The 144,179-nt window shown below is 43.9% G+C and overlaps 1 protein-coding gene and 1 long non-coding RNA gene across 3 annotated transcripts; both read right to left on the bottom strand.

The window, feature by feature from the left end:
* Positions 1–13,676: 13,676 nt before the first annotated feature.
* Positions 13,677–49,835, bottom strand: LOC148124675 (uncharacterized). Its single transcript, XR_015745176.1, has 4 exons — positions 49,758–49,835; positions 25,497–25,692; positions 25,184–25,399; positions 13,677–16,745 (listed from the first exon to the last, which is right to left on the bottom strand). It is a non-coding gene; the product is annotated as an uncharacterized LOC148124675 (long non-coding RNA).
* Positions 49,836–81,639: 31,804 nt separating this feature from the next.
* Positions 81,640–134,182, bottom strand: PDGFA (platelet derived growth factor subunit A). 2 transcript variants are annotated; one of them, XM_087942045.1, is made up of 7 exons: positions 133,431–134,182; positions 129,945–130,041; positions 100,143–100,247; positions 97,747–97,934; positions 88,402–88,528; positions 87,005–87,076; positions 81,640–85,369 (listed from the first exon to the last, which is right to left on the bottom strand). In XM_087942045.1, the coding sequence occupies exons 1-6, from the start codon at positions 133,485–133,487 to the stop codon at positions 87,009–87,011; spliced, it is 642 nt and encodes a 213-aa protein (XP_087798171.1). In that variant the 5' UTR covers positions 133,488–134,182; the 3' UTR covers positions 81,640–85,369; positions 87,005–87,008. The 2 variants fall into 2 exon arrangements, with proteins under 2 accessions (XP_087798171.1, XP_087798170.1); XM_087942044.1 differs by lacking the exon at positions 87,005–87,076.
* Positions 134,183–144,179: the final 9,997 nt, after the last annotated feature.

Raw genomic sequence — 144,179 nt, 5'->3', positions numbered from 1 at the left:
AATATATACACTTCAAAAACACGACAGAATAAATAAATAAATAAACACAAAATCATGCATATGCCCCCATGTATTACATGACACTGGATGGGCCAAGGATGAGCTGAAAGTTTGGCCGCTAAAAGGACCAGTCTGATTGACAGCTGCAAAGCAAGAAGATCTTCTAGATGATGATTATCCCCAGAATCCACCTGGTAGAAGACGATATCTAACACTGGAGTAAAACATGGTACCCCGATGCTAACGAAGGGGACATCAACTGGCACAGCTGATCTGGCCAAGCAAGCTTTCTAGACATCAACAGCACGACAGGAAGATCTCATCGTGTCCATGCAGATGGACCTACCCTTGTTTCTAGCACCTCTCAGCTTTGTCCGTTTTTTTTTTTTTCCAGCACACCAGACTTTATTTATTTTTTCCTCTCGTAGCTGTGAAAGCCATCCAAGGGAAAGCTTGAACTTTTCCCCCTGGACTTCGCTGCAGTTTTGTTTTGACTACATTCAGGTTGGAATCCAGAATCCAGGCCCACGCGGAAGAAATTCCAGGGATATTTCCCGATGAGTCGAAAAGACTTGTTTTCCTTCTTTTGATATTCAGGGCCGGCGTGACCTAGAAACCATGCCAAGCAACCGGTGGATTCAAAGAGTTTTTGAGCAAAAGGCTGGCGGAGCCCAAGAAGGAATGTCCATGGTGGTTGCAAAATCTGATGGGTAGGGTTAGGTTGGGCTCCATTGTGTCATAAGTCGAGGACTAAGGTAAAGGTAAAGGTTCCTCTCGCAAATCTGTGCTAGTTGTTTCCGGCTCTAGGGGGTGGTGCTCATCTCCGTTACAAAACCTAAGAGCCAGCGCTGTCCGAAGACGTCTCCGTGGTCATGTGGCCAGCAGGACTAAATGCCGAAGGTGCACAGAACGCTGTTCCCTTCCCACCAAAGGGGTCCCTGTTTTTCGACTTGCATTTTTTACGTGCTTTCGAACTGCTCGGTTGGCTGAAGCTGGGACAAAGAACGGGAGCTCACTCTGTGATGTGATACTAAGGATTCGAACTGCCGAACTGCTGAACTTTCTGATCAACAAGCTCAGCATCTTAGCCAGTGAGCCGCCGCGTCCTTCAGGTTGAGGACTATCTATTGTATAATGTTGCTAATAGTTCGACAGCCATTGACCTACTTAGCCAACTGATCAAAGTTGGAGAAGAAGAAAAGGAGGCTACTGAAGGACTCTAGGAAGATTTATTTATTTGTTTGTTTGTTTGATTTGTCAATTGCTTACAAGATAATAGGTATAAGGATAAACATAGTTATGAATACATGAAATGGATACATATCAGAAAAATAAAAAGAAACAATAGGACAGGGACAGTAGGCACGATTGGTGCGCTTCTGCACGCCCCCTACAGACCTCTTAGGAAAGGGGTGAGGTCAATAGTAGACAGTCTAAGGTTAAAGTTTTTGGGAAGAAGCCACAGAGTCGGGTAGAGTATTCCAGACATTGACCACTCTGGTGCTGAAGTCGTATTTCCTGCAATCAAGTTTGGTGCAGTTAACCTTGAGTTTGCATCTATTGTTTGCTCTTGTGTTGTTATGGCTGAAGCTGAAGTATTCATTGACCGGTAGGACATTGCAATGTATGATTTTATATACTATACTTAGATCGGACTGAAGGCGGCGTAGTTCTAGGTTTTGTAGGTCTAGAATTTCGAGTCTGGTGGCATCAGGTTCTCAAGAACTCCAGGGAAAAAAAAGCTTCAAATGCCTCCAAGTCTTTCAACCTTAGCTCAGTTCCCCTCCCTCCAGCCCTCAACTCATCCCAGCCTAATGTTAATATCTAATTATCCGGATTAATGACTGATTATTCTTCTCCCCTGTCTTTGACTTTTGGAAATTCCTGCATCAACATGCTTTACTGATTTGGGGGGAGGGGGCATGAGGAGGGGGAGAGGCCAGAGGGGAGGAGGGGAGGATGTGATCCCAAGTGTGAAATTAAGCATTCCTTTGTGATGAAATCACCACTTGACACGGCCAAGTTCGAAGGCTTCGCAAGACCCCTTTCCAAGCCCGTCTCCAAGCATGACCTTGTGGGCTTCCGTAATTAGAATTCCCTACGTAAGGTGGGTTGTCCAGACCCAGGGAAGAAAAAAAACTGAAGACAGCTGCAGGGGTGTGTGGACGGTAAGGGCCGTGACGCTGAACTTGGGAAATCTCCTTGGAGAGAGAGAGCGATAATTCTCCAAAGCCAACCTGCTAGCTTGTTGTAACTTATTACGGAGTATATATCATGGAGCAACTTGGGCTGTTTTCAGTGGCCTGGTTCAGATGCAACAGGAAAGCAGAAGAACGGAGTTGGAAGGGACCTTAGAGGTCTTCTAGTCCAACCCCCTGCTCATGCAAGAGACTGTATACCAATTCAGACAAATGGTTGTCGAATCTTTTCTTCAAAACCTCCAGTGATAGAACATTAGGGTAGAGAGCTCATCTTCCTTCCTTCCTTCCTTCCTTCCTTCCTTCCTTCCTTCCTTCCTTCCTTCCTTCCTTCCTTCCTTCCTTCCTTCCTTCCTTCCTTTTTCCTCCCTACTCTTTTTCTTTCTTCCTTCCTGTCTCTGTTTTCTCCCTACTCTTTTCCTTCCTTCCTTCTTTCCTTCCTTCCTTCCTTCCTTCCTTCCTTCCTTCCTTCCTTCCTTCCTCCCTTCCTTCCTGTCTCTTTTTCCTCCATACTCCCTTCCTTCCTCCCTTGAAAGTTACAAGGAGAAAAACCGATTTTGGGGGGGTCCAATTCCTAGACTCCAAAGGATTGACTTGCTTCTGTTAAATAATAGGGCGAATGTTTATGTGCTGATTGGAGGACAATTTTTGGCTTTCGGGGAGAGAATGGGAGGTGGGGAAATAAGTTTTCACATAAGAAGTCCTTTGATGAGAAGAGTTGCAATGGTAGGACTTTGTCCATACAATGATGAAAAGGCTTTTCAACTCCCCGACCCTGAACCGGGCCAGCACAATCGTGGGCCAAGATGGAAGATGCTGACAGAACAATCTTGCTCTGAAGCCTTCTTCTGTTTGCAAACTGCTGCGTTGACTTGCCTTTCATGCCGATGAAATGTCACTGGAGACAGAAAGGAAGAAAGAGAGAAAGAGAGAAAGAAAGAAAGAAAGAAAGAAAGAAAGAAAGAAAGAAAGAAAGAAAGAAAGAAAGAGAGAGAGAGAGAGAGAGAGAGAGAGAAAGAAAGAAAGAAAGAAAGAAAGAAAGAAAGAAAGAAAGAAAGAAAGAAGAGAGAGAGAGAGAGAGAGAGAGAGAGAAAGAAAGAAAGAAAGAAAGAAAGAAAGAAAGAAAGAAAGAAAGAAAGAAAGAAAGAAAGAAAGAAAGAAAGAAAGAAAGAGGGGTGTTTGCTGCAAGGAAACGTGGGAATGAACACTGATGGGTCCTTAGACTGGGTGGTCACAGAAACCCAACAAGATCTGTTCAAAACATCATTTTCTTCACTTTGTGACTCTTGAGTAAGTTAAATGCTTAGACAAGCAAAAGGTGGGGATATACCTTGGATAATGAACAGAACAGGGAAGAGGAGAGGAGAGGAGAGAAAGTGGGGAAGGGAAGGGAAGGGAAAAGAGAATAGGGGAGGAGAGGAGAGAAGTTAAAGAATAGAAGAGGAAGAAGAAAAGAAAAGGAAGAAGAGAAGAGGAAAAAGAGAAGAGAAGAAAAAGAAGGGAAGGGAAGAGAAGAAAAGGGAGGGGAAGGTGGAGGGGAAGGGAAGAAGAGAGAAAAAGAAGAGAAGAGGGGAGAAGTGGAGAGAAGAGAATAGGGGAGGAGAGGAGAGAAGTTAAAGAATAGAAGAGGAAGAAGAAAAGAAAAGGAAGAAGAGAAGAGGAAAAAGAGAAGAGAAGAAAAAGAAGGGAAGGGAAGAGAAGAAAAGGGAGGGGAAGGTGGAGGGAAGGGAAGAAGAGAGAAAAAGAAGAGAAGAGGGGAGAAGTGGAGAGAAGAGAATAGTGGAGGAGAGGAGAGAAGATAAAAAATAGAAGAGGAAGATAAGAAAAGAGAAAAGAAACTAGTTTTTTCTTTTCTTTCTCCCATTCTCTTCTATTCTTCCTCTAGAAGAGGAAAAAGGGAAGAGAAGAGAATGAAACAAGAGAGAAGAGAAGAGATAATATTAATGAAATAATATTAGAGAGTTCTTGACTTACAACCATTCATTTAGTGACTATTTGAAGTTAAAATGGCACTGAGAAAAGTGACTTACGACGCCTCTCATTTATGTCTGCCTCAGCTTCCCCACAGCCCTGGGATCAATATTCAGGCACTCTTCAACCAACATGTGTTAACGATGGTTGTAATGCCCCCAGGGTCATGTAAATGCCACTCGTGTGAATATGGTTCTTGTTACAGCTGCCCTTGACATAACTTCAGGAATGCAAAACTTCTGTATTGACTCAAGATAAGTGTGAAAAAAAAAGTGACAATAAGCACTCTATTGTTTGCTGGGCTGGTCGGAGAAGGAAAGGGTGTTATGCTAGTTTCTCTCTGCTTGAATATTATACCACCCCTGAGCCATGCTGGTGCAGTGGTTAGAGTCCTGCAGGCTACTTCTGCTGACTGCCGACTGACTGCAATTTTGCAGTTCAAATCTCACCAGGCTCAAGGTTGACTCAGCCTTCCGTCCTTCAGAGGCAGGCAGGCAGGCATAGAGGTGTAGTAGTTAGAATGCAATGTTGCAGGCTAACTCTGCCCACAGCAACAGTTTGATCCTGACTGGCTCAAGGTTGACTCAGCCTCCTATCCTTTTGAAGCCAGTAAAATGTGGACACAGATTGTTGGGGACAATAGGCTGACTCTGTAAACTGCCCAGAGAGTGCTATAAAGCACAATAAAGTGGTGCCAAAGAAAAGTAAAGTTAATATCAAAAAATTGCCTTCAGTCTAACCGTACACAACTTCAGGTGCTAATCTTAGTTGAAAATTGGCTTAAAACGCCAATAATTAAAATAGAACAGCTTAGATCCAGATTCAGTCTTGATTAGAATCAGAGCTTTCAAAATGCTTGGCTTTATTCCCAGCCAAGTTGCCCTCTGTGGCTTTTAAGGGTTCTGAGTTAACAAAAGCTAGGTTGGGATCCAACTTGGTGTAATTAATTAATAATTGGGAGAAGAGCTTCGAAAGTATCCAGTGAAAATTTATCGTTGGATGAGCCCTCTGAAATCCCTTCAAGGGCAGCACAAGGAACTTATCTACACTTAAGATTGTGTAGAAGCAAACTCGGGATAGTCCTTGGCACGCACCAGCGCAACGCGGAAATCAGAGAATTTCTCCGTGCCAAACCTTAGCCTTTGCTGCTCACCCAACCCCGGTATTCCCCATTCACATACAACAAATTGTATTGACCCCTTAAAATCCTTCCCCTACTACTGTAAACACACTGAGCCTAAAATTAAGTATGTGTCTGGTGGCTAAAGAGAGATCTCAATTAGCCAAGGAGTAAACGGGGCGGGGGGGAAAGAGAAACTCATCCCCTTCAATGAAGTTCTGTGTTTGAACGGTTCACGATTTCTTTTTTTCCCGTCTGAAGAAGAGGACAGTGTGAAAGGCCATGGAGGGCTCCTTCCAGAAAGAGTGGAAATTATTCTATCCCTTTTTGACGCCAGCGTTATTTCTTTTTTCCAGACTCGGGGTGGGTGGGTGGGAGGAAGCGTTCGTGTAACAATGGGCCTTGTGTTGGAAGAACCCAACAAGAGCCATCACTTCAAAGTCAAGGCCCCGTCTGGGGAAGGCCCAGAAGTAGAGATGAAAGCATACATCTAGAGGAAATGAGGCCATATATTAAGATAAAAGGTAAAGGTTCCCCTCGCATATACGTGCTGGTCGTTTCCAGCTCTAGGGGCTGGTGCTCATCTCTGTGACAAAGCCGAAGAAGAACCAGCGCTTTCCGAAGACGTCTCCGTGGTCACGTGGTCGGCAGGATTAAATGGCGAAAGGCTCATGGAGGAACGCGGTTTCCTTCCCACCAAAGGGGTCCCTATTTTTTTCCTTGCATTTTAACATGCTTTCGAACTGCTAGGTTGGCAGAAGCTGGGACGAGGAACGGGAGCTCACTCCATGACATGGCGCTAGGGATTCAAACCGCCGAACTGCCGACCTTTCTGATCGACAAGCTCGGCGTCTTAGCCCCTGAGCCACCATGTCCCTGTTTCCATATATTAATATATTATATGATATAATTCCATATATATTACATATATGGAATTATTCCTATGAATCCTTTGGTCATCTCCAGGTTCCTGCCCTACTTTTGTCTTGTCTTCTACAAGAGTTAAATTTGATTTACAGGATTGATATCCCATAGGCAACCATGACAAAAAGCTTTTCACTTAACAAATCTGCCCAAATTTAAGTCCGAGAATGCCGGGAGAGAGGAATGGTCCAAGATACCTTCTTGTGGCTTGACCATGAATAATCCCTCTGCCAAACCACCTGATTTTGAGCTGCCTCCCTTTGTCTGGAGGAAACAGAATTAGGCGTGATACTGGAAGAAGTGCCTTTGCCCTGCATTGGTGGGGAATAGAAAGATTCCCCCTTGTTGCGATTGTGGTGTAAATATACAATATTGTGCGAGGGTGTCCTACAACGTGCTCTCATTCTCTAGAAGACTTGCAGGCAGCAACACCAGGAGGGATTGCCTGGGGAGTTGAACTGGACATCCAGTTATGAGGTCACTGCTGTGCCCCCAGAGATATAAAATGACATGGGATGTGTGCATATGTTTACTTCTCTTCTGTCGTGTTTGCATCATATGCTAATAGAATGGAAGGGAAGGGAAGGGAAAGGAAGGGAAGGGAAGGGAAGGGAAGAGAAGAGAAGAGAAGAGAAGAGAAGAGAAGAGAAGAGAAGAGAAGAGAAGAGAAGAGAAGAGAAGAGAAGAGAAGAGAAGAATTGGAAGGGATCTTGGAGATCTTCTAGTCCAACCCCCTTGCTTAGGCAGAAAACCCTATATCAATCCTTATCCAATCTCTTCTTAAAAACTTCCGGTGTTGGAAACCTTCACAACTTCTGGAAGCAGGCAGTTCCACTGATTAATTGTTCTTACTGTCAGGAAATTTCTCCTTAGTTCTGCTTCTCTCCTTGATAAATATCATTAAACTATCTTATGGCACAATGGTGGTGTGCCATAAGATAGTTTAATGAAAACCCGATAATAGGTGTGTATTGAGGGGAAGGCCTTCTGAAGCGAAATAACTCATCTCTGACCACAGAAAGTCCTTCCTGTAAACTTTCTGGCAGCCCAGAAGATTGGGAGGAATTGTTAGGGCTAAGTTAACTTTCTGATGGATGTTTACTATTTTTTTTTTTTAAAAAGAATCCAAGTAGGCAGAAGACCTATTACTTAAGAAGAGCACTTAAGCATCTAATTGCATGCATCTGGGTAATTGTGATTAGACAGTCAATTAAACCCCCAGTTGGAAAGCACTTTAAATGGCCAAGCTTTGCCCCGTACTGAGTAAGTAAATAAGGAGAGAGATATTAAAATGCAAATTCTCAATATGGAGGAACAATTAACCAGGAGGGAAGAGTTTCGGCTCCTAAGTTTATTGTCTAAAACAGAAATGTATTTCTTTCCAGGAACAGACTAACATCCTATAATGGGCTTTTTAAAAAAAAAAAATGGCTCGCCATTATGGGTTTGAACAGCAGGATGGAGGATTGTTCTACCACATCGCCGAGTTCTGGAATGACATAAACAAAACAAAACAAAACAAAATCACATGCACATCTTTTGTTCCCAATTCTCATTAGTTTTGCCCTTAAATGGGCTTCCAAAGATTATATCTGCACAGAATAACATCAGTGGTAGACCTTCGTGAAGTTGTAAGTTGGAGAACAGATTTTCTGTCGAGTCTCTGAATCAGAACAAGAGAGTAACCGAATAACAGAATTTGGAAGGGATCTCGGAAGACTTCTAGTCCAACCCTCTGCTCAGGCAGGAAACCCTATACCAGGGATCCCCAAACTTGGCAACTTTGAGACTTGTGGACTTCAACTCCCAGAATCCCGTAACTGGCTGGAGAATTCTGGGAGTTGAAGTCCACAAGTCTTAAAGTTGCCAAGTTTGGAGACCTCTGCCCTACGCCATTGCAGACAAATGGCTGTCCAATCCTTTCTTTAAAAGCCTCAAGTGATGGAGCACACACAACTTCTGGAGGCAGGTTGTTCCGCTGATTAATTGTTCTGACTATCAAGAAATTTCTCCTTAGTTCTAAATGGCTTCTCTCTTTGATTAATTTCCACCCGTTGCTTCTTGTCCTGCCCTCAGGTACTTTGGAGAATAGCTTGACTCCCCCTTCTTTGGGGCAGCCCCTCAGATATTGGAAGACTGCTATCATGTCTCTCCTAGTCCTTCTTTTCATTAAACTAGACATATCTAATTCAAGCAACCATTCTTCATGTTTATAATAGAATAGAATAACAGAGTTGGAAGGGACCTTGGAGGTCTTCTAGCCCAACCTCCTGCCTAGGCAGGAAACCCTACACCACTTCAGACAAATGGTTTTCCAACATCTTTTTAAAAACTTCCAGTGTTGGAGCATTCACAACTTCTAGTGGCAAGATGTTCCACTGGTTGATTGTCCTCACTGTTACAACATTTTTCCTTAGTTCCAGATTGCTCCTCTCTTTGATTAGTTTCCACTCGTTGCTTCTTCTCCTACCTTCAGCTGCTTTGGAGAATAGCTTGACTCCCTCTTCTTTGGGGCAGCCCCATATGTTTTAGCTTCCAGACCCCAATCATCTTTGCTGCCCTTCTCTGCTCTCTTTCTGCTCTTTTCTTACATTGTGGCAATCAAAAATCGAATAGACTTTCCCAATCAAATTGGAAACTCCCAATCAAATCAGTCTGATTCACTTATTGGAGGGCTGCTTTAGATTCACCCGAGTGATTGGAAAAGCATTGTTTTGGATCGAGTGAATCCTGTCACTCCAGATAAACATTTGAACTGGATGACAGAAGTCTTTTAAACTAAAGCAGGTCTTCCTCAGCAGAGAGAGGAGGCTCCGGTTAGGCTCAGCAAAGAAGTAAAATAGTCTGTAGACGACAAACACAGGTTTTGAGAGAGCCTTGTTGTCAGCTTTGGAAGCTATATTGAAGCTTTGAGGCTGCCACCATTAGTGCCTGGGAATTTGGGAGGGGGGATTTCATAGAGAGGCAGAAGATTAGACTCAACAACATTCTTCTATAAGTCAAGGACATGTTACCCTGCACCTGGAGAGGCAGTGTGTGGAGGAATGTCTCCAGTTGGGACAATGTTTGATTGGACCATGGGATGAACTGGTGGGTGCAGAGGATGGATTTTTGAATTTCAATTGGGAAGGAAAAACCTGGAATTCTCAGATTCGGGTTTAGCCAGATGTGCCAATATGACTTCTTTAATAAATTCTTACTTGGATGGACTTTGTTTCTGAATGTGAATGAGAATGGGAAGTGTCACGGGAATGCTGACACTTGACGGTCTTCAACAGGTCCTTCGCAAGAGAGTTGCAATGGGAAAGTTGACGGTTGAGAACATGGTAGCCACGATTGGGCGTGGCCATTCACGATGTATTGGTTCATTGCATTACTCAACTTGCCACCGTTTGTTTAGCGAGTGTTTAAAGTTACAACAGCACTCCAAAAAGTGACTTACGCTCTGTCCTCACACTCAATGACATTTAAGGAGTCATATGTTTATTATCCCTGATGAATGAGGACTCTCAGCAGGGACGAACTCTTTGTGGAAAACACAAATAAAGAGATTTGCTAAAAATGCTTGTAACACCTTGTGCAAGGGTCATAAAGATGCAGGTGGCCTGTATGGTTCATTCCACATTATTTAGAATATAAATCCTTCAGCCAATTGTGTAAGAAAAGATGAAGGGAGGGAGAGAGAGAGAATACGTACCAGCTGGTACCGAGGAACGGTCTTCAAAGATGTGAATGTGTGCTTACTTTGACCCTGAGCTTAATCTCCATTTTCCTGTTGAAAACTTCTCTAGATCTTCCTCTGTTCTTGCTTTTTATCTTCTCATTCCCTCCGGTCAAGGAAGTTTTACGAGCTTTTCCATGTTGCGGGTGTATCCATTTTGGAGGGCTATTGCTGAGATCCTTCTGGATTTGAGAAGGTGAGTTGGCGATGGGTAGGATAGTGGCATTTTTGAGAGCAGGGAAAAGGGGGATTAGATCAAACAGTTTGAGAGCCACAGATCCGGATCGGAGGCAAGGGAATCCGTCAACTGTAAATAGTGATACCACTATTTTGGATTTTGGATTTTCTATCAGCTGCCCTTCCTGGTACAGTTCTATGGCATATCTGTTCCTTTATATGATTCTATGGTTTTGGTATACTTCTTTTTCCCCCATCAATATTTTTTTTTTAATTATAGTTCTGCCATCCTGAAGACTTGAAGGAGAAGGAGAAATTGTTTTGGGATTTTTTTGACTGTTTTCCTCAAAGGATTAAGTCCCAATTTACAGTACTAAGCATTTTCCTAGAACCACAACATTATTCCTAAGTTCCTGTTGTGTTTTTACACTCCTCCCCCGCCCCCTCCATGCCATGAAAGATTGGGAAAGGTCAGAATCTGCTCTGTAAAGTGTCAAGATGCATCTCAAGTGAAATATGAAACTTGAAGGGTGATGTTCTTCCACACTGATCTTGATTTCCATTGCAAGCTGACCCCTTGCATCCACCCACTCTTCTAAGATGTCCACATTCTGTCATTCATCCTCTCTTCTAAGATGTCTGCATTCTTCACTTCATTGCGGGGGGAGGGAGCTATAAGATTCAAAGAGTACGCTGAAGGAAGAGGAACAAAACAGGCCATCTACAGTAGGGACAGAAGAAGTCGCTCCTGCGTGTTGGACCCTGTATGTTCTCTCTACCTTTTCAGGAATACCTTTTGCAGAAAGATCTCTAGATGTTCCCATGGAACATATATCACTTGTCAAGTCTGGAAGAAAAGTTTGTGCCCTCTTAAGATGAGGAAATCATTGAGATGTGGTTTTCTTTTTCCTTTTTAAAGGCATCCTGGACTCCATCGGAAATGATCAGTGTAGGATTCCAGAGAATCAAGAAGATCCGAACAAGGTCTTGTTCCAGGCACTTCAACAGATGGTTTTAGGTATGTAAATCAGCCCTTGGGTAGAAATTGAGGGGTGAAAAATGAAGGATCTCTAGAGGATCAACAGATTACACTAGGCTTGTCCTACTACAGAGGACCAAATCTTGAACTTAAAAGAAAATTGAAATCATACGTGTGGTAATCTGACCACAGTGACTTCAGCATCCTTTTCTATGGTATGTTCCTTCTCATGACATGTGGATGATGTTCTTATTTCTAGTTTTGAAAATGTTGGCGGTATCTTAAGAAAGAGCAGTCTTTGGTTTCTAATGCATGTTCTCTACCGCCTAACCATGCTAAGGAGTCCATGCTGGTTGTTGTTGAGGTTAGTTAGAAATTGAGTTTGAAATGTTAAAGGTTTCAGACTGGCGAAAGCATGTCTGAAGTGTGGAACTTGCCAGGGAAACAAAATAGAATAGATATAAATGAAATAGATGGAGAACTATTCTCTCTCGTGATGACATCAGAACCAAGCTAAATTGTGAGATTCAAGAAGAGGACAATATTTTCCCAAAGTGTCTTCTCCTGCCAATTGTCAGGATTCCAGCAATCACCCTAATTAAATCATGATTCTCGAGCCCAACTTCAAAAAACTTCAAAGAATTCATTAGAGGCGACATACTGCCCCTGCCCTGTATGAAGCCAATTCTGGCATATGTCATTTACAGTCCCCTGTGATCCTGTTTCCCCCCTCCCCTCTGTGTGAGTCATAAATCACATTCTCCAATGAAGCACACTCACGGGCTGGGTGTCATCAATCAAGTTCTCCAATTAAATATATTCGTGGGGAAAAAGCTCTGGTGTTTTAGTTACAATCTTTTAAAGAAAAGAGCTGGAATGTACTTTCGCTTCCAAGCTGATGCCCTTCTCTTCCAGATTTCCTTCCTCCTCCCCCATTTTTATGGCAACTACTAAAACAGGCATAGGAATGTTTTATGAGTTGACACCAATACTACACATTATCCAAGTTTTTCACATCACAAACTGGATTCCAAACTACACAGAATGGTCCTAAAAAAAATCTTCTGAACTTCAGCTGACCTACCACTCAACTTCAGACTGGTCATGCAGCTCAAGTTCTGAAGACCAGGGAATTGTTTCCACTGATAGAGCTACACTCCTTTGCCAACATTGGCTTGGATGCTCGAAGCTACCAGAATTGATGGGTTGGGCTAACCCATATTTTCCTTTGGCAGGGACTGTACGCACTTACTGGAAGGAATGGCCTGATGGGAAAAATTCTTCCAAGAATGAGGGCTTTTTGGTAGCCCTGATATGCACCATCAATGCACGTCGAATTTTGCATAGTTATAAGGAAACAGATTATTACTGTGAAAATCCACCGTGACTCTATAGAACATCAGGAACTTTTCTGAAAGAACTTTTTCCCTGATACCCTTCTGTAAAATATTGATTTTTTTTTCCTGTATGTTCTTATTTTATGTAAGTCCTTTTGATATAGGCTTTCTAAAAATGCGACCACCCTTCATATGCACACAATTAAACTCTTGTTCTAGTGTGCAAGCTTTGGGGATATGCTCTTTTTTTCTCCCAAAAAACAAGAAAAGTTTTGTGAAAAAAGACACACTCTAGTGTGCTCCATTTAGAAGGAAATGCTGAGGGTCTCACAAACCTCACATCGACGTGCAAGGTAGGTTTGTTTTTGCACATCTAATAGTGGTAAGAAGAGGAGGGTTCAAGGAGGACCAATGTTGCCTATCTCTGTAGGGTTCCATGGAGGACCTTGCCCTCTGCTCTTTCTTAAAGTGGTTAAACATGAGTCCACCTCAAATGTTCAGCATGAAGGAGAAGGGTGGCCAAAGGTTTAGAAATTTAAAGGTTTGTTTCAAGGTCATTGGCTCAATTGCTCCCAAAATATCTTGATTGGAAATGGGAGAACTATTCTGTCATCAAGAGAGTTTTGGCCAGCATCATAAGAAAAACATTCGTTGAAAGCTATAGGTCTTATAGGTTTTATAGTCTCTCTCTGTCTCTCTGTCTCTGTCTCTCTCCATCTCTCTGTGTCTTTGTCTCTCTCTTTCTCTGTCTCTCTGTCTCTGTCTCTGTCTCTATCTATCTGTCTCTCTGTGTGTGTCTCTGTCTCTCTCTCTGTCTCTGTCTCTCTCTGTGTGCATCTCTGTCTCTCTGTCTCTCTCTTTCTCTCTCTGGGTCTCTCTCTCTCTGTCTCTCTCTGTCTTTCTCTGTCTTTCTTTGTGTGTGTCTCTCTCTCTCTTTCTCTGTCTCTGTCTCTCTTTGTCACTCTCTGCCTCTCTCTCTCTCTCTCTGTCTGTCTGTCTGTCTCTGTCTGTCTCTCTCTCTCTCACTCACTCTACCAGCCAAAAAAAGTAAGACAGGAGCAGATGAGAAGCTGCTCATTCAAATACAGTGGATTAATAGAGATTTTTTTAGACTAGCACAGCTCTTCTTGATCAATGAATTTTGTCTCTCAACAACCAGAAAAGAGCAAAAAAAAGAACCAAGGGGAGAAACCTTACTTTTGAAAAGAACACAATGGAAGGTATTTCCTTTTTATTTCCTAGTCTCTATTACGTTTTTCTCTTTCTCATTTTTTTTCTCCAAAAGTAGAATAAGCAGAATAAACCAAAGAGATTCCAATTTGGCCTCCCAATAGTAAGACTGATCTTTGATCAGCGATGGGGCTTGATGGTGCTGGAATGTATAGATGGTGCAGAATCAACCAGCGTAGATTTACCTGCGTTTAAAGCAAAACAAAATAAAACACCTCTTGTGCTTCTTCTGCCTGTATTTTTCAAAAATCCAATTGATGTTCATAATTTGGGTTGTTTTTCAGAGTACGCACATTCCTCTCTAAAAATGTCCCCTGGATAGAAAGAAAAGAATCAGAACATTTCAGCTTCTCTTGGTTGAATTGAGTTCTACATGGTGGGTTCCATATATATATATATTCTTCCTCTCTCTCCTTCTTCGTTTCCTGAAGTCCACCAATCTCAGTGGAAGACCCAAAAGGATGTATTTCAGATAAAAGAATCGGGTTGTTGGTTTGAATCATCAAGTTTTAAAAAGGTGTTTGAAACACAAGTCTGCTTTTCAGCTAGGTCATTTCCAATACTTCATTCGAAGGCTGAGTTGACACCTTCAGTCTGATGTAAAAGAGCGCAACCCTAGCATTCACATTATAAATTATGCCCAAACCAAACCCCAAATGATGGCTTAGCATGATGCATAATGCAATATAAGGTAGTCTAATATCTTATAGAAACTCAGCCTTTGTATGTATCGACCTGTCTCTCTACTACAAGTGAAACATCTTCAAGGAAAAATGAAGGCTAGCTGCCTCTTGAAAAAGCATCTTTGAGACAATGTGATGAGGAACCACCATTTATGACCTCCTGGAGAAAAAGCAACGTATAAATCTAATAAATGTTTTTTTAAAAACCCACAATAACTATTCAGAAGAAACCCGGTGAGTTGATGAAGAGAGAGTTAAATGCAAATCCCCTCTTCCCCTCTTTCTTCTTTTTCTAGCCAGAAATAAATAGCTATAACTTCAGACAAGCAACTACATGCTAGAAACATTGCCACTGAAAAGGCAAGTTAAACCTGGCTGCATTTTTATTAATCCATCATTCGGGTTATTACATGCCAGTCTTTCTCTGCCACATCCTGTCTCCTCCCTTGCTCAGCGGTTACAAAACAATAATTTTGGTATCATTTGGATGAACTTTTGCCAATTCTTCGTTTTCTTGTCATTTTTTTAAAAAAAAGAGGAATTGAAAATTGAATTGCTGTGTAGGCCCATAGAGGGAGGGAGGAAGGAAGGAAGGTAGGAAGAGGGAGGGAGGGAAGGAAGGAAAGTAGAGGGAAGAAAAGAAAAGGAGGGAAGGAGGGAGGGAGGGAGGGAGGGAGGGAAGAAGGAAGGAAGGAAGGAAGGGAGAAGGAGGGAGGGAGGGAAGGAAGGAAAGTAGAGGGAAGAAAAGAAAAGGAGGGAAGGAGGGAGGTAGAGAGGAAGGAAGGAAGGAAGGAAGGAAGGAAGGAAGGAAGGAAGGAAGGAAGGAAGGAAGGAAGGAAGGAAGGAAGAGAGAAGGAGGGAGGGAGGGAAGGAAGGAAAGTAGAGGGAAGAAAAGAAAAGGAGGGAAGGAGGGAGGTAGAGAGGAAGGAAGGAAGGAAGGAAGGTAGAGAGAAGGAGGGAGGGAGGGAGGGAAGGAAAATATAGGGGGGAAAGAGAAGGAGGAAGGAAAGAAAGAAGGAAGGAAGGTCTTTGGTTTCCTAGTCTGGTCTACCTTGAAGAGCTCATGGGATGTCCTACTTCCTTCTCCCAATCCTATATTATGGCCTGGGGTCTTTGATAAATTAGCTGTCTTCTGAGTCCAGGGCATCACTTGGCCAGGATATCAATGAGCTCCTTTGTGTGCTTGGCTTGGAAGTCCATGATGGTGCCCCTTCATCTACAGTTGCTATCTTTTGATGGCCTTCAACTTTCGTTCAAGCCTTGGCATGTTCTCCAATGACCCTTGCCTTTCATAGGAGTTCAAAATATCTAAGCTTTCACTTCACGGTGAGTGTTTCCAGGAATTAAACAACAGAATTAAATCTGGGAGAAGAAAGTGGCCATCCCCAAGTCTGTGTTAATGACCACCACAGGAACTTTCAAAGCGTGGTCACTGTCAGATCCAACCCCAATCGGACGAGGGAAAGCTGATCAGCATAGCACCTGTGAATCATCCAAGACCTCTGTGGTTTCTCCAACTCCTCTATCCAATTTGCAGTTCACATCCGTTCTAAATTTGCCAGCAGGCAACCCTTGAGCTAATCACACTGGCATAAATTAATCTAGTCGGACCCAAATCCATCCAAAATGAGTGCAGTTTCATCAACTTCTTTTAAGGACCCCATAATCCCTTGCGGGGTGGAGTCTGGGCAACTTGAATGGAGCTAGCAGAGTATTTCCTGGGCCCGATGCCCTTCCTGTCACCAATGCGGAGTTTTGTTCAGCAGGTATATTCCTCATTGTGCCCATCTTCCTCTACCTAGGATTGAACTCACAGCCTCCTGATTGTGAGACAAGAGCTCCATCACTAGGCCACTGCAACACTCCGACATTACCGCAGGTTGATCTAATATTGGCAAACCCTACTCTGTCCGGTCAACATTTCTCCATCTAATGGCAACGAAAGCTTGCTGAACCGTGTGGTAGAACCTGCTTTGTAAATTAGACTGGAGGGTTTTAAAAGGGAAATAACATGATACCCGTGGCATCGTCAGCAATGGAGATACAATAAAGTTTGCTGTGTGATGCACGGTAGAAATTCTGTGAAATACCTGGAGGTTTGCAACGTATCTAGACAGCTTCCATTATCTGCCAAAAGGATTAATATTAATGCAACCTTTGGCTCAGCAGATGGGAAACAGAGTGGTCCATTAAGGTGGGGTGGATACATATCCGAAATTGCCACATACTTCTGTAAATAGGAAAGCCTGTTTCTCAGAACATGCTCCTCAGAGTGCAGGGGAATGAAAGATAAATAATGCAGTTGTTAATCGTAGGTCTTCATTTCTCGGCTCCGTTTTGCTGACACAGGATTGACTAGGATGGATATCTTGGATATCTGGACCTCTGATCCTGCTCGCTTCTCTCTGCAAAATGAAGTAAAAAAAAAGAAGCTGTCAAAAGATAGATCTAATGTTCTCTTCCCAGAGTGCTCAGTAGCACGATTGGAAAAGATCGTAAATCAAGCTGGAAGAGAACTGAGATTCCCACCGTTGGAGGAATGGATGGTGAAAATGTCAAATCCGGAGGAAATAGCAAAACGGACGTATTGGGTCAGGGAGAAAACAATAAATGGATTCTGACGGAAGAGAATATTCGTAACTCAGGGTTCAACCGGTTCTTGGTGCTCTCTGAGCTTGGCAGTTTTCTTGCAGATGTTTCATAACCCAGCTAGGTAACATGATCAGTGCTAGAATGAAGTGGGGGAGGAGGAGGAGGAGGAGGGCAAGGAGGAGGACGACTATGGGGTCCTTGGTCCTCTCTGAGTTTGGAGATTTTCTTGCAGATGTTTCATTATCCAACTAGATAACATCATCAGGGCACTAATGGCTTTGGAAATCAAATTTCAATCTACTGATGGCCAGATCAGTTAAACAGGACTTCTTCCTCCTAATTTGCAACGCCTATCACTGGTTAATATTTTTCTAAATTGTTTTCATTGTTTCTGATTCTGTTCTTAGTCAACTTTCCATACAGAGGTTTTGACACTGTGGGTTCAGACCAACTTGAAAAATTAGTGCCTACATCACAATAATTTTATTAATGCTCCCAGTTCAGGGTGGTGAGCTAATTTTTCAGACAGTGAAACACACATAGGTAAACATACAAGCAGACACCTTTAAGTTCTAGCCTGCCACTCCTTATTTCAATAAACAAACCATTAGTAACAGGCTGGCTGCTTGGAGTATGGGAAATTATCTGTGTTTCAAATATATAAAACCAAGGGGAAGCCATTTTGTCTTTTTCTAAATTGCTATAATATGTTCATTGGAACAATAGGACAGAGAAGGAGGAGGCAAAGTAGAAGAAAAAGAAGAAAGAGAAAAGGAGGAAAGGAGAGAGGAGAGGAGAGAGAGAAGGAGGAGGAGGAGGAGGAAGAACGAGGGATCTTGGTCTCTCTGAGCTTGCTTATGTTCTTGCAGACATTTCATTACCTAACTAGGTAACATCAATAGTATTAGAAGGGAGTGGGTTTTGTAAGGAGGAGGAGGATAGGTGGATGACTGGGAGGAGGGGGGGAGGAGGAGGAAAAAAGAAGAGAAGAAAAGAAGGAATAGTAAACAGGAGGAAAAGAGAAGGAGAGGAAGAGAAGGAGGAGGGATAGCTGAAGGTCACGTACAGTATGTTCTTCAAACTGCATGTTGCTCCTATCTGCATGATATGAGCCACCTATAGCAGCCAGTTGCATTCAAAAATATGGGCAGATCTGTTAGTATATCAATAGACAATTCTAATCCACGTGGAAAACTGGGGATTCGTAACACTTCCAGGGAGTAGACAGTGGGAAACCACTTCTACCATCTACAGAAATTTGCAAATAGCATCACCAGGAGTTCAGCTCAGCTTTAACAGATTAACAGAGTTGGAAGGGACCTTGTAAGTCATCTAGTCCAACCCCCTGCCCGAGCAGGAGACCCTACACCATTTCTGACAGGTGGCAGTCCAATCTCTTCTTGAAAGCTTCCAGTGATAAAGCTCCCACAACTTCTGAAGGCAACTTCTGTTCCACTGGTTGATTGAAGGATGTCTTTAATTCATGTCATCTGTCTCGTTTCTATAGCAGCTGGAGTGTTTTAGTTAAGCAGCAGAGCTCCAAAGAATATAGCAGATTAAGTGAGCAGACAAATAATGTGCTCAGCCCTTAAATGGCAATTTTGTTCAAGGCATCCCTTTTGACAGTTTCACAGCTTATTAGCCACAAAAATATAGAGAATTGGACTTTTTTTAGCTTCACGCTTGGATCTCACGTTCAAAGGCCTCCTGTGCTAATAATGGATTGTGACCTTCAATTCTGTCTCATAAATTAAGAATCAAGACCTCCCTCTCACAAGATACATAGTTTGTAGCACCTGGTAAATGAACATTTATAAAGAAGAAATAAGAAAATTGCTTAGCATATTTTTCCAGGAGGAAATGCGAGAAGAAGAATGGGAGGAAGGAAGATCTTGAGAAGAGGGACCAGGCCTACAGAAGCCAACCCTTTTTTCTCTTTTGTCCTGCCAATGTCCATTTGGTCAACTTCCCCATAGGTAAAGGTAAATGTTCCCCTAGCACATACATGCTAGTCATTTCTGGCTCTAGGGGGCGGTGTTCATCTCTGGTGCAAAGCCGAAGATGTCTCCATGGTCATGTGGCCAGCATGATTAAACACCAAAGGCGCATGGAACTCTGTTACCTTCCCACCAAAGTGGTCCCTATTTTTCTACTTTCTTTTTTTTTTTTACATGCTTTCGAACTGCTAGGTTGGCAGAAGCTGGGACAAGTAATGAGAGCTCACTCCGTAACAGAGTGCTAGGGATTCGAACCACCAAACTGCCGACCTTTCTGACTGACAAGCTCAGTGTCTTAGCCACTGAGCCACCACTTCCCTTTCATCTTCCCCATAGCCAGCTGCTAACCAGATCAGAGTTTTCATTACCTGCTTCTGAGTGTCCTTGTATTAGCTAGTACACTGTGCCAAGTGTCTATTCCGAGCTGAAGAGAATAAAGAAGACGACTTTGACAGTAATTTACAATAACCATTCATTAGGCAAAAGTCCGGAGCAATGGATAACATTCAGATGTAACTCAGTTAGATATCTCCCTGATTCCCTGGAATATAAGAAGGGGAGAAGGTCCAGCACAACCAGACTTACAAGATTCGGTTATTCTAGCCAATCAGTGAGAGACAATGTGGCAAAAAGCTGTGGGGTGGAGTTAAAAGAGGCATCAGCCTAGAATCCCTATGTAGCCACAAGCGAACTAAGTCCAACCATCTTTGAGTACCAGTTGACTCTTATGTAACTCTAAGCAGGGGGTGACAGTTGAAGGGGAGAAGAGAAGAGAAGAGAAGAGAGGAGAGGAGAGGAGAGGAGAGGAGAAGAGAAGAGAAGAGAAGAGAAGAGAAGAGAAGAGAAGAGAAGAGAAGAGAAGAGAAGAGAAGAGAAAGGGGGGAGGAGAGGAGAGATGTGTAGAAGAAGAGATGGCAGAATCTGGGGATAGGATCAAAAGCGAAATCAGCCTAGAATCCCTATGTAGCCACAAGCGAACTAAGTCCAACCATCTTTGAGTGCCAGTTGACCCTTATCAAACTCTAAACAGGGGCTGACAGTTGAAGGAGAGAAGAAAGGAGAGGAGAGGAGAACCCTGGATTAATTGCTTTGGGGTGACATTTCTCTGTGGACCACCAAAATTTTCTCACGGACCACCAGTGTTCTCCAGCCCACTGGTTGGTGACCACGGCTGTATAGCCTCTTTGTGGAAGACCTCGCCTACACACTTGTCCCAAAAAAGAAAGATGAAAGAGAAAAAAAAGAGGGCTGGATGGGGCTTGAAAAGAAGCGAGGGAGGAAGGCAGGGTGGGGATTTGTACGGGTTAAGAAGGGAAAGACGTAGGTGGGCTTACCAACTTTGTGAGACAAAGGGGATCAAAGACTGCAAAGCCAGGAAGACATCAAAGCCCAACACAAGCATCAAGGGTGGCGTGTCTGTCTGTGTGTGTGTGTGTGTGTGTGTGTGTTGGGATTGTAATGTGACAATCACCACTGGGGTTATTTCTTTTCTCCAGATCTCGATCAATATTCTGCCTACAGCATACGACTGCAATTGAGCCCAAAATTTCTGTTGCTAAGTGAGACATCCCCATCCCATTAACCTGCTTTGCAGCTCCGTTCTCCTGTGCAGGGCAACCAAAGTAGACCCAACCAATCAGCTGGGACTCAATGGGAGGCGGAGAAGAGATGGGGTTGGCGGGGTCAGTCAGAGGTAGGATTTACCGGTTCTCTGAACTACTCAAAATTTCTGCTACCGGTTCTGCACAACCGGTGAGAACCGGCTAAATACACACCTCTGCTATCGGACATTTCCCCCACCCTGAGATATACGGTGGACACACCAGGTTGTATCCACATAAAATAAAGCTTGGAGAAGTTCTCACCAGCCCTCGAGATGTCCCTCCAGCAAGATGCCGGAAGGCAGTGAGAAGAGGAATGTCCCGTGGGCGGGTGGGTGGCCGGACCAACCTCAGGCCTCAATGGAGCCCTTTCATCTCTTCAGTCCAATCGGCCCTTTTGTTCCCCAGTCCACCTCATGGTCTCGCCAAGCCGTTGGCAACAGTTTTTCCAGCGTCGTCACTCCCCCTGCCCCCACCCGTTACTCCCTGGCATCAGTGAGGCAAGTGTCTGGTCCTCAGACATGACTCTTGGCAGAAGAAATCCCATGTTACGAAGCACGTTTTCCTTTTTTGACCCCCCCACTCAGAACCACAGACATCCTCTTTTCATTTCGTCTTGTTGGGAGGAGAGGTGGCTGCACATAGAAAGCAGGACTTGTATATTTGCTCATCTCTCCCACCCGTCTTCTCCTTCTCCTTCTCCTCCTTCTCCTTTTTCTTCTCTCTCCCCCCTTTCTCTCTTCTCTCTGTTTCCCTCTCCTTCTCTCTCTCCCTCTCTCTTTCCCTGTCCCTCTCCTTCTCCCCCTCTCCCCCTCTCTTCTCTCTCTGTTTCCCTCTCCTTCTCTCTCACCCTCTCCCTTTCCCCCTCCCCCTCTCTCTTCTCCCTCTTTCCCTCTCCTTCTCTCCCTCCCTCTCCCTTTCCCTCTCCCTCTCCCTCTCCCCCTCTCTCTTCTCCCTCTCTTTCCCTCTCCTTCTCTCCCTCTCTCTCCCTTTCCCTTTCCCCATCCCTCTTCCTCTCCTCCCTCTGTCTCTCTCTCTCCTATTCTTCCTCCCCCTTCTCGACATAAAATGGAGACTTAGTAATCAAAGGAACCAGTCAGCAACAGAGTAAGTTCTTTCCAAAGGGCCCAGGATACCATGCCAAAGCCTACAGCCAATCTTCCAGAGGCATTGGGGGAAAGCCAATAGGGATCACCAGGGAATTTTCAAGGATGACTTTGTCTCTTCTCCCCGACCTTGCAGACAGCCCATGCGTCTCCTGTCTTCTCCACCGCGACCTTTCTTCAGACGTGGAGTGACTGTGAGTCTCCACTTCATTGGAAATGGTCCTTCTTAAAGGCATCCTCTGTTCTAGAATGCAGAATGGTCCTTCCTTCCATCCTAAACCTAATTCCCAGCAGGCCAGGCCAGGATAGGCAAAACTGATGGGATGCCGGGAGATGATGGTTAGTTGATCTACATCTGGTGCTCGATCAACATCTGTAACACCCCTTTTTCTTACACCAGAAGTTGCGCTCTTTCTAGAGTTGTTCTTCGACTCAAAATAGCAGGTGACACCTAATCCACTATCTAGTCAGGGTCAAATATGGTTCCTGGTTGGCCATCAGCCAGCTCAAGAACTATACCGCAGACTGATTTATCAAAAATAAATCGACATTCTGTAAAGTAGGCAAGGAAATGATGACGATCATTCAACAATGACCATGAAATCCCTAGAGTTGAACATTATATGAAGGCATCTTTCCATTAGGTCTGCTTGATGGTGTCTCGTACTTGAAAAAGTGGCTACCCACTCCAAGAGTTGTGTGTGAGTCCTTGGGCATTGATGACTCATGAATTAGATTTATACTTCACATTTCCAGTAGGAACTTAAAATAAGGCCTCAATCGATGCTACTGTCTTAAAAACCCCAACGGTTGTTCATCTCTTTTGTCCTTCTCTCTTATTTGTCACAAGTCCTTCCTGAGAAATTATTTCTGAAAGGAACCATAACTGAAGATTAATGGGGAGATGTAGTAAGCCAGAAACTCACTCACCTTCACACACAGCCATTCTACCTCTGGAAAAAAAAGTGAATTGCTCATCCTGGTTTTAAGGTCCTTCGATTACCACAGGAAGGACACAAAACTACTTTAGGAGCTCAAGTTATTTATTGCGAGGTCTTCAGCGGTATTTAAAGTAAGGAGGGAAGTTTGAAGAGCAAGGCCAATATAAGTCAAGATTGAGGGCCCAGCCAGTTTTGCATGGTTCCCACCAGAAGACAGGTTTCCCAAGCCTACTATAAACCTGCTCCTCGGTGTATAAAAAGAGCAATCCTTTAGTAGTGTTTCCTACTAGGCAACTTGCCGACGTGAAGGACTTCAACTCCCAACATGATCAGGAAGGACAAGGGAATTCTGGGAACTGAATTCCATATATCTGCAAGTTCTCTGGTTGAGAAACACCACTTGATGTAGAAGGTCACTTGGCAAACTCCAGCCAGTCGTAGGAACTGGCATTTGCTCCCTGTCTCCCTTCTAGCCCTGATGATGTGACTTCGTTGGGTAATGAAAGGTCTGCAAGAAAACGAGCAAGCTCAGAGAGCACCAAGAACCCCACAGTCCTCCTCCTCCTCCTCCTCCTCCTCCTCCCCCTCCTCTTCTCTGCAAACTCCACTCCATTCTAGCATTGGTGATGTTATCTAGTTGGGTAATGGAAGGTCTGCAAGAAAACATGCAGGCTCAGAGAGCACCAAAGACCCCACCTTCCTCTTCCTCCTCCTCCTCCTCCTCTCTGCAAGCCCCATTCCCTTCTAGCACTGACGATGTTACCTAGTTGGTTAATGAAAGGTCTGCAAGAAAACATGCAGGCTCAGAGAGCACCAAAGACCCTGCCATCCTCCTCCTCCTCCTCCTCTCTGCAAGCCCCATTCCCTTCTAGCACTGACGATGTTACCTAGTTGGGTAACGAAACACCTGCAGGAAAACCGCCAAGCCCAGAGAGCACCAAGGACCCCTCGTTTCCACCCTGAGCTGCACATATTCTCCTTCCTTGCACTCATCACCCCTCCGAGGAACGTTCAGAAAACAGCCGAACTGACCTCACTGAAGGCATTAATCCCTTTCGTCCCCCAAGGGAACGAAAACTCCTTCCCGGGGTTGTAAGCGGCCATCTTCATCATCCCAGTTATCAGCCCAGAAAAAGGGTGCGGAGCCTGTCAAGGCAACACACCTGCTTGTAGATCTGTTTTCTATGCCCGCCGGGCATTTTTTAACCATCTAGAAACCGACTTATTTGATCTTACGTACGCCGGTGGGTTGGGAAGAGGGTGAGGACGGTGGAGAGCTGACATTTAGGAGCGGTGGGGGGTGGGGGGCAAATAGCTGAGGATCACTATTCGGCACTTTGGGCCTGTCAAAGCTCGGGCTGGCTGCTCGGCGTTGGGAGTAATTAAACCTCCGTTGGCATCCGATGGCTCCTGGCTTCGTGGGAGGTTGCAGACAGAAGGGAAGAGAAGAAAGGCTGGTGGGGCGGAGAGGGGGTTTTCCAGAGTCCAGGATAGAGCATTGGGCAGGACTCCCACCGCCCAAGGCAGACTGAGATCAGGCAAAATGTACTGAGGAATTTTTTTTTTGGAGGTGGGGGGGAGAGCCTTGTGGGAAAATCTGGTTCTTCCTCTGGGATTTTGGCAGCTTTTGTCAGGAAATAGCTCTAGTTTGCTCGTGGCCACATGGGATTAGAAGAGGTATCAGGAGGTGATGAATTTTGTACTTATCATAGTTGGCATGAAGCCATTTACAGTCTGTTTTGTCTCTTCCTTCCTTCCTTCTTTCCTTCCTCCATCCATCCATCCATCCATCCCACCCCTTCATGCCTTTATTTCATCCTTCCTTCCTTCCCTTTCTTCATTTCTTTCTATCTTCCTTTCCTCACTCCATGCTCACTTACTCGCTCCCTTTCTTGCTTCCTTCCTTCCTTCCTTTCCTTCCTTCCCTCTCATTTTCATCTGTCCTTTCTTCCCTCCTCTCTCCTTCCTTCCTTTCCTTCCTTCTTTTCCTTCCCCTATCCACCCATCCATCCATCCCACCCCTTCATTTCTTTATTTTGTCCTTCCTTCCTTCCTTGCATTCCTTCATTTCTTCCTATCTCCTTCCTCACTTCATGCTCCCTTCATCCCTCCCTTTCTTCCTTTCTTCCTTTCTTCCTCCCTTCCTCCCTCCCTCCCTTCTTCCTTTCCTTCCTTTCTTCCTTTCCTTCCTTCCCTCTCATTTTCATCTGTCCTTTCTTCCCTCCTCTCTCCTTCCTTCCTTTCCTTCCTTCTTTTCCTTCCCCTATCCATCCACCCATCCATCCATCCCACCCCTTCATTCCTTTATTTTGTCCTTCCTTCCTTCCTTCCTTCCTTCCTTTCTTCCTTTCCTTCCTTCCTTCCTTCCTTCCTTTCTTTCTATCTCCTTCCTCACTTCATGCTCCCTTCGTCCCTCCCTTTCTTCCTTCCTCCCTCCCTCCCTTCTTCCTTTCCTTCCTTTCTTCCTTTCCTTCTTTCCCTCTCATTTTCATCTGTCCTCCCTCTCTCCTCCCTCCTTCCCTTCCTTTTTCCCCTCCCTTGCTTTCCTGACCTGCTGCAATGAAAACCCCTTGAGGTATCTCATCATGGAGAGGAAAATTTCTGACCAGACTTCCAGAGGTGAAGCGGGACAGCCCGCCAGCCTGTCCCGGGTCGTCCATCCAGCCCAGCCAAAGAAAAGGCTCCTTGTGAAGCCAAGTTAATCACTGCGGCTTGTGGAGGGAAGTCTGCTTGTAAAACTTCCCTGGCGTTTGAACACTCCATTGGCAAGAATCAAAAGGGGGAAATCACAGAAGCTGCAACGGGCCCAAATGTGTGATGCCCTACAGGAAAAAGCAGAGGTCACTTGTGAAGCAGAGAAAGAGAGAGAAAAACTGAGGTGGGGAGAGGAATTCTGAAATTAGCAGGGTTCTTTCTGACCTGTCGATTGGACTCTCACAAACCAAGTCAGGCTGCTGGCACTGCAATCAGGCATGAAGATGACAAATTGTCGTATTGATCTTGTCTTGATTTCGACTCTCCCTTCCGATCAGTGGTGGGATTCAAAAAAAATTTTTTACTCCTCTTCCTCCTCCTGCATCTCCGGGCATAGACGTCTCTATGTTGAGGTGGGGGCCTTTGAGCAAGAGAAGGTAATCGATCTCATGCGCCCTGGGATACATGTCATGACACAAACGACCTAAACATCAAGATTTGCCCGAATCCCGTGATTGCAAAAGGATGCCTTCGACAACACGATCACCGGGGCTTTCTTATGTGTGAAGAGAACCCAAGGCTGCATTGACCTCTTTGCAAGCCCTTCCCTCTTGAGAAGTTTATGGATGTTTGCACTAAGTGGTTTTTCCCCACAGCTAATCTTTGAAACAAGCTCTAGTGAAAAAGAGAGTGGGGTGTTCCCTTTCTTTCTTTCTCTCTCTCTCTCTCTCTCTCTCCCTCTCCCTCTCTCTTTCTTTCTTCCTCTTGGCCTTTCTAATGGAGAGACTCTTAAGTCCTAATACCTACAAAGAGTTATTATCCATTTGGCCTGACTAATCCGGTCTAAATGGGCACACACACACACACACACACACACACACACACACACTGAACATGAAAGATTAACCTTACCACTGCAAACATTTCACCTTTGGAAAAGAGAAAAAAGCGACTTTACAAAATCTACAGCCTGCCTTCCAACCACAGACTAATTGATCTAACAAAATTAACCAGAAGGAAGAAAGCCCGGATTGAATTTCAGGGATCATCAGCTTTTGAAGAGACCAAAATTGACCAGTGGATCTTTGAAGGTGTTAGGACCAAGATCAGCTATACCCTTTAGCATTTCCCGAAGAAAAACAAAAGAAATACTAAGCCTCTTCTTCTTTTTATTTCAGGGGCTGTTCCATTCTGTAGACTACCCCACCATCAACTGGTAATCAGATAGGATTCCCAAAATCTTTTGGATATCGACTTTCCACAGCCATTCCATTTAACTGCTTTATACAGACATGGCAAGTTGAAATTTGAGCTATTTGGGGCTACTTAGATATCTACATGAATTTAGGGAAGTGAGGCAGGAATGACAAATCTTTTGCCGTTGAGAGAGTTTTAAAGAGAATAGAATAGAGTAGAGTAGAGTAGAATAGAATAGAATAGAATAGAATAGAATAGAATAGAATAGAATAGAATAGAATAGAATAGAATAGAATAGAGCAGAGCAGAGCAGAGCAGAGCAGAGCAGAGCAGAGCAGAGCAGAGTAGAGTAGATTGGAATAGAATAGATTGGAATAGAGTAGAGTAGAGTAGAGTAGAATAGAGTAAAATAGAGTAGAGTAGAGTAGAGTAGAGTAGAGTAGAGTAGACTAGACTAGACTAGACTAGACCTTGGAGGTCTTCTAGTCCAACCCCCTGCCTAAGCAGGAAGTCCTACACCACTTCAGACAAATGGTTATCCAACATCTTTTTTAAAATGTCCAGGGTTGGAGAATTCACAACTTCTAAATCCAAATCTTCACAATCTAAAGACTTAAAGATTCCAATGTTTCAGGGGCTGCCACAGAGATGAGGGGGTCAAGCTCTTTCTCCAATTAAGGAGAAAACCATCTTAGAACTAAGGAGAAACTTTCTGACAGTGAGAACAATCAACCAGTGGAACAACGTGCCTTCAGAAGTTGTGGTTGCTCCATCACGGGAGGCTTTTAAGAAGAGATTGAACCACCATTTGTCTGGAACGGTATAGGGTCCCCTTCCTTAGCAAGGGGGTTTGACTAGAAGACCTCAAAGCCACCCCTCTCAAAAATCTGTCATTCCGTTCTCCTGTGAAAGATGTCAGCACCAAAGAACAAAAGCCGACACTTCGGATTGTCATGTTCAGTCCTGGCCTAATCCAGTTAAGATCAGAAATTAATGAGCGTTTTAAAGGAGAAGCCATGCACCATCTCGGCGCTGCAGGGCAACGGTGAGCTATGCCATTTTATTTCACAAAAATGTAAAGCAATATCCTTCTTGGCTGCAGATAAAACAGGCAGGCGAGGAATATTTTCTTCTTCTTCTTCATCTGTTTTACAATTTGATTTGATGCCCCGCTGACTCGAATTCATTTTATTTTTCCAAAAAGTTTTTTTTTTATTTTACACATCTCTTTATGTGAGCAATAGGATTCCAGATTATAACACTTGTATATAATCATACTTTCATTTCCACCAATCATATATAATATCATCACATATCATTATTCATTTCACTCACCTTTAAGTAATTTTCCATTTCATATTTCAATCCATTAATTCAATATCACTATTTCATCCAAATATAAGTTCCCAGTTCTTTATCCCCTATTATTTCCTTTTTGCAGCTTACCACCTATTTTATTTAACTTTACACATCATTATTATCCTTCATTTTCCCTAAGCCAATTATATGATATACAGTCTAAAGAGTGTAAAAATAAGAACCAATATATTTAGGATCCACACGGTATATCCCTTCAATCTATCTAATTTGATAATTAATTCCCCAACTTTAAACATATAAACATTAAGTAATCAACTGTATATGTTAAAATATGTATATTTTAAAATATCCCCCCCCCCTAAAATCACTAGAATGGCTTCTTAATATAACTCATTTCAACTTCACTTTTCTACTCGAATTCATTTTTGTGAGTGCGCGGAATAAGAGAGAGGTGTTGGGGACTTCTGAGTTACGGAGCTGAAACAAATTGGAAATCGGTTTGGGAAGTCAGAAGGCTGGGCTGGTTTTAGGAAGGGCAAGAGTGGTGATATTCAGCAGGTTCTGACCAGTTCTGGAGAACTGGGAGTGGACATTTTCAGTGGTTCAGAGAACCAGCAAATCCCGCCTCTGACTGGCCCCGCCCCCCATCTATTCTCCGCCTCCCAAGTCCCAGCTGATTGGCTGGGTCTTCTTTGGTTGCCCTGCACAGGAGAATGGAGCTGGAAAGCAGGTTAGTGGGGTGGGGGAGGGAATGGGGATTTTTTCAGTATCTTCCCCTGCCACACCCACCAAGCCATGGCCTGTCTCAAAAGTGAACGTCTACCGACACCATCTTTTTTTTAAAAAAAAAAACTGTTAAGTCTTTTTTTTTTTTCCTGATCCACAACTTGGCTCATAACTATAGCAAGGATAAATTGAAACCTCTTTAATCTTAAAAAAAAATTGAAAGAGAGAAAGAGAGGGGGGGGGGCGGAGGAAAACGTCCCCTCTGCAGGTCCATTTGTTCAACCTTTTAGCACTCGAGCAGATCTATATATTCCACCTGATCTCCTAAGCAGAGACTGAGATGCCAGCTAACCTGGCAAAACTTCCAAAATGGGTTGGCATAACAACCTCCGTGCCAAACTGTTCCTCAGCTCAAGGAAAGACCCAACTGCCAAGTGAAATCACATCAAGAAGTTCAACAGAACGAGCAAGTGGTAAATATATCAATGTGGCTAAAAAGCCTTCGTGATTTGTGTAGCATTTTTGTGTGTGTGTGGAGGGGGGGGGTTAATCCCCCCCCCCAAAGTGGAGCGTTCCCAACATTTTCTGCTAAAGTATCTTTCAGCATGCGAAGTTTGTTGCCAGAGAGCAAAAGAGACAAAGAATTGAACGATGACAAATCGACTTGCGGATTTTTCTATACGGCAACACTGAAATGGAGACTGATAGATGGATAGAGAGATCGGCAGACAGAAAAGTGGAGGGTGACCTGACCCCTTTTTTATACACACACACACACACACACACACACACACACACACACACACATTATCTCGATACCCATGCTTCGCTACAAAGCTATGTGGCCGGGCTTAGTTTTTGGAGAGGAAAATAAGAGGAGAAAAAAAATCTGCCTCTGCCTACCAGCATCCATCAGTATTCATCTGGCTAGCGTCCTGTCAGTGTGCGAGAGAGTTGAGGGCTGTTTGGAAAGTGAAAGAGTATTTGCTGTGTGAGCAGGAAGGAGACAGCAAGGAGCCTGGGCGTGGCTTAGCTCAACCGTTCTGTACTAAAGCTGCTTGGTGCTGTGAAACTGAAACCGAAACTCCTCTCCTCTGCTTGAGTTTGGCATTTGGAACAGATTTCTTTTCAGGTGGGGAGGGGGCGTAGAACTCCTTAGCATCAGAGTGGTGGCTTTTCTCTCCTGGATTAGTTTCTATCCATTGCTTCTTCTTCTGGAGCCTTGGAGAATAACTACCCTCTTCTTTGTAGCAGCCCCTTAGATATTGATGAAATCATAACAACAGGCCAAGTTTTATAAATCCATAAACTTCTTCCGCGGTCAATAAAAGGTAGACATCCATGATACGGCCAAGGGTCACGTTACCTCAGGGACTTTATTACTTAAAAGTTATTTTTAAATAGTTTCTTGAAAAGAAATCTGAAAAGCCAACTATCTCATCAAATAGAATGAGAACTAGCAAGGAGGAAAACGTGCCAGCTTTTTCTACACCACTCTGGCACAAACCATTTTTCCTAGCACGGATGATCTGTCTATTAGATGATCTTTCTGAGAACATGAGAGACACCTATATAAGCCAGGAGGTTTCCCTTTATTTATTCTGGCTCGGGAGTCTTTCATTTTATTTCTAAAAATGATGTTCAGTTTAAATTGTGGTCTGAAATGTTGTTTTGCTGTGACCGGATATATCTGCAGGCCTTTGATCTCAGTAGAATTTGACAGCTCTCAGGGAGCCAAAAAAAAACCCCCCACTCTCAAGTCTGTGCTCCTCCAAAATATACATACCTATATCATCACATCATATCATGATATGGTTTACAATAATCATTGGTTTCTTAAACTCCCAGCAGGTGCTCGACTTAAGTTTAAAGAGTTAAAGGTGAGGCTTAAATAGTAACTTAAATTAAATAGTAATTTCTTGACTTCAACTAATTATCACACAAGGTTGTGGGTGGGTGGATATACAAGGGAGCACTCTTTCACCAATGCATAGACCTCTGAGAATTATCCTAGGGCACAAATTGCCTTAAATCAAAGGTTAAAATGTGGCCCAGGGTATGCTATCAAAGTTTATAGATCCAATATATTTCTGGTTCCATCTCCATGTCTCCATCTCTACCTCCAAGTCCATCTCCACCTCCACCTTCATCTCCACCTCCACCTCTATCTCCATCTCTCCATCTTCATCTCCATGTCTACCTCTATCTTCATTTCTACCTCCATGTCCACCTCCATCTTTATCTCCACCTTCATCTCCACCTCCACCTCTCCATCTTCATCTCCATCTCCATTTCCACCTCCATGTCCACCTCCATCTTTATCTCTACCTTCACCTCCACCTCCATCTCTCCATCTTCATCTCTATCTCTCCATCTTCATCTCCATCTCCATTTCCACCTCCATGTCCACCTCCACTTTCATCTCCACCTCCACCTCCATCTCTCCATCTTCATCTCCATCTCCATCTCCATTTCCACCTCCATGTCCACCTCCATCTTTATCTCCACCTTCATCTCCACCTCCACCTCCATCTCTCCATCTTCATCTCCATCTCCATCTCCATTTCCACCTCCATGTCCACCTCCATCTTTATCTCCACCTTCATCTCCACCTCCACCTCCATCTCTCCATCTTCATCTCCATCTCCATTTCCATCTCCATCTCCATGTCCACCTCCATCTTTATCTCCACCTCCACCTCCACTTCCACCTCTCCATCTTCATCTCCATCTCCATTTCCACCTCCATGTCCATGTCCACCTCTATCTCCACCTCCACACCTATCTCCACCTCCATCTCCATCCCAGAAAATGGGGTGATCCATTTCAATTATGGAACCCTGCTTAGAAACACCAGCTTAGCCAGTCTGATTGACCTAGGAGTCTCATAAGCCCAGGTACTCTTATCATTTTTTTTATTCCCTCCCTTCCTCCTAAAGTATGAACTAACATCCAAACATTGACTTGAGCAAGGAGGTTGCTTCAGATCCACCAACAAGGTCCTTAACATATTTCTTAACAAATCATAGAAAAGAACCTCACACCATTTCATGCCAGCCTGAACCGCAATTCCAGTTGACTCTGTTCTCGTGTCCACAGCTGCTTGCATGGAAAATCCAACGTTTAAAACTGCTCTCCACGGCACCCCAAGATAGCAGAGGTCATCAACAGAACTTTGAAGAAATGAGTCAACAGAGCTGATTTCATCCAACATACATCCTCCTCGCATCCGAAGGGAAATCAGACTTAAAGTTGTGGGTTTTTTAGGGTCGGGCCACCCTTGTAGCAAGATAAGGGCTCATGATTCAACTTGGATGACTCATTCTGGACCAAGAAATTAAGACAGGACAAAACAATATGGGATAAATACTTGTTTCTTTAAATGTGCTGTTAACTTGAAGATAAAAAATAATAATAAATTGTCCATTTGGGGTACGCTTTTCTATCCTGAATTAAAAGAGGAAACAGAGGAAAGAAAGAAAGAGTCGAAAGATCTAATTTAAGAACAAGATTACACTTCTTCAGTCTCTGTCTTTAAGTCTTGACAAAGCAGATCCTGTGGTCACCAAAGTACCTCAAACATATAGTGTGGTGCCTACTGAATTCTAATTTGGCTAATTGTGTTCTTTTGGTAATTTAAAATTCCTGGATGTCTCATGAATGTTCTCAGAGAGAAAAAAAAATGGCCAGTAAGATTCATTATCAGGATAGCTCTCTTTTTTGTCATTTTCGTTAAGATCATCCAGGAGGTATTTTATAATTCAGGAATCATATCTGTAGCAAATGATTCAAGAAGCTCAAAAGCTCAACACTTCTACCCTGAGCGATCTATATTGTCTACTACTAAAATTAATACCCAAAACTCTTTGGTCTGAGAGGACAAGTGAATAAAATATAAAGAAGATGGACTATTGATAATGACCACTCAAAGACCGGAGAAGAAGCAGTGTCGAGGCCTGTCAGCAGCCAGCAGAGTAGGCAGCAGACTCAGATAGTGAGGATACTACACAACAAAGATCTACCTCCTTCAATGAGACGCATTTAATTGCCCTTCATTGCATCACCCATTACGTTTCAACCAAACTTAGCAAACAGAGAGCCTACAAAGTTAGCTATGGCCTCTGACAGCAACCAATCTGGATACTCTTCCTGTGCCCCAGGAAGTTCAAAGCCAGAGAGGGTATAAAACCCAGGGACTCTCAGCATCTCTTCCCTTTTCTTCGCCCAGGAGCTCCAAGGCATGTGATCCTGTTCACCATTAAACCATCTTTCCAAACAGCCTCCATGCTTCCAGTGTCTTTCTTCCCCACTTGGAACTGAACCCAGAAGGATATTTCTTCCAACATTGTTATGGCAACCATATTGTGTCAATTGCTAAGAGAACTGAAGAAAAGAGTTTTTTGTTTACTTCACTCTCTCTTTATTCTGCCGTTGCTTTTGCCACCTACATAAAAGAGGGTGATTTAAGAAGCTGATAGCTCTCCAGATGTGATATGTTTCTGTAATGCTTGGCAGGGTTTAAATGAACAAATGAACAGTGTTGAACGGCAAAAGACTAGCAACCTTTTAAACATCTGGAGCTTGAAAGAAACACTGGGTATTTTTCAGCCAGCCTGCAAAGAAAGGAGACAGGAAAGAGGAGGAGGAGGAGGAGGAGGAGGAGGAGAAGGAGGAGGAGGAGGAGGAGGAGGAGGAGAAGGAGAAGAAGAAGAAGAAGAAGAAGAAGAAGAAGAAGAAGAAGAAGAAGAAGAAGAAGAAGAAGAAGAAGAAGAAGAAGAAGAAGAAGAAGAAGAAGAAGAAGAAGAAGAAGAAGAAGAAGAAGAAGAAATAATTTTCATTTCTTTAAATGAAAATGTAAATAAATAGAAAGTGGCAATTAGCTGGAAAAGGGCTGGTAGTTTTTTGAAGAAGGGTGATCTTGTGAATTCAAAAATGAAAAGAGAAAACATCGCTAAAGATCTGGTTTGATCCTACCATATAGCAAAATGGTAAATCTTGACATTAAATGAGCAAGACATATTTACTAGGAGTTAACTTGACTCTGGACATATTTCAATCCATTTGCAGAGTTTAATCCAATTTGGATCTCTTTATTTATTAGGAAATTAAAATCCTGGACACACAATTCCATTTTTTACAGTCACAAATAGAAGCCTTTTCCCCCTCCACACACATACCCCCACGTGCGATTGTGCCTTTTCTGTGTCCAACGAGGAAAGGCATCTTAGGTCTCAATGCACAAATGGTTTCTTCACACCAGCCTTTGTGTAGGAGGAAACTGTGCAGAAGTTCTCATGATCCTTTTAAGTGCCAGATCAGCAACAATAACAAAGCACAAAAGCTAAGTGGCAATGTATTTGACCCTTCATGGAAAGATCATGAACCAATCCTCTTCAAAACAGCTCAGGAGATTAGCTGGACTCCATTAGTAGAAATATCTGTGTTCAGGCTGTAAAATTTAATGACCAAACAGACAAGAATTTGGCAAACTTAACACCTGTGTGACCTGATGGAGCCACCTGAGGCCTTCTTGAATTCCACTCTAGTATACCTTGGAGGTGGAGAGACACCACTGGCATTCCACCTCTGACCTTCTCAATTCTGTTGCTGCTGTTCTTATTGCGATGATCGGGCACAATTGGGATGTGGGTGGCATTTTGTGAAGGGTATCATAAAATAGGTGTGAGAAGATGGCCTCCACAAAACAGCTGCCTTGGGCAAGCTCACCTGGAAGGAAATGAGGCAGGTGGGCACCCATTCACACAAAACATCCATTTCTACATTGCTTCAATGTTTTGATGGTCTGATTATGTCTAATGGGGTGTCCATTGAAGAGATAAGATGAGTATTGACATTTTTGGATTTTGGCCTCAAGAGAAGACTCCCGAGAATGTGATGGACAGCCAAGAAAACAAATACTAGCACATAGACTTATATACCGCTTTATAGCCCTCTCTAAGCGGTTTACAGAGTCAGCTTATTGCCCCCAACAATCTGGGTCCTCATTTTACCCACCTCGGAAGGATGGAAAGCTGAGTCAACCTTGAGCCTGGTGGGATTTGAACTGCCAAATTGTAGGCAGCTGGTTACAGCAGAAGTAGCTTGCAGTACTGCACTCTAACCACTGCGCCACCGAGGCTTCTTACATGGTTTATTGAAAAAAATCAACCCAGCCTCTCATTTGTGGCCCCGAAAATATGCTGTTTTTCTGTCTTGCAGTACACTTTGTAGAAGACCCCTGATTCAAACTAGAAAAAACGATCATTGTGGTTATTATGGTTATTATCGCTATGAATAGCTTTTAGGCCCTCTCACTCACTGCTTACTCTGTGAAGAGAAAACATCGTGGGATTTCACAACTTCACAGAAGTTTCAAGTCAAGGCCTCCATTTTCTTCCTCTGAAGAACAAGTCAGTTTTGAGTGCCACAGATGTCTTGGAAACTGTTCTCCAAGGACAGTCATCATTTTCATCACTTATGACAGAATAAAATAATTGGAGCATTCTGTCTGCTCTAAGATTGCATGGTTATATATTATCTTGCCAGGATGCAATATTTTTCCTTGTCATCATGATGTCAGATGTTGAGACACAGTGGGCAGCAGAAACATCTGCCTGCATCAAGAAGAAAATCTTCAGATTTTTCTTCTTCTTCTTCTTTGTTTCAAGCCATGGGCAAAATAACCATAGTAACTGTGATAATAAAAACAGTCATTTCAAAAGTCCTCCATATGAACCCTTCATGTTGAAATGAAGAACCTCTTCAGAGCTTTGCATGGCTTTGACATCCAGTCAACAAAGCACAAACAGTGATGTAGCTTTTCAACAATGTAAGTACAACTACTTATTTCATTCTCTCACTTGCCTTGTCTGGATCTTCACCTGAAATATCTCAATAATATCAAAATAATCTGATTTAGCTTCATCAGTCCCGGTGAAAATTAAAAAGGACCAAACTTGTGCTTAGTTATATTTAGATAGATAAGTTTCACCAACGGGGAGAAAAATGTTGTGTGAAGTCATCTGCTCTATGGAGCAAAACTTGCTTGCATCTTTATGATGTTTCCAAATTTGGTCATAAGACTTCTCCAGTCAACAAGGGGTCAAACTATTTTCCAAAGCACCAAAAGGCAAGATGAGAAACAATGGATGGAGACTAACCAAGGAGAGAAGCAACCTAGAACTAAGGAGAAATTTCCTAACAGTGAGAACAATCAACCAGTGGAAGAACTTGCCTTCAGAAGTTATGGGTGCTCCATCACTGGAGGCTTTCAAGAAGAGACTGGATGGCCATTTGTCTGAAATGGCATAGGGCTTCCCCACCATGTGCAGGGAGTTGAAGACCTCCAAGGTCCTTTCCAATTCTATTATTCTATGTTCTATAATTGCACATGTGCAATTATATACCATCCCTGGGAAACATCTGTGGTGGCAGATATTTCTTCACTAACTAAAGCTGATGAAGCACGAACAGATGTTGTTCTTGACTGGCATTCGAGATGTTTTCATGTCCCTCCACCCAGTTTCTAGAATCCTTTTTGCTAATTGCAAACTTGGCATCACCTCCCAGTGCAAGGAAGTTAAAAGGGAGAAGGACAAAGACATTTGCATGACACTGCAGGTTTTATTAGGGCCTAAAATTATTTGTGGTTTCCTTCTCATCCCGTTTCAGAAAAACCGACTTCCTCATCTTCCGTTAGAATTCCAGGCCTTCCAGAATGAAAGGCTGAGATCATACCAGTTTTAACGGTCTCGGGGTTTTTTCTTTTTTTCAAAGACAGTGGCTTCTAAATTGTTTTCCACCATCTGCAGGTAGTTTCCCCTCTAAATATATACAGAGCAGTTAGAAATACCATCCCTGGGAAACTGTGAACACCTGATTTTTCCAGGCAGGATGCTTAAGTTGTTACAGGACAGCAGGGATCGTCTTAAAAATAGACCTTTGGAAAATTGCACTAACCTTACAACTGCTAGTAGCGGGTGTTAAGCAAGAGGAGAACATGGCATACATACCAAAAGCCAATCTGCGAGTGCTGATTTGTAGCTCAGGGTTGAACTGTGGAATCCTTGGTGCTCTCTAGAAGCACTGATGATGTTACCTAAGTTTGGTCATGAAATGTCTGCAAGGAAACCACCAAGCTCAGAGTGCACCAAGGATCCCACAATATGTTGCTGTCAGAAACCCTACAGCTAACTGAGATTTCTTCCTGGAAATCTGGCATTTAACAGAACAACAGAGTTGGAAGGGACTTTGGTCGTCTTCTAATTTCAGACAAATGGTTATCCAACATCTTTTTTTAAAACTTCCAGTGTCGGAGCATTTACAACTTCTGGAGGCAAGTTGTTCCACTGATTAATTGTTCTCACTGTCAGGAAATGTCTCCTTAGTTCTAAGTTGCTTCTCTCCTTGATGAGTTTCCATCCATTGCTTCTTGTCCTGCCTTCTTGTGCTTTGGAGAATAGCTTGACTCCCTCTTCTCTGTAGCAGCCCCTGAGATATTTGAACACCGCTATCACATCATCTCTAGCCCTTCTTTTCACTAGAGTAGACATACCCAATTCCTGCAACCATTCTTTGTGTGTTTTATCCTCCAGTCCCCTAATCAACTTTTGTTGCACTTCTCTGCACTCTTTCCAGAGTCTCAACATCTTTTTTTTATATTGTGGTGACCAAAGCTGGATGCACTATTCCACATGTGGTCCTAACTAAGGCTTTATAAAGTTATAAACACCATTCAACGTAGTCCAGCCACACAAATAATCTGGGGTCCTTCGTGGTAGACAATACCTGCCTTTTCGATCTGGACATGGGAAGTGGTCTGTATACTCCAAATTCCTATTTAATCAGATTCTTCTTATCTCATCTAACCAAGGCTCAAGATGTCCACAGGTGCTTCCCAAGAAGGCAGTGCAATTCTGATGCTGGCAGGGTAAGAAGTCCTCTCCCAATGACAGCAGTGAGATCATCATCATTGAACGCTAATAGTCATTGGCCCCACCTCACTGCACCATACATCATCTCCGCGTTGCCATGGTGACTGAACTTCTCCCTTTCAGCATCCTTGGATCTCACCACTCTTCATGCCTTGCAGGACAAGACCCAACTCAACCCTAGGATAATGAAAATCTGCAGGGGATAGGATGCCAATTTTAGTGTAGCTCCAAGGCCCTCTTTCTCTTAGATGTCATCTCCCCATAGCAAAAAAGCCAAACTGAAAAGATCTCAACTAACCAGAGAGCAACAGCAATAAAAGAGACCTGGGTTTCATTGTCTGTCAAAGAGGGTTTTTTTTTTTTCTCCTGTGTGTGAGCAAATAGAACACAAGGAATGGCACTTAATTCCTTTTTTTTTTCCCATGTGTAATGAAGAAGATGTTGGCAAGCCATGGGTTCTTAACAGCTGAGTATATCTCTAAGCACATCCAGTTTCAATTAGACATTATCCAGGTTACAGGCCCCTACAAGCAAGTCAACCCTGCTCCAAGCAGATCCAAATTTTGGCACCTTTCCTGAAAAAAACGGTATAATCAAGGATGGGTTATATTTACATGATTTGCCTGGGTGAGCAAAATGCAAAATGAAAAGGAGCGAAGGAGGGAGAGAGAGGGGGGAAGTAATAATCAAAGTCTCCCTGTGTTGTAGGATCCAAAAGATCACACGATCCAAGATCGCCATCTTCACTTTTGTCTTTTGACTTAACTTCACCATATTCATTCATTAGTGGAAGAACTTGTCTCCGGAAGTTGTCAGTGCTCCAACACTGGAGGCTTTCAGGAAGAGAGTGGATGAGCATTTGACTTGAAATGGCATAGGGCAGGGGTCCCCAAACTTGGCAACTTTAAGAGTTGTGGACTTCAACTCCCAGAATTCTCCGGCCATCTGTGGCATAGGGTTTCCGGGTTGAGCAGCAAAGTTGGACTAAAAGACCTCCAAGGTCCATTCCAACTCAATTATTCTGTTATTATCTTCTTCAATTGGCAAGTTCTTCTTTATCATTTTCTCCTGGATTGTTTACAAATTATTCATCTCCTTTTTTATTATTTTTTTACTTTATTTTGTCAAGCGATTATAAGATAACAGGTATAAGTATAAACACAGTTATGAATACATGAAAAGGGTACATATAAGAAAAATAAAAGAAACAATAGGACAGTAGGCACTTTGGTGCGCTTCTGCATGCCCCCTACAGACCTCTTAGGAAAGGGGTGAGGTCAATAGTAGACAGTCTAAGGTTAAAGTTTTTGGGGTTTAGGGAAGAAACCACAGAGTCAGGTAGAGTATTCCAGACATTGACCACTCTGTTGCTGAAGTCGGTATCTCCTGCAATCAAGTTTGGTGCGGTTAACCTTGAGTTTGTATCTATTGTGTGCTTTTGTGTTGTTATCGTTGAAGCTGAAGTATTCATTGACAGGTAGGACATTGCAATATATAATTCTATATACTATACTTAGATCGGACCGACGGCGGCGTAGTTCTAGGTTTTGTAGGTCTATTTAATTTGATTTAATTTAAGAAAACTCTTTCTCTCCTTCTCCTAGTTACAGTGAAAAGACAGGTGTTTCTACCAGATCATAATATTACCAGATAAACCACCTATTTGAGCTGGATGGGTGCCTGAAAAATGTCTTAAAAATTATTATAGCTCCTTGCAAAAGCTCTGTAAAAAGTTGTTGTAAGCCGAACATTGGCCAAGCTTATACAAAAGCTATTGTTCTTCAACTCACTTTCTCCTCTGTTGAGAATTGGCAATAGAGCTTTTCAACATCCGGATTCAATGAACACAGGAACTCAACCTTCAGAATATATGGGTTTTAATTCCCTTTTTTCAATTACTGCCCCACTCCCAAAATGTGCCCGGAAATGGAATGGGAGTGTGGAAATTGACGCGCTGTCATTTTCAGCTCTGAGATCAAATTTATGGCAGCTCCATTGACCAACGAAAGAAAGGGCACCAAGAAAAGTCACCTTTCTTGCTCCAGATTTCAAAGGTTCCTCTAGAACTCACGCCTGAAGGATTGCAGCCCTACAAGACACGGTTTCTCATTGGCCAAGGTCTATCCTGAATGTTGTGGAGAGATTGGAGGATTTATTTATTTCGCACAGTGTAACAAAACACGGCGTGAACCGTTGTTTTTATTTTGGGTATTCGTGCTTCTGTTTCATGCCAGGAGATCCTTGCCAGGCCCAGCAGTCTGAGGGTATAGACCAGGGTTGTCAAACTTGATTTCTGAGGGCTACATCAGGGTTGTGTTTGACCTTGGAGGGCTGGGGTGGGCATGACATGGGACTCATGTCAGGGTACATGATGGCCAAGTGCTAAGGCAGGCCCTGAGACCTTCCCTCATTCTCATTATAATCTCCTTCCTTCCTTCCCTTCTTTTTCCTTCTCTCTTCCTTCTCCTTTCTTCTGCCTTCCCCGCTTTCCTTATTTTTCCTTCCTTGCTCTCTTCTCGTCTTTCCTCCTTTGTCTTTCCTCTTTCCCTTTCTCCCTTCCTGTCCCATCTTGCATGCTCAAATGCAAAATGTCCCATCTTGCATGCTCAAATCCTGCAGCCCTCCACCACAGAGGTGGTATTCAACCGGTTCTGACTGGTTCTGGAGAACCGGTAGCAGAAATTTTGAGTCATTCGGAGAACAGGCAAGTGCCACCTCTGACTGGCCCCGTCTCCATCTATTCTCTGCCTCCCATTGAGTCCCAGCTGATCGGCTGGGTCTCCTTTAGCTGCCCTGCACAGGAGAACAGAGCTGGAAAGCAGGTTAGTGGGGTGGAGAGGGAATGGGGATTTTGCAATAACCTTCCCCAAGGAGTAGGGAGGGAATGGAGATTTCACAGTATCTTTCCCCTGCCATGCCCACCATGCCACGCCCACCAAGCCACGCCCACAGAACTGGTAGTAGAAAAAAAAATTGAATCCCACCACTGCTCCAGCAGCAAAAACACTCCACCCCTGAGCTCCGTTTTCATTGGCAGAGGCACCACGGGCCAGTCCTTTGCTGTTTCTAGGCCAGATCCCTGTGGGCCGCATCCAGCCCATGGGCCTTGAGTTTGACACCCTGGTGTAGACTATTTAGTCATGACTATTTAGCCCAGGGTGCACCATCAGGAGGACAGTCTACATTGCACCCCATATTTGAGGCTGTAACAAGGTTTGTCTTGCGTGGTCTTTCTCGTTGGATTCGGTTTTGGGGTGCTTCCTGAGTCAAAAAGGTGTTCAAATGCTGGAAACAGGCTAGAACTCACCCAAAGGGGCTCTTTTGCAAAAGGCAACTGGATTTTCTTCGTTTTTGCTTGAAGACATCTCACTTCTCATCCGAGAAGCTTCTTCAGTTCTGACGGAATGGGGGGGGGGGGAAATGGAAGGATTTGTATTCCTTGCAGTCATCTGGTCATTAGCTCTCTCTCTGAGAGTCATGGAGGCCACTTAGAGGTTTAGCTGTGCCCTCGAGGTCACCTGAAACCTCCAAGAGGCCTCCATGACTCTCAGAGAGAGTGCTAACGACCAGATGACTGCAAGGAATACAAATCCTTCCATTCTCTCTCGTTCCGTCAGAAGTGAAGAAGCTTCATGGATGAGAAGAGAAATGTCTTCAAGGAAGAACAAGGAAAGTCCAGTTGCCTTTTTTTAAAAAAAGCCTATTTGGGAAAAACTATGACCTGAAGGACTGAAACCCTCCATAAACGGTGCCAGAGTTCCATGCAACTCTTAGGAAAGGGGTCCAGAGGGGTGTGGAAAAAAAAGGAACAAGGGATGTAGGTCATCCCTCTCCCACCTTGGCGAGGTCATCTTCTTGGCTGGGATCAAACTTCTCCAACGCTCGACACCATTTCCTGATTCCACACTCCACCTCCCCCAGCTTTTACACTGGCATATTATTTTGATAACCTGCGGTTTTCTCCTCACATAGCAATTTCCACCTCCCACTCCATCAACCCAGAGAAAATGCTTTCTCCTGAGGTCTCCGGGAAGGATGGAGTCAAACAGCAGGAGCGAGAACATATAAATGAGAGCTATTTTAGGAGCAAAAAATTGACAGGCAGGAAAAGACAATGAAAGTTTTGATAATCTCCGGACTCCCCGAGAGGTATGTGGAACGAAACAGGTGGGAAGACAAGAAGAGGCATGTTTTCAAATAAATTTAATCCTTCAGCGGGAGGAAAAGAATATATATAAAAAAAATACCTTAACACCGGGGAAACTCCAGTCATTTATTTTCCAATTGAAGAGGTCAATACAGATGCTTAGTTTTGAACACAGCGAGCTGCCTTGTTTGACATTTCTAATGCCTTATTGAAAAAATGAGCTTTTTTTCTTGGGAGGAATGGTTTTCATCCAATCGATCGTTTTAAAAATAATACCTGATTGTTATTTTTCTTCTGTCCTCTTATAAATCATGCTCCAAATTCTCTAAATTCTCCAGAGCACCCGAGGGTGGAACAAATAGCAATGGATGGAAACTAATCAAGGAGAGATCCAAGCTAGAAATAAAATTTCCTAACAGTGAGAACAGTGGAATGGCTTGCCTTCAGAAATTATGGGTACTCCATCACTGGAGGTTTTTAAGAAAAGACTGGACAGCCAGTTGTGCAGAATGATAGAGTTCTATTTGAGTAGGAAGTTGGACTTAAAGACCTCCAAAGTACCCTCCAACAATATTATTCTGTGATGTTCCAATTTGGGAGGTCTGTGAGTTTAGTTCTTCTCTACCAGTGGAGAAAAACAGATATCTCTGAAATCATAATGTTGCCATTTTCACAGGCTATCACCCCAACCACTCACTTCCCAAATTTCATGCTTCCGATTTGCACGAGGTTACTATTTCCTTAGGATGCGGTGGCTCAGTGGCTTAGACGCTGAGCTTGTCGATCAGAAAGGTCGGCGGTGCGGCGGTTCGAATCCCTAGTGCCGCGTATCGGAGTGAGCTCCCGTTCCTTGTCCCGGCTTCTGCCAACCTAGCAGTTCGAAACCATGTAAAAAATGCAAGTAGAAAAATAGGGACCCCTTTGGTGGGAAGGGAACAGTGTTCCTCCATGCGCCTTTGACATTTAGTCATGCCGGCCACATGACCACAGAGACATCTTCAGACAGCGCTTGGCTCTTCGGCTTTGTAACAGAGATGTGGCACCTAGAGCTGGGAACAACTAGCACGTATGTGCAAGGGGAATCTTTACCTTTTATATTTCCTTTCTTGCAACGAAGCTACCCACATTCTGCTTCTTCATTGTGGTGGCAATAAAATAGATAAAGGTGTCCTTTCACATCTTTATCTGTGCTTTAATAACAGCAACACATGATGAGCATAGCAACACATTCCCTGTCTCTTCCTCCAACATAATTCCCTATCTTTTTGAATTGCTGCCCAGTTCTGTGTGTCTTTACCAACACAAGCATTTGCTGCCTTTCATTTTCAAGCTTAAAAAAAGTCTACCAAGCAATCTTGGTTCTTCTTGGTCCTAGGGACCCAGACTATCGTTGCTATCTCTAGAGACATCCTCAACTTTCAACCTCAACAACTTGAAGAAGCGTAGGACTTCAACTTCCAGAATTCCCCAGGCACTGAGATACTAGCTCATTTCAGACAAGACTGGTGGAAAGTTTTGTGCAGAGTTTCAGGAAGGATGTTTTCCAGCCCTATCTGGAGATGCTGAGTTTTGATCCTAGGACTTCCCGCCCACAAAAGAGGTCAACCTCCGCTGAGTGAAGATCTAGAAGAAACTGACTAAGCCTATGGCGATAACCTAAGTTTTGTGACTTCAAGACTTGAAGGCTTCCTTCTCTGAGGGATAACACAGGGATAGTCATTGCGGTATCTTACAAATTATGATGATAAAATTGGTGAGATCATTTCTGTCTAGCACCTTAAGAAATCTGAATGTTTACTTAAGCAACGTCCTGATTTCCAACGGCTTCTTCGCCTACAGCTTTACAAAAACTGAAAGTCCAATCTGAAAGTTGAGGCCCTGAACAAACACCGTTAACACCGTCTTTTATACAGCTGATTTCCAGAAATAGGAAAGTAACATTTCACAAAGCTATTACCCTTTTTTGGTGTCCTTTCTTGTATTTAGTCTACATGTCCATTTGTCTATGGAGTTGCACCTCGCCTTAGCTTGCGTGTCATTTTGCCCCTGTAGAGTTATATCTTGCTTAAGCTTTACACGTCCTTCGTCCCTACTCATGGTTTGTCTTCTTGTTCCCAGATCTTGTAGCCTCCAGTCTATTTCTAAGTACATGTTGGTAGAGTTCCTTCATCTCTAACGGACACGTTGCGCAGTTGCATTCTTCTAAATTTTTATATTCTTTTCTAGGATATGGGGGGATGTATTGCTTCTTAATGGGTGATCCATCCCAATGACATCGTAGTTTGATTCTACAAGGAATCTGAGCTGGGATCGCGTATAGTAGCGGGGGTAAAGAACAGAAAGACCTCAGAGATGAAAACGGTGTATGCCACCAGAGTCTTCAGAAACCAACCTAGACAGATTTAGCTTCAGTTGAGTAGTATTATCTGAGCAGTATTGATTAATTGGACTGATGAGTGGGTGCGTGTTTGTGTTCCCCCATCTCATCTTTCACCGCAAGCAATAAAAGGCCTGACAATCCCAGGATGCATTGCAGGGACAATGACATTGGGGGTCTCCATGATTTGGGTTTCCAAATGTCCTTTAGGGGGAAAAAAACAAATCTGTTTTTAATACAGCTCAGTTTGCCGATTCTATGGTGATATATGGCCCTGCGAATGAAGTTCTGAAGAGCTTAATTTGCAGTGGCAGATAGGCCTTAATGGCAGGAAGGAAGGGAGGAAGGAAGGAAGGGAGGGAGGAAGGTTCCTAGACCTTAGAAGATCCATCACACCAGAATAGAATTTCTGTCACTAAGTTTAAAGGCTGTGAGAAATCCGAGGGGAACGAAAATAAATGGAGCAAGAAAAGAGAAGGAGGGGGGGGAAACTGAGACAGATGTGACATGCTTCACTGAGAATCACAAGAGTTGCAAGCAAGACGCCTCTCAGGGACGTTTGGTTGGGTGGGCAAATCAAGAGCCCTTTGTGATGCGACTGTATCATCTGTCAAGGTCAGGAATTCACCCAGAGGCCCTTCTTTGAACAGGAGGAAGAACGAGGAGCTCAGGAGTCATACCTGTGGGTCAAGGTATGAATCGGAGCTAAGGAACCAAAAAGGAGAGCCCACCATGAACTGAAGACGAAAACCAAGAGGAAAAGGAAATACAGAAGAAAGGAATTGCAGAAAGTTAGCACCCACCCCTCTCCTAGAAGAATGAAATGTTTTCGGAAATATTAAAAAAGCAGAATATTATATTTCCCTCGAGGGAGAACATGCTCTTGCAGATAGAAAGCACCGTCCTCCACCTTTCTTAATAGCCCTCAGCAGATGTCAGCACTTAAGAGATAGGGAGACAGCTAGCTCTATTCCTAAGCAAATACCCTCACCCAAGATCCACGTAGGAGTAGCCCTCAGCCACAATAGGAATTGCCCAAAGCCCCTTCATTGCATCATCTCAGGTGCACCACCCCCAGCAGTTCAAACTTCAACCAAACTTGGCTCAGACAAACTCCTAAGATTTGTACATGGCCCCGTGGGAGTCTGACAACAACCAATAGAAGAGATGTTCTTGCACAGGAACAGGAAGCTCAATTGCAAAGCCCAAGAGAAGGTATAAATGCCCCCACCCCACCCCCAACTCTCAACTCCATGGGGTCAGCTGCCCAGAATCCATATGCTTGGATCTTCAGCCTCCATGTTTCCAGTGTCTTTCTCCAAGCTTTGAATTGAACCAGATGGATATTTCTTCCCACAGAACTAAGCCTAATGAAACCAAGATTTCATTTCTCTTGAAAGGAAGGGTGGGTGACATTTTAGGGGTTGGGGCTTTGCTAAATTTGGACTTTTTTTTTTTTTTTTGGCTTCGTTGGGTCCATGGAGAGGAAATGTGTTATACTGTCTCTAACTGAACAAATGAATTACTGAATTAAACCAAGAGGCTTCAATTTAGACCTGGTCTTATTTAGGCAGGATTATTTTCACAAAATCAGTATGCAAAGAGAGATAATCCTATTTCAGCGAAGAAAAATATCGGGTTTCCCCAACCAATCTCCCCTTCGCTCTGCTTCTCACAAACTACTGATGAAGAACTATTTTATTTATCAAGAAAGAAACTTTGCCCATTGATTGGTTGCCATCACAGCAACCTGCCATCACATCAGTGACAAACTCAAAGAAGGATTTATATATATATATATATATATATATATATATATATATATATATATATATATATATATATATATATATATATATATATATATATATATGTGGATCTTTGGTTGTTCGGGTTTTCTCCCGCGTAAGATTCGAAGTATCTAGGCAACGTTTCGATGAAGTCTCATTCATCATCTTCAGGCTTCTGTCTCCGGCTCTGTGCTTTTCAGAGTAATGTGAGATTGCAGCTGCTTCCTCCTTTTAACTGCCAGTGGGGTGGGACTTGATTGGGTGGGGGCTTGGCTGTGTTCTGATTGGGTGGGGGTGTGTTCTCATTGGTAGGGGTTTGGTTGTGTTCTGATTGGTTGGGGGTTAGCCGTGTTCTGATTGGTTGGAGGCGTGTTCTGTTCAGGTGGGGGCTTGGCTGTGCTCGGTTAGTCTTAGTTGCTGGGGGATTTGAGCTGGTGAGTTGTGATCTTGCTGTTTGGCTTCTAGTTCGTGGTCCTGTTGCATCTTCATAGTGGGTGTCGGTTTGCTTCATGTATGGCTCGGAGGGGTTTGAAGTGGGTAGTGATGCAGCTGTAGTGCAGCTTCTGGTCCATGGTCGTGTCTCATCTTCTGAGTGGGTGAGAGTCTGTTTTCTACATGGAAGTGTGGTGGTGGCATCTTGTGTGGCTCTCATGGGTGTGGGTCTGGTGTCCTTCTTCATGTTAGGTACTCGTCTGTTCATGAGGGCGGGTTTCCAAATGGCTGGAAGGCGGGAAGTGTCATCTCGTTTGTTCATGCTGTGTGGGCGTTTTTCTATCTCTATGGCTTCTCTGATTATTCTGCTGTTGAAGTGTTCGGTTTTGGCGATAGTTCTGGTGTTTTTAAAATCAATTTCATGTCCTGTGGCTTTGAGGTGTTGGACCAGGGAAGAGGTCGTTTCTTCTTTTTTGATTGAGTTCTTATGTTCTTCAATACCAACCACTGCCTATCCAATACATACTTCACCTACAATGGACAAAAATACAAACAAATAGAAGGAGCACCCATGGGATCACCCCTCTCACCTGTCATCGCTAACCTCTACATGGAACACTTTGAAACACAAGCTCTAGAAAAATACGACCACAAACCCAAACTCTGGCTCAGATACGTAGATGACACCTTCATAATCTGGCCACATGGGAAAGAAAAACTGAACAACTTCCTCACACACCTCAACAGCCTACACCCCAAAATACAATTCACCATGGAAACAGAAGCCAACAACCAACTTCCCTTCCTAGATGTCTTGGTATACAAAAGATCCAATGGCTCCCTAGGACACACCATCTACCAGAAGAAAACACACACTAACCGCTATCTACATGCACTCTCACACCACCACCCAGCACAGATCAATTCCGTAGCCAAGACACTCATCTCCAGAACAAAATGCTTAGCCGATGAACAACACCAAAAAACCGAACTACACACTCTCACCAACGTACTTACAGCCAATGGATTCCAAAGAAAGAAGATTACCCACCTAATCCAAAAAGAAACCCCAACCAAAATCCAAGACAGAGAACAAGAAAACGGCAAAGCCCTCCTCCCATATATAAAAGGCACTACAGACAAAATCAGCAAGATCCTCCAAAAACACAACATCAAAACAGCATTCTGCACAAACAGAAAAATATCCACCATCCTAAGAAACCCCAAAGACAAAATCGAATTAGAAAACCAAGGAGTATACGAAATCCCCTGCACTGCCTGCCCTACCACATACATTGGACAAACTAACAGAAGAATAAATGCACGCATTGAAGAACATAAGAACTCAATCAAAAAGAAGAAACGACCTCTTCCCTGGTCCAACACCTCAAAGCCACAGGACATGAAATTGATTTTAAAAACACCAGAACTATCGCCAAAACCGAACACTTCAACAGCAGAATAATCAGAGAAGCCATAGAGATAGAAAAACGCCCACACAGCATGAACAAACGAGATGACACTTCCCGCCTTCCAGCCATTTGGAAACCCGCCCTCATGAACAGACGAGTACCTAACATGAAGAAGGACACCAGACCCACACCCATGAGAGCCACACAAGATGCCACCACCACACTTCCATGTAGAAAACAGACTCTCACCCACTCAGAAGATGAGACACGACCATGGACCAGAAGCTGCACTACAGCTGCATCACTACCCACTTCAAACCCCTCCGAGCCATACATGAAGCAAACCGACACCCACTATGAAGATGCAACAGGACCACGAACTAGAAGCCAAACAGCAAGATCACAACTCACCAGCTCAAATCCCCAGCAACTAAGACTAACCGGAGCACAGCCAAGCCCCCACCTGAACAGAACACGCCTCCAACCAATCAGAACACGGCTAACCCCCAACCAATCAGAACACAACCAAACCCCCTACCAATGAGAACACACCCCACCCAATCAGAACACAGCCAAGCCCCCACCCAATCAAGTCCCACCCCCACTGGCAGTTAAAGGAGGAAGCAGCTGCAATCTCACATTACTCTGAAAAGCACAGAGCCGGAGACAGAAGCCTGAAGATGATGAATGAGACTTCATCGAAACGTTGCCTAGATACTTCGAATCTTACGCGGGAGAAAACCCGAACAACCAAAGATCCACATATAAATACCCGCGAGAACCTCAGAAAACATATATATATATATATATATATATATATATATATATATATATATATATATATATATATATATATATATATATATAATTTCAAGGATTTGTTTTCTAGCCTTCTGCATTTCAAATTTATGTGTATTTTTTAGGATGTCCTCCCCACACCCAACGTATGTAGCCATTCTTCCCCCTCCCTTGTGTTGTACCTTTTCACCAACAACTTTCCACCAAAATAATTTACATATTTTCAGCATGACATGCTTTCGACTAGGGCCACATTTTCCCTAACTACTGCATCGTTGTATTTCGTTATTTTGGAAAATAACATCTGGAAAAGCACATACATATCAATGGTCACACTAATCTCCCGGAAAGTATAAAAATAGGGGAAGCATGAGTTAAAGAAATTTGCATTAAATTATAAGCTGGAAGAATTTCTTTGCCTTCTCCCCCAGTTTTTTTTTTTTTTTTTTAAGGAGAAAATCTGGGATGGCCGTTTCTATCATCTTGAATTTCTGCAGCTGCCCGTTCCTTTCATGTCGATGCTATACATTCCTTGTGCGATACGTTTGACGTAACACACCCTCCAAAGCCAGTCGGGCTGAATCCAAAACTATTTGGAATTGCAACGATCTCCATGGAGACAGATAGTCTCCGACTTATGGCCACAAACTGAGCCACGACATTTCTCTTGCTGAATGAGACATGGGTCAAGTGTAATTGGCCCCATTTTATTACCTCTTGCCACAGTCATTGAGTGAATCACTTGCAATGATTACGTTGGCTGTGAAGTGAATTTGCCTTCCCCATTTCGACTTTTGCTTGTTGGAAGGTTGCGAAAGAGACATAACCTCGCCCTGAACATCAAAAAGACCAAATAATTGATTATAGACTTCAGAAGATGCAAAGCAGAGCCTCTCCTACTATATATCAATGGAGATTGTGTGGAAAGAGTTCATAGTGACAAATGTATCTTTTCTTTTATGTATACTGAGAGCAGTTGCACCAAGACAAATTCCGTGTGTGTCCAATCACACTTGGCCAATAAAGAATTCAATTCTATTCTATTCTAATTAGCCCATTGACCTTGCCACCTGTTTAACCATCTTAACAATATTCAGAGAACTCCAGGTGGAGCTTAAGGCTTTCAGTGGCCTTATGACTTCTAGGATCTTAAGTTGTCCTCCTCTGGTGAACATCACGGACATAAATAAGAGTCTATCAGGGGTGGCTACCGCCTAGCAATCAGTGTGAACGTTGATGTATTGGCCCAGCAGGTGACAGGAGGAAGCAACACAATCCCACCCTTTCAAAACAACAACAACAACAACAACAAAATCAGGTCTAATTGCGTGGTTTGGAATGTGTGTTGCACTCACGGACATGCATTGCAGCTTCTGAGTGGCGAGGAGAAGAATGGGCTTCCTTTCAGCTTCCTTTCAGCCATAAATCGGTGATGGAATTCCACCTAAATAGGTGTGTTTATAACTGGACAGGAAGCAGAGAGTGCTAATCGCTTTCCAGAGACAAAAGTTACTCATTGTCAGAAGTCCATGGTTTTAACCTGCCCACTGAATTCTTGCCTCTCCCCCCCACATTGCTTACAGATAAGGCAGCACATTATTCTGCTTTGCTAATTGCCCTCCATCATCTTCTCATTTGTCAACTCCCAAACAGTTCTCCTTTAACGAGCCAAGGAAAGCATCTCTGGAATTTTTTGGACGCCTGAGCTCTTAAGCTTCTTAGTTACCACCTCCAAAAGTCAATGGCTGAACAAATAAACTGTCCAGTTTCAGCACCCGATCGGTTGGGCGAACTGATATGAAAAAGCCAATCAGCTCAATAAGTGAATCATTAACCCCACCACAAGGCCAGGCTTGCTAACAGCAAATTAACCAAGTGGGTGGAAGCACCCTGGCTTGAATTTAGGAAGGAGGCTGTGAGGTCTTACCAAGCTTGCAAAGAGTTGGTTTGAAGGCCGTGTTTCTTGTCCTCGTCCTTTTGCTTCTCGCTGTTTTGTTAACCTAGTTGAAGAAACATCAAGGAGTTAGTTTGAGGTGGACCTGGGCTTGGAATTGGGCATTGTTTGAGGGTTCAGCCACCTGAGCAACCTGTATCTTAGCTTGGTTCTTTGGATGGCCATCAAGAGCCATGAATATGGTGGTCAGAAATCTGCAATAACTCGTCACACTGTTAAAAATTGCCTCTGGGGTTGCCTTCAACACTCATCTCTGCTTCACAAGTCTGGGCCAAGGAGCAAGGAGATATGTGCATGAATGATGATCTTCTCGACGTTGAGATCCATAAATCTGAGATGACCAATGTTTAAAAATATCACGGGAACGGATGCTTAACTATATCTGTTGATTTCAGTGGGACCTTCTTCATTTTCCAACTGGGCTCTACATACTTTGAAATATCTTGGCTTGCTTTTAAATAATGTGACTCATTGTATTTCTAAAGTTGAAGTTGAAGACAGTGAAGTGTCATGTCTTCTCTATGTTTTACCTTTTGGACAACCTTAGGAGATAGAAAAGATACAACGGTGGATCTATTAAGCTTCAAGCTATTTGATGGTCTCCTCAGCTTTAAGTCAATGGTCACCTTGGTTCCTTTGCTTTTTTTAAACAAGGCCTTCAAAACACATTGCAAAAGTAAAAAAAACGAGCAATGCAATTTCTTAAAATGATTCAGTTACCATTCATAATTACAACACAGCTTTTTTTAAAAAAAAAACATTCTGAAAGTTTTAAATTATTCACTAATTTCAGCTTGGAGTTTGCACAGAATTTTGTCCTCCATTTTGAGATCCTGTTGTGTTTTCTTGCTTTGTCCAACACGTATTTAACTTACTGCTTACTCTTTGACTCTATCTGCTAATCACATCTGCCTTCAGGGCAAAGTTGGTTTCAAATCTATGGTTGTTTTTCCCATATTTGATTTTCAGCCCCTCCAGAAATCAAACGCACAACTAAATAGCAACACTAGAGAAATAGAAAAACTCTCCTTAACAATCTCCATCGATGGTTTGCTACTGGTCTTGTAATGATGAGTGCTAGATTGACTAGAAGATATTTCCTGTGGGGAGGAAATAAGAAGCTAAGATGAAATCTAGGATAAGTTGCCACATAATAGTTCAAGTTGAAAGACTGGCCCAACATCCAAGTAATTTTGGCCATAATTATCCGCCACAATTACCTGCCAAGGTAACTAGAGACAGTAACACAAATCAGTGTCTCTTAGAATCAAAGACTTCAATGCTTCTCCAGAGATTGTGGATCGTCATACCAGGAAAAAAAAAATCAAGTGGATAACTCTTTCTCTAATTGTTGCCAGAAGTGAAAAAGTAAGCTTTGTTTTTTGTTTCTGTTGCACTTAGCTCCTCTGGAAATTTGCACAAAGAAGAAAAAAGAAGAAGAAGAAAAGCTATCGCTCTCGATGCCAACAGACATCAGCAAGCTGTTGGAGCATTTCAATGCCTCATGTTTTCCCTTTTGATTCCTTCCAGCAGCCGTGTAGCTCCCAGGATGAAAGAGACTAGATTTCGTTCCCTGTAATTAGTGGTTTGAGAAATTTACTCAATGGTTGCGCCTAAGCACAAGAAAGACGCTGTGTTTAAGGGCACCCAAAGGAGGCAACGGGTACGGAAATGAATTGGAACCACCAAAATGTCAGCTGTCAAACGATCAAGGACGTTCTCAGATCTTTTCATCTTCTTTTGTGACTCTTCCAGAAAGATGTGGCAAATCTAATATAAGGAAGGGCTATCTTCCTTGGGGAGGAGAAGTGAACCTGAAGACTTTGATCTTGAGAGTGAAGGAATTGAGTTAACAGAACAAGAAGAACTGAGGAGAGTCCAAATCTAGGCCATTAGTGAATTGTCTTGGGCCAGAGGTCTCCAGAGGGTCTATTTATCAAGGCATCCAAGCTCAAGATACAGAGACAGATTAACAGAGTTGGAAGGGACCTTGTGGGTCATTTAGTCCAACTTCCCCACCCAAGCAGGAAACCCTACATCATTTCTGACAGGGCAGTCCAATCTCTTCTTGAACGCCTCCAGTGTTGAAGCTCCCACAACTTCCGAAGGCAACTTCTGTTCCATGGGTTGCTTGTTCCATTAGAAAATTTCTCCTTATTTCCAGGTTGAATCTCTCCTTGTTCAGTTTCCATCCATTATTCCTTGTCTGGCCTTCGGGTGCTTTGGAAAGTAGCTTGACCCCCTCCTCTCTGTGGCAGCCTCTTAAATATTGGAAGACTGCTATCCTGTCTCCCCTGGTCCTTCTCTTCACTAGACTAGCCAAGCCCAGTTCCTACCACCTTTCATTGTATGTTTTAGCCTCCAGTCCCCTAATCATCCTGGTTGTTCTTCTTTGCCCTCTTTCTAGAGCAGGGGACTTCAAACATGACAGCTTTAAGGCTTGTGGACTTCAACTCCCAGAATTCCTCCTCCAGTCATGTTAGCTCCGGAATTTTGGGAGTTGAAGTCCACAAGTCTTAAACTTGCCAAGTTTGAAGACCCTTGTTCTAGAGCCTCAGCATCTTTTTCTATAGTGTGATGACCAAAACTGGATGCAGTATTCTAGGTGTGGTTCTCAGTTGCTTCTCCTGAAGGACTCTTCTTTAGAATATCAATTTACTCTTATAAATTGATTTAATAACACTGAGGAGGACCCAAAGTTCTACGAGAGAGGCAGCCTATTGGAGCAACCTTCTTTTTCCAACTTCACTGAATCCAAGGGAGCCCACATGTCCGCAGAGGCGATCTGAATCAGCAGACAGATATAAACATGACTGTCTGGAGAACCATGAGTGAAGAACTAGTGATGAGAAAGGGTCTTTTCATGAGTGGGTATTATGAAGATTGGGAAACCCTCCTGTAAGAGAGTGGGAGGAGAAGGATTCTGAGACGTTGCAAGGCCTCATTGTCAAAGCAGTCCATTGACATCGCAAAAGGGGCATCCAACCACCCCCCAAAACAGCATTCATTGCATCAAACAGCTCAAGAAAGAGAATAAAACTTGCCGAGAAGGTGTGAAAACCACCTCAGATCTTCACTCTTTTATAACCCTGTTTTAAGTGTGTTCTTGGTCGTGTTGCACATTCCAGGTAATATATAAATATTAATTAACTTACCCTTATAAAACACTGCCTGGTTCAAGTCCCTTGTGTGAAAGCTGCAGTTAAAGCCATAATTACCCAACAGTCTGATGTGTTGGTTTTCTTAATTAAGGGATAGGCCTTTCAGTCTCTCCCAACCTCCTCCCCTCCACCTCCTTGTTCTTTGCTGTCTTCCAACGCTTCCAATCCAGTGAAGAAAACGTGATGTTACATGCAGCTGTAAAGATTAGATGATTTGGGAATGGCTTGAGGGGGCAGCCACATGCCGAAAGTTGGAAGGTCCCATGTCAAAGCAAAAGATTCAGCAACATATCAAACACTGCTTCCTAATCGAGACCAATCAAGTCAATGGGGTTCTTAATTTTCTAAAGCCATTCCGAAAAATGATTAAAAACAAAGCTAAATATTTACGATCATGGAGCAAGTATGCATTGTACACATATGTGTCTGTGTGTCTGGAGCTATAGAGATAGAGGTGATGGGAGATGGAGTTAGAGAGATGGAGATGATGGTGAAGATAGAGGTGATAGAGATGGAGATAGAGAAATGGAGATGAAGAAGATAATGATGGAGATAGAACGATGGAGAAGATGAAGAAGGATGGAAATGGAGGTGCAGATGGTAGGACTGATGGAGATGATGGAACTGATGGAGATGAAGGAGATGATGGAGGAGATGGAGATAGACAGAGGTAAATCTCCTTCAACTTCAGTAATAATTTGTAAAGTACAGTAGAATGAAATTATTTAGAAAGAAGGTTTTAGATGTTTCTTGATGGTTCTTCTCCTTCCAGAAAGGATAAACTACTCTTGGAGTTTTCCAATGCATATTGAACCAGAGCTACCCAATCGCATTGAGACTGGTTGAGCTAGTTTGCCATCATCAAGGAAGTGTTGACAGTCTTCTTGGTAAAGAACGACCAGAAAGCTGAAGAAAGGGAACTCTTATCTTCTGCGTTCCATCTCAAATCAAACAGAAATGTCTTCCTCAAGGAGCCAAACAAATGATGTCACATCCTCTTGACATAAAGTCTGGTTCACTCTAAAGCATTTTATGTGACCTCAACCACGTGGGGTGAGATGGGACAATCCAGCTCATGTGCATTACTCTGCTTCGTTTAGAGTGAAGTATGGAGGCCCTATTGCATTTGAGGGAATTTTCTTCCCAGTTGGTGGAACACAAGACTGGAGTTTGCCCTCAGACTCGCTCTTGATCCTGGTTGTGCAGCCCTTGCACCGGACACTCGGCAGCAACTCTTGCTGAGACAATTCATTGCTTCTTCAGCTCTTTGTACTGTAGCCAATGGTCTGCAATAAAGCTTCTTCCAGTTGTGTATTGATGTAGGTCAAAAGAGCCCGCCATCAGCATACGCTTGTGGACATCTTCCCCACCTCTATCCTCATAACCTTAAATGTAAGCCCAAAGTCTTTTTCTCTCCATCGTCCATGTTGGAATTCCTGGTTGACAGGATGCCACATTGCAAGCTTCAGATGTGCTTAATGAGCCGCCTGGGGTTGACTGAATCTAGTCAAGGCTTGATTTACCCTTTCCTGCATGGAAGAAGGCAATTGTTCTCATTGCCAGGATGACTCGAGGCCGACATCGAACATCGCTTAATTGGAAGAGAAGAGGAAGTTCAAGTGACTCAAGCTTCCTCACCTCATGTTCCCTAGAACTGCCAACCATCCTCAGGAGCTGGTGACTCACACATCCTCTCCCAAGGCCTAAGGCTGAAGACAGCAATCCATGTATTCCAAATTGGCGGATCCCCTTTCAAGGCGGGCGGGCAGATCGATTGCCCCCGGATGCAACCTAGCAAACTTCTGGAGAAAAGGGAAGGAGAACATGCTGAGGTCGATCTGAAGAAGGCCACATGCAAAACCCTGAGAACATGTCTCAAGCTTGGATGAAGCCCACAAGACCTTCCAAAAGTTGTCTCATGAGTTGTCGATGTAGGAGAAGGAGTGGTAGAACCTCAGGATGGAGTTAAAAGAGGGATCAGCCTAGAATGCCTAGTAGCCACAAGCAGAGTAAGTCCAACCTCCCTTGAATTTCATTGACCCATAGCTAATTCTAAGCAGGTGCTAACAGTTAGTTGAGAAGATTCCTGTGCTTAGGCGCAAGTAGCAATAAATCAGTTTCATTAGACCTTCACATGTGGACCTGATCTAAGTGGAGATGGAAGATATTCAATGCTTAAGACCTGTATTCACACAATATGCTAGCCTGAGTTCAAATGGAATTGCTTCTTTGTGGTTCAACGTGTTGTGGAAACCCAACCGTTACTTTAGTAGATAGTGTAAGCCAGACCATCAGTTTCAACCACCATATTTCATGGAGTATCATCTGTTCTGGGCACACAGGAGTTCTTCACCTACCTTGGGAGTTTAGCATGCTGTCTGAAGCCAAGCAATACGTCTGAGAATGAGGGAGAGAAATACAGTATTTCTCCCCCAGCCAAGCTAGAACCTCAACTTGGTTTGCAACCATAATGGACAACCTTTTACAAAGTCCATGTCTGTCTGCACTCTATTTATCTTCAGCAACTTAATCTCAAGGAAGAATCCCGAGGAACCTCATCATAGTAACATTTCTGGTGATCTAAGAGAAGAACATTCAGATACCTCCACTTGGTTAATGGAAAACCTAGCTTTTTGGGGGGGACCACTTTCAGCAATGGTGTCCTTCACTTCACTTCTCCTCAATGAAATGAAACAGCAAAGGTATCCTATTTATACAGGTGGACCAAGGACAAGTCTACCTCTCAAAATAGATGCCCCCAGCCAGAAATACAGAATGGAACATGAGATCCATTGAGATAGAAGTTGAGGAGCTTATAAACCATCTCAACATGCAGAAGGTGAGCAGCAGTGAGACATAACAAGACATATTTTTCGACTACAGCAAAAGGGAAGGGAGGGGACTGAGGGGAGAGAGAAAACTAGGTGATCATGCAACTCACGTACTCAGGTTAACAAATCAACATTTGCACAGCAGATTGAACTATAAAAGAAAATAAGTGGCATGCATCCAAAATACGAAGGCACATGCACAGATACGCACAAAAAAAATGATGTTAAATCTAACCAAGTGAGCACTTAACTTTGTTAAGGAGCAAGTTAAGAGTACAATGCAAACACAGCCATATAGCAGATCAATAGCCATCCACACGCTACTTAAAAACCACTGACAATGGAAACGTCCATCTTCTCTAGAAATCTGTTCCGTGACACAAGAGTTATTGTTCCATTCTTATTCTTCCTAGGTTTCCAATCCTCATTCTTCGTGCCTTGCCTATGGACCAACGTTCCCTGCCATGGGATGTGTGAACTCCAACTCCCAGAACCACCTTCCATCTTATCACCCTTTAAATATTTGGACTGGACCACGCCAACTCCCAGAACCTTCCAGCCAAAAGTGGCTATTCTTGAGGATTCTGGGAGTTGAAACTCTAAGATCTGAAAAATTCCCATATTCATACAACAATATAAAATATGTTTCCTCCACATCTACCATCTGATGGTTCTTCAAATCTGTGGATCCAACTACCTACAGGGCAACATAAACTTCTTCCTACCACTAAACGTACCCAATTCCTTCCACTTCTCCTTAAAAAGTTTATTCTCTAAGCTTTTTGATAGTTTCTTTTTTAATTTTCCTTGTGATGCAGTCAAAGATGTCCTTCTGAACATCTGGTAACTAAAACTTGGGAAATATTTCAACTATTGTCTGAACAAAGCAGAGCTGAATTGTTTCCATCATCTACTGTGTTTTGGGCTAAACTAAAGATGAGATGAAAAGTTGGACCGTGTGAATTTCATTGCCTTTCCATTATGAGGCGGAGCAAGAATATATAAGTATGTTTTTCGGCATTCCAATGACTATGGTTACCAAAAAAAAACCACAACTACATTTCCAGAATGCAAAATTGTTGATAAATAGTTTATAGAAAGGGTGTCAGGGGAATTTGGGGGAGTTGAAGTCCACAAATCTGAAAATTGCCAAGGTTGGACATTCCTGGTCTACAGCTTTGTCCAAGTGTCCAGAAGATGTAAAAAAAAAAAAAGAACTTTTTGTTCTAGACTCTTCAGTTAAACTCTTCACATTGCATGACCTTGGCTTTGACCCAAAGTCAATGGAATGACCCTCACCGCTGGTTTTGGTCAGTCAATGACTTTTCATTGAGAGCAAAGCCTACTTCAAAACTCGCACGAACCCTTACGCACACATTTCATTTCTGTCATCTGCGCGGGGTCTAGAGCTTCTAAAGCATTCCTGAACCCCCGAGTCATCCAGCAGACATATAAATTAAGCAGCCAAAAGTACGACAGATTAGAATTAATGGTCGCTGCTCAAGGTTTTTAAGCCCTGGTTAGACAACTCTCAACAGAGAGGAGCAGTCTTCCAAGCGAGCTGGATTGTGCGCTGCAGAAAGGAAGGGGGCGAGCCCGCCTGCTACTGTCGATGGTTTAATTGGGAAACAAGGAGGGGTGGGGGGAAATGCTCGTTCTCTCGCTTTCAAGTCACAAAGCACAAAGCCGTCAGTGTTTGTAGCATCGACAACAAATGAAAGGAACGTAAAGTCACATCTGTGGGATTTCTTTTATGGGAAAGCTACTTAAGAGGACACTGTTCCCAAGACAGTAGTTTCCCAAAGTCTTTGTAAACATCAGAGGGAGCGGGAAAATTCTTTTGAGGGTGACTCAGACATGGCTGGGATCCAGGTTTAGATGAAGAGGAGGCTCTAAGCCACACCTGGTAATAGCTAAGGACTTGAAGGGTAAATGGGGAGACCCAACATAGTTTGATCCAGAAGCTGGAGGTGTAAAACGAATAGAGGAACTGGATTACTTCTTCCAATCCTCGGCGAATTCTTCTCTCTTTTGATCCTTCCTCCGCTTTGCCAATGGGACCTGCCATTTGGGCTAAGTAAGAAGCTCCATCAAAAGGTTGGACTTCGTATGCACTATGGGGCAAGTCCTCCTGGGTTTAATTCTTCTCAATTCACATCCATGACATCCATCCTCTCTTTTGCTGCATGATCCTCTGGCCAGAGTTTCTCTACCTTGGCCACTGGAGGACATGGGGACTTCAGAATACCCCAGCCAACTGTGGAATCCTTGGAGTTGGAAGGCCACATGTCCTCAAGTGGCCAAGGTTGAGGTCCACATAGCTTCCAGATGCCAAGGTTGAAGTCCACACATCTCCAGATTGCCAAGGTCCATGCATCTTCAAGTGGCCAAGGTTCAAGTGGCCAAGGTCCATGCATGTTCAAGTTGCAAAGATTGAAGTCCACACATCTTCAAGTGCCAAGGTTCAAAAACACTGGCCTAATCTCTTGGGGCTGTCTTGCAAGGAACTTGCAGGTTGAAGGTGACTTTTTTTTTTCTCACGAGACTTCTTTTGCAAGTCTTGGAGCAGACTCCACCTCTTTCCCTTCCTTTTGACCATCTCTGCCCCTTTTCTTTTCCACCCGGCCTCCATCTGTTTCATGAGATGGTCTTTGGAATGCTGAAACAGCATATCGTTGACAGGGGATTCCACGATGTCTTAATAGGTCAAGTCTATCTTTAAACATTGCCATTCAAAATAGAAGCTAGTGCTCATCAGGCCTGAATAAGAGCAAAAACCAGCAAGAGTTTGCCAAGTTTTTTTTTTTCCCTCTTGGGGAGTTGCTTCTCCCCACACCCATGCTGCAACTATTTTGAGTTTTGAAGTTAAAAAGATCAGACTCTTCCCAAAATAGACTGTACAGGATTTCTGTATTCCTTGCAGCACAAGAGGGAGGGGGTGAAATTATATACCCAGTTGTCAGTAGCACCCAGCCAAGCCAAGAACCTGCAAGGGAATAGCAATAGCACTTAGACTTATATACATACCGCTTCACAGTCCTCTCTAAGGGCTTTTCAGCCTCTTGCCCCCAAACAATCTGGGTCCTCATTTTACCCACCTCGGTAAGACGGAAGGCTGAGTCAACCTTGAGTCGGTGAGACTCAAACTGCCGAATTGCAGGCAGCTGGCAGTCAGCAGAAGTAGCCTGCAGGACTGCATCCTAACCACTGCACCACCATGACTGTTGTACAAAGACCAGATATCCTATGTTAATGATCAATTGCAGGTATTAAAAAGAAATGTCACCCAAATGGTAAGATGGACGGCCAATAAATTTTATGAATAAATGAATAAAAACTTCTTAAAAGAACAAAGATAGACAGGCAGGCAGGCAGACAGACAGAAGAGAGATTAAAAAGAAAGAAAGACGGATGGAGGGATGGATGGATGGATGGATGGGTGGGTGAATAGTTGGATGAATGGTTAATTGGATGGACAGACAGATTAGATGGATGGCAGATAGTGATAATAGAAATAGAAGATAGATAAGATGGATGGATGGATAGGTAGGTAGGTAGGTAGGTAGGTAGGTAGGTAGAGGATAGATAATAGTGAGGAGAGAGATAATGATAGATGATGATGATAAATAGATAGATAGATAGGTGATAGATAGATAGATAGATAGATAGATAGATAGATAGATAGATGATAAATAGATAGATAGATAGATAGATAGATAGATAGATAGATAGATAGATAGATAATAGTGAGAAGGAGAGAGATGATGATAGATGATGATAGAGAGATAGATATAGATAGATAGACAGACAGAGAGAGAGAGAAATGATAGATAATAGTGGGAAGGAGGGAGATTATGATGATAGATGATAGATAGATAGATAGATAGATAGATAGATAGATAGATAGATAGATAGATAGATAGATAGATAGATAACAGATGAGAGAGATATATATACAGAGATGCAGAGAAAGAGAGAGAGAGACAGAAAGAGAGGGAGAGAGAAAGACAAAGATAGATGATAGATAAAAGATAGACAGAAAGGATTGACTCCCCAGAAAATTATTTTATAGGACTATAGATTTAAACTAAGGCATGAACAGAATCATTGGGCTCAAGCTGTTTTTGAAAACAGCCAAATGCAGGAGCGGGCAGGGTTCAAGGAGGTAGAAGCCAAACACGCCATCTCAGCTGTAAAAAAAAAAAAAGGCTTACGCTCTTCCCCTGAATGAAGTGCAGCTTCCCTTGGAGGTTTGGTGTGTGTGTAGGGGGTGGAGGGTAAATCAACGACTACAAACTTTGCCAGCTGGTCTCCGTCTCACGCGAGTGGTGGGCAGAGATGCAACCACCAAAGAAGAGCATCTGTTGGCAGAGTCCATTTCAGACCGACAGCGAGGAGACACATTTTGAACTGAGTTGGCATTTGGACAGGGAGTGGCAGAGAAGGGTATCAGTTTCTATAAACACGTTAGCAAATAGTTATACCAGTGACTAAATTAGACTCCATGTGGATCAGCTCGGCCTCTGAATCATCTTTGATTTCGGAGGGACGAGAAGGAGGATAGAATAATTTCAATTTCTCCAAGGAAGCTTCCCCCACCCCCCTCCATCCTGCACAAGGTGGTAGACTAAATCCAACGTTTTGGTTCACCGTTTCTAGACCTCATGAACTTCAGCTATACAGGTAATCCTCAACATAAGACCACAACTAAAGCCAAAATTTCTGTTGCTAAATGAAACGATGGTTAAGTCAGATTTGCCGCATTTCATTCAGGGGTGGGATTCTACCGGTACAGACCGGTTCCATAGAACCGGTTGTTACAATTCTGCACCATTCGGAGAACTGGCAAATTGCACCACTGGCTGGCCCCGCCCCGCCCCACCCAGTCACTCCTTATCTCATCCAACTTGCCTACATTGTGCCTTTGCCTAATTTTTGGTAAGTTGCTATTTTTCCTTCCCCCCCGATAATCAGCTGCTCTGACTATCAGCTGTGCCATGCGATTTAGATTAGCTAGAAATTACTTGCTTTCTAGCTAATCTAAATTGCTCTTGTACTGCTTCACCTTCGCCCAGGAGGCTTCCCTGAGGCCCAGTCAAGGGTGGTATTCCGGGGGTTGGGGGAGGGAGAAGTGGCCTGAGAGCAGAGCTGAGCCTTCCTTAGGACTGAAGCTTCTATTTTTCAGTGCAGACTCAAGCAGCAGATTGCAGAATGATAGATCTCTGAATGAATCTGTGATTTTATGAGCAACTCAGTCTGCCTGCCTGCTTTGCCTGATTTTGGGTAAAAGTTGCTCTTTTTTCATAAAAAATTCAATATTTACATAAATATTCACAATATTTGCATATAAGCCATGCCCAGCCAGTCACGTGACTACCAAGTCACACCCAAATCAGCAAGCCATGCCCACCCAGTCACATGACCACCAAGCCATACCCACAAATTAGGTCATGCCCACAGAATCGGTTGTTAAGAAATTTGGATCCCACCCCTGATTTCATTGACTCCATGCAGTGAAGGTCTAGGTCTTGGTTCCTTCTGCAACATCTGAAGAACCCTTAGATGGTCCTCAGATTGAGTCCCAAGTCCTACCATGAATTATGCCTCACGGATTAAGTTTTCCAGAGCTAGTTTTGTTTCTATAATACACCCAACTCGAAGTCAAACTGTAAAGTTTTCTGCCAAGGCTGGTCACCCAGCTTAAAAAACTTTGAAAGAGTTTGGCTTCACCGAAGGCCAAACCTTTCAATATCTGTTGGTTTTTCAGCTGTCAGCAGCCTCCTAAATCATAGCTGCCCAATTTGACATGGTCTCTGCTAAGTAAGCAACACGGGGAACAGATGGTCACCCTCTTCCTTGTCTTTTTGAACTGACCAAAACATCTGGCTGGCCACTTCTGAAACCGAACCTAGGTGAGATGGGCCTTCAAGAGAACACGTCTTATGGGGTTGTTGTTGTTGAAGCCCAGAAGACCAGCAGAAGCCAACCTCATCCTAACCTCGGTCTCTGTTTTCCTCTGCAGGATCAGAAGACGCTACCGCAGAACCGGCTCTGACTCTCAGCTAAACTTGGGTGGGCTTTTTTTCTGATGTGCCAGGAAAAATAAGGAAATGTTTACTACTAACGCAAGGCTAATGGCGAAGTGATGTTTGAAGGAGCCGGAGCTGGAAACGGCCGGTGGGAGCCGTCCAAGCAACCTGCTACTTAACATTGGCAAGCAAAAAACGAAAGAAAGCGAGGGATAAACACCCCCCCAATTCTTTCCTCTCATCAACAGAAAAGATTAAAGGTTTTTACATTGTTGGTTTAGCAAGAGAAATGAGTGTTTGAGTTCCTTCTCCTTCAGCGTTCTCATCCTGACTAGGCGATAGGAACTAATGTTTGTTTTGTGAGGCTAAAGTGAGGGCAGGGAAGGCAATTTATAGAGAAGAAAGACCCAAAGAGGCCTCCATTTAGTTTTGGAGCAAGGCAGGGTTTTTTTTGAGTAAAGGGAGCGGAGGCATCTCTGGGCAAGCATTCCTTCTCCTCCTCCAGCAACAAAACAACACTCTAACCCAGCAAAGAGTTTGAAAAACAAGAAAGAAAGAAAGAAAGAAAGAAAGAAAGAAAGAAAGAAAGAAAGAAAGAAAGAAAGAAAGAAAGAAAGAAAGAAAGAAAGAAAGAAAGAAAGAAAGAAAGAAAGAAAGAAAGAACACACAAGGCTTTTTGCTGAGGAATTATTTACAGGAGGAGAAAGCCAGGAGGAGGAGGAGGAGGAGGAGGAGGAGGAGGAGGAGGAGGAGGAGGAGGAGGAGGAGGAGGAGGAGGAGGAGGAGAAGGAGGAGAAGAAGAAGAAGAAGAAGAAGAAGAAGAAGAAGAAGAAGAAGAAGAAGAAGAAGAAGAAGAAGAAGAAGAAGAAGAAGAAGAAGAAGAAGAAGAAGAAGAAGAATAATTATTTGCTTAATAGAAAGGGTTTGAGAAGAGGACCGCCCTGAGAATTTTAGGCAAATTCAGCGCCAAGAAAGATCAAGTAGACCCCAAAAACACACAATGCCCCACATGTGTTTTTTTTAAAAAATAAAAGAAATGGCCACCATTTTTATTGATTGATTTTTTTTATCATTCATACCCCAAAAGTCCTCCTGCCCACCTTTTCATTCATGTTGAACATGGCTCAATTCTTTTTAATGTGTACTGTAAAATCCCCATTCCTTCTCCACCCCACTCACCTTCTTTCCAGCTCCATTCTCCTGTGCAAGGCAACCAAAGAAGACCCAGCCGATCAGCTGGGACTCAATGGGAGGCGGAGAAGAGATGGGGTTGGCAGGGCCAGTCAGAGGTGGGATTTGCTGGTTCTCCGAACGACTCAAAATTTCCGCTGCCGGTTCTCCAGAACTGGTCAGAACCTGATGAACACCACCTCTGCGGCTGGCTGACTTTGGGCCAATCACCAGGAGATGGTGAGTTCTAGTCCCACCTTAGGCATGAAAGCCAGCTGGGTGACTTTGAGCCAATCAATAGGAGTCCGTGAGTTCTAGTCCCTCCTTAACCATCAAAGCCATCTGGATGACCTTGTACCAGTCACTCTCTCTCAGCCCAATCCACCTCATGGGATGGTTGTTTTGGGGAAAAGAGAAGGAAGAAGTGTGTTGGCTGTGTTCATCACCTTGAGTTATTTGTAAAATTAAGAAAGGCCGGATGTAAATAACTAAATAAATGTTCTCACGGACTCCAGGTGTAAACCTAAAACTCAGACAAGCAAATTGGACTGTGTTATAATTGGGAAATGCTCCGTCCCATTCTGCTAAGGCCTGAAATTGATAATTATATTTATTTTTTTCTTTCAGATTAATCAAAAAAAAAAAGGAGGGGAGTAGAATGGAAAGAGCGAGAAAAATAACTTTCTTGTGCTCCCAGGCTGACATTTTACTTAATAGCTTTTTCTTCAGCTACATTTTCTGGCAGCCAGGAGATAGTTGCGTCTCAATTTGGGCCGCATATGTGAATGTGCTCGGAGCCCATGGAAAATGGATTTTTTTTTTTAAGCTGCCTGGGTTTTTCTTTTTTTTCCAAACTGCATTAGGATCGTCGAAGTTTGCCCAGCCACAAGCGATGTGTGCTAACATTGAATAGTGTGAAAATGGATTGCATCTGTCTGTTATTTTCTGGTGCTGCAAAATATATATATATATTATATCTGCAGGTAGCAATTTCATGGTGATGGACATCTCATTTTGTCCTCCAAGGGAAAAAAAAAAGGAAAAAGAACCGGGAAGAAGGCACCACTTGTTATAACTAATATAGCAGGAGGGGAGGAGAGCCCAGTTCCCTTTACATTAGCCTCTCTGGTGTCCTGCAGAGATTGCATTTATGGGAGAAATGCCACTGAGGTTAATTTAAAAGTCAGTCATCTTGATTCAATTTGCTTTATTTCTAGGTAAAGCAAGTCTCTTTCCTGCCACCAGGAGATATTAGAAAGAGTGCAGAGAAGAGCAACCAAGATGATTAGGAGACTGGAGGCTAAAACATAGGAAGAACGGGGTTGCAAAAATTGGGCATGTCTAGTTTAATGAAAGGAAGGACTGGCGGGGACATGATAGCAGTCTTCCAATATCTCAGGGGCTGCCCCAAAGAAGAGGGAGTCAAGCTATTCTCCAAGGCACCTGAGAAGAAGCAATGGGTGGAAAATAATCAAGGAGAAAAGCAACCTGGAACTAAGGAGAAATAGCGGCAGGAATTTGGTATGTCTAGTCCAGGGGTAGAGAAACTCAGCTCTTTTATCACTTATGGACTTCAACTCCCAGAATTCCTGAGTGAGCCATAAAAGGGTCCCCATCCCTGGTCTACTGGTTTTTCAGTTGTGGGGGAAATCAGTTTTTGACTTGAATGGGACTGTTTCATATACAAATGTAGGACATATTTAGCTTGACGCCCTCTTCTTTGTGGCAACCCTTGAGATATTTGTATATTAAATTTGTATTTGTATATTAAACAGTCCCATTCGAGTCAAAAATTGATTTCCCCCACAATTGGAAAAACCAGTAGGCCAGGGATGGGGACCCTTTTATGGCTCACTCAGGAAATCTGGGAGTTGAAGTCCATAAGTGATAAAAGAGCCAAGTTACAGATACAGATAATCAGAGTTGGAAGGGACCTTGTAGGTCATCTAGACCAACTCCCCGCCCAAATGGGAGACCCTACACCATTTCTGACAAATGGCAGTCCAATCTCTTCTTGAAAGTCTCAAGTGATGGTGCTCCCACAACTTCTGAGGGCAACTTCTGTTCCATGGGTTGATTGTTCTCCCTATCAGAAAGTTTCTCCTTATTTCCAGGTTGAATCTCTCCTTGATCAGTTTCCATCCATTCTTCCTTGTCTGGCCCACAGGCGCTTTAGAGATAGCTTGACCCCTTCCTCCTCCCTGGGGCAGCCCCTCAAATATTGGAAGGCTGCTCTCATGCCTCCCCTGGTCCTTCTCTTCCCTTAGACTAGCCAGGCCCAGTTCCTGCAACCGTTCCTTGTATGTTTTAGCCTCCAGTCCCCTAATCATCCTGGTTGGTCTACTACTCCTGGTCTAGTCTAAGGAAGAGAAGGACCAGGGGGTGACATTATAGCAATAACATTCCAATATCTCAGGGGCTGCTCCAAAGAAGAGGGAGTTAAGCTATTCCTCAAAGCACCTGAAGACTGGCAAGAAGCAATGGATAGAAACTAATCAACGAGAGAAGCAACCTACAAATAAGGAGATATTTCCTAATGGTGAGAGCAATCAACCAATGAAATGGCTTCCCTCCAGAAGGATGTTGGACTAGAGGACCTCCAAAGTCCCTCCCAACTCTGCTATTCTATTCTCCAAAGCACTAGAAGACAGGGCAAGAAGCAGTGGATGGAAACTACTCAATGTACAGAAGCAACCTAGCGCTAAGGAGGAACTGCCTGATAGTGAGAACAACTAATGGAACAGCTTGCCTTCAGGAATTGTGCGTGCTCCAACACTGCAGATCTCTTACAAAGAAACTAGATGGCCATTTTGTCTCAAATGGTATAGGATTTCCTGCTCAAGCAGGGAGTTGGACGAGGAAGGACCTCCAGGGTCTCTTTCCATCCTTTTATAGGTAAGTAAGAAAAAGAGTCCCAGCTGTCTGTAGAAGGGAGGTTAATTCATCCATCCCTATGTAGGCCTGTGCACCAAAAATATGTCCCTATTCGAAGATGTAATTGGCTTCTTCCATTAAGCAGCATTCTGCAGCTCACCCAGTAATTCTCACAATTTTTGATGCACATTGTAGATAGTCAGATTTATCTGGAGGGTGGGGAAAACTCAGCCAGAGGATTAAAAAAACACACACATTACCTGCCCTCCCAGCTGTATTCCGTCAAATATATTGCAGCAAGAATAACTTTCCACCTTGCCAAACAGGTCCAAGATTTATAAACTTTCACCTCTATTTGCAACCCAATCTGACCTACCATACATTATAGATAGATAGATAGATAGATAGATAGATAGATAGATAGATAGATAGACAGATAGAAGATAGATAGATAGATAGATAGATAGATAGATAGATAGATAGAAGATAGATAGATAGATAGATAGATAGATAGATAGATAGATAGATAGATAGATAGATAGATAGATAGATAGATAGATAGATAGATAGATAGATAGATAGATAGATAGAGACAGACAGACAGACAGATAGATCATCTAGCGGTATCTATCTATCATCTATGTCTATGTGTATCATCTATCTCTGTCTCTATCTCTATCTCTATCTCTATCTCTATCTCTATCTCTATCTATCTATGAAAAAATCATTTACAGGTTAATCTGTGAAGTTAAACTTCTCTGTTTACAATCTGTTATTGTAATTAACTCGTAGAAAGTCTACAACCGCTTCTTATGTTTTGACTGTCCTTTTACAGTTTTTGAAATATCTGCAGTGTCTTTTACTCTCTTCCAGCTGAAGTTTTTTAAGGATAACATGTTTATCAATAATAACCAGGCTTATTATTTATGTTCACAGAGACGGACTGACCACCGTGGTCTATTTATCAATGTGGGAGGATGTGGCTCCTTAAGTCATCTCATTTGAACTGGGGGGGACCTGAAAGAAATCTTTAAAACCCTTCAAAGGCCTTATATGGTAATGTGGTCGAAAAATGGGATGTTATTTTTGTCTCACTTTTATTTTCTTCCAGGGTTGGAGAGAAAGCTGGCATGCTTGCCGTTGAGGGAAAATAGTGTGCAAATAAAGTGGAATTCTGGAAAAAGGAGCTGCTTGACTGCAGAAGGCATCTTAAAGATAGGGATGTCCAACCTTGGCAACTTGAAGCCTTGTGGACTTCTGGGAGTTGAAGTCCACAAGGCTTCAAGTTGCCAAGGTTTGTGCAGTGACCATTTGAAGTTATTCACTTAACAAGGGTGACAAGAAAGGTTGTAAAATGAGACAAGGCTCATTTAAGCGACTGTCTTGCTTACCAATGGAAATGTTGGGCACAATGATCATGGTCCTAAGTCAAGGACTTAGCTCTAGACCTACAGAACTTGTAGACCATGGTTTCTACGATCTTGGGAGCAGAGAGATGCCGTTGAGGACAGCTTTCCCAAAGGGGTGGGTCTCGTAAATAACCCCTGGAGTCCCTTAAAGAGACCTCTTTAATGCCCAACTACCCCCCAATGCGTTATGGATGATCCAAGACCCGATGGAAACTTAAAATGGCAACACCCAACTCATTCATTCGTCCGAGTGATGCTATGGCATATTCTGGGGGAATGAGGAGCCCAAAAAGATGGCGTCTAATCCAGGGGTGGCCTTCTAAAATTGTAGCAACGGGTTCTCTGCCCGGTTGCTGGGTGGGCGTGGCATTGGTGGGCGTGGCCTAGTCAGTCTCCTGTACTACGGCAGGGTGGGGGTGTTTTTACCCTTCCCAGGCTCCTGAGGCTTTTCTTGAGCCTTGAGGAGAGCGAAAGCGGCCTCCCCGGGCTCCGGAGGCTTTCTGGAAGCCAGAAACAGGCCCATTTCTGGCCTTTTCGAACTTCTGGGAGGCCCATTTTTCTCCCTCCCCGAGCCTCCGTGCACACCCTGCCCTTACCTGCATCCAAAACGGGCCACGTGGGGACTCCTGGGAGGGGCGGGGTGAAGTGGGCGGGGACAGCCAGGAGTGGGATTCGGGGGGGGGGGTTCTTTGAACTGCACAGAATCTTAGCTAGGGGGCTCTAGGGCCCGAACCCCTGTGAACCCCCTGCTCCAATCACAAACCAGGCCGAAAAGAGAGCCTGAACCACAAGAGGCGTGGTGCAATTCTTCTCAGCAGGTATCTGGAGAGCTCTGCCATGCTTTTCAAAACAACCATGTTTACCGACAGAAGCCGCTGACCTTTTCTCTTAATAGCCAAAATTCATCAGAGCTGATGTTGAAAGACACCCCGCCCCCATCCTCTCCAAAGAGGCCAGAGACATCATTGGCCGGTTACCCTTTTCAAATGTCAGTTGCTTTTTCGCTTCGTGAGAAATGAGTTTTGGAAGGAGAATGTCTACTGGCCTGAGATTCTTCCCCGCTGGGTTTTTTTTTCCGTTCTCTCGACAAAGAGCTGGGTGGAAATAAATCCACACGCCGTGTCAAGAGCACTCGTGTCCTGTGCTGTTTCTGTCCACTTGCAGCCAGTTTTTTTTTTAAGCTATCTGTCTTCTTTTAAAGCCTTCCTTGGCCTGAGAGGGTTGGAGTGGCTCTCTTTTGGACACACCGATAGGTTTGAAAGCATGCCCGAATTAGCCAGAAGCCTCTTTAAAAGGCAGGGGGAGATAGCAGTGTTCCAGTACTTGAGGGTTCTTCACTCATGGTTATCCCGACAGTCATGTTTACATCTGTCTGATGATTCAGAAAGCCTTTCCAGGCAGGTGGGCTCCCTTGGATTCAATGAAGTTGGAAACAGAAGATTGCTCCAGTAGGTTGCCTCTCTTGAAGAACCTTGTGTCCTCCTCAGTGTTGTTAAATCCATGTATAAGAGTAAATCGATAAGCTTCTAAAGAAGAGTCCTTCAGGAGAAGCACCTGAGAATCCCACCTAGAGTCCTGCATCCAGTTTTGGTCATCACACTGTAGAAAAAGATGTTGACATTCTAGAAAGAGTGTAGAGAAGAGCAACCAGGATAATTAGGGGACTGGAGGCTAAAACGTACGAAGAACGGTTGCAGGAACTGGGTTGGTCTAGTCTAGGGAAGAGAAAGACCAGGGGAGAGATGACAGCAGTCTCCCAGTATTTGAGGGGCTGCCCCAGAGAGGAGGAAGTAGTCAAGCTATTCTTCAAAGCACCCGAAAGCCAGACAAGGAATAATGGGTGGAAACTGAACAAGGAGAGATTCAACCTGGAAATAAGGAGAAACTTTCGGACAGTGAGGACAATCAACCCATGGAACAGAAGTTGCCCTCGGAAGTTGCGGGAGCGCCATCACTGGAGGCTTTCAAGAAGAGATTGGACTGCCATCTGTCAGAAATGGTGTAGGGTCTCCTACTTGGGCAGGGGGGTTGGAGTAGATGACCTACAAGGTCCCTTCCAATTCTATTCTGTTCAAATGAGACCAAGAAGAGTAAGGAGATAACATTGCGAAATACAGTCCTTGGCCCATAGCCATTCATTCCACAACCATTTGAAGTTGCAAGAGCACTGAGAAACGTGACTTAACAATAACAACCAGGAATTACTCGTTTTGCAATTGCCTTCCCCAGAAAATTCTGGTCCCAGTTGTACAACCATAAGTCAAGGACTTGCCTGGGCAGTTGGGAAGCAAAATATTGCTAGCATAGACTTAAGTCTATGATCCAGCACGGCTGTTTCTTTGTGCACAACCATTTGTCCAGATTGATATAAGGACCCTTCCTTAGGCAGTGGGGTGGACCTTCAAGGTCAGAACAGAACGGAAAAACAGAGTTGGAAGGGACCTTGTGGGTCATCTAGTCCAACCCCCGGCCCAAGCAGGAATCAGAGACAATTATGTTTGTAAAAAAAAAAAAAAACATATTGCTCTACAGAAACATATTATCTTTCTTTCTTTTTTTAAAGGAAAATATGCCCAGAGATTCAGATTTCCAGCCCTATTATTCTACTGTATTCTTCCTCTTGCCATAATCGTAGCATCCCCACAATCAAAATTTGGGTGTTTGGCAACTGCCTCACATATACAGTGCAGTGATGTAATGTTCTACACCAGACCACACAGGCTAAACCAGGACCAGCCCACTGCAATCCTTAAACTGTTTTTTGATAATAATAAAAAAAAAATTGAAAAGTTTACGGGCACGTCCTCCCACTCCGCAGTCTTCCAGCCCTCCCTCAAATAGCAATAAGAAATATGAAATATGCTATTAGCTGCTCCTCAGAGAAATCTCCATTTCCCTCTCCCCGAACATAACCTTTGATATCGCAGTGTTTGCTTTGGCATTTTGGAAAAATCTGTAAATTCCCTACAGTAACCTTTAAAAAAAAGTTCAGTCTGGGATTTTGATTATTTTAATTTGTCCATCCTGGAGGGGGGGAAAGTCCTCTTTGCATGCATTAATTTGGGGGAAAAAGTGTTGCTTTGTGTGTTCTTAGCCAGTGACTGAAAACTGTGTAGTATTCATTTTGATGTGACTACTCGAGAATTTAGACGCTGCTTTAGAAGAACAATCAACCGATGGAAAACAGCTTTCCTTCAGTAGTTCATTCCTGGAAGCTTTCAAGAGGAGAACTGGAGATCTGTCAGAAATAGCGTATTGTCTCCTGCTTGGACATGGGGCGGGAGAGGCTGGACTAGATCAGTGGTCACCAACTGGTGATCCACGGAGCACTGGTGGTCCGTGAGAAAATTTGGGGGGTCCACAGAAAAAATATTTGCATTTTTTTAAGGTTGAAGGTAAAGGTTCCCCTTGCGCATCCATGCTAGTCGTTCCCGGATGTAGGAGTTGGCGCTCATCTCCATGACAAAACCGAAGAGCCAGCGCTGTCCGGAGACATCTCCATGGTCATGTGGCCGGCATGACTGAATGCCGAAGGCGCACGGAAAACTGTTCCTTTCCCACCAAAGTGCCCCCTATTTTTCCACTTGCATTTTTACATGTTTTCGAACTGCTAGGTTGGGCAGCAGCTGGGACAGTAACGGGAGCTCCCTCCATTATGCGGCGCTAGGGACTCGAACCGTCGAACTGCCAACTTTTCTGATCAACAAGCTGAGTGTCTTAGCCCCTGAGCCACCATGTCCTCCCCACCCCCTTTTTTAATTTTATTTTTATTTATAGTGTATTTGTTATATGGCACTAACGGCGAATTCACTGATGGCGAAGAGGTGGAGGGCCTCGTTCCAGTGGGACTGCATCAAGGCCTGGAAGTGGCTGACTATCTCGGCCTGCTGAGCCTCCAGGTGCTGTTACCTGGCTCTGCACTCCTGCAGGTCTTCCCTCTGCTTGGAAAGCCTATGCTTGTAGTCCTCAGTGAGGTGCTTCTGCTGAGCCTCCTTCTCGGCCAGATCCAATTTGAACTGAGCCAGCTGTTTGGCAAACTCGTTCTCATAGTGGCTGCCAAGCTCCAACTACAGCTTCCTATTGGGGCCCTAAGGAGACCAGGTGGGGAGGAGTGGCTGGGAGGGGAGGGGTGAGTAAAAGCCAGTGAGATGCCCCTTGATGGGAGTGATATCAGGTTGGCCATGCCCACCCAGTCACATGTCCACCAAGCCACGCCCACCCAGCCGGGCATTAGGCAGATCATATTAGTGGTCCACAGGATTTAAAATGATGGATTTAGTGGCCCTTGAGGTCTGAAAAGTTGGTCACCCTGGACTAGATGATCTACAACTGGGGTCGCCAACCTTTTGGACCTCAGGGATCACCAAACTCATAACTTTAAATCCGGCGGATCAGAGACCCTGGGAAAATCCCCCCAAAAGTCTGCAGGAAAATTCCCCACCCCATTTTCCTACCAATCGATCATTCGTTATTTGGGATTGCAGGATACTGTCTCCAGCTCCGTTCTCAGAGAGAGAGAGAGAGAGGAGAGACTTTTGGCTTCATGCAAGGAAAGCAGCAGGAGCTGCAGAAGTCTTTCTTTCTCTCCCCCAAACTCCACCAGAAATGAGTCTTTGCCGGCGCAGCCTCTTGGAGCAGGAGGCCCTGCAGGGTCCCAAAGACTCATTTCTGGCAGAGTTTGGGGGAGAGAAAGAAAGACTTTTGCTGCTTTCCTTGCGCGCAGCCAAAAGCAAAGAATAAAGAAGCGGAAAGAAGCAGCCTGGTGGCCAGGCCAGGCACATGGGGCACGTGGAGCAAGTCCCCCCCTCCGCCCTTTTCCCCCTCCCCTCACTACCTCGTGTTGTTTGCAATGCAAGCGACGGGCCATGTGGGCAGCACAGCCTTGTGTTCCCACACAGCCTGGATTAATTACTTTAGGAGTGACATTTCTCTGTGGACCACCAACATTTTCTCACGGACCACCAGTGGTCCCCAGCCCAACAGTGGTTGGCGACCACCGACCTACAAGGTCCCTTCCAACTCTTAGTCTGTTACTCCATTCTCTTCCTGACAGCTTCCAGTTGTGAAGAAGCTCCCACAACTTCTGAAGACGAGCTTTTCCACCCGTTGATTGTTCTCACCGTCAGAAAATTTCTCCTTCTTTCTAGGCTGGTTAACTCAGTAGCTCCAAGACTGTGCTGTAATATAATAATAATGTTCTCAAGAGAACACGAAGTTCAGCATGTTGTTCGTGCTGCCGAAACACTGAGAGGTTTTGATACCCTGAAAATCAGGTGAGTTGCCTGGAGTTTGGTTGCTTTCCACAAAATTCTCTCTCTTGCATGCATACGTGGACACACACACACACACACACACACACAGGCTCGGAAGTCACAGGGCCCTTCAACGTGACAGCACTCAAGACAGGTACCCAAGCAGCCAAGTGGCTTTTCAGGCAGCGACAGTTGAAGTGAAGGACTCTGACATCCAAGGGAGCAGATCATGCAAAACTCAATAGTGGCTGTTCGGTAAACAATGTGCCTCTTCACTCAAGTGGCTTGGCTGCTAATCAAGCACACGACAAACACAATTTCGGGATGTGGGCACAAGGGGACAACGACAGCGTGTCTGTCCAATCAATGAGTAGATTTATTTGGGCTGATTTATTTCCAGAGACGCCAGCTAGATTGATGGTTGGATTAGCTTTATTCTTACATTTCCTTCTTTCCTTGCCTTCCTTCCTTCCTCCTTCTCTCATTTCATCTCCCTTCCTTCCTTCCCCCCTTCCTCCTTCCCTCTCTCATCTCCTTTCTCTTCCTTCCTTCCTTCCTTCCTTCCTTCCTTCCCTCTCTCATTTCATCTCCTTTCCTTCCTTCCTCCCTCCCTCCCTTCTTCCCTCTCTCATCTCCTTTCCTTCCTTCCTTCCCTCTCTCATTTCATCTCCTTTCCTTCCTTCCTCCCTCCCTCCCTTCTTCCCTCTCTCATCTCCTTTCCTTCTTTCCTTCCTTCTCTCATTTCATCTCCTTTCCTTCCTTCCTCCCTCCCTCCCTTCCTTCTTCCCTCTCTCATCACCTTTTCTTCCTTCCTTCCTTCCCTCTCTCATTTCATCTCATTCATTCATTCATTTCCTATCCCCTTCCATTTCTCTCCACTTGTCTCCTTCCTTCCTCCCTTCCTCCCTTTTTTTCTCCCTCCCTCATTTCCATTTTCTTCTTTTCTTTCCTGTTTTCTTCCCTCCCTCCTTCTCTGCCTCCGGGTCTTCCTCCTTCCTTCCCTCCCTCCCTTCCTTCTTCTATCCCCTCATTTTCCTCCACTTGTCTCCTTCCTTCCTTCTTTACTTCTTTTCTCCCTTCTTTCCTTTCTCTCTCATTTCCATCCCCTTCCTCTTTTCTTTCCTACATTCCTCCCCCTCTCCCTCCCTCCCTCCCTTCCAAATCATAATCCCCCAATATGCAAAAATCCCTTAGAAAAACAAAAACAGGTTGCCATGGGAATGTTAGTTGTGCTGATATAATTCAAAGGAAGTGGGGGACAAAAAAGACTCTCTATCTTCAGGTCTGGAAGAAATATGCCGAGAAGAACTAAGGGCCAGGGATGGACAGGGTGTGGCCCTGAAGGAATGAAATGCTGACATCGGCAGAAAGATAAGCCTGGATGGGTGTGTGAGTTGCAAATTATCATCAAGGGCTGCGGAGTAATAAGGAGAGCATTACGAGCTGGGTGAAGATCATAAAACTCTTTATTTTCCAAAACAAAACATAAACACTGCAAAATTCTTGCCTCCAGGCAACCATAATGAGATAGATTATCGGAAATAACAGCCTGTCTGCACTGAGTGGAATGTCTTTTGTTTTCTCTTCCACCCTGGAGGAAAGGATTTTTTGCTAGATCCTAAAGGCAGAGAGCTTGCTTGTAAGTCCATGGCGTCTCCTGACTTTCCAAGGATCACACACAAACACACACACACACAATGAACGGGCTATGTCCTAGGAAAGTCTATGAAGAAACAACCTGCCCAAACCAGTGGCGGGATTCAAAAAAAATTTACTACCGGTTCTGTGGGTGTAGCTTGATGGGCGTGGAAGGGGAAGGATACCATTAAATCTCCGTTCTCTCCCCAACCCAACTAACCTGCTTTCCAGCTCTGTTCTCCTCTGCAGGGCAGCAAAAGAAGACCCAGCCAATCAGCTTGGGACTCGGGAGGCAGAGAATAGGTGGGGGAGGGGCCAGTCAGAGGTGGGATTCTGAACGACTCAAAATTTCCACTACCGCTTCTCCAGAACTGGTCCAGAACCTGCTGAATACCACCTCTGGCCCAAACCATCCTAACCAGTGGAAAGACTTTGCCTTCATAAGTTGCAGGTGCTCTTATCACTGGAGGGTTTTAAGATGAGATTAGAATTTTTAGAACTTGGAATGGAATGGAATAGAATGGAATGGAATGGAATAGAGTAGAGTAGAGTAGAGTAGAGTAGAGTAGAGTAGAGTAGAGTAGAGTAGAGTAGAGTAGAGTAGAGTAGAGTAGAATAGAATAGGAATAGAACAAGAACAAAACAAGAACAGAACAAGAACAAGAATAGAATAGAATAGAATAGAATAGAACAAGAATAGAACAGAATAGAACAGAATAGAACAGAACAGAACAGAACAGAATAGAATAGAATAGAATAGAATAGAATAGAATAGAATAGAATAGAATAGAATAGAATAGAATAGAATAGAAGCTGGGAGGGACCTTGGAGGTCTTCTAGTCCAACCCCCTGCTCAGGCAGGAGATCTTATACCATTCCAGAGAAATGGTTGTCCAATTTCTTCTTAAAAACCTCCAATGTTGGAACATTCACAACTTCTGGAGGCAACTTGCTCCAACTGGTTAATTGTCCTCACTGTTGGGACATTTCTCTTTAATTCCCGGTTGCTTCTCTCCTTGATTAGCTTCCACCCATTGCTTCTTCTCCTACCTTTTGGTGCTTTGGAGAACAGCTTGACTCCCTCTCCCTTGAAATATTGGTACCCTGCTATCATGTCACCCGTAGACCTTCTTTTCATTAAACTAGTCAGACCCAATTCCAGCAACCGTTCTTTGTATGTTTTAGCCTTCAGTCCGCTAAGAAAAGAGCTAGGAAGCGGGGAGAGCATGAAAAGCCAACTTAGATGAAGAAATTGCTGCCATTGATACTTGAAAGGCGACCGGCCCTCTGTGTATTTAAACAAGTTGTTCAAAGAGTGGCAACCTGTTGCTAAGGAACCACAAAGACTCTTCCATTTACGTCTTTGCTGCAGCGCCTTGCCAAGGCTGACCCGCTGGAGCAAAACAAATAAATGGGGAAAAGGCCCATGATTCTACAAAGAAGTCCTGCTTTTCCATCTCTGCAGATTTATCATCTCACTACCAGCTGGGGAAGAAGCAAAGAATGACAGAATATCAGAGCTGGAAGGGAGCAGCTGTGGAGATCTTCTAATTCAACTTGCTGCAGGAGACCCTACACCATTTCAGACAAGTGATTGTCTGGTCCAATTCTTTTTTCCTTGAAAACCTCCAGAATAGAGATGGAGATTGGAGCACCCACAACTTCTAGAGATAAGCCATTCCACTGACCAATTGTTCTTACGGTCAGGAAATGAAAGCTAATCATGAAGAGAAGCAACTATGAAGAAATTTCCTGACAATTTGAGCAATTAATCGTGGAACAGTTTGCCTTCAGAAGTTGTCCATTAAGACTTCTCCTGCTCTCAAGTTTGGAGAAACTTGCAAGAAACCAATGGATATTGTATTGTCAAGACAGGACAATCACAAGAAGCCAATGGATATTGTATTGTCAAGACAGGACAATCACAAGAAGCCAATGGATATTGTGTTGTCAAGACAGGACAATCACAAGAAGCCAATGGATATTGTGTTGTCAAGACAGGACAATCACAAGAAGCCAATGGATATTGTGTTGTCAAGATGGGACAATCACAAGAAGCCAATGGATATTGTGTTGTCAAGACAGGACAATCACAAGAAGCCAATGGATATTTTGCTATTAAGACAGGCCAATCACAAGAAGCCAATGGATATTGTGTTGTCAAGACAGGACAATCCCAAGAAGCCAATGGATATTGTGTTGTCAAGACAGGACAATCCCAAGAAGCCAATGGATATTGTGTTGTCAAGACGGGACAATCACAAGAAGCCAATGGATATTTTACTATTAAGACAGGCCAATCAGATGTTGGGTTGGAGCCATTGGGTCAGCAGAGATTACTCAAATCTCTGCTGATTGGTCTTTGTTCCCCAGACCTTTTACTGGAAGAAAAATTTGGAGACAGGTTACTTGAGAGTCAACATCACTGATCTACCATGGGGTATTCAACCAATAACAGGGCTCCATTTGAGCATAGAGCAAGGTTTTCCAAGCTTGACCATGTTGAAGTTTTGTGGACTTCAACCCACAGAATTCTACAGCCACCGTGTCCATTGATAAGGATTTGGACAGTTGAAGTCCACATCCCTGCACATGGCCAAGGCTGAAAACATTGGCCTACAGTGTCCTGAATATAGAAGAGGTTTTGATTTGTCATCCAATGGTCTTCCTCTATTGTCAAGGGGGAGAACAGTAGAACTGAGAAGCCAACAATGATGTATTTCTAATAGGTGAATGCTATTTTCAGCAGCTTCTAGCCTCATATCTCGGTCCCATCACATTAAGGTCTTGTAAAGATTCCAGCTTACAAATCGCTTAATCTGAGTTAGCTGGGTGTCTCCATGAAAACTACCATTTTTCTACAACCTCAGATGGAACTTTCTGCAAAGGCAGCCACCGTCCAAGTTTAACTCCACCCTTTCAATTATAGCTAGGATTCTAATAATAGGCTATACTATTCTTCGCTGTCCAAAATTAATCGCAGGCGTGGGAAACCCTTTACATGCGGGGCAACTCCAGAGGAGAGGAAATTTTGCTTGGGAATTCAATGAAAGAGCTGCCTCTCGCCACCAGGGCAACTCTGTGCTTTTCAAAATTAATTTAAATAATAATAATAATAATAATAAAGTCTTCCGATTTTTGTCCTCTGTTTTCGTGGGTTTTCTGCAGGCTGCAATATCGTGGCTCTACTCCATGTATGTCTTGCCTGTTTGCAATATTTTCCTTTAGACAGGCTGCAAATCCTGCTGTTAACAGCAGCAGCAGCACACACACACACAACCCAAAATATGAGTGTTTGGACAGTCATGGAAACCATCCCCATTTACTCAAATGAGTAGTTAAGCTGCAAGATGGAACAGATGGGAGAGGGATAAAACAGATTCCTGCAGAAGCTATTTCAGAGATAGAACAAGGAAGCCAAATCTTGACCGTAAACTTGAAAGTTAAATAGGCTTTGTGGGTGAAAATGTGGTGCAGGCGGTCCTTGATGTATCACTGCAGCTGGGATCAAAATTTCCATTGCTAATCCAGGTGAGTCCCTTGGACTGCAAGGCCATCCAACCAGTCAGTCCTAGAGGAGAACAACCCTGGCTGCTCTTTAGAAGGACAGATTCTGAAGATGAAACTCAAGGACTTTGGCCACCTCATGAAAACTTCTCTTTACTGAAGAAGAGCCTAATGCTAGGAACGACTGAGGACAGGAGGAGGAGGAGGAGGAGGAGGAGGAGGAGGAGGAGGAGGAGGAGGAGGAGGAGACAGCAGAGAAGGAGGGGGCTGGATGGAGTCGCTGAAGCAGTCGGCGTGAGCTTAAAGGGACTCCAGTGGATGGTAGAGGACAGGAAGGCCTGGAGGAACGTTGTCCATGGAGTTGTGATGGGTCAGACACAACTTCACAACTAACGACAATGAGATGGAGCCTGTCAATTGACTGTTTGATTGTCGTTGCCAACGTGGTGAGGGTTAATGCTGTTTTATTGAATTTATATTGTGTTTTTATTCTTGTAAACCACCCAAAGTCACTGAGATAAATAAATAAAGCCATATACATTTTCATAGATGATAGATAGATAGATAGATAGATAGATAGATAGATAGATAGATAGATAGATAGATAGATAGATAGACAGACAGACAGACAGATAATCCATATATAAGGAAAGACATGTTAGAAACACAGACACTTGTGTACAAAGCCTATTTTCACAGACACCAGAGAACAAAACCGTAGAATCCTGATGGAACATATTCAACACTGAAACCATGAAAATCTAATTACCTGAAGACAGCTGCAAGTTCTGATAAAGCAAGTCTGTTTTTTTCCCCATTCCATCTCACGCTGTCCATATTTGCAAAAGAATGTAATTTCTTTTACTGGCAGCCAGCTTAATCATTTGGAAAGTTCATTCAACTTTCTAAAAACTGCCCTGAGTGAGGAACTGGGACAAAATAACTCAACAGAGGATGTGAGGTATCAGTTATTGGAAGTCCTAGAGATTATAATTCTAGTATTATTGTTTTTGCCTATAGTTGCATAAAGTCCAGCTATATATGAATTAGGCAGCAGCTAAACCTTCATTATATTACTGTTTTATATTTAAAGCCAGGGGAAGAGTGAATGAGCATTGCAAGATATAATGGTAAAATAATGCATCTGTAACGTGGAAATACGTCTATTTTGATAGTAGAAATTCCAGCTGACAAGGTTCTTTCCACTAGCTGTGGGACACTGCAACCATCGTAAATACACCTTGGTTGCAAGCACCTGGATTTTGATCATGTGACCTTGGTGAGGATGCAATAGCTGTATAAATATGAGGATAGGTTGTAAGTCACCTTTTCCGGTGCCATTGTAACTTTGAATGGTTGCTAAACATTGTAAATTGTAACTTGAGAACTATTGTGTTTACAACTGTAGATGCCAACTTGATACTTATTAAATCCACACAAATCCAGGTACCCCTGCATGCATTTTTTTTTTAAATCAGCAGGACTATCTGAATAGGACAGTGCTCTCCAAGGAAGAAATAGGAAATGACCAGGCTGAGCCCAAGGGTCATTAGCGTCAAGTCTTACTTGCTTCTTTCCTTGATTAGTTTTCATCCATTGCTTCTTGTCCTGCCTTCTGCTGCTTTGCAGATAGGACAACCATCCCTTCTTTGACTTTTATCTACCGCCAATTTGCTTTGACTGCTAGTAGTTCATATTTAATTTTATTCCCACAAGGTACACTGGACTGAGACAGAAAGAAAGATGGGGTTGGAGCCAGGCTGTGAGCTTCATGGTTGGGTAAGGACTTGGTTCCAGATTCCCAAGACCAAGCAGAGAGCTTAAGCTTGCAATAAACCTTTATATTAATTTGAACTGCCTTAAAAATATAGCTAAGGACACCACTGTGTCCTTCACCAAGGTGTTTTTAAGACTTTGCCAAGGTAACATTGCACGCTGTCCAGATGTCCCATCAACAGTCATCAATGGCCTAGGATGATGGGTATCCCCAAGTCTGAGGACATTTGGACCCAGGGCCTCTCAGGCTTTGCCTTGGGTGTCCATACGAGAAGTTGCATATTTCTGGGATGTCCACAAATGCCAATTAGAAAAACCAACAAACAGATTTTAGAACATGTCCTTTCTTCACAGCAGCATCCCAATGAGAAAGCCTGCAGGAGGTCGATTGCCCATCCCAATTTTGGGGGGTGGGTTGAGAGGGAGGGGGGGCAAAAAAGAGTCATGAAGGATAGCCTGACTGTGAGAACCTCTCTATCGCCGAATGCACGAATCCCCTCAATCCCCTGAGCATTGCGTGAAATTATCAAGAAACAGCAGAGCTGGCCAAAAATTGTTAGAAGTTAGCATCGTAATATGAAACCTCCGGGCCTGGCCCAGCCAGGCTCCTGGGAACTGAATTCTTATTTCACACAAGCCATGCCAGATGTACAAGTATAGATTTTCATTCCAACCCAGGAAACCAAAGAAAGCAAGATGCCAGATTGGTCTCCGGGCTAATTGGGCAAAAGGACTGATCACAAAAGGTTTATTTTATCGAGGGAAATCTCATTGAGTGAAAGAGGGTATTGGTTTCATTTCATTCCGTGTTTTGAGTTGGGTTCTTCAGCTAAAAAGCTACCCTGGTTTTGCTTGGAGGAGGTAAGGGGCAGCCAAAGGTGTCGGTATGGCTGTAGCCTCACCTAGAACCAGAGCCTGCGGGGTTTTTTTTAACTCATTGGAAACGTTTTGCTTCTCATCCAAGAAGCTTCTTCAGAACTTGGTTTTCAAAGGAAAAAAAAACAACCCCAAGGAAGTCCAGTTTCCTTTCGGAAAAGCACCGTTGGGACAATCTTGACCTGGATAATGGAGACTCCCCATAGAAATTGAAGATGGGTGGACTTCAACCCCCAGAATTACCCAGCCAAATTTGGAATTGATCTGAAGGGGCAGTGAAAAGATCTTATATGGATGTAACCAGAGTTTCCCATTGCTTTTGCATAATTAGAGTGTTTTGAATGAATCTCTGGTGTTCCCAGGGATTGTCTCTAATGGGAGAATACAGGATCCTTTTCTTCCTTCCTTCCTTTCTTCCTTCCTTCCTTCCTTTTCTAACCCTTCCTTTTCTCCTTCCCTCCCTTCTCCCCTTCCTTCTCCCCTTCCTTCCGTCCCCATTTCCTTTCTTCGTTCCCAATTTCCTCCCTCCCTTCCTTCGCCTCTTCTTTCCTTTCTTCTCCCTCTAACCAGAATTAATGGACTATAAAATTATGAGCAACCTTGATTTGATTTTAAATTTCACTTGAGATAAATTGATATTTTTCTAAACCTTTGGCCTCCTGTATTATTATTTTTTTAATGAGTGTGTGGAAGGTTTTGTTTTGTTATGTTTTTCGAGGGGAGCGAAATCAAGTTCAAAGCAACATCACCATTTCAACCATAAATATATAAATTCATTTTTATACAGTTTTTCCTTGTTCACATAGCACATACAGAACACTGAGAGTTACACTTATAGGAAAACACCCACAGATATTTTTAGTAAGGTATTTTCCTTTCTCAATACATCCAGATTTTGAATGAATGGGACTTTGAAATCCAAGCAATCATCCAAAGGAAAACTTCCTTTTCGTTCCAATTACTTTAATAAACGTGTGAGCACCCAAGTTTGTTTGATCGATTTTAACACCAAGAGAGGCAAATAATAATAATTTAAACCGGCAACCAAATCCAATGTTGATCAAGAATAAAATCAAGGTAACGTCAGTCATATTGCCGTCCATGGAAGGACACGGAGTTCGTTTAACATTGGACACATAAAAACACATCCACATCCGAAAGCACAAATTGGAAACAGAAACCTGTTCAGACATAGATGTTGGGACTGGTTTCTTTGGAACTGTTTTGGTAAGATTTCATACAACCAACACAATGATAATAAAGTTATCGGGAGCAGGAGAGGAAGAGAAAAACACAACTCCCGTCTATAAATTCCATATTTGAGTTCTCCATGGCCCACTTTGCAATAATGGGAAGGTTTGAGGTTTCCCTGACTATTCTAGGCATCTCAACTCTCCATGTTTAATTCAGCTTTATTCATTGACTTTCCTCAAGAAGAGTCTAAAGGGACATCTCCTTTTGTTTTATCCCCACGAGGTAGACTGGATTGAGAGAGAAAGAAAGATAAGGTCCTAGCCACACTGTGAGCTTCCTGGATGGCCAAGGACTTTGTTCCAGATTCCCAAGACCAAGTCAAACTCCATTAAGCACCATCCTGCACTGGTTCTGCTTATTTCTCGGCCTTCTCCAGTACAAAAAAGGACACAGGGAAGTTAAGCCAAGAAATCTGAGGATTATAAGATAGGATGAGATAGGATGTTAACCTTCACTGTACAGCACAGGAAGTCTTCAATTAAACACTTTTATTATTTCTGCATCCTGGATTCAGCCAATGTCCCCTATGGTTAACTCCCAGAAACACGATCTCATGGACTATGGACTTCTTCTGTCACCTGCACAACCATGATGGTAGCTACCAGGAGACAGGTTCTTTGCAGAGGTCTTGTTCTGTCATGAATTCCTGGTCAAAAAACCTCTCTTTCTCCTTCCCTTTCTACCACCACAACCCTTTTGCCCAACCTGATCAAACCCTGAAGCTATTTTAGCTGAAAGGGTCTAACAGAAGAACCCCCCTAGAGGTTTCTTCTTCACAGTGCCATACACAGTAACCCAAGTCAAGGAAGGTCATCTGACAAATTAAAAACAAGCTGGCTAGCTGGGCTATCAATATATTATTGAGTCCTATATTTTCAGAGGAAAGTTGACCTTCAGCTATCTGAGCCAAAATCAACGAGAAAGGAACTCAAGGCCCATTGAACTGGACTAAGACTCGATCCCATTTCTGTCCTTGATGGAAGGATCTCAACCAGTGATGGTGGAAAGCAGGTCGTGGAAGATCCACCACCATTGGCTGACATATTCTCACATACAACCAACCCATTTCTCCTCCTTTGGAAATATAGGACACCATACTTACATCTTTCTCTTTTTCCTAATAAAATAAATATACTTTAAATGAGATAAGCTATCTCTGCTAGAAAAATATGTCCATAAAATGCATATCCCAATCTCTTTCGGGTTGTTGTTTTTTTTTAATATTCTGGCTCAAAAAAACAAAGCAGGATTTCTTGGGTATAGAAAACCATTCATTTTAGATTAAAAAATACAAACATCACATTTAACACACATACCCCCCAAAAAAGAAAACACTAATTTTTTTGAATACACATAAAGCATTTTTTTTCTCTTTGTTTAATACCAAAAATAAAGAATTTTATGTTTTCCAGCAAGGTGTTCCAGGCCACAGCGATATCAATACAGTAGGAGTAACAAGAAGAATTTTGTACATCTCACACCACTGAACAGATGAAATCAGCAAAATGAGTTGGTTTTCCCACAAAGGTTTGGTTTGGTTTTACTTGCATTTAACCTAGTGCTCGCTTACCCACACCAAGCCTTTTGTCAACATTCTTAAAAATTATTCTCCAACTCTGCATCTTCAAGAAAACCAAGGAATTTATGGAACCTCTGAACCCCATTGAGAATTAAACATTCATTTGAAGACACAACTTTGCATTCTCTAGAGGGTAAGAATTAGCATTCTTCGTCCAATCATCTTGAAGTTTTCTCATGATTGGGCTCTGCTTTTGAGCCATGAAATTTAAGTAAATATGATTTATAGTAAGTGATCACAAACCAATACCTTCCAGTTAACAGAATATAACAGATCTTGGAGGTCTTCTACTCCAACACCCTGCCCAAACAGGAAACCCTACACCATTCCAAACAAATGGTTGTCCAATCTCTTCTTAAAAAACTCCAGTGTTGGAGCATTTACATCTTCTAGAGGGAAGCCGTTCCACTGGTTAATTGTTCTAACTGTTAGGAAACTTCCCAACAGTTTGTCCATCATTTCTTGGCTATACTCTCCAAGAAAAGATGGCAACCATGACATCATCCAATGAAGCCTGTCCGCCATCTTGCTTCAGCAACTCTCTGAAGGGCAAAGGAGAGGTGGGGAAGAAACCCAAATACTTGCTTTAAATAATATATTGTGAAAAAGGAAGAGGCCAGGGGAGAAAGGAAAAAAGGGTAGACAAACCAAGAAACATTTAGAAAATTATGCATAGGTATACCATTTTTATTTTAATACATTTCATTAGTCTGCACCCCCTGCTAGGAGAAATAAAAACGCCAAAGTCTTGCATGATCCCATTTCATTGCCGCTACACCAGTCTCTTATATCGGATTATTGGTAAATGTAGTCCAAAACAAAAAAAAAAGAGAGAGATAATAAAATGCTAGGCAAAAGAATAAAAAGAAAAGCTCAATAACTTGATGGTGTAAAAAAAAAAAACACAACCCCAAATAAAACGAACACTTAAGGCGCCCCAGATGGATTTTTTTAATAGACTTTTAAATCACCAAGCCAAAAAAAATTAAAATTAAAATAAAATTAAAAAAAACCCACTCTAGATTCTGCCCTGGCATTTGATACATTTCCTTGGTGGTTGTCATCATTGTGCCGTTGTTGTTTGTGTGTATGTGTGTGTGCGTGTCTCCAAACTCCATTTGAATCTGTCCGTCAGCATCTTGGCCTCGGGCACATTTCTCGAGAAAAATAAAACGGACAAGAGGGGAATAAAATAAAAGCACCATTGACAGTTTTTTTAGGAAGTCTGCTGTCCACGTAGTGTTCATTGTTCATCCTCATCTTCTTCTCATTCCATTCACGTCACTGTTTCTCGATTTCATGGATAGGGAAACGTCGTATTATTTTGCAGACTGCTACAGTACTTCCTGCGATGTCATAATTAAACAACTATACATTTGTCTCTTGTGTTCTGGTGAAGTGAGTGTGTATGTCTGTGTGTGTCATTGTGTGTTTCTCTCTCCCTCCCTCCCCCCTCTCTCTCTCTCTCTCTCTCTCTCTCTCTCTCTCTCTCTCTCTCTCTCTTTCTCTCTCTCTCTCAACCAGTTTTCCCCCAGATAGGAAGATGAGTGAAGTATTTATCCAGAAAGCACCATACAGCGTAGGTTCAGGAATGTAACAGATCCTGTACATTCGAGTCCCGGAAAGAAATCTTTTCTAGCTTATTTTCACCTGACATCTGTAAAAGAAAAAGAAAGAAAGAAAGAGAGAAAGAGAGAGAGAGAGAGAGAGAAAGAGAAAGAAAGAAAGAAAGAAAGAAAGAAAGAAAGAAAGAAAGAAAGAAAGAAAGAAAGAAAGAAAGAAAGAAAGATCCGTAATTAAAGAATTGTTGGATCAAATCATTATTTGCTGGAGATCATAAATCAAGCTAAAGACCATCAGCTTCAAATAAATAAATAAAATAAAATAAATTTTATAACCAACAAAACAGAATTGGTTCCACAAACTATACTTCCTCCAAAAATACAAACTCCAAAGTGGTGGTTCTACTGGAATTAATTTCTTGGTCTCCAAAATAGATGCTTCTGGGGGAGCTCAAATCAGGCAAACGGTTTTTGTCTTCCCCTTCCTCCTTCCCAAGGAAAGCTTAACGAGGTCCCAAGTTCAATGCTGGGGCCTTCAAGGACATATACCAAAGACCACCTTCTATATCCAATTGGGTTTCAAATCTCTAGGAAAAAAAGAGATTCCTATCCATCAGTTCTGGGCCTGTTTCCCCTCCTTTCCATGCTCCAAATATAAGTTGCTCATAAAGCTGGCAGCTTCATTCACCTGACTTGAGAACTGAAATCTGAAGGCCATCATAAGGTTGGAAGTCCAGATGATGAGGCAGAGAAAGTGCGGGATCAGGACAGTGGAGGGGTATGCTACCGGTTTGGCTTGGTTCGCCTGAACCGGTAGTCCAGCCAAACCGATAGTTTAAAAAAAAGCCTCTGACGATCAGCTGATAGGAGAAAGAAGAGAAAAGCGCATGATCGGCCCGCCCACCTGCCTCTGTGCTTTTCTCTCCTTTATCCTCTCAGATGATTGGCGCTGCAGGTCTCAGCTGGTGTGGGGAAAGCTGTGCAGATGATCACCGACCCGGTAGTGGAACAGGTACGGTCCCACTGCTGGGCCAGGGAGATGGATTTGAAATGTTGAGGGCATCTCATGGACTTCCCATCATGAAGGCCAAAATGCTCCCAAATCAGAAGGTTACCTAGCAACCCCTCCTAAGAGAACATTCAACAACTCCCGTTTAATTAGGCCCATATTTTAGGGAAATGGGCCTTCACTGAGTAACACTCACTTAGCATCTTCATTTTTCGAATTAGGGATGGAGCCTTGATGGACCCATTTTTACAAATGACTACATCTTCCCAAGACGGTGGATTTATTCTGTGGCATGTCAGTTTCCTACCTAGCTTTCTTTTGGTTAAAAAGAATTACTTAAAAAAACATGCAGAAACCCACAGGCTAGCAATCTAGCCACTGCAAAATATCTCCAACAAAAGAAAAATTTGACATCCATCCGTAGAGTTCTCAAGAACCAACTGATCCTTCCAAATCAACAATAATTACATATCAGCATTGATTAGCCTCCAGATCAATCATTTTTAAAGCATCAAGGATAGCCACCTCAGAATGGAACATCTGCAGATGTAGCTTCAAGGAGAAAAGATTGAGCTTAGCCAATCACATTTGATTGCTTTCCGGCAACAGCCAACGCCCAGAATCTTAAATAATTATCAAATAAGGTAAGAATAATAGCCCAATTTTGTTTGTTTTTCTATTGGTTGTGATCTTAAAGGCAGTTTCTGTATATGGATCGTACCTGGTCATGGGCTCCATTTTAAGGAGGGTTTTAACCATTTCCGTCGTTTTTTACCTTTTTTCCTACGTCTGCCTGTTGACATAATGGCAGCATTGGTATATTAAACAAATAAGCCACAAAGGCCATGCATTTATGGAAGCAAAGGAATAAAATAATCTCTTCTCAGAGAAGAACCATTGGAACAAATCATTTTTTACAGAATAACACGCTGATCAAAATCAGAGTTAGAAAGAGCTAATGAGGTCCTTAGCTACTTGCTTCCTTACTGTAGAAATTCAAATTAACGTATCTAATGAAGGAGAGAATATCACCTCTCTACATTGTTCATTGTTGGTCTGTTCTAGAAGGATTTTCCTAACATCCAGATCGAATTTGGGGGATTCTTAGTGCCTGTATTCCATGTTCTTCTTTGAGGACCACGGCAAACAAATCATGGACTTCTTCTATGGACACCATTGAGAGGACGTCAAATCCTAACTCTTATCTCCTCATGCCAATTCCTTCATCGTTCCTTGAAAAGTTTCGTTTCCCCATCCATATCCATCTTGTTGGTGTCCGTTCAATTCTATCTTAAGCTCTTCTCAAAGGGTCCAGAATTGAACACAAGACTTACAAGCTTTAGGGAAGATATATCCACCATTCATGGTGTATAATCCTAAACATGGGATGAAATAGGCACCCGTGGTTATCTGCAGTTAATATCAGATAATCCCAGGGGTTAATTTTAATCCTCCTGACATGCAAATAAATGGATTTAAAGTTATTTTATCTGACATATCTCAGCTGGGTTTGATTGTACTCTCGAAACAAAAGATTGGGAGTCAGTTTTAGTGCTTCATCAGAAACCTTGAAAGCTGCCCAAAACGTTATAAAATGTATAAGGCACATGAAAAATAATAATATCAGTAATCGTAACAGAACCATAAAAAGAAAGTGCAGGAGAAAGACAACCCACCAACCCACTTTTAATATCAATCAATATATAAACATTATTAAATACCAGCTCCTCCCCATCCTTCAAACCTTTGGGATACCCCTAAGAGAACACCAAACCCAAATTCTACATTCTCATGCCCCAATTCCTTTGCCTTTCCTTGAAAAGTTTAATTTCCCCATCCCTATCCATCTTTTGGGTGCCATTCTAGTTTGTCAAAATCCTTCTCAAAAGGCCCAGAATTAAGCACAAGACTTCTTAGTCTTGAAAAAGACGTATCCCCCTATGCTAAGATTCATAACGTGTAGATTTAAGCAACATGAACTATTTTCCATTGCTGTGGTTATCACAAGCATGTTTCTCGTTTCCAGATGCTTAATGCTCGAGACTCCTAGAGAACGTCAGAAAACCCTGTCACATCCAACACCCGTCAACTTCAGTCTCTTGATCTACTCCAACCTACCTGTTTCTTCTTCTCGAAAATCTGGATTGGAATTTGACATTGTACAAGTGCATTCCATGTGCTCTTCTAACTTCACCAGAACTTCCTTTAATTTGGGTTTTCTTCTAACATATTCCACTTTGGCCACCTAGAAGTGGACGAAAACACAATAATAATATTCAGAAACTTGTTAGCCAAACGGTAGCCAAGAACAAGATTTGGAGCACTGCTATGAGGAAACTGCCTCCAAAATAACTTCTTTGAGAATGAATTTAAAGATTCAAAGCAAGGAAAAAAAAGAACCATCACTTCACAGAGTTGTTGTGTCACCACCAATAAAAGGCTTCTTGGATTTTTAAGTGGAATTTTTCTAACTTGGACTTGGGATCTTGTAAAGCCTCTGTTTTACCCCCAAACTCTCCCTCACCCTTCTGTTACAAAGAGCTTGTTGGCATAATGTTCTGGAAAAGGAAGGGATCATTCATCAGCCGGATATTCTCCAAGATAACTTGGCGGGCGTTTATGAACGTGGGTGGCATTTAGCCAATTGTTGCTCAGGTTTGACTTTGTAGCTTAGCACAACTTCCCTGGTTCAAGTGAAGTTGTTTTTAAAGTGTTCCTTGCAGCTGGAGTATTTTGGCAGGCAAGATACACTTGAAAAAAAAAGATTTTTTTTTTTAAAAAAAAACAAATGGCAAAGGGACCAGCATTTACTATCCTGAAATGTGGACTTGTGTGATAGACTGTTTACCAGCTTTGGGTGGATGTATTTTGAAAATCAAAGAACTTGTAACACTGTCACACAAGTCATGGATTTGCAATCTTTCTTTCTTTGGGGGGATGAAAACTGTAAGATCCATCTTGTCCTTATGCCAATAAGAAGTTTCATTCTTAGATCCAGTTTTGTAGGCATCCAACGTGCCTTGAATCAATCCAGAGTCACATTTTAATGTTGCAAAATACACCCTAAGACACTTTCAGCCAACTGCTCTATAGACTTCCCAGGCATAAATAAAAATTGAAAACTGAAAAGGAAAGCCGTCTATTTCTTTGCTGACCCAGGTGGGTTGTGAGTTCATCGATACATCTACATACACTCTTTGTCAGCCACGTGAGGTAGTCCTCCAGGCAAGAAGTCCACCCATAAGTACCAACTCTAATTTTATTGTAAGGTTACAGGAACAGATTCTTGCAAGTCTGAAAATATATCTTCTCCACTCTCCACCTTTACATCCAAGAAATTAGGGAGGGTTTCTTTTGAGATGTTTACTACATCCTAATACCTTCCCTGGGCTAAGTCGTCTCTTATCTGACCATTGTCTTATCTATGGCTCTTTCTCCTGTCTCCTGAGGTGATTCCCACATGCCATTCCTGGTTAGTTTACCAGATTGGCCTATTGCAAAATTCTGATCACGTAACTTTACATTAAAGACTGGAGCTAGTATTCCTGGGTGTGCTTCTTATGCAGACTGTTTTGAAGAGCTTACACCCATCTTGCAACTTTGAAAGAAAGCAAATATGAAACCTTTTTTCCCCTCACCTATAGGGTCCAAGAAACTAGGGAGGGTCTCTTCTGATATGCTTCAATTCCTTCTGTGGGCTCAGTTGCCTCTTATCTAATTATTGTCTTGTCCAGAGGTCTCCAAAGTTGACAACTTTAAGACTTGTGGATTTCAACTTCCAGAATCCTGGAAGTCCACAAGTCTTAAAGTTGCAAGTTTGGAGACCTCTGGTCTAGCCTGTGGCTCTTCTTCCTCTCAAGGTCATTCCTACATACCCTTCTATTCCTTTCCATGTTTATACATCCTTATAGAATTACACAAAACGGAAGGCCAGGATGACTCCCACTCTGTTGAGGCAATATTTTTCTCATAATTGGCCATGCAGACGGAAGCAGAGTTGCCTCAAAAGACAGACTGGGGAACTAATTAAAAGTCACCAAGTCTAGCCATCTGAAAGAGAAGCAGCTTCCCTAGAACTCAAACTGGAAGGTCATCCAGAAATTTTGCAACTGTTGAGAAACCAACTTCTCTAAGGGCATAAAGTGCTTGCCCTTTCGATCACCAGGGACACAAAGAGACATGATGGTGCAGTGGTTAGAATGCAGAATTGCAGGCTAACTCTGCCCACTGCCAGGAGTTCAAAAGTTGACTCAGCCTTCCATCCTTCCAAGGTGGGTAAAACGAGGACCCAGATGGTTGGGGGTGATAAGCTGATTCTGTAAACCACAGAGAGAGAGCTGTAAAGCACTGTAAAGAGGTATAGAAGTCTAAGTCCTTTTGTTATTGCTATTTGCATCCCTTTCCAAACTGGTAGTTTTGGGTAGACTGGCATTTGGTTAGAATGACTGACCTGTCAGTGAAGCTTTGACACCCATCCCCTGCTTTCTCTGTCAAAGTCTGACAATACAAAAATAGAGAAGGAAAGGAATCTAGTGCCACCCTGAGTCATCCAACATCAAAGGATGACTCAGTTGTCTCATTTACAACAAAACACAAATCAAGACCTTGGCCAACGAAGATCCAGACTGAACCCCAGAGGTAATAAAACAACTTTCACACCAGACAAGAGAGTCTGACGTGAAATGTAACACTCTTGGTCTATCATCACATGTCCAGTGATGCAGTCAATCCACACAGAAGGTTGCAACGCTTGAAATAAATTTGCAATCCAATGAGGTTGTAATGCCTGCATTTTTTTTTCTCACAACATTGACCAACTCCCAGGCAAAGCCACTGACTATAACAGTCTTCTAAATATCTTATAGGAAAACATGCTGGAAGGACGGCCCAGAAAGCAAGCAGCAAAGAGTATGTTATGTTATGCATATTTAGTCTGCAAGTACATCTTGAGTCTCCTCCTTCTCCATTAATTCTCCAGAGATTTTGGATTTGGCTTGGTCTAGGATGCTCACAGTTGCCTGGTTGAAACTATAGTGAAATCTGTCCATGTGTCATGAAATTAAGGTGCTTTGATCCTGTCTTCTGACTGCTAATCGGTGTCTCTTTGTTCTACATAGCAGCTGTCCTTACATTTATGTTGTAGAGGGTTCCTAATTTTTGAAGGGCCCTTGGTGCTCTGAGCTTGGTTGTTTTCTTGCAGATAGTTCATTACCCAACTAGGTAATATCATCAGTGCTATAAGGGGGGGGGGTTGCTCTTTTGTTACACACTAGTGGCTTGTCTTGACAGGGAACATATAAACAAGAAGCAAACTCTTCTCCCTTCTAGCACCGATGATGTTACCTAGTTGGGTAATGAAATGTCTGCAAGAAAGCACCCAAGCTCTGGGATCACTGAGGACCCCACAGTCCTCCCCCCTCCTCCTCGTCCCCCCTCCCCATGCAATTCTCATCTAGCACCGATGATGTTACCCAGTTGGGTCATGAAACACCTGCAAGAAAGCACCCAAGCTCAGAGAGCACCAAGGACTCCTGATTTCTACCCTGAGCTGCAAATATCCTCCTTTATTGGTCCTATAGTTTTTCTTCTGCTGAATCTTACGGTTGCCTTAATCTTTTCCTTGGCTGTGAAAGCATTCCTGGGAGCTGCACACAACTGGAGGGCCTTCGGACGCTGAAACCTTGCCTTCTTCTCAAGAAACTAGATCTCTCCCGACTTGCTAAGGAAGGACCTTTTAGAACCGGCCTGCCTTTCTTTTACAAAGATATTTTCTTGCTGGAAGACTAGAGCGGATTAACCACAGCACGATGGGAATGACAGTCAACTGAACTCGGCCATTCCAAGAGGTTGGCAGGGGTCAGAGGGCCAAAGTTTCAACATTCTGTTGGGGTTTAAATAGACAACACAAAGCCAGAGAGGCACAGAAGGAACAGCTGAGCAGCCCAGCTTGTTTGCCTAATGCATCTCGAGAAAGGGTGGTTGGATTACATTTTTGGGGAGAAAGGAATTAACTGATGGAGATGTTTGAAAAAGCAGAGGGATTTACAGCGCTCGTCTCTCCTCTCAAAAAAGCAGGACCAAAGACAGCATTGGAATCATATGCTGGATGGGGAAATTGTAGAGGGATCTGGTTACTCAAAGACAATTGGGAAAATAGAGAGTAGACGTTAATTTAGCTATTAAGATCTTCATTGCCAAGACCTGTTTGATGTAGAACTAGGAGACTTGGATCTCCATCAGATAGAGGAGGAAGAGGAGGAAGAAAAGGAGGAGGAAGTGGAGGAAAACAAAGAAGAGGAAGAGGAGGAGGGTGGAGGCGGAAGAAGAAGAGGAAGTAGAAGAAGAGGAAGAAGAGGAAGAAGAAAAGGGAGGAGGTGGAGGAGGAGGAGGAGGAGGAGGAGGAGGAGGAGGAGGAAGAAGAAGAAGAAGAAGAAGAAGAAGAAGAAGAAGAAGAAGAAGAAGAAGAAGAAGAAGAAGAAGAAGAAGAAGAAGAAGAAGAAGAAGAAGAAGAAAGAAAGAAAAACAACAACAACAGCAACAACAACACAACAACAACAAAAACAAGAACAAGATCAAGAAGAACAGCAAGAGGAGGAGGAGGAGGGAGAAGGAGGAGGAGGAGGAGGCGACAACTCCATAGCAGTTTTCCAATATTTGAAGGGCTGTCATAGGGAAGAGGGGGTGATTTATCCTCCATAGCACCCAAGGGCAGGACAAGAAACAATGGATGGAAACTCATCAGACAGATCCAACATGGAAAAAAGAAGGAATTTCCTAATGGCAAGAATGATTAATCAATGGAATAGCCACCCTCCTGGAGTTGTGGATGCTCCGTCACTGGAGGTTCTCAAGAAAAGATTGGACAACCAGTTGTCCAGGATACTTTGGATAGGGGTTTGGACTAGAAGACCAAGGTCCAAGGTCCCTTTCCACAGAACGGAATCATTCTATGATTCCATCAAACTTGGTTGCCACCATCCTCCATCACAGCTAACCCTTGGATTTCTGGTGCGATGTCAGCTTTATATCCCCTATCCTTGAATCAATGCTGTTCAACGTCAATAGTTGGACAACGGTCAACAGTTACAAGTGTCTCTGTTCCAGGGAAGGTTAAAATGTAAACCATCTGGCGTCCCTAGAAAGGTGAAGAGAACTTCAGAAGAATTCGGATGAATCATTTCGTCTAGCATCTATTCAGAAGTTCCGGACGAAGGCAGGGGAGAGGCTCAAAAAACGCAAGCAACAAAACCGAAGAAAAACAGTTCCTAAAAATAACACCAAAAGCCACAACCACAAATTGCCCACTTAAAATCTTAGGAGAATAAAAGCATTTCCATTCGACTGGTCCAACTTATAAAAAAAGAAGAAGAAAAAGGCTGCATTGATTTAGAACAAGAGATGGCTCTGCGTATCAGTCCATGTTGGGAGGGAATTGCATGGATCGTATTTTTCACTCTAGATGGGTTTTTTCACCCTTATTAGCCCATTCCCAATCTTGCCCAAATCTGCATTTCTCAACCTTCCCCTACTCGTCATTCTCCTGGTCTTAGAGAGAAAAAGAAGAATGCAAAAAAAGAAGGTTCTTCCTCTTTTCCTTCCTATTCCTCTTCTTCCTTTTCTTACCTCTTTGTCTTCCTCTCCTTCTCTCTCTTCCCTTCTTCTTCTTCTTCTCCTCCTCCTCCCTTCTTCTTTTCCTCTTCCCCCTTTCTTCTTCTCCTTCTCCTCCTCCTCCCTTCCTCTTCTTCTTTTCCTCCTCCTCCTCCCTTCTTCTTCTTCATCTTCTTCTTCTTCATCATCATTTTCTTCTTCCCTTCCCTCCTCCTCCTCCTCCTCCTTGTCCATTTGATGGAATAAAGGTGTTATAAACTTTGTTTTGGACATCAAGTCTGAAGGTTTCCACCTCTTCCTTTGGCCTAGCAGCTTTTCTTCTCCAGCTTCCTAACTCACAGGGAAGTCCACTGAGGACTGACCAATTGTCTCGCCATCTTGTCCCCCCCAAAAAAACCTAAGAAACAGAGGGCCTTCTGCTTTCGGTTATCAAATTAAATAAGTAGAAGGGGTTTAAATACAAACTTGACCCAGTGGAAATAGAACAAGGCAAGCTTTTCATGCTCTTCTGGGTAGAAGCAAAACAGAAATCTTGACAGCTTTCTGCCTGAGCCGCAAGAGAATCTTCAGGATTATGGGACACAGAGCTCATTCATCCCCCCCGCCAAAAAAACACTGGAATTCCAAAGAGCATGTGAAACAATTAGTTATATCAAAGACGAGGAGAAAGGGAGAAGAATGTTTAAGTCACTGAAGAAAGAAACGTGGATTTTCTTTTGGAAGTCACTGGTGTGACAGAAAGGTCACAACTCTGACGAAAAACACACCACTCTGATTTCACTTCTCCTTTTTTAATTAACATTAAGCCAAGGGAGGATTTTTCTCAAGACCTTTTGCAGCATGCTATTGTTATTTTTTTTTTTTTTCCAGGCAGTGACTTAGAGTAAACTAAGATCAATTCTCATACGCTGGGCAGAAGCTTGCTTCTAAAAACAGCACCGAGAAGGACATCCAAGCAATCTTTTCTTAGAAAATGCCGTTTCTCCTCTTATTATGAACAGAAATCGGGCATCCACGGAGAAGCAGATGAAAGACACTCAAGAGAAGAACGCAAGAAGATGCTTTATAGCAAGCTAACCAGAGGTGGCATTCAGCCGGTTCTGACCGGTTCTGCAGAACCGGTAGCAGAAATTTTGAGTAGTTCGGAGAACCGGCCAATCCCACCTCTGACTGGCCCCTCCCCATCTATGCTCCGCCTCCCATTGAGTCCCAGCGGATTGGCTGGGTCTTCTTTGGTTGCTTTGCAGGAGAATGGAGCTGGAAAGCAGGCTAGTGGGCTGGGGAGGGAATGGAGATTTTGCAGTCTATCCTTCCCCTGCCACACTCACCAAGCCATGCCCACCAAGCCAAGCCATGCCCACCAAGCCAAGTCCACAGAACTGGTAGTAAAAAACAAATGGAAGCTAACTATAGGCTTATCTGGTGCAGCATGATCGGCCATAAATAGTAGACATTCTTGAGGGTTTCAGACTATCTCCCAGCGCCATCTGAAGACCTTAGGATGGAACGTGGAATCCTTTGCCTGCAAAACATGCACCCAGCCTCCCCTTCCCCTATAACTATTTTCTAAAGAGCTATTTGCAACCATGGAGCAAAGGGTCTCCAAAAATGTGCTACCATCGCTACAACGTCAGAGAAGTCTGGAGGGGGGAGGAAAAACATCTAAATTCCATTGGATGTCCCCAAGGTCCTCAACCAGTTAAAAACCACCCTTCCCATTTACAGCTATCCTAGTTTAAAGCTAGAAGTGTCTGGGAATGCTTGGACAGACTGAGACAGCTGCCAATCAAATTAATTCGTGTAGTAGCTTTCTTCAGCATCTGCTATCCCAACTGAGTGTCGGAGAAATTCAGGCAGGGCTTGGGTGGAGCCAAGCACGGCATCAACCTGGACTCCTTAAGTTGCCACAAGTGGTCTCTAAGTCCAGCTTGAATTCTGTTCACTCTTATCTAGCACCCTGGACAATGAGATATGAGCCACAGTGGCACCCTGCTCAGAATGCTAACAACCAGTTCTTTTGAACTGGTGCGAACTGGCTGAATTCTACCACTGGTTTTATAATCAGGGATGGGATTCAAAATTTTTAACAACCAGTTCTGTGGGTGTGGCTTGGGTGGTGGGTGTGGCTTGGTGGTCATGTGACTGGGTGGATATGGCTTGGTGGTCATGTTTATTGGCTGGGTGTGGCCAACTCAATATCACTCACATCAAGGCACGCATCTCCTCGCCTGGCCTCTCATGACTGTGAAAAATGGTCATAAGTCACTTTTTTCAGTGCCATTGTAACTTTGAATGGTCACTCCACACAAGCAAAGTGCCAGCAAAGGAGGGGGAAAAAACTCCAGAGAAGTTCCAGAGACAGGAAGTCTAGTCCTGCCAAGAATGTAATAAGGGTTAATGGAGAGGCAGTTTCTGTAAGCAACACCAGAATGTTTCCCTCCTGCCTTCCTTACAGGATTAGGCCAATAATTTCTTCTAACAACCGGTTCTCCGAACTGCTCAGAATATTGACAACAGGTTCTAGCAAATAGGTGTGAACTGGTAGAATCCCACCCCGGTTATAACTAACTCCAGGAGGTGCAAAGCACCACCTCAAACACATAACACACACACACACACACACACACACACACTCACTCAGGCACAATTAATCTGCACAACCTAATTCTTCATTTATTCCCAGAAACAACCATCAGAAGGGGTTGAACGTTCTTCAGTCTGCCATCCAAACACTTCTATTTGAATTCCACCCAGAAAAACGACAGAGGCAGCTGGTTTCTACAAAAAGGAACCGCGAAGAAAGGAAAGCAAAGATTCTCGAGAAAGAATTTGAAATGCGGTTGACCTCAAGGAAGTCAAAACTGGCCACTAGAGTACACAATAGCCACCTTATCTCGCTCCCCGGTTGTGTGTTTAAGGTGTTTCCTGTTTAGCCCTTCTGTTTGCATTCACATGTTGCAAAGGGCTAGCGCAGAAAAGGGAGAAGCACACGGATTATGAAGCCAGGGCACCCAGAAACCAGGGCTAGTGGGAAGCCCCCCAAAAGATTGTTGTACACCTCATGGCCCAGCAAAAATTGCCTCCCAATTGCCTTTTTTTTTTTTAGCATTTAGATGCACAGGTGGTATTCAGTAGGTTCTGACCAGTTCTGGAGAACCGATAGCGGAAATTTTGAGTAGTTTGCAGGACCGGGAAATCCTGCCTCTGACCGCCCCACTCTCATCTCTTCTCTGCCTCCCATTGAGTCCCAGCTGATCGGCTGGGTCTTCTTTGGTTGCCCTGCCCAGGAGAACAGAGCTGGAAAGCAGGTTAGTGGGGTGGGGAGGGAAGGGGGATTTTGCAGTATCCTTCCCCTGCCACGCCCACCAAGCCACACCACACCCACCATGCCACGCCAACAGAACCAATAGTAAAGAAAAATTGAATCCCACCACTGGTTAGACGGAACAATTGCATTCGTGAATTAAAAACCTGTGATTTCACTGGGATTCGTTGCAGTGACATTTTTTTCCCCTAATTTGCCCCATGGAGTTTTGGGGAACCCACTTAATTAGTTAATTAATGAATTAATTATCTTGTATGCCACCCATGACACTTGCCTTCTCTGGGAACAAAAAGGTAAGGTTTCATGGAACTTGGAGGGGACAATGCCGCTTGCAGCTGTGCAAGGATTCAAAGCTAGTTCCCTGCTTGACTCCTCCTTCCTGCCTAGCTGGGAGTTTCCCAACAGCTGCCCATGTTGAAAATGTGAAGAGTTGCTACTCTGGATGGCGCTCAGGCTACTCTTTCAAAGGACAGCAAAGGACAGGTGTGGGATACCCAGCCCCAATAAGACAGCATTCTGCTTCCCCTCACCTTGACATTTCTGTGGTGTATCCGCGAGGGTTGGCACTTCACACTGCTGGTGTTGCAACATCCGGTGCACCGCTTCACTTCCACACAGGGAGGCCATATCAGGAAGTTGGCAGAAGTCGGGTCAATTTGACTCCGAGGGATCTCGTAGATCACCGTCCGCGTCTTGCAGACTGCAGGAATGGCTTCCTCTGTAGAAAGGTGAAATGAGAAGAGTGATGTGGTGTTGGGAATAGCAATAGACTTATATACAGCTTCACAGTGCTTTTACATCTCTCTCTCTAAGCAGGTTTACAAGTCAGCATATCGCCCCTCAGTAATTTATCAACTTTGGAAGGATGGAGGCTGAGTCAACCTTGAGACGGTCAGGATCGAACTGCTGAACTGCAGGCAGCCGGCAGTCAGCAGAAGTAGCCTGCAGTTCTACATTCTAGCCACTGCACCACCATGGCTCATAATAGAACACTTGCTTTGCATACAGAATGCCCTGGGTTCAGTTCTGCTCCACGGTTCATTTGCCAAAAACTGGCCAGAGTTCTTGAAGAAAGGCAGGGAAAATTCAGATGAATCAGATAGCTATTTGGGACTGGGTGCCCATGTTCCTATTTTATCGATTTAAGTCAGGTGCAAAGAATCAGGACCCCATATTAAGTTGCACCTCACAATATGTATTGCTCGTGCCTATAGACAAGAATCTGGTCAACTACAGTTCAGTGCTAAATTGGCACCAGATAAAGGTTAACTGAATTCAGAATGGGTTGGAATTGAATCATTTGTGGCAACGAAAGGACTCTAGGCTGATGACTCATTTAACTCTGCCCTCCAGCTCTGTCTGTTCTTCTCTTATATTCAACCCAGGAAACTTCTGTCCTGTTCCATCCCTTCATAGGCTGCTTCACAAACTAGGGTAAGAACAAAACCCCAACTTATACGAGCAACAGCAAAAGAGCTGGAAATATATCTATTTATAGTAATTTCCATTCTTTTTGCACCCAACTATATTCGACTTTACCGCTCTGTTACTTCTCTGTTACTACTATTTTTTTTTCAACTCTGGTGGCAATTCATTCCCCGAGATGGGATGCTCATCATAGTATATTTTGGCAGTGAATGTATTTGACGTAAATAGGTGGCTGAACCAGTTCCTAAAATTGAAAATTCCTAATATTGGTCTTGGCCTGGGAAGAGCCAAATTCAAGTTTCCACTTGATCACCAAAGATGCTCTTTCTCAGCCCAATTCATCCCATGGGTTTCTTTTGAAGATAAATCTAGAGGACAATCAAATGGATGCCCTGCAGTTTTACAGAAGAAAGGAGGTCTATAAAGGCTGTTGATATTCCTCGTCTTCCTAATCATCTAACACATTAACAGAGTTGGAAGGGACCTTGGAGGTCTTCTAGTCCAACCCCCTGCTCAGGCAGGAAACCCTAGATGATTTCAGGCAAATGGTTGTCCAATCTCTTCTTAAAAACCTCCAGTGTTGGAGCATCCACAACTTCTGGAGGCAAGTCCTTCCATTGATTAATATTTTTTTAATTGTCAGAAAAAAAAATATTCTTATTTCTCGGTTCTTTCCTTCATTAGTTTCCATCCATTGCTGTCTTTGGAGAATAGCTTGACTCCCTCTTCTATGTGGCAGCCCCCGAGATATTGGAGCATTGCTATCATGTCACACACACCCCTTGTCCTCCTTCTCATTAAACTAGATCTATCCTCTTCCTCCTCGTAATGTTGTATTATTGGATGCAACTCACTTATCAATTGCCTTGTTTAGCAATGGAAATTCTGACTGAATGGTGGCTAGAAGTCGAGAATTGCCTATATTCTCAACACAGTCTCTACATTCTGCTTAAAAAGTTGGCAAACATGGAACCCAGACAGAGGTACAAGAGGTAGAGTCCCCAAGGAATGAAGAATTATGGAACACACCCTGAGAGAACTGAGGTCTGACAAGAGGACCCAGAGAAGCAGAAAATCTGCTTTTTCCCAATGGAAGGGAAAGTGAGCCATGAGTCAGGAGAAAGGGTCAGCAAACAATCCCTCTTGCAAGAGGGAAGTCTTGTTATTCCATTCATTTTTTGAAGAACCCCAGTTAGTTGCAAATCAGTGAACTGAAAGAACTACCAGCACCACATTCTCTCGCTCAGATTTCACCAGGAGCATGCAGGAACATGAAAATTGAATGTCAGGCATTTTTCCAGTATATTATAACCCTGGAAGATGACCGAACTACTGAAGAAAAAAAATAAAAAATAAAAACACAATAGCATGCACCCTCTTTTCTATTTGTTTGCAAAATAATTTCCTCTCTTATGCTTTTTTTTTAAAAAATAAATAAATTCTACACCAGCCACTAAAGTCCTTCCAAAGATTTACTCTTAAAAAATAAAATTCTTACCAACGCTTCTTTTTCTGCGAATAGTTCTAGGGTGGTTGTCTTGCAACAGCTTGGCTGAGTGGATGGGGCGAGAAATTAGATTGGTTTCTGCTGTATCATCATAACCTAAAACACACACACACAAACACACACACACAAAAAAAAAGACGTCAAATTTTCAGGATTTCAGATGAAGGATTACTTTATACTTGGGGTATTCGAAAAAAGTGTCATTGAACCAACATTCAGTTCTTTAGCCAGCTTTCTTCCCCCACGGGGAATCAATATTTTGACTTCCTGGTTCTTTCTTCCAGGATCATGAATGGTGGTTGAAACCCAGCATCACGAATTCTACTTTTTTTTTTTAAGTAATAATTATTCTGTAAATGGTTGCTTTTCAGATGGGCCATTGAAAAAAAATCTCCTATTATTGTTTACAATAATAGATAATAACAAACAATAATATTGTTTGCAATAGAACTTTCGTAGCAACACTAAAAGCAGTAACATTTTTCAAGCAAAACTAAGATGGTGTTCCTGTAGGCCAGGGGTCTTCAAACTTGACAGCTTTAAGACTTGTGGACTTCAACCCCCAGAATCCCTCCTCCAGTCATGTTAGCTCAGGAATTCTGGGAGCTGAAGTCCACAAGTCTTAAACTTGCCAAGTATGAAGAGCCTTGATCTATATCATCTACATCTATATATCATCTACGATCTATCTACCGTACCTATCTATCATCTATATCTATCTATACTTACCTCTCATCTATCTATATCATCTATCCATCCATCTCTGTCTGTCTACTCATCCATCCATCCATCTCTCATCTCTCTCATCTATAGCAAAGGTCTTCAAACTTGGCAAGTTTAAGACTTGTGGACTTTAAGTCCCAGAATTCCTGAGCTAACATGACTGGAGGAGGGATTCTGGGAGTTGAAGTCCACAAGTCTTAAACTTGCCAAGTTTGAAGACCCTTGCTGAAGGCCCTTAGATATGGCTCTGATACATTTGGATACATTCTCGATGAGCTTCCAAAATGATGACATCTCTTTTGACATCCTTGTGAACATGACTTTTGCCCTTCCTGCAGTCTGTCCAAAAGAGAAGGAGAAGTCACAGAGAACATGAGAAGTGGGGAGAACTGTAGCATCCACTCAATTTTAGCATGGGTTTCACCAAGGATGTGCTTCAGCCCAGCCCACCACATGTCCCACCAACCATTTCATCTCCCCTACTGGAAAAAAATTGTCAATCCCACATCATGAATTGTCTTCTCTGTTATACACAATTCCCATCTCTTTGATTCAGTGTCTCCAAGGAGAAGGCCTGATCTAAGACCTAAGTACCATGCACAATATCAACCAGGTGATGAGAAAACCTTCTACCTTTCCTTGATCACAAACTTTGCCCCTCTAGTTTGTAAGAAGTTCTTCCAGCCTGTGCTGTGCCAGCTGGTCTATGGGAATTGGTTAGTTACTTAGGAATTGTGAGCTGTCCGCTTAAGAGAATGCATCATGGTAAATGTAGTTAAAGGTATCCTGGGAAATGTAGTTCCTATCATGTGGCTACATCTGTAATCCCGATTGGTCACTAAATTGACCCTTGAGGGGTTGAGGGAGGTTTTCCTCCATTCTTGCCTGGACTCATGAACTGATAAGCAGCTTACCACTACGTGATGGGTTAGGAAAAGAACCATCTTTTACCTGCAATGCTGATATACAAAGGATTGGTCATTATAGAAGAGCTTCATCACAAATGTGAGTTATGAAGATACCTGATGTACCAATAAATGTACTTTGTTATGGATGTTTTGTGGAATTATCTATCTGCCTCTGCACAGCCACAAATCCACCTCTGTGCATGAGACAGGACAGAAAACAGCCTGCTGTGAACACAAGACTTTCTTCTTATATGGCCACAAATTTTGCCCCCTTTAATCGTAAGTTCTTCCAAGCCCTCTGAGAAAACAAGACCTTGCCTTGTATCAGAAGATGCACCAACCCAGCTGCACCAAAGCTATGGAAAAGGTTTTGGGGACTGTTGCAAACTGAGTATGAACTGAGTTCGTGCATTTATACTTCTTCCATTCAACAGTCTACAATATTCCCCTGATGTTAAAACATTTGGCAACGCATTTTGAAGACTATTTCAGAGGTAGGGGTCTCGTGCAAATCATGGCTTGGAGATTTATCTCGCACACAAGTAGTATCTGCGAGAGACGACTTTGAAGCTGCCTCCCAAGAAAAAACCAGTCTGAAAATATTTGGGAGTCAAGTAACAATCAAGACTTGTTTCGACAGGAATTTTCGACAAAAGTATTTGCATTCACGTCTCCGTACAGCTGGATTTGGTGGCATTGTATGAAACCATTTCAGCACTTTTCTCATATTTTAGGTATTTTATCAGAGAGGTCAGATTTTTGTTATCCCTTTTGGCTTTGGTGCAGACTATGTTTAAGTTAGATTAGGATCTTGATCTCGATCACTCACTCACACTCACATATGCCCATGCCATGGGAAGATGATCTTGGGTTTACTAAAGAGGCAGAATTTCTGTCCGTACCATGGATTTTCAATGAATGTTCATTTGCTTATTTGGATTTCTATAACAAGTTGGGCTGAGAGAGAGCGACTGGCCCCAAATCATCCAACCAGCTTTCATGCCCAAAGTGGGACTAGAACTCACTTTCTCCTGGTGATTGGCCCAAAGTTCACCCAGTCAGCTTTCGTGCCTAAGGCAGAACTATAACTCCCCCATCTCCTGGTGAAATCCAGCTAGCTTTCATACTGAAGGAGGAACTACAACTCACCCACTCCTGCCGATTGGCCAACAGTCACACAATCGGCTTTCATACTTAAGGAGGAACTACAACTCCCCATTTCCTGGAGATTGGCCAAAAGTTACCCAGCTGGCTTTCATGCCTAAGGGACTAGAACTCACAGTCTCCTGGTAATTGGCTCAAAATCACCCAAACGGCTAATAGAAATCAGAGATATGGCTAAGAGAGAGAGAGAAACTATCACAGGTTCAAGTTTTTTTCAATTGAGGTTAAACCTTGGACAGCTCACCTTCAAACTATTTCACCTTCAAAGGATGATTCTTAAAGAAAGAGTTGCAAAGAGCTTTTTTGTCCAACCCACAGTTTTTCAACAGATGTTTCCATTTTACCAATTACATGTTCATCACAGAATCCACAGTGCTCTCTGAGCTTGGTTGTTCTCTTATAAGTGTTTCATTGCCCAACTAGAGAACACCATCAGTGCTAGAAAGAAGTGAGGTTTGTGAGATGGAGAAGGATGGTCATGGACCTTTTATGCTCTTTAAACCTGGTTGTTTCCTTGGTCTGGGCCAATTACAGGCTTTAAATGAGAATATCCATGAGATGTGAAAGAAAGAAAGGTGTCCTCAAATAACTCTGGACATCCCGTATGCTTAGAGGTACATAACTATTGCAAAATCCAACCACAAGTAGTTAACTTTTATTATATGATAATAATTGGCACAGTTTCTGCCTTTAATGTTCTTTTCAGAAGACTTTATGAGGCAGGTGAGGCTGATTGCACACTCCCATTACCACAACCTCTACTCCAAATTCCTCAAAAGCAGGTTAAACCAAATGTGGGGTTGTTTTCATTTGCATTGATCTGGCGGTTTGGCTGAACCTCAAGGGTTGAACTTCTAGGGTGGTAGAAGAAGGAGTCAGATGGTGGGATGAAGCAAAGAATTGGAACTACCCACAAGCTCTTCATAACCTGAACCCAAAACCACCAGATCTTTTGTGGTGTCAGATAGAGCACAGTTGGTGTGTACCCTCCCAGGACACAACTGGGCCTACAACTGATTCTTTCCTGGTGCAAAAAAACCTTGCATGAAATGCCCTATGAGACCCCATCCCCCACTCCAAAATCCTAATCTGCCACTACAAAGCAATTGACTTTGGATCTGCAGGTTCCAAAATTCTGAGCGTTGATGTTGATACATCTGGAGAGCTTCCTAGTTGCTTTAAATATTACAGCACACTCTGGAGAAGTTGAAAGGAGAGTGAATGATCAAAATATGGACCAGGGTGGAGTGGTGTCCACAGCTCCATGCTACAGCTTCAACTCCCGACCATCTGGAGTTAGAGTCTGGAGTAACTCCCGCCCAAAACTCAAGAGAACCTACTTCAGTTCGTGTTGGCACTAATGTGCTGGATGAACCAAGAATGACTTGGCATTTCATGTTTCTTTGAGCCTCCCCAAAGACAATAAACCAAATCATATCCCTGCTTGAGAACTATCATTTAAGGATAACACTGGATGACCTTCAAATAAATCTTAAAAACAGTCTGCAATTCATTTTACTTTTGATACAGAGGGGAAAAATGTGAAGCAAGAACATACAAAGAATTCCTTCTTGGGCATCTTGTTTATGGCACTCTTCAGATTTGGAGAATTTGAATATTTATTATCCACTTTTGCATTAATCTTTCTAGTCACAAAAAAATAGATGAAGTCCTAAAGTTTTCAATAAAAGAAAGAAGGGGGCAGCAGCGAAGCAAAGCTTTTCCATTGATGCCGACCTACTAACATTGTCCTTCTAACAGACACCAGAGAAGGTCTGAGAATGTGCTGGAAGATACCTTGAAGAGCATCAAGACAAGCTCTTTGCTAAAGAGATAAAGCCAACATTACTTCAGCATTCACAACAGGTGGCAGATTCTGAAAGTTGTAGACTGGGAAAGTCCTCCCTCCTTTGAGGCAATTATTATTATTATGAACTGCTTGTCTCGCCCAGGAAGTTCTACCAAAACCCCAGGCCAAATTGCCCTTTTTTTCCCTTAAAATATGGACCCATTGGTTTTGTTCTTAGTCTCAAGGGCAGAAAAATAAGTCTTCTGCCTTTGATTTAGCTTGCCAACTTGTGTCTTCATTGGGTCTAAGCTAAACCTCATAGCTTTTTCTAGCCTCCCACTGCCAGCTCAAGTCAGTCAGATGTGATTTCTGAGGCAATAAAACTCCCCATTTTAAATGTCTACGGAGATTCTCAATTTAAATGCTCTCCCCGATTAATTGGTGGGTTGGTTTTTTTTCAATCTCTCATCCCAGTTTTTCTTTGTTACTCTCTCTCTTTCTCTGTCTCAGCCTGAATTGGATCGCGAAATCAAAATGGCAAGAGAACAAGTCACGTATACGGCCTTGGAAGAAACGTACCCCGATCAGTGGAAGAAATAAATAAGAAAGCAGTCTTTCAAAGCCAGTAAAATCTCCCCTCAGAAATGTGGAGATCCACAGCCTGAGGGCCTAGACTTATGATGTTTAATTACCGCCATTTCATACATGCTATCTTCTTGAAAGTCTTAAAAAATATACGCGATGATTGCACCTTTCCATCAGCGTTGTGACAATGCAGCCTCTGTTCATAATTTTTCTTTCTTTCTTTTTCTTTTTTCTTTTTCAAAAGCCAGGAACAAAATGAAAACACGCCCCAACCTGTTGGAGTTGCCTTGGCTGCCTCTCCATTCCAGAACAAACACTTTTACAAAGAACAATGAGCTTTCCAAAAAAAAAAAAAAGGCACCTGAAACAGCCACGTCAATCAAAGAACCATGAGAACAAGATAGAAAACTAGGCACTCGTATCGTATCAGAGAATGACAACAAAACTCTCATTTTCTGGTATGATTTGGGCTCGATTTCCAAATTGTAAGATGCTTCCAAAGATGTCCACCTGGACGGACAGGTAAGTGTTCTGACCCAAAGCTTCCTGAGACCCTAATTAAGCACAAGTTTAGTCCAAACAATTCTTGTTTTATTTTAATGCTGGGAATTATGTTCATTCCCAGCCCATAATGAGTCCCAACAGTTCCTCGAGATAAGCACCCACCTTTCTCTCCTTTGAATGGCTGTCAACAACTCAAGTGCCAAATGAACTGTAAAAAGCCAAATGAAGTACAAAGTCCACACAGAGCTTCAAGGTTTAATCCTAACAGAGCGAACAACATTGCTTCCTGCAAAGGTTTCTCTACCTTTGCACTTCCTTTATCCCTTAGTGGAGGGGCAATCGCCTCCCAGCCTTACTCCTGAGTCACCCCTTTTGTTTCAGTTAGTTTTTGTGACCTGCAGCCCAGTTGAAAGTAGTCCTGGACCTAAAACCATTCATTCAAATATAGGACCCGGAAAAAAAAAGGTGATTTACAACTGGTCCTCAAGCTTAAACCGCAGCAGCATCCTCATGGTCACATGATCAAAAATTGCCATGCATTTACAACCATTGTGGTGTTGGATCAGGGTGATGGGATTACCACCTGCAACCTTCTCAGATGGCTTCCAACAAGCCTAGTCAACGGGGCAATCCAGATTCGCTTAATGACTATGTGACTCACTGAACAACTGCAGCGATTCGTTTAACAACTGCATTGAAAAAAACAGGCTGCAAGTCACTTAACGACGATCTCACTTGGGAATGGGAATTCTGGTCCCGATGGAATATTTGTACCTCCAAAAGAACAGATCCAAGGACATGGCGCTGCCAGAGGTCTGCAGATGAGCTAGAATCTGGAGTCAAGCTGACCTTGAAAGAAGACAGCAGCAAAGGAATTTTATATTGTTGTCAAGAAAATTGGAGGGAGGGAGGGAGGGAGGGAGGAAGGAAGGAAGGAAGGAAGGAAGGAAGGAGAGAGAGAAGATGGATGGATGAGGGAGGGCGAGAGAGAGAAGAGGAGGGAAGAAGGAATGGGAGGGAGGGAGAAAGGAAAGAGAGAAGGTGGATGGATGAGGGAGGGAGGGAGGAGAGGGGGAAGGGAGGGAGGGAAGGAAAGGAAAGGAAAGGAAAGGAAAGGAAAGGAAAGGAAAGGAAAGGAAAGGAAAGGAAAGGATAATCAGCAACAAGGTGGATGAATTCAATTACCATGATGATGGGGGCACCATTGGGAGCAAATAACTTCCACATCAATCAACCCTGGCTCATTGGCATATGATCGATCAAAACAACATTATGCGAAGGACAGAACAGCACTAAGCCAAAGGAATTAAAGCACAAAACAAGAGAAGGAAACATCGCAAAAACTAGCCCATCTCGAGCCCGTTCACCGCATCGCCATAATTTTCCGTCCTTGCAAACCATTCTTGGACCATCCCGTCTGCGCACGTCTTGTTCTCTCCTTCCTCCTTTCCAATGTTTCTTCTCTCCCTTTCGGAGACCTTCCTCCGCCCTCCTTTCTCCCCTGAGCGTTTGTCCTACTGGAATCCCATCCTTGGCCCAAGTGTCACCGTGGGAATCTTCATAGCAATATTGCAGGTGGCAAGAAGCCTTTTTCGGGTTTTTTTGACACTTGAATTCTAGAACGGAACTTCACAATCCTCCAAAGCAAATTTCATGACGATGAAGGTTTGCACGGTCTGATCGCTTCCCCGGTGCCCGGGAGGCCGATTGGTACAATAATCTCATAACACAAACAGTGCAAAGAATAGTCAGACTCGTCCTCAACAAGCACGGAAAAAGAAAGAGAGCGTGACACAGCAAGGAGCTTGGGAGGAGGGCCAGACGCTGTCAAAACAAGGCAGAATGACAAAGGCCCAGTTGCCTTGAACGTTGGAGGAATTCGAACAAATTCCTCCTATTTTCCACACAACAACGACCCAGTGAGGTAGGTTGGGTTGAGACAGAGTGACTGGCCCAAAGTCACCTAGCCGGGTTTCAAGACTAAGGCCAAGGTGGGACTAGAACTCATTGTCTCCTGGTGATTGACCCAAAGTCACCCAGCTGACTTTCATGGCTAAAGCAAAACTAGAACTCACCGTCTCCTGGCGATTGACCCAAAGTCACCCAGTCAGCTTTCATGACTAAGGCAGGACTAGAACTCACCGTCTCCTGGCAATTGGCCCAAAGTCACCCAGCTGACTTTCATGTCTAAAGCAAAACTAGAACTCACCGTCTCCTGGCGATTGACCCAAAGTCACCCAGTCAGCTTTCATGACTAAGGCAGGACTAGAACTCACCGTCTCCTGGTGATTGGCCCAAAGTCACCCAGCTGGCTTTCATGGTTAAAGCAAAACTAGAACTCACCATCTCCTGGCAATTGGCCCAAAGTCACCCAGCTGGCTTTCATGGCTAAAGCAAAACTAGAACTCACCGTCTCCTGGCGATTGACCCAAAGTCACCCAGTCGGCTTTCATGACTAAGGCAGGACTAGAACTCACCGTCTCCTGGCGATTGGCCCAAAGTCACCCAGCTGGTTTTCATGGCTAAAGCAAAACTAGAACTCCCACTCTCCCACGTTCTAGCATGGTGCCTTTAGACCAGACTAGCTCTCTAGAATCCTAGAAGCACAGAATAATAGTGGGTCTAATTTAACTCTTGTCTGGCACAGAAATCCATATCATATTGCATGACACTCAACGGCAGGCAAGTATTGGATACAGTCTGTAGTCTGAGGATGAGGTCTTATTCGCTATCATCCTCAGACTACAGGCTATCATCAGCACCAGGGAGTATCCTGCTTAGCTTTCAATAGACATTTCGAGTCCTGCAAATAGAACATTTGGGCTGTTTTTTCCCAAGAAGCCAAATTTATTCTAGCATGTAATGGTATGTAAGGATGATCTTTGAAGTCAGGAGGGAAAGCCACAGACTTGACAACTGGCATGTAAATGATATCTCGGTCAAAGGAAGGAGGGGGGTGTGTGAGAAACATGTCAGGAAGGACCCTCTCCAGTTGCCAAAAAAATAAAAGGGAAGGAGGAGAGAAAGATTTTCAGATTTGCAAGGTTTTGTTAACTAATGATTAGCCCCTGCTAGGAGTTAGATAAGGATCCACAGAATTCAAAATAAGTTGGATTTAAATTGTTTGTGGCTACGAACAGATTCTAGGCTGATCCCTCTTTTGACTCTGACTCCAAATTCTCCTACAAATTCAACCTTACAATAACGGATAGAGCTAGTAACTGGTTGTGTTTCCTACCTGGACCCACCTTGCATGGTTGACAAGCGTGATTGTAAATGAAATCTTTTCCTCACCCTCTATTCCCAAATACTGTCTTCTACTTCTGGATTATGCTATCTAATTTCACTTGGGCCGCATCGCCATTAAATCACATCAGTAGAGAAATGCCTCCCTTCTTACCTGAACAGTCCTTAGAACTTGGAAGTTCTTCCTAGGGTGTTAAAGTCTAGCATCAACTCCCAACAAACCTCAAAAAAACCCATAACTTTCCATCCAAATTCTCAACAAGGGGAGAAACGGTCTGCCTTCAAGGGTGAAGTAGTTGTGTCCTTCCCAAGTCACACTGCAGTGTAGGGTTCACCTTGCCCGCTAGACATTTTGCTAAGTACATTTAATCCTCGAAAAAGGAAGCAACCCCCAAATTGGGCTGAGACCAAGACATAGACAGAGTTAGGACAAAACAAGAACAAAAACGAAAGCTCTTTAAACAAATTATTCAACTTGCTTTTAACTGATTCTTTATTTTAAAACAAGGCAAAATCTTCGAGGATAGATCTTAGCCATCAATGAAAACTATAGAGTCAAATAATTATACTGCTAAATTAGAGTCCTAAAGTTATCTAGATAATAGAATAACAGAGTTGGATCTTGGAGGCCTTCTAGTGTAACACCTTGTTTTAAGAAGAAGACTCTATACTGTTTCAGGCAAAGGTTGTCCAATCTCTTCTTAAAAGCCTCCATTACTATTTCTCAAGCTGGATTCCGGTTGATTATTATTTATTTGTTATCGTATATTAAATTTATTGCCTGCCCATCTTTTGAACATCGCAGGTTACCATGTTAAAAAACAGTATATAAATAAAATACGACAATGAAAAATAAAATGCACAGCCTTAGCTAAAAGAATGGAACCGAGTAACAGAGTTGGAAGGGACCTTGGAGGTCTTCTAGTCCAACCCCCTGCTTAGGCAGGAAACCCTGTACCATTTCAGACAAATGTTTATCCAATCTCTTCTTTAAAACTTCCAGCGTTGCAGCAGTCACAACTTCTGGAGTCAAGTTGTTCCACTGATTCATTGTTCTAACTATCAGGAAATTTCTCCTTAGTTTTTGGTTGCTTCTCTCCTTGATTAGTTTCCATCCATTGCTTCTTGTCCTGCCCTCAGGGGCTTTGGAGAATAAATTGACCCCCTCTTCTTCGGGGCAGCCCCTCAAATATTGGAAGACGTCTATCATGTTCCTCCTAGTCCTTCTTTTCTTTCAACAAGACCAACCCAATTCCTGCAACCGTTCTTCAAATGTTTTAGCTTGTTTTTCTTTCTTCTTCCTGTGAACTATCACAAAAAGATTCTTGGAATTTTCATAATGTCCCACCAAGCTTGAGTAAGTCTAGATCTGTTCCTTCTAGAACACCAGAAGAGGTCACGGGTCCCTTTCATGAATGGCCCCCATTCTGGATCAGAAGGGGGGGGGGAAAATCACCTTTTACACATGGTGCTATCTCACCAATTACAGCAATTCCCCTGATTCAGTATTTTATAGTATCAGCCCGTGAACTTTGGACTTTCAAAAGGGCCTCGGGCCAAAAATGGATTGGCTGCTTCAAGCCTTTACAAAGCAGATCAAAATAACCTCCGGAAGGAGCAAGCAATTTTATCATTCCACCGCAGTACCACACCTATCAAGTAGTATGAACTTTGGATCGTTTGTCGAGATGCCCTGAAATGCTATGGCAGCAATTAAACCATTCTCTGCAAAAAGAGTGAATAAGGCTACAGGTTGACTTACAATAGTTCATCGAGAGACTCTTCAGGGTTACAAGGACGCTGAAAAAAAGCAGACTTATCGCTGTTTTTCACATTTATGACCATTGCATGGTCATGTGATCACAATTCAGATGCTTGGCAATTGATTCACAGTTGCCAAGCCTCTGGAGACGTGTGGAGTTGTCACCATAGGTAGTGTGAGATATGGCAACTAATTGGACCCAGACCAAAATATTAACTTAATTTTCCCACGCTTGCCTTCCATTGAGGACCTGCACACTGCACGAGTCAAAAAGAGGGCCGTGAAAATATCTACAGAACCGTCACATCCTGGACATAAACTACTTCAGCTCCTTCTCTCAAGACCATACTATAGGGCAAGAGTCTCCAAACTTGACAAGTTTAAGACTTGTGAACTTCAACTCCCACAATTCCTGAGCTATCATGACTGTGGAGGAGGAATTCTGAGAGTGGAAGTCTGCATGTTCTGACCCAAACCTTGTTCCAAGGAAACAAACACAAAACAGAGGTAACAGCAAAACCTTTTAATGATTCTTTGCAAATTCCGTTCCTTCACGGTTAAAAGGCTGTTTCAAACTAGTTGTCTCTGATAAGAACGAGCCTTGCCAAGGTTGTGCAAGGCTGCCATGAACACCAGATAAAGTTACTAAGAAATATTTCAAACACAAAGAAGTCTCCAAACACAAACTAAGAGAGTCCGAACGTCCACAAGGCTTGAGTGCAAAAACGTCTTTGCTTCCTGCAAAGAACTCCGGTTTCTCAGCTGGCTTTTATCTCTTAAGGGAGGGGCTATTACCTTACAGCCTTACTCCTGAGTCACCAGTAATGCTGCAGCTGCTCTTTCCTTCAAGCAGCCCTGCGCACACACGCACTGGGCACAGGCTCCTCGGGGAACTCTTCCTCACTGCTGCCAGCCTCCACCATCTCCGAAGGCAGCACTCCACTCCCGGATGGTCCTGGCCCCATCCCTGCATCCCACGCAGGCCCCTCATCTGAGTCCTCACTCTCCGAGACCTCAGCCACCCACACCTGTTGCCGGAGAACCACAACACAAGTCTTAAAGCTGTCAAGTTTGAAGACCCCTGCTATAGGGGATTGTCTGAAAATGAGTTTGAGCAGTGGGTTGGACTAGAAGACCTCCAAAGTCCCTTCCGACTCTGTTATTCTGTTATTCTATTCTTCTGCAGCAACTAGCCAGCAAGCAAGCCACCATCCCTCCTACTCCTGTCAACATATAAGGCACCAAACGTAGAATTCTGTGTAAAGTCGCTCCTTGGCTATACAATAACTTCATGAAATATTTGAACTGAGGTTACCTATAACATTGTGCAATACATGGTAGAACTTTGTCCTCATGGATCTTGGATCTCTATTTCTTTACATCAGCATGATTCCAGCTTTTTTTTTTTTTAAAGGCATTCTGATGATCATTTTTCAATTATGGCTGTGGCTCAGCCAGCCTTTAATTTTGAGCATATTAGACTTATATGCAGCTTCATGGTGCTTTACAGCTGTTTACAGAGTCAGCCTCTTGCCCCCAAACAATCTGGGTCCTCGGTTTTACTGACCTCGGAAGGATGGAAGGCTGAGTCAATCTTGATCGAACTCCTGCCAGTGGGCAGAGTTAGCCTGAAACACTGCATTCTAACCATTCTGCCACTATGCCTTCCTTCCTTCCTTCCTTCCCTTCCCTTCCCTTCCCTTCCCAAGCAATAACAAACTTATATCCTGCTTCACAGTGCTTTCCAGCCCTCTCTAAGTAGTTTACACAGTCAGCCTCTTGCCCCCAACAATCTGGGTCCTTGTTTTACCCTCCTTGGAAGGATGGAAGGGTGAGTCAACCTTGAGCCTGATGAGATTCGAACTGCGAAATTGCAGCAGCCAGCAGGCAGCAGAAGCAGCCTGCAGTACTGCACTCTGAGCACTGTGCCACTGTGGCTCAACAGAGCCCACAGATCAGTTTGAACTCATTATATTTCTTTGTTTTTTTTTAAGCCAGCTTCTTGAGCAAACCCAAATGCATTAAAACCCAAACCAAATCAACCGGTGCTTCTCAGCCTTGGCCACTTGAAGACCTGTGGACTTCAATTCCCAGAATTCCCTGGCCAGCACGAATGAAATAAGCTACAATACAGAAACGTGGCTTAAGATTTGGGGCCAGGAATACGCTTGGATCTCAGCAGAAAAATGCCCACTTCTCCCTACTTTTTGAGTCAGAGTGTCACATGGAGAGAAATACTCCAGTAATTGTAACTGTCCTGGCCTTGACCTATAGCCGTTTTGCTATGGGGATGTTTGAAGGCGTCTGGCATATACAATGAAGTCAGACCAAATTCCACTGCCATGACAATTGTTCTTTGATTATAGTTTCAGGCTTCTAAATAGGCCTGGCTAAAATGGCGAATGTGTGGATATGATTAGTCTGCCCAAGATTTTTATACGCTCGTGGATTACGACCATAAAAAACATACTATATAAATTATCTTTCTGAAGCCGCGTCTGTAAAACTGAAGGACATGTCAGGCTACCCTCTTCGGGATCGTCTGTGCAGTTCAAGAATTCGACGCGAAAAACCATGTTTGGTCTGGTTGGGTTTGTCAGCCCTTCCGGCTATCTAAATGCATTTGGATGCTCCAAGCAGGACACCGAGAAGCATAAAATCCCACTGTTGTTTAGCACAAGCTTAAACAGCCACTAAAACAAATTAGTTCCAAAAGTCTGATATTATGATACTCGTTGTCATGATTTAAAAAGCACTGCAAGATCAGGGGGAGGGAGGGAGGGAAGGAAGGAAGGAAGGAAATGGAAGGGAAGAAGGGAGGAAGAAAGGAAAAGGGAGGGAGGAAAGAGAGGCAGGGAAGGAAGGAAGGAAGGAAGGAAGGAAGGAAGGAAGGAAGGAAGGAAGGAAGGAAGGAAGGAAGGAAGGAAGGAAGGAAGGAAGGAAGGAAAGAAAGAAGGAAAGGGGAAGGAAGGACGGAAGGAAGGAAGGAAAAGGGAAGGAAGGAGCGAGGAAGGAAAAGAGAGGGACAGAGGAAAGGAAGAGAGGGAGGGAGAAAAGAAGGGGGGAGGAAAAGAGAGAGAGGGGGGAAAGGAAGGGAGGGAAAGAGGAAAGGGAGGGAAGGAAGGAAGGGGCAGAGGACACATGAACATTTTATTGTTTTATTAAAGTTATACGTCGCCCATCTCACTATGGAATCCTTGGTGCTCTCTGAACTTGGTTTCATTGCCCAGCTAGATAAAATCATCAGTGCTAGAAGGAAGTGAGGCGTCCAAAGAGGAGGAGAACGAGCTCTTGGTGCTCCCTGCGCTTGGTTGTTTTCTTGCAGACATTTCATGACCCACCTAGGGAACATCATCAGTGTTGTTTATATGCCCCGTAGGCAAGCCGTGTTGGGTCATGAAAACAAAACCTCCAGGAGCACCAAGAGAGCACCAAGGACCCCACAATTCAACTAAAGCTAAAATATTCTCTTCTATTGGTACCATCTCCCTATCTAAGCAAAATCTGGCCTTATCGTTAATGCCTGCAGTTAGTGCTGAGTTTTTCACCTGCAGCTTGGAATCAAACAACTGGTGGGAACCATTCAAACTGCTACCAAATTGCAACTTCATCATTTTAAAAAAAATATTTTTTACATTTTTGGCTCTAGAGGCCTGAGACGGAGACCCACAACTCAAAGGGCCTTCCTTTCCAACCATCTGTGGATGCCTTATGAGCCTCCACCAAAATATAACAAGACAAAGAAATCCCACTGTCGTATTTTTATTATACACAAATATTTACCGAGACCCTAATCCATTGAATTGATTCCTCCAGTAAAAAGGCGGAAAATCATGAAGTAATGCCTTCCTCTGTTAACGGTCCTGGAAAAGCGTAAGAATCGAAATATCTATGAATCTCCCAGGAACGAGCTAATGAGGAGAATCTCTTAAATCTTTTATTCACTACGGCATGATCAATATTTTCAACAAAGCACTGAACGGCTCAGCCAATTTGCTCCACCGTGCCCTTGCAAACGCAGCTAAAATGATTTGTGGAGGTTTCTCTCTCTTACTATCTTGCAGAGCCGCTAATAACATTAAATATCTAAAAAGACTGGATAACCATTGGCCTGAAGTGGTGTAGGGTTTCCTGCAGTGGTGGGATTCACGTTTTTTTTTACAACCGGTTCTGTGGGCGTGGCTTGGTGGGCGTGGCAGGGGAAGGATACTGCAAAATCCTCACTTCCCGCCCCCACCCCACTAACCTGCTTTCCAGCTCCGTTCTCCATTTTCAGGGCAACCAAAGGAGACCCAGCCGATCAGCTGGGACTCAATGGGAGGCGGAGAAGAGATGGGGTCGGCGGGGCCAGTCAGAGGTGGGATTGGCCGGCTCACCAAACGACTCAACATTTCTGCTACTGGTTCTCCAGAACTAGTCAGAACCAACTGAATACCACCTCTGGTTTCCTGCCTAAGCAAGGAATTGGACTAGAAGACCTCCAGGGACCCTTCCTGCTATGCTATACTATGCTATTCTCTATTCTGTTCTATTCTATTCTATTCTATTCTATTCTATTCTATTCTATTCTATTCTTTATTCTGCATTCTATTCTATATTCTATTCTATTCTATATTCTATTCCTATTCCTATTCTATTCCTATTCTATACTGTTCTCTTCTCTTTTCTTTTTCCTATTCTATTCTATCCTATTCCTATTCTATACTGTTCTCTTTTCTTTCTCCTATTCTGTTCTGTTCTGTTCTATTCTATTCTTTATTCTGCATTTTATTGTATATTCTATTCTATTGTATATTCTATTCCTATTCCTATTCTATTCCTATTCTATACTGTTCTCTTTTCTTTTCTTTTTCCTATTCTATTCTACCCTTTCCTATTCTATATGGTTCTCTTTTCTTTCTCCTATTCTATTCTATTCTTTATTCTGCATTCTATTTATATTCTATTCTATATTCTATTCTATTCTATTCCTATTCTATACTGTTCTCTTCTCTTTTCTTTTTCCTATTCTATTCTATCCTATTTTTATTCTATACTGTTCTCTTTTCTTTCTCCTATTCTGTTCTGTTCTATTCTATTCTGTTCCTGTTCCATTTCTATTCTGATATTCTCCCAAAGAAACTTTGCAAATGGGTCTGCACCTTTGGTCTGACAGAGAAAGTCCAGAGAAGTGGCCTTCTGCTGGAGAGACACATCATTTTACAAAGCGCCCTGTCATGCAGAAGGCTGGAGGGACGTCTGGCAACATTTAGCAAAGCGAAACCCAGAGCAAAGTTTGTGGAATAAATAATACATATCCAGGGAAGTGAACGTCTGCAACTCAGACTTAAACTGGTGGGTCTTTAATCCTGAAGAGTGCTAGAGTCAAAGTATTGCTCATCACCCATTCAAGCATCTCTCAAGTCCCGCTTGCATTAGGAGTTGCCATGGGGGTTACCAGAGCTGGGTACTTTCTGCTTACACCGAATAGTAGGGCACTGAAGTGAAGCTTAAAACTAGGTAAACGCAGGACCTTTTTTTTTTAATAGAGAAAAAAAAACACCCCGTGGTTTTTTGGGTTTGCTCACCCGTTTTTCAAAAGCTATATTGTGAGCCCCCCTTCTGTGTTTTCCTTCAGCTTATTCTCCCCGGCGCGCAACAAATACAGCTTTAAAATATACCCAAACACAATGAAACAGCTACACAATTCCCACAGCTGTAGATGAGCCATCCTTCAGCTGCTCAATAGACTTTTGTTTGCCCGGTACACAAGAGTCTGCCAAATTCCTCTCTCCTTTGCTTTCTCTCTCTCCTGGCTAGCAAGGAAGGCAGGGGTGGCCTTCCAAAATTTGAGCAATGGGTTCTCTGGCTGAGTGGGTGTGACCATGGTGGGCGTGGCCTAGTCGGCCTCCTGCACCACGGCGGGAGGAGGGGGTGTTTTTGTCTTCCACGGGCTCCGGAGACTTTCTTCGAGCCTCCGGGAGGGTGAAAAATAGGCTTCCCGGAAGTTCTGGAAGGCCAAAATGGGCCAGTTTCAGACTTCCATAGAGCCTCTGGAGCCCAGAGAGGCTGTTTTTGCCCTCTCAGAGGCTTGAGGAAAGCCTCCGGAGCCCGGGAAAGACAAAAACACCCTTCCTCCCGCCGTGGTGCAGTTGGGCGTGGCCTAGTCAACCTCCTGCACCACGGTGGGGTTTTTGTCCTCCCCGGGCTCGGGAGGCTCTCTGAAAGCTGGAAATGGGCCCATTTCTCACCCTCCCTGAGCCTCCACATAGGCCCTGCACTTACCTGCATGCAAAACGGACCACGTGGGGCTCCTGGGAGGGGCGGGGTGGGCGGGGCCAGCCAGGAGTGGGATTTGTGGGTTCTCCAAACTGCACAGAATCTTAGCCAGGGGACTCTCCCAAACCCCTGTGAACCCCCAGCCGTCCAGCCCTGAAAAAAAGGCCCAATTTTTCTCAATCTTTTCCTATCTCCCTGCAGCATGGAAGAAGTTGGTGGCACCGCTTCTTCTCCGGAAGGTGGTTTTACCTGTTGGCAGGCACCTGTATTGTAATAATCACTGATTCTGAGCAATGTTTAAACCCTTAGTTAAAGTCTGTAGCTATCCATGAAGGGATCCTTAGGAGGAGCCATTGACTTCCCAGCATCATTAAGCATAACGATGCACTAGGGTTCATCCTGTTGATCAGGGCTTGTTCCAGAGGTCTGCATCTCACCTAACTAGCTTTTGGATCCCAGCTGCGATACGCACACCGATGGCTGTCAACCACTGTTCCATGACACCTATTTTATTACTCTCTTTCAAGTTAGAACACATAATTCTTCGTGTTCCACCTTTGAATGTTCATGCACTTCCCTCAGCTGTAGAATTCCCAAGGACAAACTGTAGCCAAGATTTCATGTGCATTTATATTAAATTACAACTACGTGAGAGTTAATGGGATTTTATTTGTGTTGGCATTTTAATGACATTTCTTGTGGGGTTCCAGGCCTGCAGACTTTGAGCAGTTTAGAGTCGTGAAAAAGGTATTTAATAATTCCTCTCTTGCTCCATAAAGTAATTTCACATTGGCTACCATTTCTGGATATCTTTGATGGTATTACTGAAGGTTTTCAGGAGCCCCAATAGGATCTAGGACAGGAGTCTTCAAACTTGACCTCTTTAAGACTTGTGGACTTCAGCTCCCAGAATCCTTCCTCCAGTCATGTTAGCTCAGGAATTCTGGGAGTTGAAGTCCACAAGTCTTAAACTTGCCAAGTTTAAAGACCCTTGAATTAAGATCTAGGAATATCCATCCATCCATCCATATCTCCTTACATCGTATGCAGAGAGAAAGGACTATCACCATCAGGACCACAGAGAAAGGAGCAACTTATGGTTCCTAATATCTAAACTCTCTAGAACTGTGTTTCTCAACCTTGACAACTCAACCTTGGCAACAGTAAGATTTGTGGACTTCAACTCCTAGAGTTTTCCAGTCAACATGAAACCCACATGCTGACTGAGGAATTCTGGGAGTTGAAGTCCACCCATCTCAATGTTCCCAAGGTTGAGGAACATTGCTCTAGAAGCTCAATTTATCTAATATTGATTGAACTCTTTCTCCAAAAGGTCATGATCTCAAATACAGTATATATTCCATGGTAAGAGTGTCGTGTTCTCACTCTTGATGCTCTACTGCCTAGTATAAACTGTTAGGGGTGTCTTCCCCCACCCACCCCCCACCCCCACTGTACACACCCTCCACAAGTTGTCTTCTGGAGATGGTGGTCATTGATCAACTTTGCCACAGGGACTGTGTTTTCCTTTTTTTAAAAATGTACTTTCTTCCTTAGATTATATATAATTTCTTTTTCAAAGCATGAGCTCACTGATGGGTGGGATCTACACTCCTGTTTGATACCCTAGTGACTCATGGATCTCGTAGCTGCTGCTCATTCATGGTTGAGTTTGAGGTCACAGTTATTGAACTCAACAGATGTTTCCATATAGATCCTTCTTTGATGATAGTTGATCCTTAAGAACCCTTTGAAAGATTCCTTTCAAGCTGTCATAATCAGCTAACCTTTCATCCACCATGGTTACGCTTGCAAAATCCAGATTTCATTGCAGACTCAGAAAAACTGAAATTGAGCAAAATTTGGGAAGCAAACCAAGGCCAGAGAAATTTGCAATACAGGGGAGAGATTGAATTCACTCTTGTTGAGGGTTGAGCCTTCCCAAGTTCATCAGAACCATGGGCAAGCTACATTCCTATAGTAACCATTTCCAAAATAATATTAGGAAGCATTATACCACTATAAGCTTTAAGAGTTAAGAAATTCAACTAACCTTTTCTATCTTCGAGGAATTCAGACAAACGTAAAGCAAGAATCCTATCCAACTTTCCTACATATCTTTCACCGAGACTCTGACAAACACAATCTGCTCAATCTGCTCACATTTCTGAACTGGCTTTAAAGAGTAATGCATAGACTCATATCCGTCTTTCCCCAATTCTGGGTTCCAAATTCCAAATCTCTGCAAACCCATGAACTCCAAAGGATGAAACTGATTAAAATAGCCAGAAGGAAGCTTATTTGTGTAGCATCAAGGAGTTTGGGCTTAAATAATAGGAACAACAAATACAAAATTGTCAGTCTTACCAAGTAGACCAGACAAGAAATGCAACTATATAAATCCATTCTACTTTATAGTAAAGCTACATTGACAGACTCGTAGAGGTCTAAAAAGAGCCACCATCTCCTTTACAGCCTAAGAAACTAGGTTGGTTTCCTCTTCCCATTTTTGCATCTGCAGGCTGGATGCTCTCTTATCTACCCTTCTCTGGACAACATCTCTATGCCCAGTCTTTCAAGGTCCTTCCCACACCTACAGCACAATTCCCGCATCTCTCTGAAGAGGCAAAATTTCAAGAGAAGCGATAACAATTGACTCTCAACTGCTGAAGCATCTTGACAAAACATTGGTTCATTCTAAAAATACTGATCTAGTTCAAACCTGGATGGAATACAACCAGAAAAATTCTAGGGCTAGAGATGAAGTTGAGGGATCAGAAAGCATTCCAAAATAGACATCATGGTGACAAATCAATTCTGCATGGGTTGTCAAGAAGTTCTCCTTGGATGGATCCATGAGGTCCACAAAAGTTGAGTTTCATTCGAGACTTCAACTACACCACAACTCTCTGCTCCTACTGGTGAACTTCTGAAGGTCTTCAGGAACGATTCCATTTTTTTTTCTCTTTTCATCTTGACCCCATTTAAATGCAATCCCACCATCATTGATTTGACAGGAAAATTGTACTGGGGACTAGGAGTAGCAGAAAAGAAGCAATGGGTTCCAATTTCTCAGGTGTCGATGCAAAACTAATAAGGAAATGTTTAAAAACTCTCTATTTGGAGAAGGTCTACTTTGGTAGACACAAGCCACTTTGTGAGAGCCACACCAGCCAGATGGTTCTTGATGTCCAAATTGGGTTTTTAGCAAAACTAGGTTCACATTTGAATTGCCCACTTTTGTGACAAGTATCTAGAATTTCTCAGCAGAAGCTGGGTGGATTTCCCAGCCAGAATTCCCAGAGTTGTGAGTCCACCCAGCTTAAAGTTGTTGAGGTTGAAAAACACTTGTCTAAAGTGAACTCCATAAATGTGCTCAAATCCTTTGCAAGGGTGTGTGTCTAAAGGACTCTGGGTAAAATGGAGCAATGGTCAGCATCCTTTTCATTTCTGAAGGAAAGGAGTTTCTTTAAGATGTTAAAAAGGATCCAGTCAAGCGCGGAAAAGCAATCCCATCTCAAGAATAGATGCGATAATTGTTGTTTTAAACTACAGTAGGAAACCACTGTGAACAGCAAGCAGAGTTGTTAAGGATGCATTTACAACTTCCGTTCTGGCCCATTGCCGAAAGGATGAAATTCTGGACAGTTGACAACTATAAACCAAACACAAGTGAAGATCTGACTTCATGCTTGCTGAAGGATCACGGGGGAAATTTCTCCCTTTTGCCTGAATTCTCCCATTTATTAAAAATCACATATTAGGACCCAGGGTTCCAGGTCCATTTGAGGGTGGGATGGAGGTAATTAAATGGTCCAGAGCTCTGAAATAGTTTTGATCCTTTAACGATTTCCTTGATGTCTCTTTGAGTGAAAGAACCACTCCATCAGCTCCTGCTGGGTTCATACAACCCTCAAAATCTGAATTGAAGAACCACAATTCCTATGTTCACCTCACATATCCTGTTCACGTCAAGCATACAATGTCTTAAAGGGATGATTGGGTTCACAAAGGACGGGAAGACAATGGCCGATTCCCACAAAGTAATGGACCCCAAAATAGGACTATGTTTTTAGCTAGGTTTAACATGTGATGCCAGTCTAACCCGCGTTTCAGCAAAGATGATCTAAACCAGGGGTCACCAACCTTGGCAACTTTAAGACTTGTGGACTTCAACTCCCAGAATTTTCTGGCTGAGGAACTCTGGGAGTTGAAGTCCACAAGTTTTAAAGTTGCCAAGGTCGGAGAACCCTGATCTAAAGCCTTCTGGGTACCATTGGATTGACTATCAGGATGTCACAAGGAGGGAAACAGAGACTAGCCAATAGCAAAACAGCGGAAAGAGACGATGGAAGTACAGCAGCTTCTGCAGAATGGTAGCCTTCCAAACCTTTGAATACGCTATTGAATCTAAGCTCCAAAGAACAGTATGAGCATCTTTGTTAGCTGTGACCATCAACCCCTTTCTCACAACAGCCAATTGATGGCCACCCATACAATGAGGCTTTCAAGGGAGAGAGAGAAAAAAAAAACACTGACCAACACAGAGAAAGCAATGATATTATTTAAGACTGCAGATGAAGGATAAACAGATACTGATGGTATCAACATGTTGGAAGGTTGGTATGATACAATGATTAGGGGAATAACACCAGACCCTGGGAAGCTCCTCGTGAGCATAAAGCCAGGTAGATAGCTTTGGGTTGGCCATAACTTCTCAACCCAACCTTAACCAAAGGATTTTTATGGGACAAATTAAAGGAAGAATCTCCTGACCCTTGTGCTATCTTGAGCTTCTGAAAGACAGCTGGAAGGAAAATAGGAGATCTTAAAAGAAGGATGTAATGATTAACAGAGGTGGAAGACACCAAGAATGATCCACATCTATTGAAAGTACAAAGCTGGATCTTCACAGGGGAAATGTGGATACATCAACAGCTTAAAAGATTTCTGGGGTAGATGTGAAAACGGTGAGGTTCTGCCCTCAACAGCAGCCAAGAAAGAAAGAAAGAAAGAAAGAAAGAAAGAAAGAAAGAAAGAAAGAAAGAAAGAAAGAAAGAAAGAAAGAAAGAAAGAAAGAAAGAAAGAAAGAAAGAAAGAAAGAAAGAAAGAAAGAAAGAAAGAAGGCAGGCAGGCAGGCAGGCAGGCAGGCAGGGAGGGAGGGAGGGAGGGAGGGAGGGAAGAAGGAAGGAAGAATGAGAGAAAGAAAAAGAAAGAAAGGAGGAAGGAATGAGAAAGAAAGAAGAAAGAAAGGAGGAAGGAATGAGAAAAACAGACAGAAGAAAAAGAAAGGAAGGAAGGAAGGAAGGAAGGAAGGAAGGAAGGAAGGAAGGAAGGAAGGAAGGGGAAAGAAAGGAGGAAGGAGTGAGAAAGAAAGGAAGGAATGAGAAGAAGAAAGGAAGGAAGGAAGGAAGGAAGGAAGGAAGAAGAAGGAAGGAAGGAAGGAAGGAAGGAAGGAAGGAAGGAAGGAAGGAAGGAAGGAAGGAAGGAAGGAAGGAAAAGAAAGAAAGGAGGAAGGAATGAGAAAGAAAGAAGAAAGAAAGGAGGAAGGAATGAGAAAAACAGACAGAAGAAAAAAGAAAGGAAGGAAGCAAGGAAGGAAGGAAGAAAGGAAGGAAGGAGGAAGGAAGGAGAGAGAAAGAAAGAAAAAGAAAGAAAGAAAGAAAGAAAGAAAGAAAGAAAGAAAGAAAGAAAGAAAGAAAGAAAGAAAGAAAGAAAGAAAGAAAGAAAGAGAAATGAATGGTTGTAGGTCAAGAATTACCTGTACTGTGCTTTGTTAAATGGAGTTTCTGGCCTAGTCCGTTACAGGAACCAGGCCAATAAATTACAAGCACGTGTCTATCAATAGACACTTCAGCTTTCTGACATCCAACTTCAAACTCTGCCAGACAGTATAATGTATCCCTTACCCAGGACAGTCTCTCTTAGCCATCTATTTAGCTCCATGTCAAAAGAAGCAATGAAGAGAGCTAGTCCATACAGATGAGGTCATCACTCACTGCCTCTCCAGGGTGAGAGAGGCGAAGAGTTTGACGTGGCTGATGAAACACTGCAGTCAGGAAAAAAACGCACACACTCAACCCTAGCCAACATCAACTCCAACCTGCACAGAGATCCTTTTCAATGATGATTGAGTGATGTGTTGTTGGCCCAAAAGGTATCAACTCTGCTGTTGGTGGGCCTCCTGGGTGCCTCTCGTCAACCAACCACCAGACGGCAATGATGGTTGGGATCGGGTGTCAGCCAAACTTCTGCAGGGGTTGACCTTCTTCACAAAAGAAGGTTTGAAGCAAAGAGACCTTCTCCCCAGAGCCAAATCGTCTCCAGATCACATTAAAGTCTGCAGGAGGTATTCCCCCCAACTCGGTTAAGTTTGTAGTTAATCATGCATTCGCTAAATCTTCCTTATCTCACGTGCCAGTTGTACACTTGTGTTCCCTCTCTCAAGCTCTCAACAATCAAATCGACAATATTGTGTCAGGTTTGCTGTTCTCTGTGCTTGCTTGTTTTCTTGCAGACATTTCATTCCCCAGCTAGGTAACACCATCAGGGCTGGTGAGTGTGGAGTTTGCTCTCTGTTTACATAATGCAGCTTTTGGTGGAATTAGTCCAATTATCTAGTTGGGTCATGAAACATCTGCAGGCAAACCACCAAGCTTGGAGAACACCAAGGGCTCCACAGTGCAACTTTGAGCTACTGTACATATATATTCTTTGATTGACAATTTTGTTCTTGTGTTGTGCTTAGCCAGAAGCAGGTGTGGATGGCTGAGGAGAGTGAGGACTCAGATGAGGGGCCAGGACCATTAGGGAGTGGACTGCTGCCTTCAGAGATTGTGGGGGCTGGCAGCAGTGATGAGGAGGTTCCCGAGGAGCCTGTGCCAAGTGCGCGTGCGTGCAGGATTGCTCCTAGGAAAGAGCAGTTACAACAGGAAGGGCGACTCGGGAGTAAGGCTGCAAGGTAATGGACCCTCCTTCAAGAAGATAGAAGCCAGCTGTGAAACAAACATACTTTGCAGGAAGCAAAGATGTTTTGAAACTCAGCCTCATGGACATTCCAGTATCCTGAGTTTGTATTTGAAGATTCTTGTATTGCAAATTATTTCTTGTCTGTTATCTTTTGGCAAGTCTCGCACAGTTTGACAAGGCTTGTGCTTATCACAGCTAATTATTTTGCAGAAGCATTACAAGGTTCTGTTCGCTTTGGATTGTGTTTGATTTGTTGGAAAAGGGCGTGGGTCGGAACATCTTTCTGAAACCCATACCAATTGCTTCCAAACAATGTATTGCAGAGAACAATGTGGACAACTACAGATCTTGATTTGATGGAGCTTCACTTAAAGGCCCATAAAAGCCACAGATGTCTACAGGAAGGACAATGCACAATGACATAAATATGCTTGCATCAGACATTGGGAGCACAATTTGATTATCCAAACGATGCACTCAATAAACACATCCTCACTGCCTCTTCCCATGACCATAGACCTATGGCACACCCAAACACCCCTCTGGTGCACTGTGCGAACTATGGCAACATCGGAGCATAATCCAATAAGCCCAACATCATTCCAGCTTTAGCCAACTTCATTGGTTAATTTATAGGGATAAGGTGATGAGAGGCTGCCAGTTCATCTTCAGTGGATATTCAGATTACGACCAGATGCAACATGTGGTCTTTACTCCAAGAGGCCGCACTCTACTTCAACCAGAGCAACATCTCCACCAACATCATCCCGAGCTCCTTAACTGTTGACTCAACCTATCCAACAGCAGGGCTGGTCCAGTCCTTCTCAGTCCAGAAATGCCACCTGTTAAAGTCCTAACCTAAACCTATCGTTCTCCCCGTAAGTAAACATCTGTCGATACTCATCTGGATTGAATATCTCAAAAGTCTTCCTTTGGAAGGAGGAAGGGCAGAAAAACAGAATCAACAATTGGCCGATCCTGACTCCACACCCCGTTGCAAAGCCAACCCCCATGACTAAGAAAGATCCATGTTCTACTGGCAACTTGAAGAGCATACGGGGTTCGCCAAAATTTCACCAGGGAGAATGAGCCTCCAGCAAGAATTGTAGCGCTCTGTCCATTCTGCCAAAGTTAGAAGGGGTTGAAACCAAAATTTTCCAGGGACGAAGCCTAGGTGGGCAATCCAGGAAGACCCCCCCACTGACCAGCATAGAGTCCACCTTGAAAAGGGCTGGCTAAAGCATTCCATACAGAAATTGTGAGCTGCAGCATGGAAAAAGCAAGCAAGCAAACACACGGAAACAAAATAAATCTAACCTGACACGCTAGCATTATGAAAGGAGAGCAAACACGGTGCGACTAATAAAGAAGAACCTTTGTAGCTCGGGGTTGACACGAGGGGTTCCTTGGTGCTCTTTTGAGCTTGCTTGTCCCAAACTAGGCCACATCGCCAGTGCTAGGTGATGATGTTGGCTAGTTTGGGTCATGAAACAAGCTTGGGTTTGCGAGAGAAGAAGCGAGCTCAAGAAACATGCTGCCCTTGCATAAAAGTCCAGGGCAGGGCCCTGCATTTTTCTTGCCAGAAAAAGCAATTTATCACTCTGGTTTCTTTTTGGGAGCAAAACCAGGGGCTTCTCCTGTCCAAAATTCAGCCAGCTCCGACCTTGATTAGCTCTTCAAGGCCTGCTAAGATTAAGTGAGCAACTTTCTTTAGGGCCTGTGGGCCCGTGTGAACGACTCGCCAAGGCCACCGGCCTCCCCAGGGGGACAAGTCCCACACTAACAAATCTAAACACACGCAAGCAGATTTCCTTTTCGGCTAATTAAACAGCCTGCGTGGATCCGTAACAGGTTTTCCTTTAGAAGGGACAGGACAGGCCGAATGACATTTTTCATTGGCGCGTTTGAGAGACCACAAGTGTGTGTGTGGGGGGGTGTTTTAGGGTTGAGTTTCTCTCCCCCCCCTTGCAGAGTCACACGCTGCTTCCCCCTCCCTCTCGAGATAAAGAAAAGGAAAAGAAACAGCTCAAGAGAAGCCTTTGCCTGCTTTGCCGTACCACCTTGTGCAATTCCACCAAAAATGAAAAGGGGGAGAGAGAAAAATCACACACGCACACACAAAAACAGCACACAACAAAATCTCCCCGATGGATTCCGCCTTGGGAAGGCCAAATGAAAGTCACTCCCCGACCCCTCTTCCAAAAAAAAAAAAAAAAGGAGAAAGCCTGATGAAATCAAGAGTCCAAACTTTCAAAGGCTCCTTGTAATTCTTCTTTTGAGAAAATAAATAAAATAAATAATAATAACAATAACAACAAGCAGAACAACTGGGCTGTCTTTGTTTCAATGGAATGGCTCCGCTTCTGAGCAGCGCAAGCAACAACTTGCTAGATTCTTGGCTCAGGATAGGAGATGGGTAGAAACTTCCCTTCTTACCAAAAAAAAAAGGAGGGAGGGAGGGAGAGAGAGAAAGACAAGAGAGTGGGGAGAAAAGAGTTGGAAGGAAACCACGATTATTTCTTTCCTACCTTTGCAAAATAATAATAACAACAACAACAAATAAACAAAGCTATCTTTTCTCCCCAATGCTACAGATCCTCGCTTTGAGTCAATTCTGGCAAAAAAAAACACCCTGCAGAGATCACATTTAATAACAGGCGACCCGTCCTTTGAAGCATTCGTCAGTCTAATGATTCAGAAAATAACCTTGGGCTATTAAAAAGCCATAGCAAGATGGGCAGGGCTAATTGTTTGGGAGCTGGTTGGGGGAGGGGTTTTTTGTTTTTGTTTTTGTTTTTTGGTCCAAGTGGAAAGGAAGAATTTATTTGTTTTCGCTTTGCAGCAAACAAAAGACACCAGTCTCGTTTTTAGGCGGGACTTCATTCCTAAATAGAGTTTGGCATAGCCCCAACCAGAAGAAGGTTTTTAAAACTGACAAGAGCTTGGTGATGTTTGTGGCTGGAGTTATAATCCGGGGAGGGGTTTTTAATACCCACCGAACCAGAAAAGTCATCTTCTGTTTTTTAAAGGGCCTGTCTTCGTAGCAGAGTTGGCGAGGGAAGGCACCCACTGAAAATAGGGGGGGACAGGTTGAATGGCACCGCCTGTTTTTCTGAACAGGATAGCTTTGGAAAAACTCCCATCTGTTTTGGATGTCCCCAGATAAATGGTCCCCCTCCTGTATTGAAATAGGCACACCCCATCAAATAAAGTCACCGGTTCTGGGGAGACAGTGCTAAATGACTTCCTCTCCTCTCCCAAACTGTAGGACCAAAGAAAATTCAAGACATTTACTTTGCAGAACTGTAGGTTAGATTTCTCATAGCATAAAAAAATAAGTCAATGTCAACAAGACGGCAAGTCAATTTCAACAAGGCAAATCAATGTCAACAGGGCAAATCAATTTCAATAGAGCAAGTCAATGTCACCAGGGCAAGTAAATTCAATAGAGTGAGTCAATTTCAATTGAGCAACTCAATGTCAACAGGGCAAGTCAATTTCAAAGTCAATTCAATAAGGGCAAGTCAATGTCAACAGGACAAGTCAATTTCAATAGGGCACGTCAATTTCAATAGGGCAAGTCAATTTCAACAAGGCAAGTCAATTTCAATAGAGAAAGTCAATGTCAACAGGACAAGTCAATTTCAATAGGGCACGTCAATTTCAATAGGGCAAGTCAATTTCAACAAGGCAAGTCAATTTCAATAGAGAAAGTCAATGTCAACAGGACAAGTCAATTTCAATAGGGCACGTCAATTTCAATAGGGCAAGTCAATTTCAACAAGGCAAGTCAATTTCAATAGAGAAAGTCAATGTCAACAGGACAAGTCAATTTCAACAGGGCAACTCAATGTCAACAGGGAAAGTCAATTTTGATACAACAACTCAATGTCACAGGGCAATTCAATTCAATAGGGCAAGTCAATTTCAAAGTCAATTCAATAGGGCAAGTCAATTTCAGTGCAATGTTTGTTGAACGTTTCACACTTCCACTTGGCATTCATCAAACAACCCAACAGTGCAATTCTACTCATGTTTACCCAGAAACAGGTCCCCACTGAACTGAAAAGCAGTATCATAACAGAATAACAGAGTCGGAAGGGACCTTGGAGGTCTTCTAGCCTAACCCCCACCCCGCCCAAGCATAAAATCCAATACCAATTTCAGGCAAGTGATCATCCAATCTTCCAGTGTTGGAGCAACCCACAATTTCTGGAGGCAAGCTTTGGAACACCCAGGGTTAATAATCTCTCCAAAAAGCAAGTACTTAGTCCGGGTGTGTCCCAATGCAAAGTGACAAACCTTTTGACTTTTCTTTTTAATCAGTAAGAGGTACCAGTAAACTTTCAAGGCCTCGTTTCAAAATTTCTCTGAAAACTCTCCCTCAATCCATTATCTGTAAAATGGGAGCCTACACAGCCTCCCTTGGCAGGAGTAATGTACTCCTGAACTCAACAAAGGGAATCAACTGTATATCTGTGATGACCCAAACACAGTCACGGAAAACAGGTGAAGCCCCCTTCATTCCTTCACTTTGTTTCCAAGCTCTGCATATTCCGGACAGAAGGCAAAAAAGACTCCCACACGAACAGTTACACAAAGAAGGAAAAAAGCAACACAAACCAGGCAAGATAAGGGCTGGAGGACGTCCACAGATAACAGAACATGCACTGGGAAGGACGCCAAACTCAGAGAGGAACTATAAACTAGAGATATTTCCACGCTTTGTTTCCAGCGTTTGCCAGTACGCAGGTCCATCCTCTTATTCAGTTGTCCCAGCTGCAGCCCATGAAGAGGATCAAGGCCCTCTCCTCCCGAGGAGACCACGTCTCTCCCTTATCCTCTCCTCCCTGCGTGCCCTAGGATGGAGAGGGGATGGGCCTGGGTCCTCCCTCTGACTGCTCAGCCCTTCCCCAGCCTCCTCCACAACCTCCGGAGCCACACTTCCACTCCCTGTCGGCTGTTCCTCCACTCCCTCAGAGTCCAGTTCTACCAAGGGCACGACAATATCCCGTATTTTAAAACCATAAAAAGAGAATGCTGGAAGAGACAAGCACCCCAACTGACACACACAGTAAATACTTTTGTGAACAGGTAATGCACCACCTAGAAAACGAGGCAATGCAATTCATAAAATAACGGGGGTGGGGAGTGTTTTCCCCATGAGGGGGGTCCCTACAAACCAGAGCCATTTGGATGTCGAACGCAATCAAGGGCTATGCATAACCCAGAACGGTGGAACTTCCACAGCCAGTGGCAGCGTAGCCCTGAATTCTCACCTAAAGCTAGCAAAGGGGACAGGTGCAAGGCAGCGGAAGAGAGAGGAAGGCTGTATTTTTCCACCAATAAAAACCTGCCACCAACACTCACCCACCCACCCCCCCAAAAAAGGGCCCAGGCAAATGTGCAAGAAGCGGAAGGAGGAGGATCCAGGAAAATACAGTCCTTCGGCTCTGTGTGGTTTTCACAAATAGATTTTAAACCGGAATGAAAGGAATATCATACACAAGTGGACAGCCCCCTAGCGAGGGGAGGGGAGCGGGAAACAAGCCCTTTCTGGTGGCTTGGGAAGATGTGGGGAAGGGGGGAGCCAAACTCAGTCTCTCCTCCTCCTCCTAAACCTCTTTCCCCTTCCCCCAAGGAGAAAGAATGAAGCCCCCTCCCCGATCCATTGTGGATTCTCTGCCTATCCCTTCCCCAACTGGTAGGCCTGGTTTTTTGCATTTCTAAAACTGGCTCTTGGCAGGCCATTTGCCAAGAGGAGTCTACCCCCCCACTCTCTTGGTAACCACCCCCCACCCAACACACACACACACACACACACACACACACACACACACACGTTTTGGTTGGGGTATAGGAAGAAATGCAAGGGAATAATTTACCTACGGAATCAATTTCCAGGAGACGCTGCAAATCCCGTATGCTGTGAATCTCGCTGTGAGCCAGCCTTTCAATCAACTCTTGAGGGATCTCTGCTTCCTTTGGAAAGAGAGGAGAAAAAGAGAAACAAGGCCCTCCGGTTAGTCAGGTTTTTCCCCAGATCCCCCCGCCCTCCGGAGCAGATTCCCTAATCGGTCAGATCTCGAGATCCGCTAGTTAGTGAGTGTTTCTCTAAACCGTCTCTGGACCAGATCTTGACCTCTAACCAATCAGGTCACCAGATCTCTAGGGATTCTTTCTCCAAACCATGTCCAGACCGGATCTTGACCTCGAGTCAGTCAGATCACCAGATCTCTAGGGATTCTGTCTCCAAATCACCACTGGTGCAGATCCCTAGTCGGGTCAGATCTTGAGATCTCTAAGCGAGTCTTTCTCCCCGTTACCCCTGGGCCAGATCTTGATCTCTAGCCACTCAGATCACCAGATCTCCAAGTCAGCCTTTCTCCAAATCACCTCTGGAGCAGATCTTGATCCACTCTGAAGTGGAATCTTGGATCTGCTCCCGGCTTCCATCTCCAGGTGCTCAGGAACAATGGAGAAAGGAAGGACTCCAATGTTGTTGTTTTAAAAAAAATTCTGTTTTTTTTTCAACACCCTCCAACCCACCATTGACATTCGTTCCTTCTCCTCCTCCCCCCCCCCCACTGTGATATGGGAAAATTCTTGTCCTTTTCATTTATTTATTTATTTATCTCCCTTTATCTTGTGTGGGTGGGGGAGGGGGCGGGAGCTGGTATCTTGGAAGAAGGGATTAGCATTCCTTCAGTGGCTCAAATCTTTGGGAAAGTTGGAGAGTTGAGGTGGTTGTGTTTTGTTTTTTTTTAAATGGAGCAGGCTGTGCTTTAAAAAACATCCATAATATCACCAGGAGGGGGGCTGTTTGGGCCCACCATCCCATTACAATTACAAAACCATCCCTAAGAGGGGGCTTGCCTTGAAGGGTGCGGGGTTAAGTACCTGAAATCAACCTCCCTAGAGCTATGAGAGAGAGGGCATGAGAGAAGGAGGGAGGGACAGAGGGAAGGAGAGAGGGAGAGGGAGAGACAGATATACAGAGAGAGCAGAGAGACAGAGACAGAGACAGAGAGACAGAGACAGAGAGAGAGAGAGAGAGAGAGAGACAGAGAGAGACAGAGAGAGAGACAGAGACAGAGACAGAGAGAGAGACAGAGACAGAGAGAGAGAGAGAGAGAGAGACAGAGAGAGACAGAGAGACAGAGAGAGAGAGAGACAGACAGACAGACAGACAGAGCCCGAGACAGAGACAGAGAGACAGAGAGACCAGAGATCAAGTTGAAATACGCCATAGCACAATTGTCAGTACCGTTCCACAGGTTGCTTCCTCCTTCCCACTCTCCCTCCCGGAAAAAAAGTGCTTCCAACCCTCTTTTCCAGCTCATCTTTTTTAAAATTAAAAAAAAAAAAGAATTCCCTGGACTTTATGGAGCTTGTTCTACATGAATGAGATAAAAGAACCCAGAACTTCTGTTTTCCCCTCTCCTTTGTCCCATTGTTAGGAGTAAGGAAAGCTTTGACCCAAGGCAACTTTCTTTTTTTTTTCTTTGCAATAAGCAGGAAACTTGCAAGAAAATAAGTTTCCGCCTGCAAAAAATTATTATTATTATTATTATTATTATTATTATTATTATTATTATTATTATTATTATTATTATTATTATTATTATTCCTGGCTCTGGCTTCTCACTTTTCTCCCCAAATTTCCCCGAGTGGGTGGGCGGGCCCGAATCCTACAGGTTGAAAATCAGCACACACACACACACACACACAAAGCACCTCGTTTTTATTTCCCCCCCAGCACCCTTCTTAAGAGCCAGAAAACTCCTGCTTGGATAATATACTCCCTTCTTTTTGGCCCCTGAATTCCCACGCTGCTGCGCACTGGCTACCAGAAACAATTCTCCAATTTGAGGATGGCGGGGTGGGAAGGAAGGCAAAGAGGAAGCGGAGGAGGCGGGTGTAAATCCCAGATTATACCCAGCAATTCCAAAGGGCTACCTTCACAGCTACGCACACACACACACCCCCAAACCAGCTTCCTTCAAAAGAAACCCAGTTTCTACCTTTCAAAGGGCCCGAGCCACAAGTTAACCAGATAAAGGCGAAAGCCCCGTCCGGGGCAATTGCCCTTCTTACCCCAACTTTCCCCCTCCGGCTGCTGAAAAAAAAAAGAAGAAAAAAAACTAACTGCGATTCTCCTTCGCCACCCAACTCGCTCCTGCAAGGAGAGACCTCTTCACCCCCCTCACTGTGGAAACGCACCTGGGTTGAGCGGGTCGTCTGAACGCGGTCCCTGGGGGTGAGGGCGTGGGATGGGGGCAGAGAGAGGAAACAAGCGCCTTTCAAAAGACAAAAGTCCTTAACTTCTAAGCCAAACGTGCCAAAGTCAAGCTGGGATATACAATTGGGTCTCCTTTCCTCCCCCCGCAACCTCCCTGTCTCTGTGGATAACCTTATAAAGTGAATTTTCAGAGCGGAGGAGTTTGAAGGGGAGGTGGAATTAAACACGCGGCTGCATCTCCGAAGGGGCAGCGTTCTTACTGTTCAATTGCTTTCCTTCTCCTATTTTAGAAACGTAGAAATTTTATTTTCCCTGGGGTAGTTTCTCCCAGGAGCAGGAAGTTGGCTGGTTTTTTTAAGCCCACGCGTTTCTCGCCTTTCCCATCCAATTATTACCCTCTCCGGCCAGGCCGGCGTTGCGTTTTTGCAAAAACACACACACACACGCACACACATGCAAAAACCGCACACGCCAGAGGCTGGCTCGCCCCGCAAGGCGCGTTTTTAGCTCCCTCTTCCCCGCCACACACACACACACACACACACACACAGACACACACACCCGCCCCATTCCTTGCACGTCTGCACGCGCGCCACAGGAGACACGAGGCAGGGTAAAGGGACGGGCTGGGGAATTCAGCCGACCTAGGTGCTCCCGTGGGGCGGGGGGGGGAGGGCGGACGAGGAAGAGAGCCCACGCTGTTTGGGGGGCAAGGGCAGTTTAGCCGCGCGAGGAAAAAAAGGGCTGCCTTCCCACGCGCCATCCCTTCGGTCTTGGGGGCGGGGGGTGCAATTTGGGGAAGGGGACCCCCTCTTCTTCTCTTCCCTCCCCCCCACCTCCCGAGGGTCCAAGGTGAAGCCAAACCCACGCACACAGGAGGGGGTGCAAGTGAAAGGTAGAGACAGGTCGAGGGAGGAAGAGGAGGAGAGAGAAGGAAAGAAGGAAGAATACCAAAGATGAAAGAGGGGGGAAAAAATTGGTTTTTGGAATCAGTTGGAGAATTTAAAAAGGGGAGTGGGGGGGAACCTTCTGCCTTTCCTTCCTCTCTTTTCCCTCTTTCTCTCTCCCTCCCTCTCTCTCTCTCTCTCTCTCCCCCCCTCCCTCCTGCCTTGCCCAGGTGTGCACCTACCTCTGCCAACACGAGGTAGCAAAAGCCTATAACCCAGAATGCTGCGCCGATCCTCATTGCGGGCTCATCACTTCGGCCGGCCAAACGACTCAACGGTGCAGCGCAGGAGGCGCACTCCCCCGCCTCCTTGGGTTGGGAAAATAACAACCATCCCTCAAGGGAGGGGGCCGAGGAGCCACCACCGGCGCTGGGCGGAGGACCGGGGTGGGGGTGGGGTGGGGTGGGGGTGGCAGTTGTCCTCCGGGCTCGAACTCTGGACAGAGGGCGCTCCTCCTTGAAGTCCCTCCTAGGGCATCTGAAAAGGTCTCTCGGCGGTTGGCTCCGTCTCTCTGTGTGTGTGTGTGTGTGTGTCTCCTTGCAGAGGGTTGGGGGGGCGGGGGGGGGGAGAAGAGGCTGGTCCCCTCGGAGCTCTTTCCGGCGCTTCCGAAGCCAAAGGGGGCAAAAAAGAGAAAATGGGGGTGCGGGGGGTGGGAAACGAGGGGAAGGAAGGCGCTTTAGCAAGCCGGACGCCTCCACCGGACTCTTCCCTCTTGCCTTCCTCGCCTTCCCGAGGTGCCACCCGCGCTTCCGCCGCCTCTTCTGTCGCTTGCTGCAGCTGCTTTCGGGCTTTCTGGACGAAGCGACGAAGCGGTCAGTTTCTACATCTTGGCCGGGAGGGCGACGAAGTGAAAGGCGAGCAGAGAGGAGGAGGAGGAGGAGGAAGAGGAGGAGGAGAAGGAGGCGCGAGCCGGCCCGGCGTCCATCACCTGTCTGCGAGCCGCTCGCCTTTTCCCAGACAAGCCGAAGAGTTCCCAGTCCCCTCCTTTCCCCCCCCCCTCCCTTCCCCGCTCCCCGGTTCCCCCACCCCCTCCCTCCCTCTCTCCCCACCCCTTCCAAATACCCACCCAACCGACCCACCCCGGAGCAGCAGGAGGCAAAGCGCAGCAGCGAAGGGGAAAGAGAAGCTGGAGAAGAGGAGAACCTGGTGGGGGGGTTTTCTTTCCCACCCACCCACCTACCCACCCACCCCCCGCTCCTCAACACACACTCACACACGCACGCACACACACACAAACACCCAAAAGGAGAACGGGGGGGACGGAAGAAGGGAGGAAAGCGAGAAAGGAAAATATAACCCAAGAGGGCGCACTGCAGCCTGCCTTTTCCCCGGGCAAGGCGAGGGAATTTTTCCAGGAAGGGCCGTCAGGTGATCCGACAGCCTTCTCCTCCTCCTCCTCCTCCTCCTCCTCTTCCTCCTCCCCCAGCGCGGCCGCCCCGCTTCCCCGGGAGGAGAGGAAGGTGCAGGGCAGCGGGCCGCCGCTTGGCATCCGCGTTTTATTTTATTGTATTTTTTTTTATTATTGTATCGCCTTTTATTTTGCAGAACCGAGAGGCTTGAGATCAAAGGGCCGGCCGGGGTCGAACGCGGCGGTTTCGGAAGCGAAAGCGGCTCGGATTCACTTTCACTCCCTTTCCCTTTCTCCCTCTCCCTCCCTCCCTCCCTCCCTCCCCGCCTTTCGTTTTAAGCCAAAGAGCTGCTGCTGCAAAGGCTTGGCTCGGTTTGAGTGGGTTTTTTGGGGGGGGGTATTTTGGGGCTGGGGGGGATCGCCCAAACAGGGTTGGGTCCGCTGGAGAATTTGGGGCGCGGGGGCAGGCGGAGGGCATGGGGGGTGGAGGAGATTTCGGGGCGGGGGGTGCGTGGAAAGGGGCGATGGAAGAGGATGCGCTGGAGAGATCCCTGGGGGAGAGGCGCGCCGCCATAGGGTGGTGATGGGGGGGGCGCCCTCCTCCTGTCCCAGGCGAGGCGCCTCCTTCCTTCCTTCCTCCTTCCTTCCTTCCTTCCTTCCTTCCTTCCTTCCTTCCTTCTTTCCTCCACCCACCCACCCAGGGCACGCTCCACCCTGCTCGATTCCCACAGCAGCAGGCAGCTCCAGCGCGAGCGGGGCGTGTGGGGTTTGCTGCAAACGCAGCCCGGCGCGCCAGGGGTCGCGGGGTTGTTGTGGCAAAGGAGACGGAAGAAAATCAAGGAAGGAAAGAAGGAGGAATGGAAGGGAGGGAGGAAAGGAAGGAAGGAAGGAAGGAAGGAAGGAAGGAAGGAAGGAAGGAAGGAAGGAATGGAAGGAATGGAAGGGAGGGAGGGAGGAATGGAAGGAAGGTAGAAAAGGGAAGGAAGGAATGAAGGAAGGAAGGAAGGAAGGAAGGAAGGAAGGGAGGGAGGGAGGGAGGGAGGGAGGGAGGGAGGGAGGAATGGAAGGAAGGAAGGAAGGAATGGAAGGGAGGGAGGGAGGGAGGGAGGGAGGAATGGAAGGAAGGTAGAAAAGGGAGGGAGGGACGGAGGAAGGAAGGAAGGAAGGAAGGAAGGAAGGAAGGAAGGAAGGAAGGAAGGGAGGGAGGGAGGGAGGGAGGGAGGAATGGAAGGAAGGAAGGAAGGAATGGAAGGGAGGGAGGGAGGAATGGAAGGAAGGTAGAAAAGGGAGGGAGGGACGGAGGAAGGAAGGAAGGAAGGAAGGAAGGAAGGAAGGAAGGAAGGAGGAATGATAGGAAGGGAGGGAGGGAGGGAGGGAGGGAGGAATGGAAGGAAGGAAGGTAGAAAAGGGAAGGAGGGAGGAAGGAAGGAAGGAAGGGAGGAGGAATGATAGGAAGGGAGGGAGGGAGGGAGGGAGGGAGGGAGGGAGGGAGGAATGGAAGGAAGGAAGGAAGGAATGGAAGGGAGGGAGGGAGGAATGGAAGGAAGGTAGAAAAGGGAGGGAGGGACGGAGGAAGGAAGGAAGGAAGGAAGGAAGGAAGGAAGGAAGGAGGAATGATAGGAAGGGAGGGAGGGAGGGAGGGAGGGAGGAATGGAAGGAAGGAAGGTAGAAAAGGGAAGGAGGGAGGAAGGAAGGAAGGAAGGGAGGAGGAATGATAGGAAGGGAGGGAGGGAGGAATGGAAGGAGGGAAGGAAGGAAAGAGGAACGGAAGGAAGGGAGGTAGAAAAGGGTGGGAGGGAGAGAGAGAGAGAGAGCAACACACACACACACACATACGCACACGCCCCCGGGCGCTGCACCAAGGTGGCACACAAACACACGCGGGCACACTCGCCCCAAAAAGAGCGTAAAAGAGGGGTAGGGCAGGAGAGAGAGAAGGGGGTAGGCGAAGTACGCGCCTTGCAAACTGCCCCAACTACTTTGCGTCAAGATGCGGGGAGACGCGGCCTCTTCTTCCCCCGGCTCCCCCAATTTCTCTCTTCCTTCTCTCCCCTCCCCGGTCCCGCGTTCCTCCGCAGCCGCGGCGGCGAACGAGAGCAGCCGCCTCCTCCCGGGGAAAGAGGGGGGTATGGGGGTGCGGGGCAGGTTTCCCTCCGCCCCCCCCACACACGCACAGATACACACCCGCTGTCGCACCCTTCAGGAGCGCACCTGCTGCTTAGCTAGGCGGAGGAGAAAACGCCATGGTTACGAGGCGGCGGTGGCACTTGGCCGCCAGACTCGGGTGGGGGAGTGTGTTTTTTTCCCCTGGGGGTGGGAGGAATGCTTTCCCACGCGCGCCCTCCAGCCACGCGTGGGTCGCGCCGGGCTGCGGAGGACACAGCCAGCTATGCCACACCAAGACAAATTCCTTGTGTGTCCAATCACACTTGGCCAATAAAGTATTCTATTCTGTTCTGTTCTGTTCTGTTCTGTTTTCTATTCTATTCCCTATTCCCATTCCCTATTCTATTTTATTCTATTCCCTATTCTATTCTATTCTATTCCCTATTCTATTTTATTCTATTTTATTTCCTATTCTATTCTATTCCATATTCTATTCCCTATTCTATTTTATTCCCTATTCTATTCTATTTTCTATTCTATTCCATATTCTATTCCCTATTCTATTTTATTCTACTCCCTATGCTATTCTATTCTATTCTATTCTATTCTATTCTATTCTATTCTATTCTATTCTATTTTCTATTCTATTCCCTATTCTATTCCCTATTCTATTTTATTCTATTCCCTATGCTATTCTATTCTATTCTATTCTATTCTATTCTATTCTATTCTATTCTATTCTATTCTATTCTATTCTATTCTACATGCCATCATTCTATTCTATCTATTCTGCGGAGCAAAACCAGTCAGCTTTAAGCCAGTCAGGATTGAGCATCCCTCCCTCTCAGCGATGGAAAGATGCAGGGGGGGGGGGCGCAGGAGGAGAGAGGAGATGTCCTCTGGGTTCCCCCTCTCCATTGCTTTCATTTTTATTTTTATTCCCCTTAGCCTTCCTTAGGAAGAGACCGATGGACGCGCCAGGTGAGGGACGGAGAGATGCGCGTCTGGGGAACTGCAGGTGTGCAGGCTGTTTCCGGAGCCCCTCCCTCCTTTCCACCCCCCACCATCCCCTGCGGGGGTTTCCCCAACCTGCAGCCCCCCGTCTTGGGGAGGAGAGGGGGGGGGGCGGTCAACCATCCGGGACTTGTTTGTTTTATTCGCTCCCTAAAATAAGAATAAAGAAACGCGCGCAGGGGATAAAGAGAATCGGCAAGCTTTGATCTTGAAGCCGAAACGCCCCCCCACCCACCCCGTTCCACTTTTCGCAAGATTGGAAGGTTTTGACTCTCCCCTCCCCCCAAAAAACACAGGTTGCCCCATCTTCCTTCTCTGTCCCCCTTTTCTGTGGGGGGGGGGGAGGGAGCTTTAAGCTGTAAAATTAAAATTAAAACTAAAACTGAAACTCTTGCTGCCTTACCCATAAGTTTGCAAATGGATCTCAGTTATCCCTAAAACAAAGGGATTCCCCATCTTGGCCACTTTAGGACACCTGGACTTCGATTCCCAGAATTTCCCAGCCATATTGGGTCGAGGAATTCTGGGAATTGAAGTCCATAGGTCTTCAAAATGGTCCCAATTGGGAACCTTGGGGCCTAAGAGAGCCATGGACACCCAGCCTGCCTCCGTTGGGAATTTGAAACCAGAAGAAAGTTGGGGTTTCGGGACCAACAAACCGTGTTCACTTTTGATTTTAAAGCCTAGGGAAATACAGAATAACAAAGCTTGGGAGGGACTTCGGAGGTCTTCTAGTCCAGCCCCCTTGCTCAGGCAGGAAACTCTATGCTAATTCAGACAAAGGGTTGTCCAATCTCTCCTTAAAAACTTCCAGTGATGGAGTGCCCGTCTGCATTTCCTCCTAGGAGGGACATTCCACCTCCGTCGCTTCTCTGCCTTCGGGGACCTCGAAGGGGAAAGGGGACTTGGCTTCTTCTCAGCTCCCTCTCGTAGCAACTGGGTGGATTTTTCTTACCATACAAACAGAAAGGTCACAAAAAGGGATCACAGGGGGATACCACAACAGTCCTAAGTGGGGGAAACGGTCCCAAGTCACCTTTTTTCCAGTGTTAGCGTCGTAACTTTGGAAATGGTCACTAAACAAATTGTTGTAAGTCGTGGTTTACCTGTCGAATCCGGTGGGCAGAGGAAAGGAGAAATGTTTCTCTCCCACTTGGGGCCTCTCAATTTTTGGACCTGATGTGAAATTGGAGCTCCTTGGATTTCCGTCTATCTTTGGGGTGATTGGGTGTGGGCCAACAAAATTCAAAGTCAATTGCTTTATTCTTCAGTTACATATTAACCCCGCCTCCTATTGATTCAGCCTCTACTTCCCCGTCTCGGGAGCCAAAAACTTACTGCGGTCCTTGTTAAAAATTAATTTTTGGATACTTTCTCCAATATCCAGGGCATCTTGGTTTCAGGACACCGTTCTTTTTTATTTTATTTTATTTTATTTCCTTGCACACGTAAATGGATTTTTTTTTTTTTAATCGCCCAACCCAGGAGACCAAGGCCCGATTAAAGAGCACAAGTCGTGGGACAGGAATTATAAATTAACAATATCGACAGCATATAAAGGAAACTTGTATAAGATGTTTTATGGAAGGCACTTAGCAGCAGCAAAACTAGCGAAAGTTTTTAAAGATAAATCAACTAAATGCTGGAAGTGTCATCAGACACCAGGAACATACCACCATATGTGGTGGTCTTGCATAGAAGCTAAAAGATACTGGACAAAAGTTCACACTTGGTTGGAAAAAAATGATCAAACAACATGTAGATTTGAAACCGGAAATATTTTCATTAGGAATGGTACCTGAAGGTTATAGTAAAGAAAAAATAATAATAATCATACATGTATGCAGCTAGAATTGTAATTGCTCAGAATTGGAAACATTGACAAGATACCAATAGAGGGAAAAGTAATTGAAAAAGTATTTGAATGTGCAGAAATGAATAGATTAACATTGGAAATTAAAGAAAAAGAAGACTCCCAGTACTGTAAGGAATGGGGTTTGTTTTACCAATGATTAGAAAATAAAATAAAATGGATTAGATGCATATATAAAGTAATAAGAAAAGGTTGTAAAACAGACACATTGGATATTAGTTATATGAAAATGTGATTATTGTTGTTTTGTTATACTGATAAGAAAATTATTAATCATAATCTGTAAGCACATGAAGATGTACCTAATCGATGCACGGTTGAAATGGAATGGATTTATTGTATACAAAACATAAAAAATAATTGTTTAAAAAAAGAGCACAAGTCCAATGGATGAAATAAGTTTTAATTCAAGCTGTCCTTGGTTTGCAAAGGACCATTTTTCACACTTACGACCATTCCCACATCCCCAGGATCACAGGATCAAAATTCGGATGCTTGGCAACTGACTCGTATTTTTATGACGGTTGCATTGTCTCCTTTTGCGACCTTCTGACAAACCAGATTCACTTAAGAACCCTGTTACTTCACAACTGCAATGATTCACTTAACAACCATGGTAAGAAAGGCTGTAAAATGGGACAAAACTCACTTCACAAACCACAACTCACTTCTGGGCTTGGCAAGGGAAATTTTGCGCTCCGTGGTGACGTAAGTCCAGGGGCAACTTTGGGGTGACTGAGCAACTAGCTTTGATGCTTAATGTGGGACTAGATCTCACTGTCTCCCAGTGATTGGCACCCAGCTGGCTTTCATGCTTAAAAAGGGACTAGAACTCACAATTATCGTGGTCTCTAGTCGGGTGCTTTAACCACTAAACAGCTTCTATCCCAAAGCAGTAACTCTATTGAATTCTACTGTATAGTGCAGGGGTCGCCAACCTTTTGGACCTCAGGGACCACCAAACTCATAATTTTAAATCCCGCGGACCAGAGACCCTGTGGAAAATCCCCAAAAAAAGTCTTCAGGAAAATTCCACACCTCGTTTTCCTCCCAACCAATCATTCTTTATTTTGGATCGCAGGATACCATCTCCAGCTCCATTCTCAGGGGGAGAGAGAGAGAGAGACTTTTGGCTTCATGCAAGGAAAGCAGCAGAAGCAGCAGAAGTCTTTCTTTCTCTCCCCCAAACTCCGCCAGAAATGAGTCTTTGCCGATGCAGCCTCTTGGAGCAGGAGGTCTTGCAGGGTCCCAAAGACTCATTTCTGGCAGGGGGAGAGAAAGAAAGACTTTTGCTGCTTTCCTTGCATGCAGCCAAAAGCAGAAGAAGAAAGAAGTGGAAAGAAGCAACCTGGTGGCCAGGCCAGGTGCATGGGGTGCATGGGGCAAGTACCCCCCCTCCACCCTTCTCCCCCTCCCCTCACTATCTTGTGTTGTTCGCAATGCAAGCGACGGGCCATGTGGGCAGCACAGCCTTGTGTTCCCGCACAGCCTGGATTAATTGCTTTGGGGGTGACCTTTCTCTGTGGACTACTGAAATTTTCTCGTGGACCACCGGTGGTCCCTGGCTGCCACTAGTTGGCGACCCACTGGCACAGTGCACTATTAATGCAACATCAGGGGTTTTCAATTCAATTGTCTAGAATGCGAAGGAGGTGTGTTTGTGTTTTATTTTTATAGTTATAAACAGGGGTGGGCTGATGGGGGCTTGCAGGGGTTTGGAGGAGCCCCCAGCTAAGATCCTGCGCAGCTGGGGGAACCCTCAAATCCCACTCCTGGCTGGCCACACCCACCCATGTCCACGCCCACCCAGCCACCTGGCAGAGAACCCCTTGCTAAAAATGTTTGAAGCCCACCCCTGGTAATAATGTGCATGAAAGATGGCATTTAATTCCGTTGTACGAGGTGCAGTGACCATAAAGTAAACTAAAAATTAAAGCCAGACTGGTTCCTTTGCAAATTTTACTTTCCTTCCTCTGTTTGTCATCTATAAAATGGGTATAATTCTGTGGCGCTGTTTTTAAGGGCATTAAGGGAGACCGGTTGTGCACCCTCAGAAATGCTTTGGAGCTGTTACAGTGTAAAGGACAGAGAGCAAGCGAGGCCAGGCTGCTCATAAACTCCACACCTCTTAATTTAGAACTGTACCATCACAGCAATGCACCCAACCTATCCTCCAGTTATGCCAGGCTCGCTAGGATGTGGTTAGTTGTGTTTTTAGTTTAATTTACTTTACTTCATTGTCGTTGCACCTTGTACAATGGAATTAAACACCGTCTTTAGTGTACCTGATGACCATGAAAATAAACACAAATATTCTATACATTGAATTGAAAACCCCTGGTATTATCCAAAAGATTTTCAACTGCGCGGAAATGGACAAACTTTCATTAGAATTAAAAGAGAAAGAAGACTCCGTTTATTACACAGCACGGGAAAGTTGGATAAATGATAGAAATAAGCAATTGAATAAATAAGGAATGTATAATTTAGAAAGGTAGAGATATATATATACAAAAGAACAAATGGGAGTATAAAATATGCACTGGAACAACAATTGAAATGTAAGCAACTGTCAACATGGATTATAATATACACAACACTTTCATTTTAAATATTTGTATTGCGTTTGTATTTTAATGTTTTAAATTTTCAATGAAGGTGTTTTTAGAAAAAGAAAAGGAAAACCCTGATGTTGCATGAATATTGCACTATACAGTAGAATTCAATAGAGTTACTGCCCTGGGATAGAAGCTGTTTTTCAGTCAGCTTGGGAGGAGAAAGTTTCGCCTTCAGATAATAATAGCAGAGTTGATGTTTTTTTTAAAGAAGAAGATAAAATGCATTCTTTTTGGAAGGGACCTCGTGGGAGGGTGCTTTTGCTGTATGATTAAAATGTTTGATCGCTCATCCTTCCAGACAGAAGAGTTAGAAATGGACGGCAGCCAAGCAGACAAACAGTTACCACTTCTTTATCTCCCCACCAGGCCCGAATCCAGAGCAAGCGATGACATCATGCAGTTTCCCAAATAATAATAATTATTAATATACACGGTCAGACATCCCCTTCTGCCTACTCCAAGGCCTCGGGTGGACAAAAAAAGGCCAAATCTAGCCTGAACATCTGGCTGACGAGGCCACCAACCACCATAGTGGTATTTTATTGTCTGGAGCACCATTTGAATGCCGTTGCAATTGACGCAATCACCAGCGGTCAATTGCAAAAAGGCAGATTTAACTTTAACGCCATCAGACAGGAATAAGGACTCTATAGGTAGACAAAGATGCCAAATCCAGTCTAAACATCTGGCTGACATGGCCATCAGCCATCATAATAGTATTTTATTGTCTGGAGCACCACTGGATTGCCATTGCAATTGACACAATCACCAGCGGTCAATTGCAGAAAGCAGATTTACCTTTAACGCCATCAATCAAGAACAAGGACTCCATAGGTTGACCAAAAGGCCAAATCCAGTCCAAACATCTGGCTGACAAGGCCACCAACCACCACAATTTCATTTTATTGTCTGGAGCATCACTTGAACGTCATTGGCATTGACGCAATCACCAGCAGTCAATTGCAAAAAGGCAGATTTAACTTTAATGCCATCAGACAGGAATAAGGACTCTCTATAGGTAGACAAAAAGGCCAATCTAGGCCACCAACCATCACAATAGTATTTTCTTGATCTGGAGCACCACTTCAACACCACCGGCATTGACACAATCCCCACCAGTCAATTGCAAAAAAAAAAGGCAGCTCTACCTTTCATATCATCAAACCACCACATCTGCCTATCTCAGGGGAAGGACACGATAGGTGGACCCAAAACGCCAAACCCAGTTCTAAACATCTGGATGACCCGGGCGACCCACCATCACGCTAACTGTGTCTGACAGATGGAAATGCATCCTCCAGGGTCCCTCCAGTTGTGATTATGGTTGTCATGGCGATAACAAAAACAGCCCTCCCCCTTCCCAAAGGCCTCAAAGATCTTTTTAATCACCATCTCATGTTTACTCCTCCCACATGAGTTCTGTTGGCAAGGGCTTATCTAGAAATGTTGTTGGCTGGAAACAAAACGAGGGTTGAATATATATATATATATATATATATATATATATATATATATATATATATATATATATATATATATATATACACACACACACACACACACACACACACACACACACATACACACATCTCCCTGCTGGTTTGGGGAGAGGCAGACAGAGTCCAAGAGCAGAATTCAACCTGATAGGTCATTTTAACTGCCTTTCCCACCCTACTTTCTAGCGATAACGAAGGTGCTGGTCAGCAGCGCAATCCAGGTAGGACTTAGGAGGCAAACATCCCAGGCCATTCTCTGCAATATCGGTGGGGGTCTCCGAACATCCCGAACAGAGGTGGTATTCAGCTGGTTCTAGCCAGTTCTGGAGAACCGGTAGTGGAAATTTTGAGCAGTTCGGAGAACCAGCAAATACCGCGTCTGGCCCCGCCCTCATTTATTCTCTGCCTCCCAAGTCCCAGCTGATCGGCTGGGTCTTCTTTGGTTGCTCTGCACAGGAGAACAGAGCTGGAAAGCA

Source organism: Pseudonaja textilis, chromosome 14 (assembly GCF_049901715.1).
Source record: "Pseudonaja textilis isolate UNSWEBS1 chromosome 14, rPseTex1.2, whole genome shotgun sequence".
NCBI classification, from domain to species: Eukaryota; Metazoa; Chordata; class Lepidosauria; order Squamata; family Elapidae; genus Pseudonaja; species Pseudonaja textilis.
The sequence above is the reverse complement of the archived record's forward strand: the minus strand, read 5'-3'. Positions and strand labels throughout refer to the sequence as shown.

Excerpts from the sequence above, each read along its gene's own strand:
- PDGFA (XM_087942045.1), bottom strand. The coding sequence starts at position 133,487 with ATGAGGATCGGCGCAGCATTCTGGGTTATAGGCTTTTGCTACCTCGTG. Across the intron at positions 100,248-129,944 it reads CCTGGAAATTGATTCCGTAG|GTTATGATGATACAGCAGAA; the intron begins GTAAATTATTCC and ends TGTGTGTTTTAG. Across the intron at positions 88,529-97,746 it reads TACACCACAGAAATGTCAAG|GTGGCCAAAGTGGAATATGT; the intron begins GTGAGGGGAAGC and ends GTCCACTTCTAG.